The sequence below is a fragment of the Opisthocomus hoazin genome, chromosome 3 (assembly GCF_030867145.1).
Source record: "Opisthocomus hoazin isolate bOpiHoa1 chromosome 3, bOpiHoa1.hap1, whole genome shotgun sequence".
NCBI lineage: Eukaryota > Metazoa > Chordata > Aves > Opisthocomiformes > Opisthocomidae > Opisthocomus > Opisthocomus hoazin.
In genome coordinates this window covers 14,457,205-14,600,606 of record NC_134416.1, presented here as the reverse complement: position 1 = coordinate 14,600,606, position 143,402 = coordinate 14,457,205, and the positions used below count along the sequence as shown (strand labels likewise).

General features: G+C 47.6%; 1 protein-coding gene across 4 annotated transcripts; it reads left to right on the top strand.

The window, feature by feature from the left end:
* Positions 1–53,675: 53,675 nt before the first annotated feature.
* On the top strand, positions 53,676–130,301 carry ZHX2 (zinc fingers and homeoboxes 2). Of its 4 annotated transcripts, XM_075415618.1 has the most exons (5): positions 53,676–53,768; positions 79,299–79,451; positions 84,265–84,336; positions 120,983–123,673; positions 129,016–130,301. In XM_075415618.1, the coding sequence occupies exon 4, from the start codon at positions 121,171–121,173 to the stop codon at positions 123,667–123,669; it is 2,499 nt and encodes an 832-aa protein (XP_075271733.1). In that variant the 5' UTR covers positions 53,676–53,768; positions 79,299–79,451; positions 84,265–84,336; positions 120,983–121,170; the 3' UTR covers positions 123,670–123,673; positions 129,016–130,301. The 4 variants fall into 4 exon arrangements, with proteins under 4 accessions (XP_075271733.1, XP_075271734.1, XP_075271735.1 ...); XM_075415619.1 differs by lacking the exon at positions 79,299–79,451; XM_075415620.1 differs by lacking the exons at positions 79,299–79,451; positions 84,265–84,336.
* Positions 130,302–143,402: the final 13,101 nt, after the last annotated feature.

The following is a 143,402-nucleotide window of genomic DNA, read 5'->3' as shown; positions in this document are numbered from 1 at the left end:
GACAGCATGAATAAAATTAACCCCCCTCCTTCTGTTTTGGGGACTAGAAAAGATCCATCTGACACTGCTGAGCAGCTAAGCACCTGCTTCCAGTGCACTTAACACATCAGACTCTAGCAGGTGAACTTCAGTCCTTAAAATCATACAATTGCCCAAAGCATCACATTGATCTGACAGCCAAGTCCCTGAGCCATTATATTTGAGAGTTCATAACAGTGTGAAAAGTGAAGACCCAACAACAAATGCCTAGAGGAACCTCAGTTCCAAGGGCTTCCTTATCTATGTAATTAGGTGCCTTTAATATTACAAAAGCATACCATGGCATGTGGAGAGTCCGTACCTGGTTAGCAGAGAGGAGTCAGCTTTCTTCATTCACCTTAGTAATGCCCCTGTGTTAGACAGGTTTTCCTGCACATGGGACCCAAGGGAGAAAGGAAGTTGTCTTGCACTGAAAGACCATGAAGGCGTGACTGACCATGCAGTTGGGTTTAAGCCCCCAAGTCCAGTAACACACAGTACCCTCAGTGGACATTTCCACCTCTCTCTGTCTTGACTCAGGATGTAACAGAGCAAATGGAGACCATGAAGACAGAAGAAATCAGAGAAAGGACAAGAAAAAGCACAATAGTCACGTGTTAGGAGAATGGGTGTCAAATATTTGCATAAGCAAATCTGCTGCCAATCACGTTACCGAGTGGAGAATCTGATGCGCCTTGAGCAGTTTCCCCATCCAAAGAATTTGGATTTTAAGTTAATTCTGCTGGCTAAAAGCTTGCTATAGGGCCATGATCCCTTCAGGTCCATGGCAAGGGTGGAAGGCAACACATGGACCTCGCTGTTAACCACAAATGATATTGGTTTCAAACACTATTATGAGCCTCAGTTAAAGAGAGCGGCACAACCGCATGATGTCCATCTCTCTGATTTCTTGGCAGCTGTATGACCATATGGTAGTTCTCCACAACCGAGTCCCAACACATCTATTCCACTGCAGCCACCTTCTTGCTTAGTTCTTGCCCACAATTAACATACATTGGGGTCCCACTGTAGACCCCCAGCTGATCAGGACATCTTTGCATCCACACTGTAGGGTATCTTCTGTGGTAAGATTTTCCTAGCCCAAGGCTTTGCTGTCTGGCAGAAGCTGGTCCATCCCTCAACCTCTGCTACTGCCTGTCTCTGTGGAATCTCCATGGTGGCTGCACTGCATTTGCCCGTGGTTATGAGTGATCCGGTACAGCTCAGCAGACTCTGCTCCTTTCAGGGCATGACTTCTCCTTCCTTCCCTAGGTACCAGAGAGCAGCCAGTCTGGCTGGGAATGCACTTGGAAAAAACTCCTGGACAAAGGAACTGACTGGCATGCTGGAGCCATGCAACAAGTCCTTATGGCTCAGGGGTGATGTCTGATAGGATAAAGCATAAAGAAAACCCATGTTTAACAGTGCCAAATTCTGCCAAAGGGGCTCTCAGCCCAGGCGTCTGAGGACATGCTAAACACCCTGTTGCTTGTCCTGCAAGGGAGCTGCTCCCAGCTGACCCTTCCTGACCAGAAAACCAGCTCCCAGCCAGCAAAAACCAAAACGCTATAGGGGAGCTGTAGAGATACCTTAGACAGGCTGGGAGAGGGACTTCAACCATGTCCATTCATTGGCAAGGAGCTCTTCTCTTCCTTGCAGAGCTGTCTCTTACGCTGCCAGCAGGTTTCAGAAATAATGACAAATAGAGGGGTTTGAGGACTATCTTAAACCAGGATCTACAACAGGTGTCTTCAAGGTAATAAAATATCACGTCCTTCATTCCTCCAGGTCTGCTACTAGTAAAAGCTGAAAGGTTGGGCTCCATACAGCCCTAATGAGCTCAAAGGGCTGGAAAACTGGCAGATCATGAAAACAATTAAAAAATTATATTTTCAACACATTTGGCTATAATTCTTCGGAACAAATGAAGACAAATCCTGACCTCTAAAGGCCCCTTCCATCCCAAAGCATTCTATGATTCTATGATAGGACAGGAAGTAATGGCTTTAAACTAAAGGAGGGTAGATTTAGACTAGATATAAGGAAGAAATTTTTTACAATGATGGTGGTGAAACACTGGCACATGTTGCCCGGAGAGGTGGCAGATTCCCCATCCCTGGAAACATTCAAGGCCCAGTTGGACAGGGCTTTGAGCAACGTGGTCTAGTTGAAGATGTCCCTGCTCCCTGCAGGGGGGTTGGGCTAGATGACCTCTAAAGGTCATTTCCAACCCAAAGCATTCTATGATTCTATGTTAATATCACCTTACTGTGCAATTTTAGGTACTTTCTCCCAATACTAGAAGTAGTCAAGTTTCTCAGCAAAACAATTTAAAGAAAACTTTGATGTGAACAAAGCAATACTTCACCCTCAAATTCAGTCTGCAACTGGCTGAAATTTTCTTCCAAGAATCACAGTCCAAAGAAACATGAGAAATTATTAATTTCAGCTGAAGCATTTTAAGCTTCAAGGAGATTCAAGTGAGAAAAGCAGGTCTTATAGTGCAAAAATTTTAGTCAACAGAGGCATAGCAATTGCTACCAGCTACACCTATAAAATGTTCAAATTACTGTATATTGTAGAGTCCCTAGTAAAAAGTAGATTAGTAAGCCCAAATGTTTCCACTACTGTTTGCATTGATATTTGCCATGAGAATAGCACTGTTTCACCTACGAATAAAAACATCAAGTCTAAGCCTTTCTGGCACTACATATAAAACCTCTCTTTTCTCCCACATGTTATCATGGAGATTCACAGGCAACATGCCAAAAAGACCGGAGAAGCTAAATTCACTGTATAAATAATTCAGGATCAAAACCACTGGTGGTAAATCTGGAAAGTCACCATCTGACCTACCATATGTGGTTACTATGGAAATAGCTTTCTCCTTTAACTTAATGTACTCAGTAGTGGGAACCATTTCCTTGTGATTCAGATGAATCTCTGGCATGTGCTCCACTACTAAGCGCCAGCAAAAAGCTGTTTGTTGCTGTGGTATTATAACACCATGACAGGCCTACAGGACTGGAAACTGCCACAAACTGGGTCTGAGCTAACCAGAGTGAAGTTAGAATACCTGTCAGCAAAAGCAAATCAGAAGAGGACCTGGCACCCAGTATTGCTATGTGGTCATGCCGAATGCCGGCAATATCAGTCCCAAGTCAATAATAAAACTGTAGCTCACAATGAATAAGCATAGCTTGTTTCCAGCCCAGAGATGAGGTTCATGGCCACCTGATTATAAAATGTGCTCTTGTTTGAATTAAAAAGAGAGGGTTTGTGATTTGAAGGATTAAGCACAGTGTAAAAATGTGAGAACTCCAGACTCCTTTCCTGCCCCTGCTACTGCTGCATTGTCCATGGAAGTAATTTTACTTGTCTGTGCCTGTAAAATGAAAATACTTATATACTTCTGTTTATACATCACAGTGTTTTAACAGATTGAATATCCTGGTGATTATAGCATCAGTGAGGAAGAAAAGAAAAAAATCTTGGAATTAAATCTGCTGGAGGGATAGCTGAAAAGGAAGAAGGATCAAGGACTGGTATAATTCTTCAGAGTTCCACCAAGAACAAGAACATCACACTCACTGTGTTCAAAATCAGTTCATTTTGAGAACTACTGAGAAGCAGCATGGGAAATTGAACGGGAAAGGAAAGAACAGATCAACCAGGTTATTGTTACATGAGTAGGTTTTTCCAAAGCCTTCACTTCCTATGTGAGACAAACAGCATGCTTTGCCAAATAGTGAAAAACATTTAGATTTGTGTAATGCCTCTGCAGTAACAAACGAAACTTCTGCATCATGCACCATGGGTTTACCAGGCTGCTGAAACAAAGCCAACTCCAGGACGAAGTGCAATAGTTGTTATGGTGCACAGATTAACACTCTATCCAAGGGCAGCAGCAGAAGACACTAATTTATTTAATATTTTAGAAACCAAAGCCACATACACCCCCTGGTTATCAATATAGAGCAGGCAAGACAGCCTGTATCAGAGCCTGCTTTTGCCTTACATGGGCCAGCAGCAATTCCTGTTCTTTGGAAGAAAATAAAAGTTCCTAATCACTTGCTACATGAAAAATAGGAGAATGGCTCTTTAAATTGAAATGAAAAGAGCAGGAAAGCCCTACAGATGGAGATCTCCCCTAGGACTTCTGCGATCAGTCAGGCCTCTAAGAGCGGAGAGTGGGTCCTTGTCCACAGGGAGATGGGTAGGCGCACTCCCTGTAGAAAGCAGAGTGGTGCACATGCAGAGGGCTCAGGACTTATCATCTCCTGTCTCTCTCTGTGGGTGATGTCCTCTCCCATTCCTTGATGCAATCCACAAGTCTGTAGTCAGAGAGTGTGAATCTGGACTTTGGAGAGTCACTGGGCATTTGGCACTTTAATAATTCCTGACTCACACTGATTCCATGCTTCCCCACACATCCTTTCCTCTTTTTATCATGGAGCAAGAATAATGGCTTTCAAATATGCCCAAAGTGGAGCAAACATAAAGCACAAAATAAAAGGCCTTTTTGACACCTTTGGAACAGCAGTGAGCCAAACACCTTGGTGTAATTTAGGATATAGTTTGGTGTAATTTAGGATATAGTTTGTGGCTCCAGTCTGGTTGTTGATATCCTACTGACATGGAAAAGTCATGATTTGTGACAGCTGGGTCACGCTGGCACCTACAAACACAGTGGCCACTGTCTGCACCCAGGTATATTACAGACTGAGGCATTAAGACAGAACTCTACAGTATATTTAGAAGTACTGATGTGACAGTGAAATGCAGTTGTCATCCAGGTAGCCAAGCATCCCACTCTACAAATAATACACACTTCAGTGCCTCTGGCAGAATTTATTAATTATTCAGAGACCCTGGCACAGGTTCCCACCTCAGCTTCGTAGGACATTGTGAATGGTCAGCTGCACAGCTGCTGTATGAGCAAAAATACTCATCAAAAGTGCACAGAGTGATGCCATGGTGTGGCTCCCTGGAGACAATTTTGTGTAAAACCTTCCTCACTGGTGGTCATGATTCAGGCATCATTTGGATCCACCATGATTTCATTTTCTATGTGCAAGAAGGAAAGGGCTAATAGCTGGGCATCCCCGACTCTCCCCAGCTTTTGTTTTGAGCTGGTGTCATCCGATGGTTAAAGCACAGCCCTGGGAAGAAAGCAGCTTTGCTATACGTCTGTAGCAGAGAAGAGCTGCTGGAGGTGTGTTTTTTTAAAAACTACCTGTTATGGGACCAATTATTTGATTAACAGCTGGTTGCATTGTTTAATTTAGGCAGTCATGACCAGAAAAGTCCTTGAGATCTTGCAAGAGGCTTCCATAGTTCCCAGGTTCCTGCAGAGAGGCCATACCTCGCCCGGGTCTGGGTGCACTTTTCTGGTCCTTCCAGCAGCTGGTTGTAGGAATCTCTGGTTTTCACACTGCAGTGGGCTAGAAGGACTCACCCTGCTGTGAAGAGTGAACCTCCAGATGAGAAGGTGTTGGGGGCCTCTAACAACTCTCCGGAATCACAGATCTTGAAGGACAGTGGCCCTGATTCTCTTCACATTTTATAAACTCTGTTCATTATTGTTTTCTTTGTTCAGATACCTCAGATGTGTCCAAAATGGAGAGCAATACTGCCTTTTACAGTTCCTGGGAGATTTAAGCACTGTTCCAGATCTTTCATGTCCAGATATTATGAAGTGCGACATGCTTTTTTCCGGAATTTAAAATATTTTCCGCAAACAGTCAGCTAGTCATGACAGAGACTAAAAAGCTAGCAGATGGGTCACCAGTTCTTTCCAGAGCCTGCCCCAGCTCTGTAGTACATAGACCATCACAGTCGACAGATTTGCACCCCATTACCTGCGGCACCAATGCACATTTTTGAAATTCAGGCAAACGGATTTTGATCACATCTGTTGAAACGGTGTCAGCAAAACATGCATCGAGAAGTAACAAAACGCACAGTGAAGACACTGTGAATAACAGTGATGGGAAGGCTTTTGATTTGGTCTCGGCTCAGCATTGCCCTTTCCCAAAGTGCAATACATAGCACACTGTTTTTTTGAGGCAGCATGCAGACTCCCTGCACTTCTCCCCACAACTGTATTTATTAAGTGATAGCAAAGGAATTGTGTGCTATCAACATTTATTTGGCATTAGGCTGATTGCAAGGGAAAATGCAGAGCTCAAGCTGTCAAGCAGGAGAGCTCAAGGCAGTGGAACCTGGAAAGGCACTTTGCTCTCCACCTCCACACCAGGAGCCGGTGGGCTGCTCTGCTCTCCTGGAGCAGCACGGGTGAAGGACAGTCCCAAAGTGCTGGAAATCTCCTAAGGGAAAGGTGGCCTCTCCTCCTTCTCCCACAGGGCAGCTGCAGTGGGGACAAGGGCTAAGAGCTGCACCCTCTGCAACTGTCTCTGTCTGGTCAGATGCATTAAATGGCTGTTCTGCTTAATCAGTCATTACAAAGATATGTAATTAGTCAAGTGAGGTGTAAAAATCTGAAATAGGAGCTCCGACCTTGCAGCTGTGTGTATGCTGAGATACAATCACTCTATAGTCATATAAATAGATTTTTTAGTCTTCTAGGGCACTGATTACAGGTATTGCCTCAGGTACGTGGGGGTGGTCTTGACATAGGTCAAGACATAGCTCTCCAGCCTGACCAGAGACTCACCCGGCACCTGGTAAGTTATGTGCAGCTCCCTGAGCTGACCCTGAAATTCACCATGTTTTATGGTCTTTGTGGCATCCTGTCCTGGTTTCAACTGGGACAGAGTTAGTTTTCTTCCTAGCAGCTGATACAGTGCTGTGTTTTGAGTTCAGTATCAGAATAAAGTTGATAATACATTGATGTTTTCAGTATTGCTGACCAGTGCTTGCGCAGCATCAAGGCCTTTTCTGCTTCTCACCCCACCCCAACAGTGAGGAGGCTGGGGGTGCACAAGAAGTTGGGGTGGGACACAGCTGAGACAGCTGGCCCTAACTGACCAAAGGGATATCCCACACCATATGACATCATCCTCAGCATATAAACTGAGGGGAGTTGGCCGGGGGGAGCAATCGCTGCTCGGGGATGGACTGGGCATCAGCCAGCAGGTGGTGAACAACTGCATTGCACATCCCTTGTTATGCATATTCTTTTATCATTATCATTATTTTCCCTTCCTTTTCTGTCCTATTAAACCGTCTTTATCTCATCCCAGAAGTATTACCTTTTTTTTCTGATTCTCTTCCCCATCCTACTGTGGCCGGGGGAGGAGCGAGCACATGGTTGTGTGGTGCTTAGCTGCCTGCCAGGTTAAACCACGATACATCCAAAGCAAACCTTTTAGTAAAGGAATTTGTGTGATTCACAGTTGTTTATGTCAGGCAAACTCCAAACTCACAGCTGTGGCTAAGTTATCTGTTTGCATGTTTGCACAGCCATGTCCATCTATTTCTGTAGGGGATGCATTATTAGGACAGTCAAATGTTTGCACTCTCACAAAGAGTCAACCGAAAGATTATTTTGTTTTGCACAAAAATGTTCTGGTTTCATCCACAGTAAAAAAGGAAAATGTTTGGCCCTCAACCCAATTCACAGACAAAAATGTTTGGACCTTTAGTTATCATGAACCAAACAGAAAAAATTATTTGGCTTTTACATTGTTTTGTTTGTTTGTTTGTTTCAATAAAACCAGGAATTTTCCACATCAATTTCTATTTTGACAATAAAGTGTTTTCTTTTCAAGCAGTATTTTCAAAGGAATAGTCCAACTGGGTTTAGCTGTTCACATTTTTTTCCAATAAAGCAAGGGAAAATGTCAGTGCAAGAGACAAAATCTGCGGAATCATACAAGGATGAGTGATCATGAGGAGTGCATTTTACTTGGCTATTTCCAAAAATCTGTTCCTCAGCAAATAACAATTCTTGTTTATCTACAGATCTTGAACTGCATTTCTAAGAGAAACCTTGATCCTTAAAATAAAAATTCACTTCTTTCACACGCTTTTCAGAAAAGGGTTGTATATACATGCAAAACTATTTCTAGCCACCCACACTAACTTCAGTAACCACATATTCCAATTTCCATAACCCATTTTCTTCCCCACACTTTCTCCTCACTGAACTGTCAAATCCGTCCTTGCACTGTAATCTCTTTTTCCATACAATTTCCTTTCAAGAACCTCATTTATTTTCAGGTGCTATCAAATAAATAATCATTTCCACAATTGATTACCAAAGCTAAAACCTGGACCTGGTGCTGCTGTCACTCTGCATGTCGTTCACAGCCACATACACACGCATGCACAGACTTGAAGAAAATTAGGAAAATCTGACACTAAAATAAGAAACTCGAGGGATTTAAGGATCAATAGTCTTGGATTTTATATACTCCTAAGGCTATGCTAATACTTGAAGCAGCAGAGATTCACTCTGTTTCACAAAACGCAGCAGAAAAGTTGCATGCTTCCATCTCGCGATTTCAGCCTACCCAAAACACCCTATCCAACAGAATCCTGACCTTGTTCATCCAGGTGACTTAAATCCCCATTTTCTTGTCTCCCAGGCTCGTGCTGGATTCTGGCATGCAGTTTGAGGTACCTGGAACGGAAATCCGAGTAAGAAGTTACATGGACGGATCATCATATATCACAGGCAACATTGCAATAATGGACTCAGCGTACTCTACTAGAAGCTGAATAATTCATTTTCTTATTTAACTTTTCTGTCTCCATTCTTCAATATAAATGAAGTTGCTGTAGAATCCCTACTCCACTGCAGCCGTATAAGTTGGTTCAGGAAGTTAGAAGAGGGAACTGGAGGATGACAATTCCCAACAGCACAAGTTGAAAAGGAGGACCCAGCCTTCACAGCAGCTGAACCCCCTTTAAAACAGTGGGATTTTCCAAAGTATCCTGGTCTGATGAAACTCTGCTACTGTTCACTTGCTTTGACTCCAGGATTAGACTCTCCAGGTGCATTTGGCAAGCCCGTTCCAGAAGGTCTGCCTGGATGTTCACCCCAAGGGTACACTTTCAGTAGCAGCTGGTGGGCAAGATTTCTTTGAAGTATTCTGGGGGCCAAAAAAAGGTCTTCTGTCATAATTTATGCATTTGCAAAAATCTGTTTGTTCTGATAACATTTGCCTTAGATAGAAATTGAACGACACATTGTGAAGTTCATACATCTTATTTTGTCCTTTGGAAATGGCAGTTTTAATTTTCTTTCCTCCTGAAGTGGACTTTCAAAACAAAATTCAGTTAGAAAAGTTACAAAAGGTTGAAATTGAGACCAAACATTTTGCCTCATTTATCTGCTTTCCTGGAATTTCACTTACTTGGAAAGGGTAGTTTTTCCTTTCCAGTTGGGAATGGAAAATCAGAGTTTCCTTGAAACAGAAGATCTAGTCTCCACCCATACTATTTGCCATCAAATGTGCTAGGAAAGGATTTTCAAATAAACACATCCACATCAAAATTGTCCAAAGCTTCATCCATGTTACGCAGAGGAAACAGTGCTGTGGTCACTGCAATCAGGCTATGTCCCACAGCAGAGTACATGGATCCAAACTGTAAGTCTTCCCCAGTGCCTTGCTCCGTTAGAAGACCCCCCAGATCAACCCACAAGTCAGAAAGTAACAGCCAGCTTCCACAGAGTTAGGCAGCACAAAACTGATCACATAGAACAGTGGCAGAAGGAGACAGATAGCAACTTTTGTGAATAGTTAGTATCTGTGAGCTTTAACAGAGGTTTGAACCAGAACCCTAAAGAATCTCTCAAAGCGGAGTGGTTGGATTGTCCCTGGATCAGGAGACATTAGGCCGGTTCTCCTTTTACGTGATGAAACTCTGACGTGCCTCAGAAGGACACTTTTCCAAAATCATCTTCTACCAGAATCCTGAAAACATAGAGATATCACTTCTAAAACCAGATAGGATAGAAGGTTGGATCAATTGCACAAAACAAGTCAATGAACTCACTGACACCAATAGACTTTGGATCACACAGTGCTAAAAACTCTGTGGTCTCAATCTTCCCTTTACTCGGTCAGTAATGGATTGTCCTACTAGATGACGTATCCGGAATTTTTTTTCCATCCCCAAATAATTACAAGGAAGATGGAAATTCTCCACTGGGAGAAGATTAATGAGTGTGTAAGTAGGCAGGGAACCTAGAGGGATGTTACCACACCCAAACCAAATGAATCATGGGAGAACACTTTGAAGAATGTCACATTTTATGAAATAAGATTCCCACATTTTTCTGGAGCGGTTTAGGACAAGAAAAAAGTACCTATGATGTCACCAGACCTGTTGGGTACTTCCAATATGGGCTTGCCTGCCAAGTATTCCTGGAGGGGTGATTTAATTTTGGCTGTGTCACTACTGCTATGTCAGCTGTACTGCTGCGAATGCAGCCCTCATGTCGTTCCAGCTAGGCTGTTGCTGTCGTTCAAAATCCTTGTCATGTGTGACAGCACAAATGGACAAGTCAGCAAGGTACAAGTAGCAATAATAAATTCTAGTTGCACGCATGGGTAAGATCAATAATGCTTCAGGATGCATTACTACAGTTAGCAGCGGTTCTGGGGCCGAGTCTGGGGCTGACAAAACTAAACAGCAGCCTGAATAAAATGAGCATTTTGCAGACCCATGCTGACCAGATGTGTAAATGTTTGCCTGCTCCTGACCTCGGCAGAGCTGCTTGATGGGGAAAAGCCATCGACAGGTGCTTTGCCTGGGAGACAGGGGCTTCTGTCCTGACGTGGATCCTCCAAATCCAGAAAAAAGGTGATTTCTCTGCATTTCACTACCGCAATTAAAAAAAACAGACCAAATAGGATCTCTTGTCATGTGATGTGAACAGGAATACTAAAGTTTGCCAGCTTCTCAAGCAAGCAGGAGTGCAGTAGTTGTCCCTTGGTAGTTCCAGTAGCTGGGGCAGCTCCTACCCTGGTGCAGGCTCCTGAGGCTCTTTGCCGCAGCCACCTCTCTCGCTCTGGACTTCTCCTCCTCCAGCACTTCACAGGCACACAATGACAATCCCTCCAGCCTCCAATTGCATTTTGGAAGAAAAATGAGGAACAAACTGGCAGCATTCATTCTGAAAGACCAATATATATTGAGTCAAACATAAAATTACAAATGGAGAAGTAGAACCAGTGCTGGAGAGAAAGCAGTTTGTCAAAGTAACTGAAGAGCAACGATGTGGATGGATGCACAGCCGTCCCATGAAAGAGACACCTTTCATCTACTTAATAGCTCATTCCCTGCAGGGACATGTGAAAACTTAACCACTGGCCATGCAGTAAGCTGACACCCATCTTTTAGCTCACACAAATCATCTGACATCATTCATCTCCCTGGTGGGTGAAATGGAGCTGGACTGTGGATCCCACAGAGACAGGACCCCAAGATCCTGTCCCAGCAGCTCATGTTGCAGCCTGTCATAGATACAGGGGTCTGGACCAGCCAGACTAGCACTAAGCCAGGACCTGCTGTCCCACCTCCATGCCACGGTGCAGACACAGCCTTCTGGGTCCCCTGGGGACAGACCTTCACCTTCCCAAGACTCCAAAACATGGACCTTTTAATGACTGATTGCATGTTGCCATGTCCCACTTGAGCTGGCCTAAGTGTCTGCATGTACAGCACTGTACACAGTTCAAGTTTGCTTTGCCTTCATTAATCTTTTCCAGCAGCAGACATGCTCCCAAGTAGCAGAAAACTGCCATATGAAATACAGGTATCTTCCAGTTTCTCACTCTACTGGGGAAACCGGTGTCCAGAAGGAAGGAACCAGAAGCAGCAGCCTCCAGCTCTTTCCTTCTCTGCAGGTCATGCAAACAGGAGGCAGCACAACACAGAAACCACCACACAAGTCAAAAGCAAGAAAATCAGTCATGTTATCCTGAGGAGGAAAAGGTGGAAGATCTCACTAAGAACAAAAATACCAAATCTATCAAACCACCCTGAGGGTCAATCCTCCACTGATACAATGATCTTACACAACTGAAGTCAACAAGTATTTCTCCATTGACTAAAATGGCAGTACAAATGATTCCCAACCTAAAGTGACCCACTTATCTGGCAGTCGTAGAGATAAATCTAAGACTGTGAACTTAGCTATTAACCAAATACAACAGCAGAAAGCTACACTCTAGCTGTCTTCTGACAACTACGGGGCACACGTGTCAGCGGAACATACATTGGCCAATTTTTGGTGACATACACAACATATAACTGGGAAAGGTCTGATAAGCACACATGGAAGAAGATAAACCAATTAAAGGAATTGTGTCAGATCCATAAAAAGTACAGGTAACCAACAAGATGATAGTGAAAACATAACCATCAAATGTACAAGAGGGAAAGCAGAACCGGTGCCATTGCAGGCAGACTGCTATATAGCATGTTTTACTGAGAGGGTGGGTTGTTACTCACTGTGTTTCCTAAATCAATGAGGAAGAATGGAGAACCCCTTCTCGAACTGAGCCGGGGGTCAAAGGTGGCAAAGGGAGTCAGGGTGCCCTGGCTGAAGGTGACAATGACTGTCAAATGATCAATATTAACAGAGGAAGAACGAATTCTGGCATAGTCAAAAGCTTATTACTACCACTGACTGTTGGATCCTTCTTCTGAAGTCAGTGATTTCTCCAATTAGACTGGAGGGACAGTGGCTTCCCATTTGGATAATTTCAAGAACATTTTCTCTGTCCCAGAATTTTAGCAGATTAAAATCCGTGTACTTGGGGAGACTTTCAGAAGGTCTCTGGAGCTACATGATGACAAAAGGGTTGGACTAGATGACCCACAGAGGTCCCTTCCAACCCCTACCATTCTGTGATTCTATGATTCTGTGAAATTCCCTCACTACCTCAGTCTACATTTGAACTGATCCTGGATGATGGGACTTTCCTCTTGTGCTTTGTAAATGCTCATGAAAGCTCTTTCACAGGCGAGAAGCAGGGCAACTCACTGATTTGAGTTCCTAAGGACAATTAGCTAGATCACCAGTTTTAAACAGTCTAAGATTTTACGGCAAAAAAAATTGTTTTAAATGAGTCAGAGAAAAATCCATCATCTCTTCCAGCACTGTGCATATTTCTCTCTATTCTGTAATTTCATCTTTGGAAATTCCAGCAATGTCAATCAGAGCAAACTAAGAGTTCTGAGGAATACTGAAATAAAACAAAGTATTTGGTGTTACATCCAGCTGAACTTAGGAATGATTTAAAAACTGAAGTGGAGCTTCTACAAAACCCTGAGGAAGTTTTACATTTTGCAGAGTCAGCAAAGCAGGAATAACCATCCCTTCCCCCACAGAAATTCACAAAGAGCTATAAACACCTACAATAAATCTAAGACTTGTGACTACTTCTTAAACAGAATGTGTTGGAGGGTTTTTGTTGCAAATCCCAAGGTACTCTCAGTATTATTATATTTTATAGCACTACTTAAATAAGCTTTAAAATTTATTCACTGGACTAGGTATATTAACTTCCATAGTAGCTGTAATCTAGTAAAGAGTTTACAAAAGGAAAAACCTTTAGTAATTATTTTGCATTGCTTTATATTTCAATATAAGAGCCCATATTGATTCTTTTAGCCTTTGTATTATTTGTGAGATTAAAAAGTCTGAGAAAAGGATTCCCTGATTTTCTAGGAGTTTTAAGAAAGAGGATAGACTCTTTTACATGAACGAATACCTGAAATAATAGCCACTTCCAGCCTAAACAAGGTACACACCATCACCCAAAAGAGAGGCACGTACAAAAGGTAAAAGGATTTTGCTTGCTATTCTGTGAACATGCACATTTTAAGTAGACAAACAGCGAGATCAAAGGAAACAGAAATGCAAAGGATACAACTTGAAAACACTTCACCAGCATGAGAAGATAAAAGAGAAAGCAAAGTGCCAGGGAAAGGGCATGTGGCTTGCAGAGAAAAGTCACTGCCTCCTGTTGCCCAAGCCTTTCAATGCTTGGAAAAAACATGCAAGTTGCTTAAAAGTAAGCACTTCTGCCTCAGAAGGGGACTACGTTCCTTCCTCAGTTTCTCCACGAGAGCCTACTGCTGCTGCCCAGCACATGCCTGGAGATCCCCAAGCACACGCAGGTCCCTGTGAAGTCAGTGTGTCCCCAGAGGCAGAGGAATCCACAGGCAAAGCTCAGACCACGAGGTCAAAGCGTCTGCAGGCTCAGCACGCAATTCCTGCCAGCTCCCAGAGCGCGTAACATCAAACAGTCCTGCTGAAATCAATGGGTCTGCCCACCGTTGTACTCTTATTCCCTGTGCCCCTGGATGTTGTATGCTCTTCTCTGTGGGGTTATGATCACAGAATCACAGAATCACAGAATCACAGAATCAAAGAATGGTAGGGGTTGGAAGGGACCACTGTGGGTCATCTAGTCCAACCCTCCTGCCGAAGCAGGGTCACCTACAGTAGGCTGTAGAGGACCTTGTCCAGGCGGTCTTGAGTATCTCCAGAGAAGGAGACTCCACAACCTCCCTGGGCAGCCTGTTCCAGTGCTCCATCACCCACAGAGGGAAGAAGTTCTTCCTCATGTTCAGACAGAACTTCTTGTGCTTCAGTTTAAAGTGTAAAAGTGTATCGTGAAGGAGAAAGAGATGTAAGAATGGAGAATCAGAGGAGTATACTGAAGTGTTAGTACAAGTGGCTACTGAAAGAAGCTAAGAAAACTGCACACTACTGTAAAACTTCAAGTCCAATGGCAGTAAAAGGAAAGCAAATTTACTGTTTAAGTCAATTATTATTCATTAAACATTGTGACTGTGATAGGACTTAGAAACAGACTGATTTGTCATCACTGAGTTATCAGTCTGGGGGCCCCACCACCACAGAATATCCCAACTCATAGAAATGTCACCATTCAAAACTTCTTTTACAGACTGCACAGAGTCACTCTCCCAGAGAGGCTTCGGCAACCCAGGAGACCCAACACCAAAGCAGAAGCAATCCTGTCTAGGAAGCCTCCCAGCTCATCTTTCTCTGACCTATTAGTGAAAATTCCCCAATGCAGGAAGCTCCGCAGCCTGTTTCACTGTCCTCACAGGGGTGGCCCGTCCAAACCAGTTGCCGCTGCAGGTTTTGCAACATCCCACGTCAGCTGCAGTGTGTCCTGACTCTGTTTAGCACGGATTTTGGTGGAGGTATGAGGCTTTATTTTTAGTGTTATCAAAGTCAGCATGAAAAAATTAACAGGTGAAACTGAGTAAATATACTGATTAGCTTAGTTTTCACTCCTTTTCATTTAAGAAGTCACTGTTTATAGGCATGTTAATGCCAGTACCTGTTCATTTAGAAGGTTTGTCTCTAACGGAGAGTAAGAGTTCATTTACCAACTTGTTCTGTTACTTCCTTCTCTCTGGTGTCTGCTTTACTGGAGTCACCTTGGTGTCTCTCCCTTAACCCATATCTCACTTCCAGGGGCCATCCAGACCAGCGTTAGATCCCACGCAAACCGCTGTGAATCAAATGCAGATGATACTGGTCTTTTTGGAATGCCCTGTGACAAAGTGACAGACAGATTACAGAGCCACATGTAGGTCACATTTTTATATTAAGGTATAATTGTGATATAAAAGGGAGTTCAACAAACTGGTCAAAAATTGTCCTAGGACTGCCACCCTGGATCAGGGCAGGGATCCATCAAGCTCACTATCCTGTTTTTCTAACACAGCAAGTCCCATGTACTTCAGAATAAATCTTTTAAAACATCACACAGTAGTCAGATATGGATTGAACTAAGCTTTGTATTAAAAATCAGTGTTAAATACAATTTTTAAACACTGGATTATTCCAAAAGAGCAAGATATAGTAATAAACTGCTAAAATCACAGAGAGAAAAAAAAGGTAAAAATGGCTTTAATGTAGAAACTCATTTATTAGCGATGGATAATGACAGTATTAGCAGGAAATAGGTAGGCTCCAGCTGCCATCCTTTCTGATTTCAGATCCAGGTCCAAAGAAGCATTTACATTACTAACTGCTCTGTAGATACAGAAATGTCCATTAAATCTGCAGGATCTGAGCACCCAAAAGGAAGCCAGGCGTGGCCTTGCTCCTTCTACACCAGTTCATGGCAGCCTTGTGTTCCACTTCAGCCAGGCTTGGATGAATCTTGATTCGGAAAAGATTCATGCAGGTACCTAATTTTAAACCTCAGCTGTACTCACCCCACGACAGCCGGACAGAGTCCAATTCTGTATAATCATAGGATCCCAGAATCACAGGAGGCTGAGGTTGGAAGGCACCTTTGGGGGTCATCTATCCAACCCCCCTGCTCGAGAGGGGCTACCTAGAGCATAGTCCTTCTGTCTTCACTGAGACAGTTTCCAAGTGACGAAGCTAACTACTTGTGTATACATTAGCGTGTAGGAGCCTCCAGCAGACCCCAAGGGAAGATATCTGTTCTAACTGCAAGAGGTTTAATTCCAGATCTTCACATTAGAACAGACAAATAATCTCAACTGCAGCAATTCAGAGGTTTTTTGGTGAGCCACCACCCAAAAATAACTGGAGGTGTCTCTCCTGTGGAAAGGACTTGTCAGCAACGCTACATTGTCCTGACCTCTACTAGCAAACAGACACTTTGTGAAGCAAGATCTATAACAAGATCTCGTTCGTACCTGTCCCTGAATACTAACCATCTGTGACAAAGACTGGAAATTAGAGGTACCTAACTTTTGGGGTGGAATTCAGCTCCAGATTCACAGACAGAAACTTAGCTGTCCACATGTGCACTAGTAGTGTAAATTCACCTTGCAGTCAGCTCCAGGATTTGATTTTGCTGAACAAATAGAACTGTCTAATGTTGTTTGATATGCTCCAAGGGACCCAGGAGATCTACACAGAGCTGGATGACATGACACTGGACACGTGAGATGTCGAGTTCCTCCCTGAGCAGCATCAGAGGTCAAGCATGATCTCCTAAGCTGATGTCTCAGAACACCTTGGACCATGTTTATGCAGGCTGTCCTGATTTGGTCACCTAACACAGCTGCCTAGTGCCACCTGAGATGCCTGTCTCCAGCTACAGTTCCAGAAAGGGGCAGGTCTCCTTTAGGTCCTATACCGTATCTGCCAGCCCCATAGAGGTGTGCCAAACACACTACAGCATCTCAAATTGCACCTGGTGAATACGTGTGGACAAATGATATCCCTTTATAGTCACTGGAGGGAAAACAAAAGCTCGCACCAACTGCTTTAGACAGATTCTCTGTGATGACATGAATCGCATCTTGGGCATGTCCATTGTTCTTTATTGAGTACAAAGGGGCTCTAGACGATGAGTTCAGACACAAACATTAATGTTGTAGATGTCTTCATCTGACCAGATGCAAAACGCTCCAAGCACACTTCCTTATGGTACAGGTTTTTTCCTGGGGGATTTTATTCTTCCTGTATAAGATCAAAAATGGTAATTTTTGCATGGCCAATTTAAACCCTAATATTCTTAATTATAAAAAGTTGTGATAATGTTTCATTGGGCAAAGCACTTTCTTATCAGTAAAGAATACAGCAGCTCATTTCAGGAGTGAAAGCCTTCAAATTTTTAACAAAATACAGCATGACAATTTACTAAATTGAGTTACAATCAAGAGTGAAAGAGAGTTGGAATTATTAGATCCCTTAAACTGCAGAAATAGATTAAGGGATGAACATAAATAGAATTACGTGCCTCCTCACAGCCTCTGCCAATGAATATTCTATCCAATCAAAGTGAATACATGCTTGATAGGATCAAGCAAAAATGTTATGAGTGGGGTGGCTAATTATTGAGTGGAAGGTTGGCAATGGAACAAGTAATGACATCTCATCACTAGCTCATCAAAATGAGCATTTCAGTGTTGAACTGAAATCTGTAAATAAATAAAGGCACTTTAACAAATTCTATGTTCCAGGAAGTGAATTCAACTGAAGTACTTAACACTTATTGCAAGACCCATTTTTGATGGTTTTGCGAGTGGGAGATGTTTTAAGAAGAACAGTCCTTCGGTCATTAAGTATCACAAAAGCAGCTCACACCATGCTTTCCTTGTTCTAGTTATGTAAGTTTGGCATGGGCCTTTGTAGACTACAAATGTTGTATGTGTTTATGTACTCCTAAGGGATGAGAGATAATTACTGAGGAGAATAGTAAGATAACCATCGTCTGAATTTAATGAATAACATCAATTACACTGAACTGAACAACAAAAAACATAGAGGGGGTGATTTTTTTCATTTCTAAACCAGGAAGATGCAGACTTATCACACCAAATAAAGCCAAACAAAATTCCCTAAAAAATTTAGAATCAAATATCACGTTTGCTTCCAGTTCTCATATCAGATCATAGTCCACAAATTTGGCTCCTACCTAGTGTATAGGAGTAGCAAAAGGTATCGCAACATATAGAAACTTACTGCCTACACCCATGGCTCTTCGGCCAACAGTATCCTGGCTTGTATCAGGAATAGTGTGGCCAGCAGGAGCAGGGAGGTGATCGTGCCCCTGTACTCAGCACTGGTGAAGCCGCACCTCAAATACTGTGTTCAGTTCTGGGCCCCTCACTACAAGAAGGACATTGAGGTGCAGGAGCACATCTAAAGAAGGGCAACAAAGCTGGTAAAGGGTCTGGAGAACAAGTCCTATCAGAAGCAGCTGAGGCAACTGGGATTATTTAGTTTGGAGAAGAGGAGGCTGAGGGGAGACCTTATCGCTCTCTACAACTACCCAGTAGGAGGTTGTAGCGAGGTGGGTGTCGGTCTCTTCTCCCTAGTAACAAGTGACAGGATGAAAGGAAATGGCCTCAAGCTGTGCCAGGGTAGGTTTGACTGAATATTAGGAAAAATTTCTTTACCAAAAGGGTTGTAAAGCACTGGAACAGGCTGCCCGGGGAAGTGGTTGAGTAACCATCCCTGGACATATTTAAAAGACGCGCAGATGTGCCACTTAGGTACATGGTTTAGTGGTGGACTTGGCAGTGTTAAGTTTATGGTTTGACTTGATGATCTTAAAGGTCTTTTCCAACCTAAACAATTGTATGATTCTATTCCATGATTCTATACTCCTACAGAAAAAGAGGAATGAATTTTGTGCTTCCTAGAGCCTGAGAGAGAATAGACATCCCATCACAGGAATCTAGAAAGTTCACAGTGTCTGGCTGATTTTTCTGCTTTCAGATGATCTTTATGCTTCCTGTAAAAAAAAAATAAAAAAATAAAAGCTTTAAATACAATTACTCTACCTTTGATTTCTGTTAAAACTCTGGAGCAGCTTAGACATAGATAGACAGAGACTTCATAAACCACCACAGCAAGTTCTATAGAACCATAGAAAGGTTTGGTTTGCAAGGGACCTTTAAAGACCATCTCGACCAAACCTCCTGCCATGGGGGTCTCCCTCGGAGTCCCAGCAGCACACACACAACCAGTTGTCACAGTTCAGCTAAGAGTGGCAATTTCCATGCTGTGACATATTTTGTCATCAACTGGGTGGTGATGGGACCCTGCTGAAAAGGACCCAAGGGCTGTGGTGGACACCATCTGATTACAAGCCAGCAATGTATTCTCAGAAGGAAAAAGGGAAAGCTGAGATTTGAGTTATATTTGGAGCATCAAGGCTGCAAATCAAGGGAAGTCATCGTTCTTCTCTACTTGGTATTGGATCCCTGGGTCTTGTTTTTGGCCCCTCAAAACTACACGTAAGCTGGGGCAGTAGTACCTCTGAAGGAAAAACTTCCCTGGATAGATCCAGGTTCCCCTCTGTACTGGGAAAGATGGTAGAAGCACTCTTCATATCAACAGCTTCCCTAAACTAGCATACACAGATATAAAAGCAATGCCACTGTTCTTAAGTCATTTGTCTCACTGGTTGCAAGTAAGATGAGCTTGTAATATTTGTGTTTGCTTTTTTCAGGAAGAAAAGGCAGGGGAAGGCCTGGCAATCAGAGAAACAGCTGTTCTGGCATCAGAGGGAAGGCACCATATAGCTTCAGTCTTTTCAGTAAATTGGTCTTCTGAGGGGAGTGTACCTAGTGACAGCTTGAAATTATGTCTTTGAAAGAGAAAAGTAATTTTAAGTATGTGACATGAGGACAAGAACAATTAAATACTGTTCTTGCCTCATTCACACCTGCAAAATGCTCACAGAAATACACTTCACTCTCCCCTTTCTCATGTGAAATGTCTCCAGATGCATATTAAAGCACAGCATTCTTGTGTGCCTGCTGCAAGACTCGGAGCAGAGAGCAAAGACAGTTTCCAACATTCAGAAAACCTTATACTTTGGGTATCTGGCCCTTCTGATTCAGTGCCCCTTTCAAGGATTCTCAGAGTCAGTAGAAAGGAAGGCACACAGTATATGCACAGCGCCATTCAAAACTGCTCGCTGTCTGGCCCAGTTATTTTGTAGGCGCACAGATTTCGGACATCAGGCAACGATAAAAATAATCCAATCCAACTTGCAGTGCTGCAGAAAACCAGGAATGTCCTTTCCGTTCCCGCACTGTATCAACTAATCCGCAGTGGAGGGCTACAATAGCCCCTGCTTTCTTTTTAGAGTGTGGAAAGCGAAAGGATCAGCAGCACACAATTGCTAGAGAGCAGTAAGTGCTCTGTTCTTAATCTCCCCCACGTGTATGAGAAAGTAAGCGAAAGCCAAGTGAAGAAAATGGGACACAGAGGACCGTATTTTCGAAGTGCAGCTCTTAAGCTGTCACCCATTACAAGCCTCATGCACATTAGACCCATTTATGTCACATTTGCACTTGCAGATTGAAGGCCTCTGGTGCAATCACTGTTCATTTTACACCAGCAGAGCATTGACACCTGAGGCCAAGGCGGCTCCCGAGGAGCACAGGCAGCTCTGTGGAAGCCGAGTTTGCTTTCATGAGAATTAAATCAGACCCCACTGTTTATCAGAGAAGTTCCCCTTGTTGTGTGTGAGATGTTTGTCCACGCATTGGAAAAACAGTCCCTGCAGCTCTGGTGGGTCAGGTCTTTGCTAGGCTTTTCGCCTCCTGCAGCTATGGCATGGGCAGTGCAAAACAGGTAGCTGCATTGGAGAGGTGGGGAAGAAGCAGGGCCACCTCTCCTGATGGCAGACCACAGCCTCAACATGAAGCTCCACCAGCTGCTTCACAAGCTGTTCAGAAAGATTTACCACCTTTTGCAGCACAGGGTATTACAGTAAAATGGCTTCATTTTCAGGAATCTTCAGTGCATCAGCCTGTAATTCACAGCAGTTCAGCTGCTGCTTCATGGCTGGCTGAGCTGTCCCTGCAAAAAGTAGCGGGAGTCCTTCCAACTGTTTGCAAATTTTGTCACTCCAATCTTCAAAAAGGGCAAGAAGGAGGACCCAGGGAACTACAGGCCGGTCAGCCTCACCTCCGTCCCGGGAGGAGCTTATACTGGAGGCCATCATGAAGCAAGTGGAAGAAAAGAAGGTTATCAGGAGTAGTCAGCATGGATTCACCAAGGGGAAATCATGCCTGACCAATCTAATAGCTTTCTACGATGACATGACTGGCTGGGTAGATGAAGGGAGAGCCGTGGATGTTGTCTATCTCGACTTCAGCAAGGCTTTCGACACAGTCTCTCATGATATCCTCCTACGGAAGCTGAGGAAGTGTGGGCTGGATGAGTGGTCGGTGAAGTGGATAGAGAACTGGCTGAATGGCAGAACTCAGAGGGTTGTCATCAGCGGCTCTGAGTCTAGTTGGAGGCTGGTAACTAGTGGTGTCCCCCAGGGGTCAGTACTGGGCCCAGTCTTGTTTAACTTCTTCATCAACGACCTGGATGAAGAGTTAGAATGTACCCTCAGCAAGTTTGCTGATGACACCAAACTGGGAGGAGTGGTAGATACACCGGAAGGCTGTGCTGCCATTCAGCGTGACCTGGACAGGCTGGAAAGCTGGGCAGAGAGGAACCTGATGAGGTTCAACAAAGGCAAATGCAGGGTCCTGCACCTGGGGAGGAACAACCCCATGCACCAGTACAGGCTTGGGATGGACCTGCTGGAGAGCAGCTCTGCGGAGAGGGACCTGGGTGTCCTGGTGGACGACAGGTTAACCATGAGCCAGCAGTGTGCCCTGGCTGCCAAGAAAGCTAATGGAATCCTGGGGTACATCAAGAAGAGTGTGGCCAGCAGGACGAGGGAGGTTCTCCTTCCCCTCTACACTGCCCTAGTGAGGCCCCATCTGGAGTACTCTTTCCAGTTCTGGGCTCCCCAGTTCAAGAAAGATGAAGAGCTACTGGAGAGAGTCCAGCGGAGGGCTACAAGGATAATGAGGGGACTGGAGCATCTCTCCTACGAGGAGAGGCTGAGGGAGCTGGGCTTGTTCAGCCTGAAGAAGAGGAGGCTGAGAGGGGACCTAATAAATGCTTATAAATATCTCAAGGGTGGGTGTCAGGAGGATGGGGCCAAGCTCTTTTCAGTGGTGCCCAGTGACAGGACAAGGGGCAATGGGCACAAACTGAAGCATAGGAAGTTCCGTCTGAACATGAGGAAGAATTTCTTCCCTCTGAGGGTGACGGAGCACTGGAACAGGCTGCCCAGGGAGGTTGTGGAGTCTCCTTCTCTGGAGATATTCAAGACCCGCCTGGACAAGGTCCTGTGCAGCCTGCTGTAGGTGACCCTGCTTCGGCAGGAGGGTTGGACTAGATGACCCACAGTGGTCCCTTCCAACCCCTACTATTCTGTGATTCTGTGATTCTGTGATTCTGTGATTGAGTGCACAAATAAGCTGGACACCAGCAGGGCCAGCTCTGCCCTATCCCAAAAAGCCATGGTGAAACATATTCCTGCACAAATTCATGTTTCAGACACAGAAAGTGACTGGGAATAAAATCAGAGATTTATATTGATAGATACACAGGAAAATGTCAATCATGACCAGAGTTACCAGGTCTGTATGCATCCCAGATGGCAGAAGGCACAGCCTGTCTGTGTTACAGGAAAAAGTGCCTGGAGTACAGATAGTTTTAGTTTAAAACTTCGACTATGGAAAGAATAGTCTTGGCCATATTTTGCCCATTAAGCTCAGTACAGTGCTCTGGGATAAGGAAATGAGTGAGAGAATCGCTGGCCAGATTCCCTTGGCTTCTATCTACCGCAAACAACTTTGCAGCTAATTTTTCTGCACCTCTTGCTCCATCAGAGCATTTACTAAATAACTTGAAGTACATAATTATCCTCGTCCTGTTTAGGCATTAAACAAACACTCATGTTTTGCTGGAGCAGGGCCCCTAGTGAGTGAGCATAATCACAAATTAGCAGCAGCAGCCAGCGAAATCAATACCTAACTCCTTGCAGCAGGGCCCCTCACATGATGGACCCTTGTCCTGAGTGGGACCAGGAGTAGAGTTTGTTCAGATCTCACCAAGTTCTCAGGCACAATGGCAGTATCAGTGGATACTTCTGATATAAGTGTTGACATTTACTCATCATCTTCAACTCCCTTTATAGGAAATGGAGAGAAATAATGTGTTCTTGAACTGTCCTTCTTCTGATCTCTGTAGAGGTCTGTCTGAGGCATTCATCCTACACCCCGTTAAGTCATACTTAGATACACTATCATTAGGGGATGAATCCTTCCACCTGTCCACTGAAGGTAGGGACTGTCCTTCCTCCCAGGACCTTACAGTAGAGCTGAGACCCAGCCCAGCTGTGAGGGTTGATGAGGAGCCCTGACCTAGCCCAGCAAAACTGGGCCTGCCACACCTCTTTCTGGGGAGCAACTCAAGTAAAAACCCTGCCTCTCAGTAAAGCCAGTCTGAAAGTCAAGTGCAGCCCTGTCTGAGATGGGAGCCAATCCCATCCCTGTCCCAGATGAGAGCTAACCCCATCCCTGGATGTGCAAGGCAAATGCGCCACAAGAGGGTCCCCAGACAACAGCAGAGCCTGGCAGACACCTCTGCCCCCTCACACTGCCCACCCAAGGCTGAGATGGAGACCCTCCTTCTCTCCTTTCCCCAGTACTTGGCCCTGCGGCAGTCCCAGTAACTGCCTCCCCAACCGCATCTGACAGACAAACAGTGAGTGACATCACCATAAGTCACAGCTCTGCATTTCAATGTCCATGTGCATCACATGCAGCTTGCCTGAAGGAGACGCCCTGATGGGAACTGCTTGACAGATAAATCTTTAATGTTGGCTATGCTGTGGTTTTAGTCCATCGAACTCTTGCCGAGTTCTTGCTTTCAGGTGAGTTTATTCTATTCCAACTCTTGTGTTTATCTTTCTCTACTGCTGAAAGTAGCTCTGTTCTGAGCTGGTTTAACTCACTTGCAGCTTCTGTCGCCGTAGTACAACTTGGATTTCCTTGGGTATGGTGACATACCCATTGTAAAAGTCAAAGTGCAAATAGCTAAGGCAGAGAGGACTGTTCCTCTCATGTCTTCTGGCTGGAGAGTTGAGGTCCAAGTGGACCTGTCAGCCAGTGTCACACATGAAGCAGCAGACATAACCCATTCCTCCTGAGCTTTATCCTCACAGCATCCTAACTAGTGCAAGGGCTATGACCCACCTGATTTCTGCCTGGCTTGCAAGGTTTTGTGGTTGTTGGTGAAAGAGCTGAATCTCCTGGTGGGAGCTGTGATGCCAGCTTGGGTTGCGCTGCAGTCGTGGAGCTTTAATCAGATGTGGATGTGGCTACGCTGTGTCCACTAGAAACTCTCCCAGCTTGGTTAGAAGGTTCTTCATCAAGTCATGCTGAATACACTCAGTGCAGACTATTTAATAGCTGCTGGGTTTAGATGTGATCTAGCTCAGAGGCTGAAGAGATACTGTCTGAGAGGTTCACAAAGCTTATGCAGGGAAGCAGACAGCTGCATTGTCCTCAGGTCAGTGCAGAATTCACTCCTCATCCCAAGCAGCTGCAAATAGAGGTGGTGAAAGGCTTCTGGAGAGCAAGCACTCTGCTGAAGACTTCCAGGTATCTTCCCAGTGAGCAGGGAGGCCCATATCGAGCATCAAGAGCACTTGTGAACAGCTGCCATGGGAGGAAACGGCTCAAGTTATGAGGTTTGTTTTCAGTTCTTTCCCCAAACTCAGCTCCATACGTTGCTACATTTTTCCAGCCTCTGCAAAGTGATTTACGTGGCGTGTTGCCTAACATTGCACAAAGTGTGCCCATATGGGGCCTTGCAAGTGCATGGGAAGAGCTCTGCACTAAGGCAGGTCCCACCTCAGCAAGGGCGGGCAGGACTAACATCACTGCCTGTAATGCTCCTGCCCTTCTTCATCTAAATACGGAAATCATAGAATCATAGAATCATGGGTTGGAAAAGACCTCTAAGATCACCAAATCCAACCATCCACCCAACACCACCATGCCTACTAAACCATAGCCCGAAATGCCACACCTACATGTTTTTTGAACACCTCCAGGGATGGGGACTCCCCCACCTCCCTGGGCAGCCTGTTCCAATGCCTGACCACTCTTTCAGTAAAGAAATTTTTCCTAATATCCAATCTGAACATCCCCTGATGCATCTTCAGGCCATTGCCTCTTGTCCTATCGCTAGTTACCTGGGAGAAGAGACCAACATCCACCTCACTACAACCTCCTTTCAGGTAGTTGTAGAGAGCAATAAGGTCTCCCCTCAGCCTTCTCTTCTCCAGAATAAACAGCCCCAGCTCCCTCAGCCGCTGCTCATAAGACTTCTTCTCCAGACCCCTCACCAGCCTCGACGCCCTTCTTTGGACACGCTCCAGCACCTCAATTTCCTTCTTGCAGTGAGGGGCCCAAAACTGAACACAGTACTCCAGGTGCGGCCTCACCAGTGCATTTCCTGGCCCGTAGTGCCTCAGGGCACACCCTGTTTGAAGTTCCCATCCCTTCTGCAGCTCTGGTCATGCTGTTGCTTCCATTTGAGGGAAGACATTGTAGCTCTGGCAGCAAACTCTGTCCTCGTGGCCACAAACGTCTTGCAAATAACCCTCTAGTGTCTTTGGCCCAGCACCATGCCTGATGTTCCCACATAGATCTCTTTGCGCAAGATTTACAGAGCAACACGATGTAAACAGCATCTTCTATCTGGAAACGTAATTGCAAACTCTCAATTGATTTTGTGCCAAAAAGATATACCATAAAACTCTGGCAGGCTATTAATGAGAAAGACATTAGCAATAAAAACCTGCATAAGTCTGCCCATAAACATCAGCAAGCATTATGAGAGTGGGAGAGGGATATGCAAACCCTGCATGCTGTTTACTTGGGGTGATTTTGCTAACATTCAGAGCTCTAGTGTAATAACCCTTCACATAAATACTGCAAGACTCCACGACATAATTATTCCGTCTTGAATGTCATCATCTGTACTTTCTCCCACAACACAAGTGGTATGGATAATTGGAGGGAATATTTGGGACTCGATCACTCAGTGCCGGGTTCAATTGCTTTTGCAGCAGCATGCACATATGTTGAAGGTATGTCAAGGCAGGGAGACTGGTGAACGGATCCAATCCCCACTAACGCCACATCCTGGAGGGTGGAGGGAGTGTAGTGCAAAGCTGGCGGAACTTGTATCTAAGTTAAACCGTGCCTGAGCTAGTAAAAACCTGCTGTGCTGAGGTGACTGGCACTCTGGACGAGGAGAGGCCAGTGAATGTGGTACCCCTTAACATTTGCAAGGCTTTTGACGCAGTCTCCCATAGTGTCCTTATCATCAGATTGGTGCAACACTGGCTGGATAAGAGGACAATAAAGTGGGTGGAAAATTGGCTCTGGTGTCAGGCTGAAGGAGGTGTGACCAGCACTGCAAAGTCCAGCTGGCAGCCAGGAACTGGCAGTATCCCTCAGACCAGCCCAGGGACCAGTACTGTTTCTTGTTGTCACTAATGGCCTGCATGATGGGACTGAGCACAGTCTTTGCAAGGCTGCAGACACCAAACCAGGGAGTGGGATACACTGCAGGGCAGGCTGCTCTTCAGAGGGACCTGGAAAGGCTGGAAATTGGGCTGAGCAGCTGTGGGACTTGCAGACGAGGGGCTGTACCTCACATTGCAGGTTCCCACATGACCCCCAAAGATGTCACCAAAGTGCTTAAATACACCTCATCCCAAGTTTTAACAGCCTCATGTGCCACAGCCCTTCCTTCCCAAGTGCAACATTGCTGATAAGGAGCCATCCTTCATCTCGGGCATCAGGAATCTAAATGACTTTGAGGGTCCCGAGCCAAGACCCCTGGCCCAAGGCCCTTTGGTTTCATCTAGCAGGTTCAAGAAGAAAAGGACCAACTGCAGACCATGTATTAAGAATAATCAAGTTTGAAAAGAGAGAATTTCCCTCAAACTGCAATTCAGTCCAAATGGGGATGAAATTCCCCATTATCCAGTACTTTGGTTCAGCTTAATATCCACCCTGCATCAAATCTGCCTGGCTACCTGCCGACAAACACAGAAAGACAACCACGCAGGTGTGTTTGCCGTGTCTGGGCTCTGGGAGACCTCGGACAGGCTCCTCTGTGCGTGCTGAACTCAGGGCAGCCCTCCACAGGGCAGCTGGAAGGATCAAACCCTCATTGAACAGTGAGAAAAAAGGAGTGAGACAAGGAGTGGAAAGAGCGAAATCAAGAGGCTGTTCTGCACCTGCAAGCAACCCTGAGCCTGGCTGTTTTCTTCCACAGCTCAGAAAGTCATTTTGGGTACAGAAAGAAATGAGAGCTTCTCATCTACTTCTTTAGCAACAATATCTAATATTCAGGCACTCCTAGCACTCGCCTCAGCTGAAGCACTCAAACCCTAAATAGCCCCAAAAACGCGATGTAGCTCCATAGTAGAATTTCAGACCAGAAGTTTCCCCCACCTCTTGCATTTGTATGGGGTGTTTTGACAGGAGATGAAATGTCTTGTGCAGGCAGGTGGAGGGCACGGAGCCATCCTGCTTCAGCAGAGAGACCAAGGTGACTGCTGAGCCCACCCTGCAGCTCCACTGGTCAGCGCCTACCCTGGGGATAGGGTTGGGGCAGACAAAAAGGAACGAGGACCAGATTATTCATGCTTCAGAGGAGCACCCTGCACGTGTCAGGAGAAAGGGCTGAGTCCTTCCCCACTAACAGCTAGGAGTTACTAGAAGAAAGAGGCTTCCCACAAGAGCACGACTCCAGACCTTGGCATTTCCCACCACCCAGGCAGATGTCCGTGAATTCCAGCCTTGGGCTCCCACACCTGCCACGAATTCCCAAGTGGGAGGTGTGAGTTCACAGGACAACAGGTCACCTAAAAAAAAAGCTCACAGGTACACAGTGATGCAGCATTCGAGTCATGGTGTTGAACCTGAAGACTTCTGTCTTGATGCATCCATCTGTGCAGTGGGACTACCGTATTCACTCCCCTCGTAAAGCTCCTTAGACAACATGGGGCTCGAAGTCAGGGAAAGCTTCTCACATCATTCCCACATATGAGGCACCAGGTCCTGCTAAGGGAATGAGTGAGTTTTAGGTCCTGAATCAAGACTGGGAGGAAGGAAAGTAAAGTATCCCCCTTCGCCCTCTCCAAAATACAGCTTGCTTTTTTTTTTTTTTTCAGTGATGAATTCTCAAAGAAACTATTTGTTTAAGGCAACAAGCTGAGGCATTTGATTACAGTGATGCCATTCATAATACTACAGTTAAGCATCTGTTGGCTTTTATAGCATAATCTTTACTCTATAGCAAGAAAAAAAATGTATCTCTGGGCTAATCTGAGTGAAGGGCCCTGACTCCAGAGCCCAGGAACAGAAAATCCCTCTCTCCAGCAACTGGGATTTGTCTTCTCTGCACCACATATGGTTTGCACGATCATCCACATTTGAGACTCCTGTAGGGTAAGTCAAACACAAAGGAAGCCCTCATTATGTATCACTTGTTTTTCCTCACATCTGGCAATTTAGGCCATATCCTAATGACCGCCCAGTCCAAGGTTTTCCACACTTTCTGTACTACTTGACACTCAAGTTGCTTCACTGAACTGCATGCACTGCCATGGGCTTTCTCATCTCAGCTTTTCTCAGCCGTTCAATGGGAAATGGCTAAAAGTGATGTAGTTCTGCAGATTAGCTGGATCCCTCCTAATGGTCTTGCAGATGGACCCAGGTACAGCTAAGGAACATTAAATGGGTGCTGAGAACAAATTGTATGGACCACCACATGTCTCAAATGTCCCCCCATTTCCACTGTGCTCTCCTGTCCTGTTGAATACTTTCAGAAAGAAGCTCTGGAAGGATAATACTTTCAAGAGACAACCAACGTATTGCACTATGAGACTGCATTGATAATGTTTTAATTGAAGCATCAAAACCTGCTGAAATCAGCTGTTTCACTGCACATGTAAAACAAGTTGCAGACTAAGCAGAGAGCTAGCAGACCCCTCCACCAAGTGCCCTCGCCAGACACACCACATAGCTCTCCAGCTCTGCCCCCTGCTATCAAGCTCTGCCTTAGAAACTGCCTGGTAAATGTTCATCACCCCTCACTCCTCCAGACAGGCTGGACCTGGATAACCCCTGGCTCAAGGGCAGAGGGGCACAGCACTTTCAGAGACAGCAGTGGCAGTCCAGTCCTCTCTTCTGCAGTCCCCCATTTTACAGACAAGAAATTCAGGTAGCAAGAAACTATGAGTGATTTTCCCCAAAAAAGTACAGGGTAAGGCTGTGTTTTGAGCACAGTTCTCCAAGGTCCTATCCCAATGCTCCATCTTTACTCTTAAACTGCAAAGAAAGCTAAAAAGCCACTAACTTCTACCAGCTCTATCCCTACATTACCACCCTACATTCAACCATCCCTACTGTCCTGGGTTTGGCCAGGACAGGGTTAATTTTCACTGGACTCCAGGAAGGGGCACGGGGGGGGGGGGGGGCGGTGCAGCGGGGACTCGCTGGCGGCTCGGGAGCGCGCGGCGCCGGTCCTGTCTGGGAGAGAGGGTCTGTTGTGTGAGTTTGTGACGTATTTTCTCCTTATCTGTACCGTTGTTGTTACTGTTACCTCTGTTTGCTGTTCTGTTAAACTGCCCTTATCCCGACCCACCAGTTCCTGCCTCTCTCTTTCCATTCTCCTCCGCACCGCGGCGGGGGGAGGGGTGGCCGCGTGGCGCTTTACTTGCCGGCTGCAGCCGAAACCAGAACATTAAATTGGCGCCCAGGCGTGGGGCGGGGATAACAGCAGGGCTGAGCAGTGTGTGTTAAAACTGCTTTCTTACATTTTGTTAAATTTTTTTATACGCATTTTTCTGTGTTAAACAGTTGCCGGTAAAAATGTTTCTGTCTGTGATCAGATGGTTGTGGTTTTTGAATCCGTACTTGCTGTACTTGTTCCCTGTGGTGAAGTTCATTACCTCGGGGAAAAGGATCAGGATTATGATTTTACTGTACTGTACGATGTCGACTTATGACATGATAGCATCACTGTGTATGAAATTAGGCTTGTATTTGCAGGCGGCACTGCGGTCATTTCCATACCTCAGATCCTATGTCTTAGAATTTGTTAATAATCGAACCCAGCCTGTGGGGAAAACCGGAGGGGATACCTTCACCCACTCTTTCTCCACCCCTCTCTCCTTCAGGCTGGTCCTAACGGCTTTTGAGAATTTCGAGTACCCGTGGGATGCTCAGGTCAGCACTCTCCTTTTGTTCTGCCTCCTAAATGGGTTGCAGGTTTTGTTTAGGGCTAAACAAGTAGTTAAGAACATCGTGCAGAGACCTGCCCCGGGGCCGGATAGCTGTGAGTGGCTGGGTGTGTGGGACAGCATGGGCAAGTACCTAGGGCAGTGGGCACCACCGGTGTTTTTTAAACTCACCCCTGAACAAATACAGAATCCGGACAATCTAGTAAAATATCTGCAAAAAGTGTGCTGCCACCCTGGGAACTCCAGAGAGACACAAATCACTGCAACATGCTGGGGTCTGGCCCACGCCTACCGAGCTGCCCTGTTTAACACTGTTCAGTGCCTTAAAAGGGAAAGGGGGGGAAACGAAGCAGCAGGCACTGCGACTGGCGCTGCCCCCCCAAGCTGGCCCTGCAGCCCCTCCAGCCCAGCAGGCAGTCACAGCCCCCCCAACCAGCACCACCGCTGCCGTTGCCACAGCTGCAGGGTCTGCCTTGGTTTCCCCAGCGGGCACAGCAGCTGCTCCAGCCCCAGCTCCAGCTGCGGGCATCGTGGCTGAGCCCAATGACCAACCTGTGCCAGTAGCAGTCGCCCCTGTAAAACTAAAGAAAGACGCAAAGAGAGCAGATCGCTCCGGGAGGGATGACGCTGGGCCAGGGTCATCGCGGGAGATAGAGACAGAGATCATCACCCGGTCCCTGTCCCTGAGCGAGCTGCGAGACATGAAGAAAGATTTCAGCCGCCACCCAGGCGAGCACATTGTCACCTGGCTGCTGCGGTGCTGGGATAACGGGGCCAGCAGCTTGGAGTTAGAGGGCAAGGAAGCCAAGCAGCTGGGATCCCTGGCCAGGGATGGGGGCATTGACAAGGCCATTGGGAAAAAAGAACAAATCCTCAGCCTCTGGAGGAGACTTCTGTCAGGCGTGAGGGAGAGATAACCCTTCAGTGGCAATTTTGTGTGTTATGCTGGCAAGTGGACCAATATGGAAAGGGGGATTCAGTACTTGAGGGAATTAGCTGTGCGGGAGCTGGTTTACCATGAACCAGACGATGAGCAGGTACCCACAGACCCAGATGACGTCCAGTGCACAGCATCTATGTGGAGGAAGTTTGTGCGGAGCGCACCCTCCTCATATGCCAGCTCACTGGCAGTAGTAAACTGGAAAGGTAAAGAGGCACCAACAGTGGATGAGGTGGCTGTCCGACTCCAGCAATATGAGGAAAGTCTCTCTTCCTCCCTTGTCTCAGCTGTGGAGAAACTGTCCCAGAAGGTCCAGTGACTTGAACAAAGTATTTCCTACTCCCCACCTGTACGGGCCAGTGTCTCAGCTATTAGGGGCAAGCGTTTCTCTGCTCAGGAGAGGGAATACAGAGGCTACACACCCCGGAGCACCCTGTGGTTTTACCTGCGTGACCACGGAGAGGACATGAGGAAGTGGGATGGAAAACCCACCTCAAGTCTAGAGGCCCGAGTACGTGAGTTGCGAGGTAAAACAATCACCAAAGGGGATTCTGTTAGGAAAAATGCCGCTCCAGTTTCCAGCAGCCAGCTCTCCAGACCAGGCAGACAGTTTGATCTTGATTCTGATCCTCTGGAGGGGACCTCCAAGTCATTTTTACAGCAGGTGAGCAGCAAATTCTCTGACCAGGATTAGAGGGGCCCTGCCTCCAGCCAGGTGGAGGAAAGGGACAACCGTGTTTATTGGACGGTGTGGATTCGGTGGCCTGGCACGTCAGATCCACAAGAGTATAAAGCTCTAGTGGACACTGGTGCACAGTGTACTTTAACGCCATCAGAGTTCAAAGGGTCAGAGTCCATTTGCATTTCGGGAGTGACAGGGGGGTCCCAAGAGCTGAGTGTATTGGAGGCTGAAGTGAGCCTCACTGGGCAGGAGTGGCAGAAGCACCCCATTGTAACTGACCCCGAGGCTCCGTGCATCCTTGGTATAGACTATCTTAGGAGAGGGTATTTCAAGGACTCAAAGGGGTATCGGTGGGCTTTTGGCATAGCTGCTGTGGAGACGGAAGAAATTAAACAGCTGTCCATTTTGCCTGGTCTCTCGGAGGATCCTTCCGTTGTGGGGTTGCTGAGGGTTGAAGAACAACAGGTACCCATCGCAACCACAACGGTGCACCAGCGACAGTATCGTACCAACCGAGACTCCCTTCTCCCCATTCATCAGCTGATCCGCCAGCTGGAGAGTCAAGGAGTGATCAGCAAAACTCGCTCACCCTTTAACAGTCCCATATGGCCAGTGAGAAAATCTACTGGAGAGTGGAGACTGACAATAGACTACCGTGGCCTGAATGAAGTCACACCACCGCTGAGTGCTGCCGTGCCAGACATGCTAGAACTTCAATATCAGCTGGAGTCAAAGGCAGCCAAGTGGTATGCTACAATTAACATCGCTAATGCATTCTTCTCCATCCCTTTGGCAGCAGAGTGCAGGCCACAGTTTGCTTTCACCTGGAGGGGCATCCAGTACACCTGGAATTGACTGCCCCAGGGGTGGAAACACAGTCCCACCACTTGCCATGGACTAATCCAGACTGCACTGGAAAAGGGTGAAGCTCCAGAACATCTGCAGTACATCGACGACATCATTGTATGGGGTGACACAGCAGAGGAAGTTTTTGAGAAAGGGAAGAAAATAGTTCAGATCCTCCTGAAAGCCGGTTTCGCCATTAAGCAAAGTAAAGTCAAGGGACCTGCGCAAGAGATCCAGTTTTTGGGAATAAAATGGCAGGATAGGATAGGCGCCGTCAAATCCCAATGGATGTCATCAACAAAATAGCAGCTATGTCTCCACCAACCAGCAAAAAGGAAGCACAGGCCTTCCTGGGTGTTGTGGGTTTTTGGAGGATGCACATCCCAAATTACAGCCAGATTGTAAGTCCTCTGTACCACGTGACCTGGAAGAAGAATGATTTTGAATGGGGCCCTGAGCAACGACAGGCATTTGAACAAATTAAATGGGAGATAGTTCATGCCGTAGCCCTTGGTCCAGTCCGGTCAGGGCAAGATGTTAAAAACGTGCTCTACACCGCAGCCGGGGAGAACGGCCCAACCTGGAGTCTCTGGCAGAAAGCACCAGGGGAGACTCGAGGTCGACCCCTGGGGTTTTGGAGCCGGGGATACAAAGGATCCGAGGCCCGCTATACTCCCACTGAAAAAGAGATTCTGGCAGCATATGAAGGCGTTTGAGCTGCTTCAGAAGTGGTCGGCACTGAAGCACAGCTCCTCCTAGCTCCACAATTGCCGGTCCTGGGCTGGATGTTCAAAGAGAGGGTCCCCTCTACGCATCATGCCGCTGATGCTATGTGGAGTAAGTGGGTCACGCTGATCACCCAGCGCGCCCGAATGGGAAACCCCAGTCGCCCAGGAATTCTGGAGGTCATCATGGATTGGCCAGAAGGCAAAGATTTTGGAGCATCGCCAGAGGAGGAGGTGACACATGCTGAAGAGGCCTCACTGTATAACCAGCTGCCAGAAGATAAGAAACAGTATGCCCTGTTCACGGATGGGTCCTGTCGCATTGTGGGGAAGCAGCGGAGATGGAAGGCTGCTGTATGGAGCCCTACACGACAAGTCGCGGAAACTGCCGAGGGAGAAGGTGAGTCCAGCCAGTTTGCAGAGGTGAAAGCCATCCAGCTGGCTTTAGACATTGCCAGTCGAGAGAAGTGGCCAGTGCTCTATCTTTACACCGACTCTTGGATGGTGGCCAATGCCTTGTGGGGGTGGCTGCAGCAATGGAAGAAGAACAACTGGCAGCGCAGAGGCAAACCTATCTGGGCTTCCCCATTGTGGCAAGATATTGCTGCCCAGCTAGAGCAGTTGGCTGTAAAAGTCCGTCATGTGGACGCCCACATCCCTAAGAGTCGGGCCACTGAAGAACATCAAAACAACCACCAGGTAGATCAGGCTGCTAAGATTGAAGTGGCTCAGGTGGATCTGGACTGGCAACATAAGGGTGAACTCTTTATAGCTCGGTGGGCCCATGACACCTCGGGCCACCAAGGAAGAGACGCGACATACAGATGGGCTCGTGACCGAGGGGTGGACTTGACCATGGACACCATCGCACAGGTTATCCATGAATGTGAGACATGCGCTGCAATCAAGCAAGCCAAGTGGGTAAAGCCTCAGTGGTATGGAGGACGATGGCTAAAATATAAATATGGGGAGGCTTGGCAGATTGACTACATCACACTGCCACAAACCCGCCAAGGCAAGCGCTATGTGCTCACAACGGTGGAGGCCACCACCGGATGGCTGGAAACCTACCCTGTGCCCCATGCCACTGCCCGGAATACCATCCTGGGCCTGGAAAAACAAGTCCTGTGGCAACATGGCACTCCCGAAAGAATTGAGTCGGACAACAGGACTCATTTTCGTAACAGCCTCATAGACACCTGGGCCAAAGAACACGGTATTGAGTGGGTGTATCACATCCCCTACCATGCACCAGCCTCTGGAAAGATCGAGCGGTACAATGGGCTGCTAAAAACCACTTTGAGGGCAATGGGGGGTGGGACTTTCAAAAACTGGGATACTCATTTAGCAAAGGCCACCTGGTTGGTTAACACCAGAGGGTCCACCAACCGGGCTGGTCCTGCCCAGTCGAAACCTCAGCGCCCCGTAGAAGGGGATAAAGTCCCTGTAGTGCACATGCGGAACAAGTTAGGGAAGACAGTTTGGGTTAATCCTGCCTCGGGCAAAGACAAGCCCATCCGCGGGATTGTTTTTGCTCGAGGACCTGGGTGTACCTGGTGGGTAATGCGGAAGGATGGGGAAGTCCGATGTGTACCTCATGGGGATTTGATTTTGGGCGAGAATAGTCCATAAATGAATTGTATAAAGTTAGTTGTTAAATAACCCTGTCACTGTCTGTTATCACTGTTATAATTGTTATATTTTGTACCAGTAGTAGCATAGTAAGAATCATCCAGATTAAAGAAGGATGGACTTTTTGATGAAAACCTAGCAGAGCACAGTGATGATGGGACTGGACCTGGTTTTCAACAACTGGCATCCAGCAACTTCATCGAGATCGACGTCTCCAACCTGCAGACTGTGGGCACGGGCCGCACCAGATACATCAGCCGTGAGCTCCAGATGCAGCAAGTGACCACCCATCACCACACATCACCTCTCCTGCCACGGAAGACCATTACGACAGGTGGAGCCTGAAGTCATGGATTAAATGAACTCAATGGACACTTTAGAGTGATGGTCCATAGACTAAGGGAATGATATCTGGAGACAGGAGAAGTGGTGGCGATCAACTGGACAATGGGGGACCTGGGCATGACGTAGATGGTATGGAATAAGGGGTGGATAATGTCCTGGGTTTGGCCAGGACAGGGTTAATTTTCACCGGACTCCAGGAAGGGGCACAGCCGGGGGGGTGGGGGCTGACCCCACCTGGCCAAACAGAGCCCGGTATTCCATACCATGTGACGTCACGCTGGGTTCCAGGGAGGCGGGGGGCGGGGGGGGGGCGGTGCGGCGGCGGCTCGCTGGCGGCTCAGCAACGCATGGCTCTGGTCCTGTCCGGGAGAGAGGGTCTGTTGTGTGAGTTTGTGTCATATTTTCGCCTTATCTGTATCGTTGTTGTTACTGTTCCCTCTGTTTGCTGTTCTGTTAAACTGCCCTTATCCCGACCCACCAGTTCCTGCCTCTTTCTTTCCATTCTCCTCCGCACCGCGGCGGGGGGAGGGGCGGCCACGTGGCGCTTTTGTTGCCGGCGGCAGCCGAAACCAGAACACCTACATTCAACCAGCTCTATCCCTACATTACCACCACTGTGACACATCTGTAAAAAGAGTATTTCTCCTTTAATAAGCACTTTTTCCTTACCCAATTAAAAACCTATTTGAGAGATGCATCTTCAAAACCACGTATTTTTAAATGCTTCCTGGAGGTATGTGCTCTAGCTATAGTGTGATCTGAAAGTTTATAGAGGTGCAAGCAAAAAGCACATAAGATCTGCTCCTCAAAATCAAGCAGCAAAAGACAACTGGGTTGGCCACCGCTCCCTCGGACTGTGCACAGCTTGCAGGGGCCAAAATTTCACCTTCAGCAGCAGAACAGCTTAGCAAACACGTACTCTGGGAAACATGCACCAAAAAGTCCAAGTCAAAGTTCGGCTACTTTGGAATCACTAATGCAAAAGATAATATATTAACATAGAGAAAAAAAATCCGAGGAGTCGTCTTCACACACACTCATCACTCAGAGCAGCTACAAGGAGCTTATTCAAACTTTCTGCCCTCATATTAATCATAGCAGCACCTTGGTGTCCCAGCAAGAAGGAGAGCCAGACTGCAGCAGGCATTTTGCACGCACACAATAAAGGAGACAGTCTGTTCTCTGGGAATTTACAACGAAGCAGATAACAGAAATAAATAGATCAGCTGCGGAAGAGCAAGCACCAGGTGAAATTATAACACTTTGAGTAAGATGTGAACATGTGGAAATTACTTTCTGATTGACTTTTTTCTGAAACCCAAACTATACCGCTTGCCTTCAAGTGGACAGAGCGGTGTCGCAGAAACCCTCAGTACATTCAGCACAAGCTTGACAGCTACCGATTAGACCAACCATTACCCAAACAGTTCATGGAAGAAAAAAGGGCTGAAGCATCATGATCCTCAGTGTTATTGTGCTGATTAAATTCTCTCTGTAAATTATGGCTGGGTCACTTATAAAAGTCTTCTTGCCTCCTGTTTAAAGTTTCTTTGCTGTTTCTCAGTTCTAAGAGAAAAAAATCTTCTGATGATATCAGAATTTAAAAAAACCCAAATCTTCCTTCTTCAGTAACACACAGGAGGCTCTCCAGCTCACACGTAACAGCAAAACAAAGCAGGTCTGGATAACAGAAGCCTGCTTTTATGCCATTTGCTCTACTCAGAGGAGGCTTGCATTCGTATTGCGAAGTCAATGAGAGCTCTCTGACGGGTCTCACTGCACACAGATTTATAAAGCAGTGGTGTCCTTGGTCTTAGTTTTGAAAAATCTGTATTACTGAGCCCTGGATTTGCTTTGTCACGCTGATTTCTAGATCCACGCACAAAGCTTTGCGTGCAAGCTTTCCAGCTCATGAACAGCAGGTATGAAGACCTGGCAGCAGACTGCATTTGTACTTTCAGCACGAGAAGGTATTATAAGAAAGAGAGACGGTGAGGGAGGAATTCATGTTCCTCTATTTTATTATGAAGAACTACAGAAAAAAGAGGAAGAGAGGAAACTTGAAGGGAAAAAGTTCAATTTCAGAAGGAGAGGAGATTTCTCAGAGAAAGACTAGAGGTGCTCAGAGCCACAGAAGGATGTGAGAAGAAGGCGTGCAGCACAGAGGACCTGGGCACATCTCCTCAGCCAAATGCCCATCCCGCAACAGGGCTGCAAGGTGGCACAAGGCGCACTGTAGGGCATGTCCAGGGAATTCCCCACGGGCACTCCTGAGAACAAGATCCAGGAGCATCCCAGCAGTAGGGTGTCCAGAGCCAACACACTTCTTCTCAACACTCATTCTTTTCTACCTTGTAAACATATCGAGACATGCCAGAAAAGAGGTCAGAACCTCTCACCACTTCAGGTCCCACAAGATTAATTTAACATGCTCCAGGACTGCTCATCAAGGTGGTGGATGCAACACTATCAGCTTGGTTCACTGGGAGAAGCCCATAAAACACAGGAGAGGCGAGTGATGTTGGGTGCTTGTGGATTAGCATCCATGACCTTATTTCTCGAAGTGCTACACATTTACCACCACCACTAGATTTCAAAGGGAACTGACAGCCCCAAGTGTTTTATAAAAAGTATAGTATAGGATTTTAATATGCTTTTCCTTATTCAGAGCATGTGAGGATCTCTCATCATTACATGGATGGGGAAGAGATTGCTGCTTTTTTAATGTTTTGGCAGAAAAACGGAAGCCTAGATTCAAAGACGTAAATCAAGTCTTCATTAGAAAATAAATTCTTCACTATGAAATCCTGAAACTGTATCATTTTAGAGAAGTTGGTCACTGGGAAAGGGCATTGTTTTCTTTCTTTCTTTTTTAAGCACATTAAAAATGGATGAAAATGAGCACACAGCCCTCCAGCAGCTCCTAGCCTGCCCACCCTCTGGGGTTCAGCTGGAAAATTGTGCTTGGAAAACATCTACAAAAATGTTGGCAACTGTATATCAGCTTTTCCCCTAAAGTCCTAACGGGCTTTTATTATCCAAACAGATCAGATGGCTTGGAAAATCCACATCTGTACCAAGCTGCCAAATGGGAAATGAGATCAAAATGTGAAACTAAGAACTTCCGATAGCTCCTTCGTAAGTGACATTAAAACCAGACAGAGGAGGAGGTTTGGCTTCTCCATTCCCCCACGTTCCCACAGCTCCTGAAGCCCGAGGCTGCTCATGATGGAGCAAGCTCCCCATGGGGCCAGCAAGCCCCTTGCCAGCCAATTACACGGGGCAGGAATGAGGAGCTTTGGTTTCAAGGGGCCAGCCCTTGTGATAGTCTCTGCTACCAGCATCATGCTTGAACAGACAAACCAATCCTTGCAGCCCAGACAGAGAAAAATATGAACAAGAGAGAGAAAAATATGAACAACAGCATTTTCCACCAGTGTTTTTTAAACCAGAGACAATATTTTTAATATCAGGCCTGTTTTCACCAATTTAAAGATTGCTTTTTTACATACAACAGCAGGGCTTATTAGAAGGAATGGTAAGATTAAACTCAGCACACAAGTTTCTCTGCTCATAGTCTTTCCCCCTCTGGACAATATAAGAAAGATTGCATACTTTCCTTCTTGCTCTGGCAGCAGCTGCTGTTGTTATTACTTTCCTCCCTCTCTGCTGATGCTGCCAGTTGAGCATGGAAAGACACCCGAACGGAGAAAATTGACACGAGAAAAGGCTTTTGGAGTGAAGGTGGCCTTGCATCACTTGGAGCTGCTGGGATTAGCTCATTTGAACACCTATGGAGTTGGGAGATGTGGTGGTTGGAGGTAAACCCAGATTTTTCTTCAGTGATATGGTTCATTCACTAGAGTAAAGTTTCCACCAGGATGAATTTGAGTTTAGCTTTAGTCTTCCTAGTTTCTGTTGTTGTGTTACAGCACAGAGCGCTCTCTGCAAACCTGTACGTGTCCCCAGCAGTCAAGAAGGCAGGTCCCGACTCAAGCTGAGTCCCCCAAAATATGACCAGAGACACCACTTCTGGGATACAAAAATGAATTAGACACATGCAGCCCAGGGCAACAAAAAAATAATATGAAGTGAGAGGAGTTTTCCTGTGTGAACAACTGACTATTCAGATGGAAAGGCCTCATGAAAGGAATGTAAAACTTACAACTAATCAGACCTACATAATTATTCAGATCTGCAAAAGCCAAGACAGTCCTGGGATTAGCTTTCTATATAGTTCTTCTCGGATGTGTAGCTGTGATAAAGCACTTGGGCTGAATCATCACTTTAATCCTGGAGCCAGATAACGGGACACACCATTGCACAAGTATTTATCTTCACCCAGCTATCAGTAGCAAAGCCAATAAACACTCGATGCATTCCTTGTCCCCCTCTCCTGGAGTATGGGTTTTTTAGGGAGTGTTAATAGCAACCACAGGCTTGTAGCCCAGCTATAGAAACAGTACAAACGTCACGCTCCTACCTCACCCCAATGCCAGGGGGTCCTTTGGCAAAGAGGGAACATCTTGTAGGTGTAAAACTTGTCCACTAAAACCCAGGCAGACACGTCCAAACCACATTGCGGAGACAACAGACAACATTTAATCAGGCTGGACTTGAAACTGTATCTGGGCTGAGCTGCACAAGGCTCCCAAACCTTTTGCATCCCCTTAGGGATCTAAAGTTAAGCTGCGTCAGCTTATTCATTGTACTCCCGAGCTTTATACAGAAAATGTGGATTTCCCATGACCTCGGTGTTGTCTTTATGTGACTTCCGGATGTGTAAGTTGAGAGTACAGCCACTGCATAGGGCTAGTATGTCATTCTGTGTGAGGACTAGCTCCTGTCCCACTGGAGCCAATGAGATAGTTGCCATTTTGCTTCACTAGGACCAGGATTTCAGGCAAAGTGCTTATGCAAGTAGGCAGTAGGTTGGAAGAGAGGAACAAAATGTCACCTGGACAGCCCAGGCCCTGCCTGTTTACTGGCAATAAAGGAGAGCTGTAGCTCTTGTGTTACACCGTAACTAAAACTAGTAAGCTCTGTCAGTAGAAACTGTGCTGTCCTCCACCTCACAAAACCCCAAGGTTTCCCCCTTTCTTCCACGCCCTGTGCAAGTGCTGCAGGTTTCACATGGTGAGAAAACTATGTGCTACACTTTGCTGATATGGTCACCAGATGGACCATACTTGCAGTGGTCCTCAGATGAAAATACCACTCGAATTTCTGATAGGACTCAGGTCAGCTATAGCTGGAGCAGTGACACCCTTTACACCCATCTGTGTGAGTTTCCAGCACCCAGCACACTCAGATCCACTTTCCCCATATCTCCAAGGTGAGAACCTACCATTGACGAGCAAGTCAGAACCGGGCAGGAGCACTGACAGGGGCCCTCCTCAAACCTCTCGCACATATCACCCTCAGCAAGTTTGCTGACTACACAAAACTGGGAGAAGTGGTAGATACACCAGAAGGCTGTGCTGCCATTCAGCGAGACCTGGACAGGCTGGAAAGCTGGGCAGAGAGGAACCTGATGAGGTTCAACAAGGGCAAGTGCAGGGTCCTGCACCTCGGGAGGAACAATCCCATGTATCAGTGCAGGCTTGGGACGGACCTGTTGGAGAGCAGCTCTGTGGAGAAGGACCTGGGTGTCCTGGTGGACGACAGGTTGACCATGAGCCAGCAGTGTGCCCTGGCTGCCAAGAAAGCTAATGGGATCCTGGGATGCATTAGGAGTGTGGCCAGTAGGTCGAGGGAGGTTCTCCTTCCCCTCTACTCTGCCCCAGTGAGGCCCCATCTGGAGTACTCTGTCCAGTTCTGGGCTCCCCAGTTCAAGAAAGATGAGGAGCTACTGGAGAGAGTCCAGCGGAGGGCTACCAGGATGGTGAGGGGACTGGAACATCTCTCCTATGAGGAGAGGCTGAGGGAGCTGGGCTTGTTCAGCCTGAAGAAGAGAAGGCTGAGAGGGGACCTTGGAAATGCTTATAAATATCTCAAGGGTGAGTATCAAGAGGATGGGGCCAAGCTCTTTTCAGTGGTGCCCAGCGACAGGACAAGGGGCAATGGGCAAAAACTGAAGCATAGGAAGTTCTGAATGTGAACATGAGGAAGAACTTCTTCCCTCTGAGGGTGACAGAGCACTGGAACAGGCTGCCCAGGGAGGTTGTGGAGTCTCCTTCTCTGGAGATATTCAAGACCCGCCTGGACAAGGTCCTGTGCAGCCTGCTGTAGGTGACCCTGCTTCAGCAGGGGGGTTGGACTAGATGACCTACGGAGGTCCCTTCCAACCCCTACCATTCTGTGATTTTGTGATTCTGTGATATCCACGCTCAGAAAATATTTCTTCTAACCCTGGCACACATCAAACACTAAACCAACAGGAAATTCCCTCTTAACCACCCTGTCATTTTTTACCTTCAGCATCTGCTCCATCACCTCCTCCAGTCAACTTCTCTCCAGCAGCTAATTCACAAAAATCCACTTTTACATCAGCTTCAATGTTTTAATTGTCCAAAGGTTAGATGAAATTCAGGAGCACCTTCTCAGCCTGCAAGATCTGCTGCTTCACTCTTGGCATTTTCCCAGTCCGTATTTTGTTGGATGATAGACACCAAGAGTCTCACTACTGCCTGCATTTCTGACCAGCTGGTTCACTGAGGTTTTTTCTGTAGTCTGAATTTTTCCATCATGGTTTGTTACCTCAAGTGCAGTCTGACGCTAACGTGGTTACACGGTTCTTGAATGATGGTGAACCCATGTGTGGCCATCTTTGTGCCCAGGCAGAGAGAGCTCGTATCCACCCACAACCTGCTGAGCCAGCATCGTTGCATCCCAAAGAAGCCCCTCACTGAACTCAGCTCTGATTTCAGCTGGGGCTTCTGGGCCTTCTCATAAAGCAAATATTTCTGCATGTAAGACCTGCTGGGACCACGGATGAAGGTGGACTGGCTGCATGAGGCATCTGTTCTCCATTGCAATCAAGCCATTTTGAAATCGCTTGTCTTTATTGCTGAAGCATTAGTGTTTTACCATCAGCTTCAATGGGAATCACTATGCCAGAGAAGCAGATGAGGCAGTACACCACCCTGCCCTCTTTTTTTTTTTTTTTAATTTTGCAGTACACACAAATACTAACATATCATCCTGATAAAGCTTTGTTTACTGGCATGGTGCCAACCCCTCCGCAGTGCCTCCTGCTCGGCAGCCTAATCTCCTGAAGTTTGAGGGATGCAGTCCAAATCTCTTAGCAACATTAAATCTTATTCAATTAACTTTGTCGGGGGACAAAGTTATTCTGTTACTGCTGTTTTCCAATCTGCCCTGTGTAATATGACATCCAGCAGCTAGGCCATTCAGCATTTAGGCATGGCGAGGAGGCACAGCAGGTCCAGTGCAGGAGCTCTGGCTAGACTGGTTGTCCTGAGCTGAAAAATAACCCATTAGCTGAAAACCCCGCCAAGTCGTGGAATCATAGAGTCATAGAATCATAGGTTGGAAAGGACCCCTAAGATCATCACATCCAACCATCCACCCAACACCACCATGCCTACTAAACCATATCCCAAAGTGCCACATTTACACATTTTTTTAACATGTCCAGGGATAGTGACTCAACTGCCTCCCTGGGCAGCCTGTTTCAATGTCTGACCACTCTTTCAGTAAAGGAATTTTTCCTAATATCCAATCTAAACCTCCCCTGATGCAACTCGAGGCCATTGCCTCTCGTCCTATTGCTAGTTACTTGGGAGAAGAGACCAACACCCGCCTCATTAGAAAGGTCCACAGTGGCAACAGGTCCGAGCCACTGCCTGGGTTTTAATGGCTTCTACTGGTGTCACCTGTGGTCTGCACCCAGCAGAGATGCCTGCTCCGAGGCACCACAGCTCCCTCTCTGGGTTCGTATGGCATCCCCAGCTTGAGAGCTGCTGGTGCAACAACCACCAAAGAGATGCGCCAACACAGCACGGCCCTGAATCCAGGCTGGTCAAGTGCCCTGCCCGTGCTAAGCATATGAATATACATCTCTGTCTGGCACTCTGTGAATAAAAGGTCATTATTGCCTCCAAGAGGATTTCTGTTGTACCTGTAACAAAACAAGGAAGTGTATCAGGAGTGTCTTCCAGGCCCCTGATGAAGAAAAGGAAACAACTACTGAACTCAGCTAGAAGATGCTGGGTGCTGTACCCTCTGGGAAGCAGTGGGTTAACATCGCCGGCCTCTCCTGTGTGTCAAATTACACAGCATTTATGCTTAGTTGCAACACACGAATCTTTAATTACACATATAAGACATTAAAGGGAAACTAGCTTAGTCCAAATTAATTTTCTTTCCAGAACTAGTAAAAAACAGCCAAAGAAACAGTAATTTGTTTTTACCACACAGCAGGTGGCATTATATCCTTCATTAAATTATACAGATATGATTAAAATTAATCTGCATTTGTATCGCTGTCCATCAGATTCCATATCCACCACAATATCCTTAGCATAGCATTTATTTTCAAATGTATTTTGTTAAAGTGTTAAGACATAAGTAAAAGCAGTGAATACGACCTGGACAGGGAGTGACCCTTCTCCCACCTTTCCCCCCCAACAGTAGATCCCAGCCCTTCTCTGAAAGATCTGCACCGATATTATGGCATTAAGGAAATCATTAATAAATTCTATACTTATTTTTCATTCTATTACTGTCTTCCAAAAACTGTTGCAAATAAATTCAAGGGGCTACGGGAAGGGGGATCCCTTATCTTCATACTTTTTAATACTGAAAGGAGTAGTTCTGAAACCAGGCAGCTCCAAAGTTCATAGCCAGCAAGATGCATCTCCATGCCTTTATAAAGGTATATGCCTTTATCAGTTACCCTCCTGGTCTGTCCCCTCTCTGCCTTTTCCAAGCTTCCTCCTTTATCGCCATCCATGTATTGCAACTTTCTCGCTCAGTCCTGGATGAAACACAGTTGTTGGCAGCATGACGTTAAATTTAATTTGTGCCTTGTAATGTAAATGCACCCAAAGGTTGAAGCAACAGGCACATGCTTTTTATAAATCGAATTTTACATATAGTATCATTTTTTTTCCCCAGACACTCCCAGAATGCAGGAAAATCAGTATTTTACAGGCTGCACTTGAGTTGAGTTTAACCATCTCTGTGGAAAAATGTCACCATAAATTTGTCACCAAACCAGGGTGACATTTAAGGTGGCTACCATGATAAAATATTCTGCACTGAGAGAGCTGCCTTTCTGGAGTTTTCAAGATCAGGAAAAAAACATTCCATTTTAGTTGTAGTAAATACATATAGCCTAATCTGTAGTTTAGCATGTTCTCCGGCAGCTAGCTTTGCAAATCCAGCTTTCCAAAACTTACAAAGAGTTATTACTAGCATGGCCTTGCAGCAAAACAAAACCCTGGGGCAGCCCCAGCCTGCAGGGAAAATGTATGTGCCGAGGACCTAAGGGCAGATCTCTTACTAGGAAGATGATACGAACTCTTGGCTGAGCCCTGGTAGGATAAAGACTCCAATTTGTTTCTGTGAGCACTGTGATACTGCTTTTATCTTTCTTACAGTGTACAAAAAAATTCCTAATGCCACTGCTGAGATCCAGGCCAGTCTTATAAATATTTACCACAACGTGTAGCAAGCCAAACAGAGCCTTCCTGCTGGTGTCAGCAGTGGGGATGAACGATGGGGCGCACAGCCAAGCCAACAGGTTTAGACTCCAGGTATCTGGCTGTGCCACGGGTTCCTTGTGTGGAGTCGGCAGAAGTGACAAGATCCCTGATGCTGGTATGGATTTGTAGGAATGCTTGGCTGCAGCCAAGCCACTGGAGAACTTGATCTCCAGTTTCCCCACGCCCCAGTTTCCCACTGATAAATTGGGATAACCATAGGGCCTGATAATATGAGCATGCTGTACCGCTTATGAAGTTAATCTTCTAAGCACCTTGAGACGCTGGTAGGCACAGGGATACAGAAGTATTGTTATTTTTTAGCATGCACAGCCAAAGACCAGTAAACTGATTACATTCACCTTCAGAAAAGAGAAGATTTTAATCTTCTCACATTAAACCTGCCCAGGGTAAACATGCTTTTATCCTCCTGCTGTTAAAATATGTTGCCATAAGTGTTTAGTGTAACATTTGACCTGTTTCTCTTGAATCTTCCTAGATTACGGTCAAGCCATTTGCACTTCAATAGTTTGGGGGCTGCGCTGCATTTTCTGGGGTTGGAAAGTAGCTCGGCTGTAAAAACTTGCTGGAGGCTGTAAAATGGCATAAACAGGCTGAGCCAGGGAGTATTTTTAAAGCCAGTTTTGGAGGGAGAAAATCATTATACTTAATTCCTCCCCCCTCTCCCTTTTTGGTTGTGAACTAAAAAATTATGGAGATCTTCAAGGCTGTCTCTCCAAAATGGCTTAAAGAGAAAGCTGCAGCAACCATTTGCCAGTTTTCTCACTCGACAGGTAAAGCAGCGTCATCAGTGCAAAATGAAATGGCCTGATTAATAATACACCAGGGTTATATTGATTATATATGTTCAAAAAGGGACAGGGGAGGAACAGATGTGTGGAGACTGTAAGCCTTACGCACCAACTCCACCGTAAGGGACAGAGGAATCCTTAGCAGATCAGGGCTGTGGGCCCTTCTATCACCGTACGACCTTGGCACAGCAGACCCACTGCGATCCCCTGGACCTTACCATCGTATAGAAGATGCCACAAAGTCTTAATGCTTGGAAGTCTAATACCACAAAAGCCTAATAATTCCCCTCTGCACAGTGTGCCACTTGAGGAACCGCATCATTTTTCCCAGATTCTCTCCTCCCCTTCCCAAAACACCTCTCAGCTTTGTTAACACATATCATTTAATAGGCATGTATCGTTTCAACCCTCATAAACAGCACCATGTCTGTTCAGTAACAAAATAAAATAGCCAAACTAGGCTGCCTGTTAATTTTCCAGCTCCCCAGAGAGGTGGCAAATTGTACCACCAGTCCCTCTAGAATTGTCAAATATCCCTATCAATTCTGTTTGCACCACCAGTCTAAAGATGCTATATTCTAATCCAAGGGACAGAAAAAGACACATTCTGAAATACATAGTAAAGTACAAATAAATATACAAGCCATCTCGGTGAATTAGTTACATGTGCAAATAGCTTCCTGGAAGAGCAGGCTCAGTTGGACAGTTAAAATCTGATGCAAAATCCACATGGATCACAAAATAAAGAAAAGGAAAAAGTCCCCTACTTTGAATCAGGGGCTCTGAGCCAGGTCTTTGGTTAATTGGAAGTGGATAACACCGGGTATGGCACACGCTGGGCGGTCTTTGGTCACTAATCCACTCCAGTTGTCCACAAAAGGCTTGGGACAGTTGTCACCCTTCACGCCAGGCTCAGCAGGGAGGTGGGAGATGAATGCGTTGGAAAGCAAATCTGCTCACCCCCAGCCCTGTTATCTTCTGGATGGGGTCGGGGCAAAGCCACGGGAGAGCACAGGCAAAGTATGCATTGCCACCAGCCATACCGTACCTGCCTCCAAACAGGGAAAAGAGCGTTTGCTCTCCAGCACTTCCAATCTATGGATACACAGGAGAAAAAAAAAAAGGAAAAAAGTCTTAAAAATTCCAAGGATTTCTACTGAAATAGTACCATAAGCTGGTGAAAAAGACTTCTCAAAGAAAACAACTTTCTTTAAGGACAGAAATAGATGATTTCTCACGCGGATGCCCCCCCAGCCCTAGCACTGAAGTCCTGTAAAAAGCTCTGGGGAGGGTTTTAGCCCGTCTGCTCCAGGACAAATCCCATCGGCTGGTAGCAGAGATCCCACTTCTGTTAACGCAGAAGCTGCTTTTTATTCCACCTGCCGAAGCAGCCTGGCCTGCCCCGTCCCGCAGTGAGGTCATAACTCAGGGTTGATCACATCACAGCACGTTGCCATGGCGATGCTTGAACTGTCACAAAGGATATGCGCTATGCTTTCACAGCAGATGGGCTGTGAGGGAGGAAGCCCTCATTTAAATTTTAAAAATTGTTTTAGTAATTAGCAAGAGCAATAGAAAAAGACACTAAAAAGAAAAGAAAAGAAAAATCCCCAAACTGCCGCTCTCAGCAAAGGTTATGGGATTCACATGGGATCTGCAGGCCGTCCACAGGGGAGGATGGCCGAGCTGCCGCTCCGGGCTGAGACGGCTCTTGGGGGTCACTGATGGGTCCACAGATGTCTGGAGCCTGCCCGGCTGCAGGAGGCCCAGAGCGGCGGCGGGAGGGTGAGCGAAGCCCGAAGTCCCCCTGCGCATCAGCGCATTTCAAAGTGGGCCGGCACTCGGCCAGCCGCCTTTCGCAAGGGCCTGGTAGGAACGGCGGAGGGCAGGCGGAGGGTGCCGCAGGCTTTAATAAAACACGAACTGCCCGGCGGAAGGGGAGGTGCAGTGCCCTGGCTTCGGAAGTTTTTAGCAAGGAGATGGCTTAGGTGCTTCTACGTCCCTTTTGAATACCACACGTGAGGAGCCCAGAGTCACACGGCTGTGTTTGCCCTCGCATCCCAAAGTGTTATCCCTCCAAGATGAGAGTCCAAGCCCTTGGCTCCTAATTCCCACAGCCCAGCAGCGCTGACCCACACAGCAGCCTACGCTGGCCTTGCCCTGCATCCGCAGCATCCCTCTTGCGGGGCGATAATCAGTCCCACCTATCGTCCCCACGCTTGGGAACCGAGATCAACAGTAAACGATGGAGGCAGAGCAGATGGCGTCAAGCTTTCCAGATAGCCTTGGTGCAGCCCTGCTCCCACTTTGGGCTTCTCTGTCCCCGGCAGAGGTGACCTTGAGGAAGCCAAGCCTCGGGTCCCTGTCCCTGCAGCCACCACGGCTCGTCGCAGAGATGCTGGCATCCCCCAGCTTGCTGCGGCAGCTTTCTTCCACATCGCGGCACCTCAGCAACCTCAAGGCAGAATCAAATCTCTTCCCCCTCCGCCTGCAGCCGACAGCGCACGCAGTGTTTCGGGGACCTTGGGCTGAGTCGTCCCATGTAAGGGGGAGAGCAGACTTCAATACAGCATGTTCCTCGTTCGTTCAGTGACTAACTGTTGATCTCTCTAAGAATAAGCCAGATGGCTCCCGTGATAAGTGATCAGCTCTCCTGGAGTTTTTGAAACAGAAAAAGACAGATGCCTGCATGCCTCTTGCCAGGACCCATCTTAAGCTCAGGCGATGAGTGCAAATGCTTAGGGAGGTTGTGTTCGGGGGATTCTCTCCATCCAGGCTTAGCAACTAATCTTCCCCATCAGCCCTGCATCCTGAAGGGGAGACATCTCGCCTTCTGACAGCTTCCCCCGGCTTAAGGGCACTACAAATCATAAGGTCAACCCTTATAATTGGATCAGACCTTGATATTGCTTTGCTCTTCCGTGCATTTACATGAACATCTCATTTTGCGGACAGCGCATCTGATCGGTGCTCACTACCTCAGCTTGCATTTGCAGACCACGATGGTTGAGAAGACTGATAGAATTGACAAACCGTTTCAGCACAGGAGAAAGCTTGATTTGGGGAGCTGTTTTGCTGGGGTGAAAAAAAAACAAACCACCCACGCTGGGGAGTGAGTGGCAAATACATGAGGCTAAAAAGCTTTATTGCTTGGCCACTGGTCTGCACAACGTGCACTAAGTACCAGCCAAGCACCACTTCCTGCCCTCAGCACACAGATCAAGACCCCCGCAAGAGAGGAGAAAAAAGTAACAGCATTTATCTGCTGACTTCTTTCTAAATGGTTTTTACCTTAATTTCTACTACTGACTGCATAGAAAGCCCAAGTCCACTACCAAGCCGTCATTAAAAACACCGAGTGGGAGCGCAGGAATTGCCGTACCTGTGCAGGGCAAGAATGACAGGGTGGAAGCGGAGTTAGGAGCAAGGTGTAAAATCAGCAGTTGAAGCTGAGCCTGGTTCTTCCAAAAACCAGTTCTAAGCCAGCAGCTTGGCCCAGCAGCCTAGGGCTGGTTCATCTCGACTGGGAGAAGCTCACAGCCCATAGGCAAAACCCATCCTGTAGGCAAAACTCCACTTGATCTTACAGCATTAATAACGAGCACCATGTAGCCACGTGCTCAGCAGAAAACGAGTCTCCAGTTCTTTTATTTACATGCCTCTGTTTTGGTTCTTAAAGGACGCACATTCTCTTCGAGGATACTTATGCAGGCTCTTCAGAGCAAAATTTGGAGCTGTACCTCCAAGAGAGGGAATCAGATCTGTAATGCTGACTCAGCCTGCAATTTCACAGGATTAAACACTCGGAATAAAACCATTAAGCTGAAAAAGGCTGAAAACGTATGTGACAATACATATGTCAGACACTCATCTCCTCACCATAAAAGATATAAATACACATGTCAGTACACAGTTCATTATCTCTGACCAAGGTATTATTTCACAGGCGAGCTTGCAACTTCATCTGAGGGCTTTATGGAGCAGATGTCACTTTAAATATAGAGCAAGTGCACAGAGGAAACGGAGACGGCACTAGATTTAAAGCAAGCAAGTGCTCTGCCCTCACTTTCCTGGGAAATTGTGCATGCACGTTCACTGTGCTTTGTAATCATCGTGGCTTCCTTTGTGTTATTAATTTAAAAGAGAAGCCTTACATGAAAGAAATTTAAAATTGCAAATTTTCTTTTTGCATCTTCTGTAAAAGAAATTTCCATTTTGTTATGTTACCCTGCATCATTTTAATGTTAGGTTACTAAAAATCAGTTGCATACTGAGACTCAGCAAGAATACTCACATTGCGTCCATTACTGATGCTTCTTTTTTTTCGCGACTTCCCAAGGAATCAATGCTTTTGTAGCTATAAACTCTAATCACAAACACAGTTCTCCCATCCCTCAGTAAACTTTTGATCCTTCCACTTAACTTCAGCTAAATTTGACAGGCTCATGAGCTTCCTAAAAGACAGCATCTGGGTGGAGATGCCGCGCAGCCTGATGGTCCCACTGCTTGAGACTCGGCGGAGGAATTTGATGAGCAAGTTGAAAAACATTCACAAAACAGATCTCCGTGCGCTATATTTTGCGTTCAAGGTGGGAAAATGCAAGTCGGGCGCAAGCAAGGTGTCCTTAGTCTTACCTACGTGATCTGAGCAGCTTCTCTAGCAGCAGCATTGAACACATCGTGCTCAGAGAGTTGTTTCATTTAGGACGGCGATAGCAACTGCTACAATTTTAAACCCACATCCTCCTCACCTTAAATACAGTGAATTATGCCCTGTTTTTAACGACCTTTCAGCTCCTAATTTGTGCGACATCATCCAGGGTTTGGGGAAAGGCAGCTGAGCCTCACTGGGGGCCTTACTTGGCGCAGGGATGGCTCTGGCCTGGGGTTAGAACCGGCTTTGTTACAACCCGGGCTTAAACTCTGAAACCCCGGACCAGCTCCCACCGAGGGCCCTTTTTTGCACTTGAAAGGCAGCGTTAGCCGCCCTATCACCCCATCAATCAAAGAGCCTTTGGCGTTTGGCAATGCAAAAAAACAAAAAAAAGTTAAAAAGGCCTTAAAGTAAGTGTTAATTAGGACAAGAGCAAGCAGATGATTTTCCACCTGCTTCTCCATTGATCTGCCCTTTCAAGAATATTTTATATTCATAAGCATGTTAGTCTTATTAAAACACTTTGGCTTTTCTTTTTTTCCAAATCACAGAAAATAATTGTGAGACAGTAGGGAAGAAAAAAAGCGTATCCAGGGGGGAAGAATATTTTTGCCCCCTAAAACCGCTCTTCCCCCCCCCCAGGCATTCAAAACTCAGAAGCATTTCCAGGGCTGAACTGCTACCGAAGAGTTAAACAAAATATATTCAGTAGTATTTGTAAGAAAGAGGAATTTGCATTTTTAAAAAACCCAAACTATCCTCCAGGGAGGAAAACCGAAGTTCAGCGAGCATCAGCAAGCCTTAAGGGTCAGCTCCTGTGCCCCCAGCCAGCACAGGGAGGGCACCCACGCTTGTCCCCTCCTGACAGCATCTCTCTTACAAGAGAGAGCTGGGCTTGTTTAGCCTGAAGAAGAGAAGGCTGAGAGGGGACCTTATAAATGTCTACAAATATCTCAAGGGTGGGTGTCAGGAGGATGGGGTCAGACTCTTTTCAGTGGTGCCCAGCGACAGGACAAGGGGCAATGGGCACAAACTGAAGCACAGGAAGTTCTGAATGTGAACATGAGGAAGAACTTCTTCCCTCTGAGGGTGATGGAGCACTGGAACAGGCTGCCCAGGGAGGTTGTGGAGTCTCCTTCTCTGGAGATATTCAAGACCCGCCTGGACAAGGTCCTGTGCAGCCTGCTGTAGGTGACCCTGCTTCAGCAGGGGATTGGACTAGATGACCCACAGAGGTCCCTTCCAATCCCTAACATTCTGTGATTCTGTGTGATTCTGTGACAGCTTCGACCTGGAAAGAAGAGGGAAAGTCTGCAGGAGCCTGGGAGCTGGTGGCAGAGAGGAAGGAACCCGTTCTGTTACCAAACACTCGCAGAGACTGTACTCAGTCAGGCAGTGAAAAACACGCCTACTCAGACAAGGGTATCCCTGGGAAGCCATCTCTTGACACTGCTTTGACATTCTGATGTTCTCCCGCGGTTATTCAGCCGCGGGAACTCCAAGCTCCCTCTGCCGCCGGCCGGCCCCAGCCCCGCGGGGGGGGGGGGACACCGAGGGGGGACCCAACGTCGCCCCGAGCAGTTCCTCGGCCGGGTTGAGGAGCGGAGCCCGGCTCTGACCCTGCGTACCGCAACGCTGCCGGTGCGGGGCTGGGCGAGAGCCGAGGCAAGTGGAACTTTCAAAGCCCTCGGAGCCTTAAGCATACGGTTAAAACATTAACCGAAAGCGATCTAATCCGAGATGCCGCGTAGTGGAGAGCATCCCCCTGAAGTTACCGCGGGGTGCTGCTGCTCCTAAGTCCCGTTAGCCCGGACTTGTTGGAGGCTCTGCTATCTCGCAGCAAGGCACGATCGGTAAAACACTCCTTTTAATTAATTCATTGAAGTCAGCAGAAACCAGCCCGGGTCCCGCCTGCCTGCACCTCTCCGGGAGCAAGGCGAGGAGGCACCCGAGGTCAGCGCCGGGTTCAGACGAGGGGAAGGATTCCGGAGCGGGGGCTGCCGCGTCCCTCGGGAGCACCCACCGCCTCCTGCAACGCCGCGGACACCCACCCACCCACCGCCCGAAGCCCACCCGAGATCGGGGCCGTGGAGAAGCTACCCCACGCGCTGAGGATGCGGAGCCGCCCCCCGCTCCCCCCCCCTACCCTCAGGTAACCGGCCCCGCTGCGGAGGGGCAGCCCCGGGGGAGCGGTGCAGCGTCACCCGCCCCTCACCGGCCCCACAGTGGGCGGGGGGGGGGGGGGGTCCCGTCCCCCTGTGGGTCCGGCCCCTGCCATCCCCACCGGGGAGTTCAGCCCACGCGCCCCCTGACCGAGGGTCCTCACCCCTGGCCCCCCCCCACGCCGAGGGTCTCCCCGGGGTCGGGGGGAGGTGTGCGGGGAAGACCCGCGGTGCCGAGCCGGCGGCGGAGCGGCGGGAGGCGGGCGGGGGCGCGGCGGGCGCGGCCCCGCTCCCAACTTTCCGCCGCGCCGAGGGACCCCGGCGGCCGCGGCGGCCGCGGTACCGTATGCAAATACGCACGCTGACGTCAGAGATCATGTGGGTTTTGGCGTAGATCCCCACCGATCGAGGGCTCTTTTTTTTTTTTCCCTTTTTTTTCGGGTTTTTTTTTCCCTTTTTTTTTTTCTTTCCCTCCCCTCTTTTTTTTCTACCCCCCCCCCCCCCCCCCCCGCGGCGGGGCCGGGTCGGCGTGTGCGTGCGTGCGCGCGTGGCGGTGCGCGCGTGTTCCCCCCCCCCGGGCCGGCGCGGGGTCCCGCGGCCGCGGGGCTGCCGCGCGGAGCGGCGCGCGGAGAGCGGAGCCCCCGGTGCCCCCCGCCCGGGACAGCCGGTGCCGCCGCCCTGGCCGCAGGTAGGAAACTTCCCAGGCGGGCCCCCCCCTCCCCCGCGCCCCGCGCCCCGCACACCCCCCGCGCACACGCGCTCGCCGCCGCGCCCGCCCCGGCCGCTCGCACCCAACTTTTCCTCCCGCAAACAAAAAAAAACCCCAAACCTGTCCGGTTCCCGGGACTCCAGGCGGGGTGGGGGGGAGGGACCGCCGGGGGGGGGGGAGCCGGGAGGGTTTGTCGGGGCGGGCTGTTAATTTTTTTAGGTATATTTCTCATTTTTCGCCATGCTGCCTCCCCCCCCCCCGCTCCCCGCAAGTTTGGGTGAAGGGGGGAAGGCAGGAGGAGGAAGAGGGGGGGTGAGGAAAAAACATGTCTACGTTTGTCTGTGTCGACATCAGCAACACAAAATATGGCGTCCGCTTTCGACAGGGCGTTACGTAGAGGCGAGCGGGGCGATTTTGTCAGCGCGGGCTTTAAAAAGGAGCCGCCGGCTGCCAGGGCCCGGGGCGGGGGGGGGGTTCGAGGGGGGGGTGTGGAGCCGGCCCGGGGGTGTTGCAGCCGCCGCCGCCACGCGTGGCTCCGCGCCCGCACTTGGCAGCGGTGTCTTCGGCTTTAATTTTTTACTGATTTGGTTTTTTTCCTACCCCCCCCCCCCCCCCCGCTGTCGGCCCCCCGGTGCCGCCGTGGCGCGGGAGGGGTCCCCGCCGCCGGTCCCCCCGGAGCCCCGCTCCATCCCTCCCTCAGCCCCGCGGTCTCCCCCGGGACGGGGAGATTAGGGGTAACCCGGCCTGTGGCGCGTCGCACCCACTTGTTTTCGCTTTTCCAGGAGGGGTGACTTGACTTCCCCCTTTGTTTTAGCTGCGTCCCAGAGCCATCACACGGCTGTCTCGGGTTTTGGGTGGGTTTTTTTTCCCCTTCTCCCTGTCCGTCTGGGATGAGGGGAGATGGCAAAAGACACCGATTCTTTTTTTCCTTCCCTCTTTGCTAGGGATACAACTTGGCAGTGGAGTTGGGATGTGCCCGCCTGACTTTGGGGTATTGCTCTGCCCGGAGCTTTGCTGAGCCGTTTGGTTCGCTTTTGCGCCCGGGAATCGAGAGCCTGGCAGCGGGACGCGGCCTCGGTTCTCCCCTCCCTTGGGCCACCCAGGCACCTCTCCCATGGAGGCTCCCCGTCCCCTCCAGACGGGCGCTCCTGTGAGACCCCGGGAGCTTTGGGTCGGAAGGTGGAGAGCAGAAGTGGGGAAAGCACCCGGAGAAGTAGGAACGGGAGCAAAGAGGAGGACTTCTGCTGGGTGGGAAGGCGGCCTGGGGGTCGGGGTTGCTGGGGGCTGGTACCCCCTACCCGCTGGGAGGGGGGAATGGGCGAGGGTTGTGGAGCTGCGCCCCTGGCAGCACCGGGGATCTCCCACAGCAGTGCAGTAAGGCTCTCGGCTCGGCACAGCTGATCTTCCCTGTTCGATTTTTTTTTTGTCCCACGGGCGTGAAGATCCCAGTCCAGGAAGGGGCTTTAGCACATCCCTTAGCGGAGCGGTGGTAGTCATCCCAACGAAAAAACCCTTTCCAAACTGGGGCTGAGAACTGAAACATCCAATGCCTCAATGTAACTCTTGTACAGGAAATGATGGTAAATAGTTATTACCTCTCTCTGCTTCGTCATCCAGCTCACCTACAAATAATCCACATGTAGTTGTTCAGTGAGCTGTCTATTTTTCAAAAAAAAAAAAAACGAACACCCTACAAATTAAACTTTGTGCGGGATTTGTCCCTCCTGGCCGGGGCTGGGGTGGTTGTGCAGGCGCGGGCGTGACTCGCAGGGGTCCGACGTCTCCAGCAGAAACCTCTCGCCTGTAGCCTTACTGGGAAATGGCGTGCGAGGTAACACGGCTGCGTGCTGCCGTGGTTTCGTGAGGCCGGCCGAGGAGTGATTTTGTGTGTGAGAGGTGTCTGTGACTGAGGTGCTTTGCCAGTGTGGCATGTTCCTGTCCCGGTGAAGCCTTTCCAGTGTAGATGTGGCTTCAGTCTGTTGTATGAACTCAGCAGCTCTTTGAAACACAGAATGGCGAGTTGGTGTGCGTGGTTATCCCCTTCCAGGCTTCTGGAGCCTGTCAGCAGAAACGAACGGCCAGGAGCCCTCCCGTGTTCGTCCTCTCTGCTTGTCCTGTGATGAACTCCGCACTGGAACGCGCTTAGAGATGTGCACAGCTCCGTTACCGGCCCAAAGCCCGCGTGATTACTCACCTGCATAAAATAACATTTTTCCTGCCTGGCCACCCCAAAAGTTCTCCTGTCAGAGTTTTATCCCAGAGGACACTTCTGCTGTCGGTGTTTGAAGGGAGCACACTCCTTCCCACTGCTTTCTCTTGAAGTACCGCTTCTTTTTTTTCCTTTTTACCCTAGTTACGATCAACAATTTCTAGACAGTGTCTGTAAAATGAATAATCCATTGTATGAGACAGCCCAAGTTGGCAACGTCACATTTGGGTTCCTTTTTGTTGGAGGAGGGGGGAGTTTTGTTGCATTTTTATGAAGAGTCCAAAAAAGAAAGCTAACATCAAATATCGCAAAGTTGCTTGCTTCTTTTTACATTTTCAAACCGGCTTCAGACTGCTGCAGGCTGGAGTGAGAACACAGCAGGTTTTGCTTGTCCTCGCGCAAGATGAAGATTTGTAATGCCGGGCATGACATCACAGTGTCTGCATGTGCGACCTCGTCGGGTTTTATTCCTTTTAGCTTTGCTCTAGCTGGCATGATCCTCAGTGATACTATTTGGAGTCTCTTCTGGCTTGGGATGTTTTGAGCCATGTCTAAATTGTTTTCCTCTGTGTCCACTTAAGGAATGAAAACATCCACGGAAAAGAAATGAAAATAGTATTTTGATTACAATTTGTGTAGAAATGGATGGTGCCACAACTGAATCCCCTGAGATTTTCACGTGGCTGTCAGGTTGCAGTAAAGCTGCGTTTGCTTTTTGCATGGCAAGAGTGTAACTGGAGTTTTGACTTTCTTTCAGGCAAGAGCGTAATTCAGCAAGTGTGTTCTTTCCCGAGAAGTTACTGCAAACCAAAGGCTGTAACACGTGCATCTGCATGGTAGTATCTGTTGGTGGTGAAAATGAGCAATAGACGAAAGTAGACATTAAAATAATCTATAAAGGCTTTAACTTAAACTTGTTAAAATAATTCCTGATCTTCTGTCAAGGTATGTTTACGTGTGTCATGTCAGCTGGAACTAATGTTGGTGGTGTTAATTGATTTTATCAGCGCTTCAAAAATAGGCAGGTCTGAGGTTTACTGGCTTCACGACAGGGTTCAGTCCCAGGGCAGCAAGAAGTTTTGGGGTTTTTCTGTAAAAGCTGAAAGAGCTGTCAATCTCCAGAATGTTACAAATGCTTTTCATACAGGGTAGTCTTTGAGACTTTGGGTTGCATTTCCCTTACGGTGTAGCTAAATGGGACTGAAGTGAATCGGGCCCTTGGAAGATGGAGGGGAGAGAGCTCGATTCCAGCCTTGCCGTCCTGAGGCAGTTCAGAAACCACCAACCCAGCCCTCGTTCCCCAAAACCGCCATGCCTTTGCCAGTCAGGAGGGTTGTTTGATTGATTGTTTTGTTGTAAAAAAGAAGCACTTTGGGTCGTTGCAAGCAACGCTGCGAGTTTGGATTTGAGACGGTGCGCTTGGCAAGCTTTGCTCTCTAGCTGTGGAGCCCAAAACCTGTTTCCAAAATGAAAACTGACTTTTCCGTAAGCCGAGTTTACGGAAAATGGCCAGTGTTGTGAGTCTGCTGGTGAAACTGGGAAGTCCAGTCAAACCGAGGGAGATGGGTGGAACGATTTTGCGTATTTATCACTGAAGAAGTCTCAGACAGCCAGTTTCTGTTAGCGAGCAGAGGGAGAATGACACAGGCAAGCAGAGGTTTTGGCACTGGTAACCAGGAGGGAACACTTAGAGTCCTCCTGGGGGGCTTATTCTGGCAGCTGAGGACGCGGGTTACGGTGCTGCATCCCTCGACGGGCTGGCGGAGGGGAGGGCACGTGCCCGAGCGATGCCCCGCGCGGGGCTGGCGGTGGGAAGGCTGTGTTGGAGCCTGGCAGAGGGAAGCGTTTGCCATCGAGAGGGCTGACGGAGAAGGGAGGAAGGGTCGGGGAACAAATGGGGAAGACGGTGATCCGTAGCGCCTGCGCCGTTAGAAGTCGCGCGTCAGGGAGGGGGGGGATTTCAGCGAGTTTTGACAACCTTTTGCCTGGGGCACATGCTGGGTGGTGAAAGCGGGGCGCGTGCAAGGAATTCGGTGTCACTCTGGCAGCAAGCCTCCCCAGCTACATCTACAGATTGTATCTTCTCCAGGTTGTGGCCCCTGGGCAGACTTCCCGGTGGGGACCTGATCTAGCAAAGCAAAGCCTGCTCACCTCTGGCTTGCCTCTCAAATTAACTTTTGCTGACATTTTGGGAGTAATTTGCAGGTCCCCACCGTACCCCATCCCCCCATAGACTATGGATTAAGCAGGGCTGTGGTCCAGGCTCACCCTTGGGCTCAGTTGCCCTCTACATCATTCACAAGCTCTGAAGTGATGTAGTTCTTGTGCTGTCCTTCATCTTGCAGCCAGGGCTCTGGCTCGAAGGGCAACCCCAGCATCCACAGAACCATAGAAGGGTTTGGGTTGAAAGCGACCTTTAAAGCTCATCTAATCCAACATCCCCTGTGATGGGCAGGGACATCTTGCCCTAGACCAGGTTGTTCAAAGCCCTGTCCAACCTGACCTTGAGCACTGCCAATGATGGAGCATCCACAGCTTTGCTGGGCAACCTCTTTCAGTGTCTCAGCACCCTCGTGGTAAAAAATTTCTTCCTTATGTTCAATCGAAACGTACCGTCTTTCAGTTTAGAACTGTTGCCCCGTGTCCCACCGCTACAAGCCTTGATACAAAGTGAGCACATGTCTATGTCAGACTACTTAATATCTCATTACGCAGAGTACCCAGAGCCTAGGAGTGCACAAGCGCTTTGCTGGGGTCAGCGTCCCACAACCATGCCAAGAGCTTGCTTCTTGGGTGGGTTTGCTCATTGTGGGTTTATCCTCCCAACATGCATGATGGGTTTGATAAGCAGCATCAGTGAAAAATGCCCCTTTGTTGGTGTAACCGCCTTTCTGCTCGCAGGTTTTGCCAGCACAGCTGCCTCAGTGATGTGTCCTGCCCTGGGCTGATACAACTGCGAGGTGCACGTTAGCGGTACAGACCTGACACGAGATATTCCATGCAGAGGTGTCTGCTGGCGTGTGCTTGTTCAGCTCTTGATGTCTGCATGTCAACACTTCTCCCTGGGAAACCCTTTTTATTGCCTGAGTTAAGCCCCAGTTAAGCCCAGTCCTCCCTGCAGGAGCAGGCGTTGGAGGCTCTGGGCACAGGAGCGGGCGCATCCTGGCCCAGACACAAGTGACTCTGGGCACATCGTGGAGTTGCCTGCAGCCCGGTGTTACCTGACCATGGCATTGTTCGGTTCACTTGGGAGACTCCTCCGCAGCCTGAAATTCATCTTGCGTCCTGGAAAAATGCACCAAAGCTGAAAATCGACGTTATTTCCCTTGTGTTACTCTGCTTGCTGTCCCCTTAGCTGTGGGTTTGCACGGAAGCGGTCTCGGTGAGAAGCAACCCTCTGCTTCACTCCCACCTTTCTTAAGTGAGATAGATATCGATATATGTATTTTTTAGCTCACAGCATTTCGGTGATGTGATTTGCAGTGTGGTCCCAGCTGGCACCAATAGAGGGGACGATGAACTTCATGCAAACAGTGGGAGGGGTGGGGTGGGAACTTCTCGTCCTGGTTTCCATGCCCCATCACAGGCCTGAAATTTTAGTTTTCCTTCCCTCTTCTTTTTCCATTCTTCCTGTCCTGACCTCGTTTCCCCTCTTAAATACTAAATATTTTTTTAAACTTGCAACCTCATATTACTTGTCGATTTTGGCTTCTCTTTTGTCATTAATTGGTGGTTGTTCCCACAATTTTCTAGTAAGTGTTAAAACTGTATATTTCACTTGCAGGAGCTTAAACCAAAATGAAACAATTGGAAAGAGATTTTCTTGCTCATTTTGAGTCAATGACCATAACCAAGGAAGCCTCAAGTTCAAGGTTATTTAACCTCTTGTCCAGTCTGATGAGTGGAGCAAGAAGTCCTGTGAGCAAAGCTGTAGAGGGAAAAATGTCTTTCCTTTCTTTTTAAACAGAATCTTGTTGTTTTGGTGGTTTTTTTTAAATAGCACCCAAATGTAGCAGGTTCTGAGCTGCTGCTAAAGGCACCCTTAGAGGGGTTTAATACAATATCAGTATTTCTCAAGAACGCTGTGCCCCCATCTCTTGCCTCCGATGTATGTCTTCTTTTTTCTCACTCTCCAGGCTTTGGACTTTTTTGCTTTTTTTATAGCTCCAAACCTAATTTCATGCTTACTAGTTTCAGTTACTTTGTGTTACACTTCACTCAGATAGCAGAAGTGGGAAAATACTTGTTCTTTTTTTAAATCTTATTTGCAAGAAGAAAATCCAAGAGTAAACAGTTGGAGGTAGTAAGTTCTGTTGGATTTCAAAAAGTGCCGGGACGGAGACCCCGGGGGAGCGATGCGGCAGGGAGGTTTTGCATACTCCCATGCCGGGGGAAGCCGGTACGAAGCAGACAGCGCCGGCATCTCCGAGCCTTGCTGACGGGCTGCTGATTCACCCTCGCATGAAATAAAAGAAAGTCCCGATGGTTCTGGCCTGAAGTGTTTATGAGGAGATGCCTTCCCCATCCCTCTTCCCGCCACCCACCTCTAAAGCAAGTATGTTTTGTTGGGTTTGGGTTTTTTTTTATCAGCATCCTCTTTGGCACAAACTGTCAGGCACTGCAGGGAGTTTTTCCTTGTCTTTTGTCTCTCCAGAAACTGATTTATTTAAATGATAAGCTGGGAGCACACTGCTGTTGCAGGCTTCGGTGCTTGTTGTCTTTTGGGCTTTGATACAGTTTCTGTGAAAATTGTGGAGGATGGGGTTATCCCAGAGGATCGCGGTTCTTCCCTGAAGCTGAATAAACACCCTGCGTTTTCTGAAGAGGTTTCCCTTGCCGCTCCTCTGAAAAGAGCGGCGCTGGGTCAGATCTATTTATTTCCAGTGACTGAAAGGTGGGGAAGTTGTCTGAACGCTTGGCTCCCTCCTCAGTCACCTGGCTGGGTGTCCACATGGCTGTTGCTGCTCCCACCCGTGGGACCACTGCACCAACACCCTCCTTCTGCTCAGCCAAAGGTGGTCACAGGGTCCTTTACTGCTCATTTGTTTCCCTGTCACCGTCCGGCATCCCCATGGCATCTGTTGCAGCCTGTCACATTTCTGATGCTGCTTTTCATTACTGTCATATAGTACTTGGTACCAGTAGGAGTCATGACCTCGTGGTTGCAAATATTTGGGATCTGTTCCTCATCTCTCAGGACTGGGCAGCCAGATCTTTTTGAGAGCCAGAAGCTCTTTTACCTGGGCTTTAACCTAAGGCACCAGTCTCCCCACCCTGTGCTCAGGTACAAGCACCTTGCCAGGATGAAACCAGCTCCACTGTGCTGCCGTTTTGAGTGTGAGGTTTAATTTTCTTTGAGAAGCCAGCAGTGATGGGATGCTCAGAAAGCCTCGTGTGAGGTTTCTGAACCAGGGGGCGTAGGTGGGGATGCCGCACGGTGGAGTGCCCGGCACAGCCGTGCCAGGCTGCAGGGGCTGGTGGCCGCTGAGGACCTGCAGGATTTTGCTCAGCAGCTGCAGGTGGGAAGGTTCCAGGTACAAATGCGGTGATGAGCAAATTGTCATCTGCAGGCAGTCTTGGAGGAAACTGCAGCCTTAGGGAGCCTTTGCTTCCCGACGCCTGTCTGGGAGCCTCCAGCATAAGGTTGGAGTAGGCTCCATGTGTGTTTTAAAACAGAGTGACGAGGGGGAGCGATGTGTTTGAAGGGAACCATTTTCTTAACTGCTCTTGACTTGGCATCTTCTGTTTCTTTAAAGGTAGAGCATTCTCGCAGTTTCACCGTTCTAAAAGGCGGTTTTTACAGGACACCCTGCCTCTGCGTATCTGCCAGCATCTCCTCTGTGCCTGGCAGTTACGTCGAGGGATAGGAGTGGTTTGGGAAATACTGCTCAAGGCGAACACAAGTTTCAAAATCCGCAGTTAATCAGATACACGAGAAAAATGTTAGCTCTCCAAAGTATTTTGCTTTCAAGCCTTAATATGCTTGAAGTGCCTTAAATTCTGTTTGCTTCTCCTGTTATCTTGGATCTTAGCCATACCCATAAGTACCTTATTTTCACGCTTTACCTTATTTTTATGTGTTTACCCTTTGTGTGACCGTCCAGGAGAGCCTGCAAACAGTCACTGGGTGTCTGAGCCAGGAGAGGAGTGTCACAAGAACTACTTATGCCGAAAAGAGCTCATACATAGGGATGGTCTTAGCTCCAGCCCAGTCTCTTCTCCAGCGGCAGATCAGAGCGCCAAGTCGGTGGATTTAATCTCCTGAAATCTGAATTCCTTTTTATTTGCTCTGCTCTTGCTTCTTGGTGAGCGGCGGATGGCCTTGTTCTCTCCGCAAAGCACTCCAGAGCGGGTGCTCTCACCCTCGGGGTCTGCAGCTTGGGGCACAGGGGGTGGCCAGGCACCAGCATACCCCTTGCCAGCTGGCCCCAATTCCCTGCTGAGCCCTCTGCACTGCTCCCACAATATGTATAGGGGACTTAAATATGCGGGATTTTTTTTAAAAAAAAAAAAAAGCCACAGCCCCCTGTCTGCACTCTGTCCCCAGTTTAGGTGGAAATACATTGTTGAGATCATGTTTTGCATTTTTTATTTCTTTGTGGTACCCTCTTCCTTGCCCTCTTCCCCACCTGCCTGTTCCCACCCTGCCATTGCTTCGGAGGGCTCCGTCCGCATCCCAGCAGGGACCTTGCCGCGAAGGGGTGCTCACCACAGGGAAGGCTCCTTTACATCCACGGGGGAAGAGGTTCTGTGGTGCTTGATGGAGTGAGGAACCTGCCTTGAAATGTGCTATTAAATGAAGCACCCCGTGAAAATTGTGCGAGGTACATTGCAAGGAGGATATCGGATGCACTGCTGCATGCAGAAATTGGGGGTGATGTAAACAGTATGTGGTACTGTAAGGCATAGGATTTGTGGCTGTTTGCAGGCTGCTTTACTTACAGAAGGTAGTGGGAACCAAGAGGGAATGGGGATTACCACCTGGTCTCTGCGACGCTTTTAACTTTTCTTTTAGATGTTTTGCGTGCGATGGTGTGTGGTATAGTTTGCTGCATTTTGGAAACGGTGTATTTGCACAGGAAGACTGGACTCATACCTGAGCATCCTCTCTCTATCGATTGCAGCTGCCAGGGTTGGAATTTGATCGTGTTTTTCAGTTAGCTGCCTTGGACTCGGTGCATCCTTTCCTATTTGCCTCTCACTGGCACAAGCAGTATCCCACGATAGGTGCAGCTCTTGCAGGACTGCTCAGACTGGCTTGTGTGTTCATCTAACGTGCTTTTGTTATTTTATTTTATTTTATTTTATTTTTTAAGGTGCCTGTATTTTGTTCATGCATGTATAGATGGGAGTTCTGTTTGGTCCTGCTCACTCTCCTCCTGACTTTTTTACTGAATCTCTGGGTGGAGGCTGCTACTGTGTGCCCTAAGGTTACTGTCACGTTGGGTTTAGTTTGTGCATCTGCCATAGCATCCTCCAGAAGAGCTCCCGCACCGGGCTTCTGGCGCAGACCATCCAGGAGACCCATCTTCAGCTCAGATTGGTGACTGCTGGTCCACACAGCAGTGGAGAAAGACTCTGATTTACCACCCTTTATTATATTGGTCTCTTACACCCTGCAGGTACTCATTTTGAAACACTCTTCGCCTTTCGCTCTGGCCACTTGGCTTCATTGGGGTTGCAGCTTGATTAATTTTTGGCTAGTGCGTGAATGGCCCTTGTCCCTTTGTGGTGTTTTAAAATCAGTGAAAAATAAGGCCTCAAAGAGTTGGAAACAGCAAGTTTAACACACACTTCCTACTGACACTTTTACAATGTAACTAGAGGAGGAGGAAAAATATCAAGAATCTTACAAGTTTGGGTTTTTTTTTAATGAAACAGACAACTAGTAGGAAGCTGATTAAGAAACATTTGAAGTTGGGTCGGTTTTTTAGTCATTAAACTTTTTTTGACTTGTCTGCGGTTTTAAAATGCCCATTCTTAAATTATGTAAAATAGATGGTATGAGGGTGAGGAACAGCCCAGTGCACATCTGGGTTTGTCAGGATTCTTCATATGAGAGGTTTCATCCTGAGTGTGATTTAAATAGTTCAAGGTGTTAAAGTCTTGAAATCAAGGTTTATAATGACTTTAAGATGCTCCCCCCTTAAAGCATGAAGGAATGTTACATGCTATGGGTTTAAAAGGAAGCACTGTACTCTCATTCATTGCTAATTATGTACTTTATTAATAAGTCCAAGTAGTAATTTTTTTTTTCCAAGGCCTGTTTGGCAAATGATAGTTTTTAATCAAATTACAGAATAAACTAATTACTTGAAATCCAACATAATAAACTTATTTGACAGGTCTTTATACAGTGAGGATCTATTAAGGTCGCCTTTGATCTGCATTGACAGTAGGCAGGCAGGGTCTTGTTTGAAGGCAAGCAAAGCCAAGAACCAGTTGTGCTAAAAACTAGAAGGCAAGCATCCCAGGAGGTGCTTGTCCAGAAGGCCAGGGTTTAGGTGAGAGTAGGGGTGTTGACAGAGAAGCTTTTTGTCTCTTCAGTGAGTATCTGCAGATAGATTAGGCAAATCATAGTTAATTGTTTAACAAAGGCCCCAGTACTGCAGTTGCCTTTGACTCCTGGACCACTTAACAGCTCTGGTTTGGAGGGTGGAATTAAGACTACAGTTTTGAAATTAAGCTTTTCTTTGCCTTTGCTTCTTGCCAATGAATTCAAGGCACTTGGCTGCCAGCTCTGAGCATTACAGGCGGAACAGGTGAAGTGCAAACTTTTGCACTCTGCGCTGAGGACACTTATATAAACGGGAGATACTCAGGTTGCATCCACACCCCGCTCAGTCCGTGGGGCTTACTGTGGGAGGAGGTGGGTCTGAGCTGTCCCTGTCCACCTGGGAGTCTCCGGGGAGTCTTGCTGCTACCACTCCTTGCATTTTGTGCAGACTTCTATCAGCTGTCGAGCAGAAAAATCATCTGTCACAATCCTGATGTGATGTGAGCTGAAATCCAGAAGAGTGATTATTTCTGGGACCAGCAGGACGGGCGCAAACCGCTTTCCATTGCATTTCACTCATGAGATTGAATTCCAGCTTGCACTGGGAGAGGGGTCGAACTAACCCCACATCCTCTCCCCTTCATGGCACCGGTGATGGGGATCTCTCCTCCGCACCCTGTCTGTTTTCATGAGGCCGGTAGGAAGTTACCGTCTTCGCGATTTTAACCTCTGTCAAATGTGACAGACATTAGCCAGCAAGTTAATAAGTAGCCCTGGGACTGGTAGACCCATATACACATGAACCTGGAGGCAGCCAGAAACCAACCTCACAAATCCCTTAAAAACCGGTGGTACCAGCAGGGGTGAAAAGAAGGAAGTGGAGTTCGGTAATGTCCAAACTTTTACCCAGTTCTTCTTGCCATGGCTGTTTCGTTTTGCCCCTGCCCGGGCTGTGGGGCTGGCAGGTGGCAGCCGCGTGGTGCCCATCCTCAGTAAAGCTCCCGGCAAGTGGAGTGACCACATGGTGATGGCCAAGGGATGCTTTGGGCTTCCCAGCCGCAAGGGTACAGATGAGGCGTTGTCAGCTCAGAGATGCGAAAGAGTAAGTATGCAGAAATACCTGTTCACCGGAGTCCTTCCTGCGTGCAAGGCTGAAATCACAGGAGCTGTTCTTTGGAGTCGGCTGCCTAATCGTATTGTGAATTTGGCTTTGAACAAGCAGCTGAGACCTTTAAAAGACCCAAACCCACACTCTTGTTGACATTTTTACGTATGTAGGACTAGAGGGTGCACAGATGCACCTGCACGCATGCATTCTGTGGTCCGAGCTGGGTTGGTGATTAGGACAGCACGCTTGTGTTTAAGTAAGACGCAGCGCTGAGGCCTTTTCATTCCCGCACATGTGCCCAGGTCATCAGGATGGTTGGTTCAGACCCTTTGAAGAGGTCTCCGTCTCTGCTGGGTGACAGCAGCGGGGCTTGGGCGTTGGGTGCAGTTCTGCTGGAGGTCCTGTGAGCAGCTTCTGGGTCTTACCGTGGTGGGGAGGGTTTGACAAAAGGATCAAGCCATTCCTTCCCATTATCACATTGTAATGAATGGGCGACCACTGCTGCTCTCGTCTTGCCTTTACCTCTGAGATCACCAGCAGCTGCTTCATTAACTATTAATAGCCTGCTCATTAATGCTGTAAAAGCCGAAGACCAGTCTTGCAAATTTTCTGGACTCTTCCCCTGAAATATTTATGACTTGCTCGCTCTGCGAAAGGGCAAGAGCAACAGCAGAGAACATGCCTCCAAGTTTTGCTAAGCATTATTAAAGAGCTCATGAATATGAAGAAGCTGGCGGCTTCTCTCTGTTTTTTGGCTTTCCGAGCTTGTGCTGCGCCGTTGTCTGTAGGGGTCAAATGGGCTGGTGGTTCGCTGAGGCATCGGTGGCTCAGCTGGTCCCTTGGTGAGCCGTTACTCCAGACAACCTGCTGTAACACAGCCAATTCATAACCAGACTAATCTAGTCGTGTGTCTGGTCTGCTGCCCTCTTAGCAGAGTTTTGGCTGCTTTGCTTAGGATCTGTAGTTGCTGTAGTGCTTTCTTTTGCACGGTGCTCTACAAACGCCAGTGTGTAAAGAGTACCTCCAGGGGAGGTTTTATTACTTCTGTTTAACAGGTGGGGAAACTGAGGCATGAAAGTTGAGCAGTGTGCCTGGAGCTGAGCAATGAGAAGCCAGTAGAGGATGGAAATGGTTTTGCCCAGAGCTATAATACTACTTTTGATTAAAGTCTGGTGAGTGTGAGAGAGGGGGACACTCACCAAGCCTCCTTTGAAGCCATTAATACAAGTTGTTTCCATCACATCCCAGACAGAGCTGCTACATGGCCGCAGAGAGGAGCATGGAGTAGCGCTTTCCCTGGGAAGGTGCCCATTGTTTTAGCTCTCTCCAGTACCAAGAAGCAGCAGGGAAGCTATTTCCCCCCCCCCCCCCGCAATTCAGATTTTGGAGATAAAATTATGGTCTTCCCATCACTTATGCAATAAAGAGTCTGTCCACTGAATTCCAACTGCAGCTCGGCTGGTGGTGTGCCAAGCAGATGAAAATCTGTATTTCTTTCCCTGCAAAGCAGACACCAGTGTAAATACATGTGGGAGGCCTTTTTTGGTAAGGTAGGGAGATACACTTTAAAGAGAACAGGTATGACACCAGGAGTGAGGACCGGTCTGTACGAAGTTTAACGTCTTTTCCTTATGCAGCTGGCCTTTAGAGTAAAAAGGCTCCTGTGTGTTTGGAAGATGCAGGGTGTGTCAGGAATGACCAGCCCTTCATACTGTTGGAGCTTCTGGGCATCTGGGTAGTGCCGGTGTGGAGACAGGTAGCAAAATAGATCCGTATCAGAAGCATTCCTCATACAACTTTCTCAGTATTATTTCTTACGGAGTGTGAATATTTTATCCCACGTTATATCAGATTACAAGGGATGCTTGTTTTCTCTCCTAGAGCTGTTCCTTTTAGTTGATAGAGCAAAGTTACGGTGGATCCAGGGCAGAATTTCAAAGTCCTGTCCTTCATCAAGGCGGTGATTAAGGGGTTTGTCTTAACAGCTTGATTTCATACTCCTGGGACAAGGTGAAAAGCCTGCTCAGGTAGCCTGGTGGTAGCCACAACACAGTGGTAGAACACGGTCATATTGTGCCCTGTATGACTGCAGCAGGTCCTGGTGGGACTCCATTGTCACATCGATCTCCAGGAATATTCCGGCAGCATGCTGAATGCCATCTGGTTTTGCCCTCAAAACTAGTGGGAGTGTCTCTGGGGAAGACTTCTGGGACTCTGCTGCTACAAGAACAGCATCCAGATCTTGAGCGACTTGTGTCACTCTTTACTGAAGCAGTTCCTCCAAAAGCTAGAAATCGGGTAGATGGAGGAATCGAGTCCCTGTCCCTTGACTGGAGCAGCTCTTCCAGAGACGGCTGCAGTGGAGGCTGCATAGCACATCGTCATTATTCTTTTAGTTGCCAGTGGTGACGTTACCTCTTCATCTGTAGAGCTGCTCTCTTCCTCGTGAAAGATCTGCCCCCTCATCCCAGCAAGGGCACGAAGCTCCACCCAAGTTCTGGGAGCCCTTTCCTTGCTTCTTCCCTGGTAGTTAGGAGGAGTCTGCCCAAAACAGACCCTGTTCCCCCTCTTTGAGTTTGGGATTGAATCACAGGTGAGGGTTGTTGCAGAATCACTGTTCCTGAGCAGAGGGAAGACCAGTGTAATTCAAAATGTTGGGGGCTGTGTCTTATCTCTACCAAAGGCATCAATTATCAAGTATTGATGATGTGAGAAAATGCAGCGATAATTAACATTTTCAGTAAGTAGAAACTTATTGTATCCTACAGAATAATTGGAAGAGGGAGGGGTTCTCTGTAGAAACATCAGCTTTTGGTTCTTGGTGTCATAATGTGAACTGTAAGAGCTGCTGGCAGCAGAGAAATTCCAGATGTGTCTTCTCCATGCAGCTCAGCTGTGGGTTACGTTTCCAAGGAAGAGGCATGTCTGTTCGCACTCTTGGGCAGATTCCCAATTTCAGCACTTCTGGACTGAGGACTGGACTGTGCTTCAGAGGATGCTGCAACTCATTATTCATTTTCCATTTCTGCCAGTGTCCTGTCAAGATAAAAATGATTGCTCACATTTATGAATAGTGGTTTCTGAAGTCCAGCCTTTAAAGCAATGTCTTGTCATCTAAGGATCAGTGGGGTATCAGTAGTTTGTTGGCACTGGTGGGTCTCCGACATTTTTTGGTAGAAGACAGCTGTTCATTAGCTGTATCTGTGTTTGCCCTATGTCCCCGGGTCTTGAAGTGTTAACTTAAATTTTCATGAACTCTTAATGTACATTTAGATTGGTGGGTACTCCGACCAGCAGCCACTTCGGTTCACAGTAAATTCTGACCCAGTGAAATGTTATCTGAGCCTAAAGTAAGAGGAAGAAAGGGCAAAATCAGCCTCATAGCTGCACAGTTTGAGTGGAAATAGGGGAACAGGTCAGCTGGCCAAATAAAATGGGTCCTGGTTGAGTCTGGGATGAAGCTGTCCTGCAAGACCTACTGAACTTCGCCTTTTCAGAAGGTTTTAATCATCCTTTGATATGTGTTAGTTTCTCATTTTTGTCACTGATATTGTTAATGTCTTGTGCTCGCCTTGGCTTAGGGAGTGCAACGTCACCTTGCGACTGACGCGCTCAGGTAGTAGGGTCCTTCTGCACTAATGTGACGTGAAGGGGCCACAGCCACCAGTGCTCCAGGGGAGCGTGTAAGCCATGAGCATTACAGCTCCGCCCTGGGCGCTGAATCCTCTCCCCAGACAGTGCCCATCTAGAGATTGCTTATCAATGAAAACTGTCACGTCTTTTTATGATACCTTTTTTGTCTTAGCATCAGCATCTTGACTCTTGCTTGACAGCATCCGATGGTCCATGCCTCCAGTGCCCAGAGCAGCTCTGTGTGCAAAGGCACAAAGGCTGAATTTTGTTTTGCAGCACGGGTTGTAATGTATGCTGGGAAGTTAGGTCACATCTTGCCTTCTGAAAATAGCCTGGAGTTAAGCCATGCCTACACTACAGACTTCTGTCAGCAAAGCTGTACAGGTCAAAAAGCATGGAGAGGTGCAATTCCCGAGGGACGCGGCCATGCTGGCACAGCCCCGAGGCACAGCATGTGTGTGCTGGGGAAGCCGCCCTTGCTCCAGCCTGCGAGGGACTCGTGCTGGGCTCTTGTAGACCAGGGCTTTGCCACGATAGCCCCATCTGCCATGTAGTGTTTTGACAGGGCTACATGGGTTTTCATCTGCTGCTGGAGTGCTTCTGGGGTCGTAGTTCCTATAAGTTTTTAAAGCGCTGTTTTCAGATCCTCCTCAGTAAAAAAGAGGTGAAAGGCACATTTTTAATGTTGCACTTCCTCTCTCATCGTCCTTTACAGGGAGGTTCTGGTATTCCCCTCATTCTCTATAGCGGGGCATGGTGGCTGTTATTCTAACTATGTGCCATCTAATGCTGGATAATGTTGCAAGATCCAAAAATAAGAAGTGGAAAAATATGCAGACAGAGGAACCAAGGCACAACTTTACCTCTTGGGCAGAGCAACTGCCTTCCTTCTTCCTAGCACAGCTTTACCCCCTGAGTCACAGAATCATAGAATCATTAAGGTTGGAAAAGACCTCTAAGATCATCGAGTCCAACCGTCAACGCAACACCACCATGCCTGCTAAACCGGAAGACGTATAGCTCCGTTGGATTTTTACCACCTACTCTGTCTTTCCGCACCGAGTTTTGATCCTTGGCTCCCTTGAGGACAATATGTTGTTACACTGCTACTACAGGTCCTTTGGTGAAATACTGCTTCTCTCTTCCCTCCAAGCCTTTTAGAGTTACATGTTTCTTTGCGGCAGAAAAATACCTCAAGGTCATCCCCAGCTTCGGAGAAGCAAAGAAGAGAGCGGTTTATCGGTCCTTATTTAATCCCATCTCTCTTAAAATACAAGCACCTGGTATCTGCTTGCATATTTTCCGTCCCAGTATTCATTATACAGAGAAGTTACAAGAATTAGCTGTAGAAACACTGAGGAATAAAAATTATTTACACAAGTTCAGGGAACTAGTGCAATCATTCGGTCTATTGGAATTGCCCAACTAAGTCTTAGATCAGATAAAAGTCTGGTGAGATGTGATTATCAACAAGAAAGCATCAAGGTGGCCAACCTGGCCTCTGTGAAGAATGGGGGTTCTGACTTGAAACAAATAACGTGGCCAGACTGTGATTTTGGCTTGGTTTTCTCCCAAAATAAGAATGGAAAGTGCCTCGTCTTACAACAGTCTTTCTCTCTCCCTCCAGTGAAACTTGACATTTTTTCATTCTGCAAAGGGGACCCAGAAAATGATTGCGCTGGAGCAGGGTACAGTCAAGATGCAAACATGCTGTGGAGGAGCTGAGCCTGAAATACTACTGCTCTCCAGCAAGCAGCAAGTTTCATATATATGTTTATATATGTATGCCCATTCTCTTTAGCTGTGGAGAGCAAGGGTGCCCAGCTTCCCAGGGCGTGAAGCTCTCAGGTTTAGCCTGTTCCAATAGATCACAGGAGAAGGTACCTCAGTGTAGTGTCCTTAATTACGTCTCCATTCACTGTTCCCACTCTTCCACACTCCCTGCAGTTGGGAACTCACTGTTACTGTAGGAATTCACACCAGCGTCCCAACATTTGAAAATGACACTTGCTATTTTTACCTATTTTATTTTTTTGGAAGCAAAATGCTAAAGACAAATAAATTAAGTCAGTAAGCAAAGCATTTAAATGAATGTGCAGTCGTTGTAACTGATACCAGGGCAAAGGAATGCAAACAGGCCAGTCTGTGGCTTGATGCTTTTAGCTCCTATCCCTCTGTTTTGTTTTTAATTTTGAGCACAGAAAGGGGTTGGTATGTGACCATATGCTTACAAAATGCTGGGTACACTTGTCTTCCAAACAATGTTGTCATAGTAATGATATGTCAGGTACGCGTCACATTTTGTCTTGCTGTGAATGTATCCGTGTGACTCCAGACCTCACTGCGTTTCCTTCTCCTGTTCTTTGTCACCAGTAATAACAGTTGTTTCCGGTCAACATCTGCATGCATTCTGAATACATTGGAAATGTGATTTCACTTCATTCAGTGCCAGTGGCAAACTCATAACCTGGGAAATTGCAAGGGTATTGGCAGGGAAAATGTTAAGTGCGTGCTTAAGCATCATTGATGTTGATCAAGTCAAGTATGTTCTTAAGCCTGAGGAGCTATTGCCTCTTTCCATGCGTTGGTCTTAATGGAGGGTTCTGAAAGAATGGGAATTGATCTCTGCTTGCAAGGCCCCAAAGATGGAACTGCACCTTGAATAATCAGCAGAAGTTGGTGCTGATATTCCTGTGAACATTATCGTGGTCATTTCCAGAGAAAGATCCTTACAGCATGATCTAAAGATTCCTTCAGTTTTTGAAAGTTGTGGGTTTTTTCTCCCCTTGTGATTTGTTTTCCCTTATTTTTCTTGTCAGATAATCTCCTTTGCAGTTTTAAGAAGGTTTTGAAGTTAACACTACTTTGAGGCAATGATATCTAGGCCAAAAAGGTTCACACCTCTTTGGTGTGAGCAAGTTCTTGTGATTTTGGGGGAGGGAGACCTTGTGATGACGACGTGGAGGAGCAGGGAATCAAGGCTCCTAGGTCCAGATTCGATCTCTGTAGCTTTCCCTCCTGCGAGCCTTTGGCGAATGAGAGATTAATGCAGACTCCATATAACCATCTTTAAAATAGATCTCCCTTGGGGAGAGTATGGATTAATTAACATTTCAGAGGCGCTTTGAGTTCCTTTCATAGGTGTTGCAGAAATGCAAAAGGGGTTTTTTTCTTGCTTAGACACAGGCTGTCTAAAGAATGTATTTTGATGATACTGGTTTACCTCCTAAGAGCTCTTTTTCAAATAGAAGACTATTTAACTTCGTATGTATGTACCAGTATGGTGGTTTACTGCTAATTTAAGCCAAATAAAATATACAGCGTCTGGACCAAGACTGGATTTGGTACCTTCACATCATGAAAGCTCATGCTGATAATTTGTCAGTAGCCTCAGGGCTCTGATAGTAATTTGCCAGATGCTATACTGAACCTAATTTGCATCTGTATTTACATAAATGCTTTAATTAAAATTATATGCACCAACCTGGGATAGATGAGCAGCACTGCCTGCTATTTGTTTACATTCCCTGACAATAAAACCCTGCCTTGGCTGCTTCTTGCTGATCGTACGGCTTGACAAGGCTATTTGACGTGCAGGCTAGAAACTTGACAGATTCCTAGGTAGGCTCTGCTGCAAACTGAGGAGCGACCTTAAGCTTCCAGGACCAAATTTTACCCTTAGTTTAGGAACAGAGGAGATTTGAGCGTCTTGATTCTAGGGGTCAAATTTGGTCAGCGGATGCTTTAGTTTTAGGGTAGTTCTGTGCAGTCAGGATTTATAGCTTCTTGCAGACCATGTCTGCTCTGTCACACACACAAGATGTGAAACCCCACTGAGGACAGCAGAAAAGCATTTTAAATACAGCTTCCATCAAGAATAACATTTCTGAGCACTGTTCATCTTTGAGCAGAGCATTACAGAGTTCCTTGTAGGGCAAAACGCTCTAAATAAAACGGATTTCTGGGCCCAAGCGGGGACCTGGTTGTTTCAGTGGGACATGTGAAAGCTCATGGCTGAGTTTGCATGAAGGTGGTAGAGGCTCTGGCTGAGGTGTTTGCTTAACCACACATTTAGTCTGGAAAATACAAGTATATAAATACAAAGAAGTCAAAGCCTGAGTTCAGTGCAGTTTGCCTTTGGACAGCGGAGGATGTTCTGGTTGATGTCGCTGTGCTGCTTCCCAGTTATTCGGATGTTGTAGTAAAGTGTTGTAAGGGAACCAAATCGAGTGGCAAAGTTACGACCGATTTCACAGACCACTTTGAAGGTACACGAAGGACAGGCTAAAGAGAGCCGTAACTACCCTGCATGGGTTTGGAGGGTTGCTGAGCTTTTTTTAAAGATGTTTACTTAACTTGCTCTGTAGGAGATACTTCAAAGCTGCTGTTTGGCTCACTGAGAGATTGTATATATGTTGGGGGTTCAACTCGATGACCTTTAAAGGTCCCTTCCAACCCAGGTGATTCTATGATTCTATATAGATCTGAGCATTACTAGTCGCTTTCTCCGGTGAACTCTGACTCTCTTTGCCCATAGTAATTTCTGAATCCAGGCTGAGAGGGTCCATTCAGGTTCAGCATACTCGTCCATGAACCCGTTTGCCTGACAGCTGGGTTGAAGAGGATAAGCCACCCCACATAGTACGACCTGCCATGGGACGGGTGGCCAAAACCTGCTTATTGATGTCCCCACGCAAGAGCACAAGCACAAAAGCGTCTACATTTGTTGCCAAGTGGCCGAAATATTTAAATCCAAAGGCATTATGCCAGCAGTAAGCAGGTTGAAATGCACGTCTGGGAGTTTGGGGTGAGTGGGACGGGGAAAGGAGGTTTGGGGTGAGCTGGTGGCGATGGGAGCAGCCCTCATTTCCCCCCGGTGTGAGGGAGAGGAGGGGAAGGTACTTGCTGGTTACTCGGCCCTGCTTTTTGCAGTTGCTAACCAGAGCTAGGAGGGCAAGCAGAGCTCGGCTCCTCTCTGCTAGCGAAGCTTCTTAGCATGAGGGGAGCGGGTGAAGGAGAGGGCCTGGGACGTGGTGCACGGGGGCGGGGGGGAAACGTTCCCCCAGGGAGTGTGTCCTGTTAGGATGGGAATGTGTTTGTGTTAAAATCTGCTCTGCAGGTGCCTCCTCGGGCAGCCGGCCGGCTGTCCCTGCTCAGGCCCTGCTTTCCCCTCTGCCGTCCCCGCCGCGTCTCCCAGCAAGGCCGACGCCGCAGCCCGGCCCAAGGAGAGGGAGCACCATGGCGGCTGGCCGGCAAGAGCCACAGAAAGTTGGGGTTTGCAACCCCGCTTCAACACTGAAACAGCCACCGGTCTGAATTTGGACCAAAGTGCCGTGTTTGGTACCTCTGCCTTTCCCACGGTGGCCTGTCGGTGCGTTTTGAGGTGGGAGAGCAAGGCAGGGAGGGAGTCAGCAAGCAGCCCTGAGTTTGGAGAAGGTTTCATTCAAAAATTGTTCTGTCAGTCTCATTTTAAAATTCACTGCTCATGCTTGAAGTGTACCAAGCGCTGTGAGCCAGCCTTTGATCACCCTGTGCGTATTTTAAGAATCGTGCCAACTGTTGCCGACTCAGAGATACCTGGAGATTTGGTCGAGCGAAGCCTGGCCTAGTTTTTCAGGGCAGCCGGCAATGCGTTTTCGTTTCTCTATTTAACGTGGGCCTCCCCGGGCTTATTTTTCCAGGTGTTTTCTTCAAAAGGTTGCAAAGCGCCGAGCAACCAGTTAATGGATGGGGGAAGGGAGGGAGGGTGACCCTGTGGGGCAAGGGGACCCCGGCCCTGCCGCGGCGAGGGCAGCTTGGCCGGCTGCGGCACGCTGGTTACAGGCTGCGTCCAGCAGCCTCGTGCGGGACTGGCACTGTTTCCCTAACGAAGACAAGGCTTAATTGGGTAAAATCATGGCAAGCAAATTTTGGGGTTTAATCATTTGCATATCAGAAATCATTAAGCTGTTAGGGTGGGGATTTTGTTTGTGTTACACAACTTGTCTGGTGGAAACGATTACTCTTCTTCCCACCCCAGCTCTCCAGACTGGGAAAATAGAATGTAAAAAGGCTGAGAGATCCGTCCTGACGATCCTCTGGGTCTCGAGGGTGCCAGATGGACGTCCCAAAGCCAGGAAACAAATGCTTGGTGTAGTCAGATCCCCCTCGAGCTCTGACTGGAAGTGTGCGTGAAATGGCCCCACTCGCTGTGCACCCAGATCCCTGCGAAACGAGGTCTGGGCAAAGTGGGTGCCCGGCTTCCAGCAGAAGCACGCTTGCTGCTCAAGCTCGTGGGCGAAGTGTTGTTATTCCCACCACCACCACCAAAATACATAAAAAACATCTCTCAGAAGCAAAAGGACTCCATCCTGGAAAAGCACTTTAGACCCAGTTCGTTAGCTCTTTGTTTTCACCGAAAGTTAATTAGAATTCCCAACTAGTGTTCTGGGTTTTTTTTCTGCTGTCATCTGCAGTTGCAAGCAAATTTTCTGAGTCGCTCCTGCTACAAATTGTCACAGTTGTAGGCATCATCCTAGCAGTGTCCTTTCTCCATTTCCCACCCATGTGTACAGATGAAGTTCATATGAGACCTTTGACATGTCTGCAACAAGTCGTCTCCTCCTAAAACAGGATCCAGCATTTTGTCACCCGAGGCTAGTTCTTGTTATTTCTATTTCAGGGCGCCTCAAGGCACACACATTGAGGTTGATGAAACGACATAAAGCAAAGGTGAGGGCTGTGCCAAATAGTTTATAACTGTGGAGGATAACTTGGCAGAGGAGCAGAGAAAGGGAGGGATGAATTAATGGTAAAACATGTGTGTGTGAGTGTTTTTAATGTGTTTTTCTCACGTTAGCTTTCCTAGATGTTGTCAGCAAAGATGTTAAATAGTATTTAATAAAATAATTTAAGAAAAATAATAATTTAATAAAAACAGGAGCAGTATAGGAGGAGGGCATTTACTGATTTTAGAAATCAGTCTGGATGCTCTTTCACTGTTAGTTAGACTGTATTACAAAAAAAAATCTGCCTTTTGATTTGGAGTCACCCAACAAAACTAATCCTTGGATCAAATGGATGTTTGACTTAAGTTCTGATGTTCTCTTTTTCTTCTTTTTAAAATAAAAAAAACCTTAGCTTTAAAAAAATGATATGGTATTTGCAGAATCAATAGAAAAGCTGACCCAGATAAAAGTGCACAAAAATTGGTTTCATGCCCTAGAACTTTTCCTGCATGCTTTTTGATGCAGTGTGTCTGATCCTTCAAAAAGGAGGTAACATACAGTGATCTCAGCAGCTTTGAAGAATTGTTCTGGAACAATAACAAGGAGCACTGGAGAAAGGGGTGTGCACCTGTACCTTTTTTTCCCCCCCTCATTAAATGTATTGTGAGATGGAAGAAATTAATGTCATGTTGCCGATTATGTGGAAGGATAGGATAAATTTTGTATGTAATCTTGATTTGTCTGATTTTTAAAGGGTGAAGGTGCATATCTCCTGAACAGCTCTTCACAGTAGGATGTGAATTGCACTTTATCTTCCTTCTTTCAAACCTGGTCCTGCTGGAGTGAGTGGCAAAGGTGTATCCAAATAGTAGCAGGACTCGCTCTCGAAAATGTAATTATATCCTGGATCCTGAATCAGGTAGAAAGCTGTAAAAAGCATCTGCTGCTACAGATGTATTCCAATATAAGTAAGATTCAGATCTTAATTTGATTCAAATACAGCATTTAGATCAGCAGGAATCAGACATTCAGTGTGTGAGCCTGTATTGCTTTGGCTTCCAAAAACATCACAGGCTGTTTAGGGCAGTGGATCTGGAGGTGTAAGAGATCGGCCTTCAGTGCAGGCATCGCCGCAGTGAAGGTGATAAATTGATAGGACAGCTTCATGGGACCGTCAGACTGGCAGGCTGTAAGGAGAAAGTTACGTTCCATCCCTTTGTATTCTTGGCCTTAAAATAAAAAAAAGCTAAAGTCTAGCTGAAGGGGAAGGATGGGCCTAAAGTTACTGATTCTTAACAGAAAATGCAGCCGCAGTGCCCAGGCTGTGCTGGCTATCCCCAGGACAGGGAGAAAAGGCCGCAAAAGCGAGTGCTGCATGGGGATTTCTGCAAGCCTTTCCAGTCTTCGGGGTCGGACACTGTTTTTTGGTGCTCGGTGTATGCAGAGTTTCCCTTTTCAGCTCCATTTGTGCGAGTCGTTGGCGCTGGAGCATGGTGGGGCCTGGAGAGCCGGCGCTGGGGCTGTGCGGCTGGGGAGCGGGCACAGCAGGCAGGCGGCTGCCCCGGGAGATGCTCGCCGCAAACGGGCTGCTCCGGGAGTTTGCAGCGAGGAGAGCGGGTGAAGCTCAGCACCAAGCAGGACCGTGTAGCGATGCACAGGGGACTCCGGGCAACCTTTCCTACCGTCTCTTTGTGGCTCCTTGATTACTCATAGCTGAAAGTAGGTCACCTGGCACGAATGCAGGGGCTGCTGACCCAGGTGCATTTCACTTAACTTTCCAGATACAGGCACATGGAGGCTCTTAGTGAAAATAAGAGACGCAATAACACCTAGCGGCGCTCGTCTTCAAGAGCGAGTGGAGCACAAAAACCATTATGTGAACAGAGTGAAGTGATTTCTTGCTTTATGTTTACACCCTGTGCTCATTTCATTTCTTGTACCACTTTTGCACTGACGGCTGCTGTGTTTGGCAGGAGTTAGCAAACACATCGGTGCTTACAGCCAAAAGTAGGAATGGTCTAAACTGCCGGAAAAGGGAAACCCCTTCCTCTTGTATTTATTTTTATAACAGCAAAACGTAGTCACTGGCTGGCCTTGATCTTTTTTTTTTCCCCCCCTTTTTTTTTTCTTTTCAAGTTGAGGGTTAAGGGAAACAAAAGAGGGAATGAATAAAGGGCAGGGGAAAAGAGTGTCTGCTGTTGGGCTGTGTCATGTGGTAAGGAAATCAGGCTGAAACTGGAGAGACCGGGCCAAACCTAACAGGGGTACTGGGAGGCTTTAAATTGTGACACTCTGACAGCAGATCTAAGCGGTAAAAATAGCTAGTGATGGTTCTGGCTGCAGCCTAGGTTAACTGGCATTGTGTACACGTGAAGTGATGCTCATGGGCTGCTGCTCGCATCACTTGCCCTACCCCTCTGTGTGGCACCTCTTATAGCCAGTCTCCAGTGATGACCCCCATCTTTTCCAGATTGGCAGGTGCGTGGGACTGATGGGGGTGAGCATGTTTTTGCATTGTGTTCGCTTCAGTTCTCTCTCTCTGTTGGTCTCTTCCTCTATATCACTGCTGTTGTTACGCGCTTGGGTATTTGACGGGGGAGAGGAAGGAGTGTGTGGTTCTTGGCTGTGTCCCCTGTGTACAATGTGCACCACGTCTCTTCGGCAAACTTGTGTGATGACACCTGAATGGATCTGAACACAGGGACTGGACATCCTGTGGTGTTGAAAATTAATTAGCAGATGAATAGTCCACAGCTTGATTGTTTAAAAACAAAATGAAAGTTATTGCTGTACGTATGTTGGGCAGCAAAAGCATCCTACAGCACGCTACTGTAGCAACCGCTGTGTTGGAAAACAGTTATCAATCATGGTTCTGGCAGAGGAGGGTCTGACAACTGTTTTCCAACACATTTATTACTATGGGCAGTCCTTTAGTGCCTTGTCTCGTAGGTAACTATCCAGCGGGTGACAGTCTGAAAGGCAAGGCAAGGCTTAAGACAAATAATGTGAAACAGTTTAACTCTGCTAAAAGCGAAATAAATTAGTGATGAACTTTCTGTTGGACAGAACCATACAGGACACGGCGCTCTCTGGCTGAATTTTCTTAGGGGATCAAACATTCTTCTCCTTGCTTTAAAGCCCTTGCTGCCAATTTGAAATAGTATACAAGACTGAGATTTCTCACCCTTCAAGAAAACACTTTGATTTGTTGAAGGAAACTAGGAACAGTTAAGGAGATAGGAGAGAAAGTAATACACCTTTCTCTGTGCTGACGTCTGCAGCTGGGGGATGTGTTGAAAAGTAAGTACAAAGCGCTTTGAGCAATGCTTTCCCATTCTCTTTCCTTTTGGTTCAGTGCTCTGGTTCCCGATGAACGGCTCAACGACGGCGAGTGAGGTGCGGAAAGGCTGTACAACCTGAGCGGAGACGCCGGGGATCATCCCCCCGCGCTGGGGCCGTGGGGGTTCATGTCGTCGTTTGTTTGCGTATTGCTAAAGAAAGCGCTGAGGTGAGAGGTGGCAGAGAGTCGCCGTCTGTCTGTCTGTCCGGTGCCAGGGAAGCCAGGCAAGGACCCTCGCCAGCCCCTGCCTCGCCTTGCAGCCGGGGCCAGCCACGGCTGCTGCCAGCAGACAAACTACGTTACCGGCTTCGGGTAAAACTGTGGAGGGGCTCGTCTTGGCTGTGGGCAGCCTGTGGCCGAGGGGTCAGAGCAGACCCTGGGAGCTGCGGTCAGGCAAAGGCGGCCTCGGTGGCTGCCCAGCTGCCTGGCTCGGCCGTCCGCTGTCCCGGAGCATCGCTCTCGTGCTTCTCCCTGGCAGGATGTGAGAAGATTGGCTTCATCCTGATAGAGAGCCTGTTTTCTGAAATCTTACAAAGCTCTAAAAGACGAGGAATAGTTTCTGCAGCAGTGCTGCAGTAGCAGTGAAAATCTGCCTAAACTTAGGAAACTTTTTTCTTTCTTTTTTTTTCAAGACACCTTATTTTCTTTTTGCTCTTATTGACGCTGCCTTTGCTGTTATGTGCTCTTTGCTTATTTTTATGCTTCCACATATTTCCAAAACCAGCTGCTAACATTTTGAAGGCCTTGCAAACAGGGGCTTGGTCCATTCCTGTAGTTTATAGAAGTTTTCGGGGGGAAGCAGAGGCTGGAGAGCTGCAGCTTGCCGCAGCCTTGGAATGAGTCCCTGGGACAGCTTCTTCTCACAGGTACATGCAAATGGTGCAGTGTGGATGAAGTCCTCGTGCAAGCAGTTGTCACGCTGCTGAGGCGGAGAAGACAACCCTTGGCAGGAGCCTCCTACTCTGTATTTTCCAGGCTGGCACCAGTGGTTTTCCCAGGGAGCGCCAGGGCTGCTGGCAGCAGCTGCTGTGGGGTGGAAATATCCGTCTCTTGTTTCAGCTTCATTCAGGAGGCTGGAGAAAGGCAGCTGAGCGCCCCGTGGGGAAGGGGTAAGGCCGCTGGGGATGGAGAGGTGCAGGGGATGTCCCTGGGCTTTTCCGAGCACCACTGTCCGCACGGGGTGTGTGTGCTGACGCAGAGATCTCGGAGCACTTCAGGGTTTTTTGATGGTTTTTTCACTGTGTATTTAGCTGTTTGATGGAAACTCTGGATTGTGTTTTATGCATTTGTCTTAGGGATGGGGGCGGGGATGGGTTAATTTTATTAGCTTCATAAAAAGGTGTTGAAGTGAAGGATGCTCATGAGCACATTATTCCCTTGTGCTGAAGTCTGCCAGGTTTGGTGAATGTTCAACGAGGACCAGACCAGCAGCCAGGAGCTATTGAGATGCTCGGGATCCATCAGGATAACTGGGATTTTCAGCATGCAGATACAGACAACTTTCAGGAATGCTTGTGTCTGCTAATCACGCCATAATAATAGTCTGCAATCTGCGTGCTGCAAACCCCCCATTTCCGACACAGCTGTGCATATTTAATTTGATAGAAGGCATTTCTAGTCTAGTGTTAGAAGTAATTCGGATCGCTAAAGTGGTAATTTTGATCATAGTAGTTTTTAGGGAAAGCTAGGTGTAAGCTAGACTGAAAAGTTAATAAATGCCTGGTACCATACAAACGCCAGGGGGTGAGAAGCGGGGACGAGCCTGCACCCCAGCCTCGCCACGTTCCTGCCTCGCTGAGCCAGCAGCAGGGGAAAGCAGCATCCTGGGGCTCGTTAGGTCGATGAAGGGAAGGTGTTCCCGACCTAGCGCCTGTCCCACCAAATTCTGGGCGTTGGGGCTGGTGGGCGATGGCAATGGGTCGCCAGCAGTGCCAGTGGGAAGCACCAAAGCCTCGTGGGGCTGCGGCGAGTTGGCGTTACGGGCACGACCTGCTCCGCAGCGATGCTTTTGGCTGACCGGCTGCAGTATTTGAGCCACCAATTGGGCATCTTTCAGGAAAAGAGGTCGAGAGGAGTTTGGGGTTTATTTTCCTTCATCTCAAGCACAGCTGGGGAAAGAAAGTGCTTTCAGGGCTCCCAACTCTACTTTTCTCTGTAAAATGTTCTTTTGCAAAATTGATCATTTCTGTAGGTTGAGAGAGTCTCAGAGGAACTTTTCTGTCAAGCAGCTAAAAAGTGCTGTTATTTCTCTTCCCTGCCCTAACAGCAGCTCCAGATTTACATTTTAGCTCACTAAAGATACCTTGACGATCTGTTCTTTGGCAGAAATTTCATGGCAAACAAAGCAAAATAACCCCATTTTCAGGTGGTTGGTGCAGTGGTGTTTGGGTTGCAGACAATGTGTGGAGTGCGAGTGTTTATCAAGTTACATACTTTTTAAAAGTATTTTTAAAATCTTCTTGTTTATTTTGTGGATTTTTTTTTTCCACAAGATACTAGTTTTTTTTGGAAAGTGTCTAGAATAATGAAGCAGCTGGTGGTTGAGTCTCCTGCTCGGTGTGCGGAGAATGAAGCATGGCTGGGGTAGCTGGAGTTATCCTCTGCGAGCTGTGGGCTGCGTACACACACACACGGGCAATTCCTGCGAACCAGGCGGTGTGGGGTAACTTCATAAATCCTCGTCACCTCTTTCGTACGTGTACTCGCTAGGACAGCGTGTGGGAGCCAGCAGATACAGATCTCCCCAGCTCGTGTCCGTGACTGTGCGGGTGTTTACGTGGCAGGGCTCGTGTAGGTGAGGACATGACGCCTATGTGAATGCCCACCTGGGGAGTGGAGAGCTCTGGTCTATGTTCCTCTGATCCCGGAGCTGTGGTGCATTTCAGGGAGGTGATGCTTTTGTGCCAAGGAGAGCTGCTTCCCCTGCCTTGGGCTGGCTTGGAATAGGCGTGCGCCCGCAGGAGGCTGCTTAAGAGCTGCCCACGCAGGGATGCTCAGGACAAACAAACTCGGGCAGGAGTTTTCATTTCGTTAGTAATTACCTACCTGTTGCAAAAAATTTGACGTTCCTGTATGAAGCATGGTTGTGACTCCTTTATTTCACTGTTGCCTAACTCCAGGCTTGCAAAAGCAGTGGCAGATCTCCCAGAACCATGAAACTGTTTTAAAAGATCTGAAGTATGTATGTATATATATGTATATACATATATTACCAACATGTTTCTGAGCTGTTATCTTAAACCCAAATCATATTCTCATAGCCACAAGGGGTAGAAACTTTTTGCATACTTTCTGAAGAGGATTATGTGGTACGAGTACAACAGCAAGGGACTGGATTTAATAACCCTGGAGATTTCTTCCTGCTTTATGTTTCCAAAAGCGGGGATCCTCGCAGAAACTTCACCAGCTGGGTCTTTAGGAAAAGCACCAAAAATTGCGAGGCTCATTATGCAGTCCTAAGAAGCGACAGCACCATGCATATATATTTATTTTAATTAACTCTATAAAGCAGAAGTTAGAGGTCAGGGGAAAGACAGGGCTGTGTTGCACTACAGGCAAGTTTGTTCTTTATAAGTATTTTATTCATAGGGATTGTTTTGGTCCTGTGGACGAGATGTAGGGTCACTTTTGCATGTTGGACACAGCACGGAAAAGGCAGGATTTCAGATAGCGGTTTCAGTATAACTGGATGAAGCCCATTAAATACAAAAACAGCTTGGACCTAGGCTTGCAGCCTGTGGTGGAGGAATGGAGGATTTGACCGAAAAGAGGGAGTAAGGGCAGCAGAAGGCGGCCTGCTGAGTCCAAAAAGGGGTGGAGGTGTAAACAGTGCAAAATCTGCAGCTATCCTGTATGTTTCTCTTTTACAGTTCAGTGAAACTAGCATTTTTTGTCTTACTCTGAGACGGAGCAAAATGGGAAGCATCTTTCCTTTTATCTATGAATAAACATGCAGCTTTTTCTATTCTAAGCTCCTGAAAAATGGTTTTGGTTGTGTAACAGCTCCTGGCCTCCCAGCTCCTCCAGTAGCCATGGTGCTCTCTCAGGAAATCGAGTCGTATCTTCCTTTGAGAAGAGCCCCAAAAATATCTTCCTAACCTGCTGGGAAGGAGCAAAAGAATCCGAGGGATTTCTTTCGGGTTTGCCAGCTGACCTTCCTCTAGCCAGATAACAAGAGTGTGAAGTTTCAAACTCAAATACTGCAGCTGGAGCTGAAAATGCAGGTTGTGCTCGTGGAGCTGCTGAAGCAATTGATAAGCTTCTGACTCTTTTCTTGAGAGACAAGCAAGGGGTTTTGCTGCATGTATTTCTTTTACTCAGAGCAGTCCCGTGACGGTTTATTTTCTCGTTACCCAGTCTTTGCAGACCCACAGGCACGGTGTTTCTCAGGTGTGTATACACACACGGGCACAGCCGCTGCCAAAGGGGGGATTTTTTTATATCAGTTCTGCTCTTGCAGCTGCTGAAGCTAAACCTTCCTCGCCCATTTCTTTGGGTGTGGGGGGAAGCAAAAATGCGGAAAGCCAACTTTAGTTTTGGGACACAGCAGGTGAGTCCCTTTAAGGAGGAGAAAGGAAATTTTGATGGCATTTTGTCGAAGTTCCCAGTAGCCAAACAGAGCTTGTTCTGGTACGTGTCTGCTGCAGCAGATGTTTTGTGGGTATTTCCAGTCCAACCCGCAGCAGCGGTATCTTTGGACACAAGTGTGTGAGTGCTCTCGCCTAAGAAATGGGGATTTTTTTTTTTCCCCAAGAGGCCCCCAACATTCGCTGTGTTACTGTAACAGGGCTGGAGCAGCAAATCTTTCATGTTCTGTCAGTGGTAGTCAGTGGAATAGGGAATTGCTGCAATTCCTGTCAGTCGGCATTCCCGGGTGCTGGCGAAAAAACTAAATTGCCAGTCAGTGAGTGGAAGGGATGGCTGCTGTTTTCTCCTTTTTTTCTGTTTTCTCTGACTTACACAGCTTTTCCCTCTTGTATAGGTATCAGAAGTTCTGCACGCCTTCAGGGAGGTGTAAGTCCTGCAATTCCCAGGATGTAAGAAATGCAGTGCTGTGAGTAGTGGTTTTTTTCTATTTTCCTTGAAGTGAGGAATCCAAGCTTGCTCAAACAGAAGGAAGATTTTTTTTAGTTTTTCTTTTAAAAAGACACTTTAAGAAATGTTTACAGCAAGCAAATCCAGTCTTTTGGAACCAGTTGTATGCCTTTGGAACCTCTTTGCAACCCACAAAATAAAGTCAGTCTTGTATTACCACATAGGCTGAATAATTATCCGCTGCAGATATGAACCACATGAGTGCATTTAACTGAGAATATGGTCAGCAGAATGGACCATTAGCACCATCTGAAGCTTGTTTGTTGTTTCCAAGCTTTACCAGCCATTGAAAGACAAAATCTTGCTGGAGAGTTGAGGCAAGGCGTTCCTTGGGAAGAAAGCCCGTGTCTTTTGAAAGGGGAGAAGAGCACAGATTTGCTGTGAGGCTGTTTTTGTGTGTCTGCACAGCACCCTGGCCCTGTCATCAAAACAGAAAGCTATCCAATATTTAGCTCTTCCCTGATGAGATAAAATAATGTCAGAGGAACTTTTGCTCTACAGGAGACACCTGCATGCTTGGCTCCCTCGCTTGCTCCAAAGCGGCTCAGCCAGGAGATTTTTAATATGTATGTATATATATTAAAAAAAATATATATAAGAGTATATATTTAAGGAGCAGGTGCACTGTGGCCTTTTCCTGTGTTTTGCTGGGGGATCTGGGCTGTGATTTCCCGACAGCTGTGGTTGGTTTGCAGCTCTTGAGGTGAACCAGCCCAGGCTGAATTAGACCGACCTCGGCAAGCACTGGCTGGAGTCCCTGGTTGTGTGCTGGGCACAGCGTGGGCTCCTGGGGTAGCTGTTCTGGGCTGGTGCAAAGCTGGACAACGGGGCTAAAATTTGGATTGGGGGTTTGAATGCCGTTCCTCTGGGCTTCACTGCTTTTCTGTAAGTAAATTTTCTTAGCAGAGGGGTTGAATAAGGGGTATTTTTGAGGTTTTTAAAATCAGCCCAACTCCCATCCCATTTTTACCCTGTTCCGTGGTGATGGAAATCTATGGTTACTTGGAAATCGGCAGAGTTTTGTTTCCATATTTATTTCAGTGGCTTACAGCCTGTTTTCTGTTACAGCAACACATATCTGTTTGGGCTAGAGCAGAATAAAACCTCAAATTGAAATCAACCTGAAAAAAAGAAAGGGCTGTGTTTTGTTAACGAGGGACAAACTGAGTCCATCAGTGTTTGGTAAAGACGTGGTGAAAATTCTTTAATAAAAACCTAGCAAGCATTCAGAAACCGGTAAGCAAAAAAACTGAACAGGAAATCCTACTTTCAGCCTTTTGTGAAGGATACTGGCAATAAGTGCAGTTACTGGGATAAAAGGAATGTGAAATTATGACAATGTTTTGTATTGATCCTCCCTCAGTAAGGTCCATAGCTTGTATTCTCTCTCTGAATCACAAACGTTTTCTCTTAATTCCTTGGTGTTTAAACTGCCACACAAGACCTGCTAATTCAGCTGTGGGATTTATTTTTTGTCAGTCACTTACAAAGCATTACACAGGATGGTCTTTGTCCTGTGTTTTCATGACTGTATTGGCTCCGGAGTGATAGGAAGAGTAGATACTGATTTAGGTGAAGAAAATTCAGCCGGAAGATGCCACGTGTACATGTTGTGTCTCTCAAAGCGTATCCATACACTAGAAATGCTCTTTGCTCATCTCAAAAGCAAAGTTTGCTTGGTTTTTTTGTTTTTCTGTTAAGTAGGCAGTGTAGAAATTTGGCAAGTGTTTCTGAAGCACTACTGAGTCTGTGTCCTGATGTACCCCCCTTGGTGGTTGCTTCCACAAAAGGAAGAAACAAGGGGCCTGCTCCTGTGCTTCAAAGGTGGACCGCTACTCCTGGGTAGATGTTGTCTGCGTTGTTAAGTCAAAGCAAAGCAGTGATGCTGAGGGTGGCATGCGGTCTGCCGGTGCCGCTGATGTGTCATAACTGTGTTAAGACAGTGAGGGAGAAAACAAGAGCAGGCTGATTGGAAGCTGCCCAGGTAACTCATGTATGGTCTCAGATGGCTCTGAAATTAATGCAGCAAGATGTAGTCGTTGCTCAGCAATGAAAGGAGACTGTAAATTCCCACTTACCTGTTTCCTATCGCTCTGGCTGCGTGACAGAAGCCCAAATGAGGAACTGGGGAGCGTGAGATGGCTGCAGTGGGGAGATGCTGACTGAGAAACTATGTCCTGCTCAGAAGCTCAGGGAGAAACCAGAGCTGGAAGAGCTCAATTCCTGTATGTCCACTCTCTGCATCCCCTTCCAGTACTGTCCTGTGTCTGTTTTGGGACCAGGTGTTCAGCGAGAGATTTGATGGAGAGAGGGGAAAGGAGGCTTCTTTGCCATTTCCCTCCTTCCGTTTACCCCCCAGCACCCCAAGGGCGAAACTTGCCCACAGCTGCTCCCGGAGGCACTGTCCCCTGCAAGAGGTGGCAGTGAGGGATGCGACAGTGGTTTGGGGGTGGCAAAGGGAACCCAGACCAAGTGCTGATGTGCTGTGTTGCGAGTGGTCAGGGATGGTGTTGGTCTGGGGAGGTCGTGCCACTTGCAGTGGACTTGGGGACATTGATGAGTGAAAAGAGGCAGGGCAGGGAGCTGTGAGCGACAGTTGCTTCACCTGTTGGGCTTTAACCCACCTCCCCTTTGTAAGGCAGCATGTCTGTTCTGCTGTGTACAAACAATACCCACTTTTTTACAGGCAAGAACCACCTGATAGAGTTTTGTTTTCTGGACAGTGCAAGGCAGAGCCATCTCTTCCTGGGGAGACGAGCCCTGGAAGGATGCAGGGGGAGGGTTTCCTTCAGGTTGTGTGTGCTTAAGGGCAAGCATCTTCAGCTGTAGCACGGTGGTGGGGCTCCTCTCCCACCCCGGGTGGGACAGCATGTGTGAGGACAAGTTGATGGGTGGGCTGCGGATCAGGTGAGGCATTGAGGGTGCCTGGGACAGGCTGCAGTGTTGAGGAGGCACAGCAGCTCCATCAGGAGAGTGTGGAGGGCAGAGAAGCACTTCTCGTGTGTTGGAAGAACTTGGGGAAAAGTCACGTGGAAAAATTAACTGGTTTATGTCAAGGCTGCTGCTGGATGTGTAACTAGAAAGGAGATACTTGTTGCAGTTGACTGTTCTCTGCCAGGTAAGATTTAGATGGGTTTAGGGGCTCCAGGGTGGGTTGGCTGGTTTTTTTGTGTTGTGGGTTTTTTTTGTTTGTTTGTTTTGTTTTTTTGTGGTTACTTGAATCTTGAGCGGTGAATTTGCAGACGTTTTCTGTCAAAGCAAAGAACGACTCTGACAGCGGTGTGTCCTGTGAGTGCCAGTGTTACGTACGGTGATGGCTTTGCGAGATGCAGCAGCGGTGCTGTCTGCTTGCTCTTACATGGGGCGAGAGATTTGGCTTCAGCTGGGGCAGCCCTCAAAAACTGAAACCATTACTTGTCACCAGAAAAGCCATCTCTCTCTACAGTGCACATTTCCCCCATGCTTGGTCAGGCGACTGTCCAGAAATGTTGGGCAGACTTTATTTTTTAAGGGGAGGGGGGGGCGAATACTGCTATAAGGGAAGAATAAAGATGGGGAGGAGAAATTGGTTGGAGAGCAGGAGAAACTTGGCCAGGAGAGATGAGGCTTAGCTGAAAGCCTCTATTACTCCCTTCGTCTCAGACCTGGAAGCTGGGCTTAGGCTTCGGATCGTGGTGGTGGTTCCCACCCGGGAAGGGGTGAGGAGATGTCTTCCATGTGACTCGTGATTTGTCCTGCAGCTGAGGGGAGGGAAGAGACCAGGTTTTCCCAAGTGCTCAGCGCTGCCTAGGCTTCAGCAGGGACAGGGTGGCTGCTGCCTAGCTCTCCAGCAGCCCCAGCGTGGTGGTCCTTCGGGACCTTACTCTCTAGACAGGAGTTAATGATACTTAGGGAGGCAAAAGCAAGTTTTGTTCCATTCTTCTTATTTTTGGTAGCGTCTCTCCTTCCTTTTCCATTAAGCATGATGTCACAAATGACATCAGTCCAATAACTGCTTGTGGTTGTCATAGTCACAGCCTGTGACACCCAAACAAAGCAGCAGGAAAGCGAAGCTGGCATACAAATGCTATAATATTCATCACATTCCTTTCAGTTAATAGATACGTGGTTGGGTATTTATTTTCCATTTGAGAAAAAAAAAGGGGGGGGGGGGTTAAAAGCACAAACTTGAGTCATTGAGGGGGAGGAAGGTTGTCCCCAACTCCATCTGAGCAATGCAGCTGCGCTTCTCCCTCCTGGTCCTCTTCCCCTAAGTCAGTGTTACTCTGGAACTGAAACGCTCGACTCCTTCGTGCAGCCATTCCCATCATTGCAGACCACGTGGTGATGCCACAGCATGGATGAAGGCGATGGGAGACATCCCATCGCCTCTAGCACAAGCTGTGTCCCCAGGGAAAAGCCTCCCAGTGGCTGTGGGTCGGCTGTGGAAGAGGCCAGGTTTGGCTGCTGGGTGGCTGAGGTGGCCATCCTCACAGTGCATGGACCAAGAGTGTAGAAGGGTTTTTTCAGCTTGGTTGGCTCAGAGATGTGATTGGAGGGGGTTGCTGGGGATTTTGGGGTTTTTTTTGTTTTGTGTTTTTTTAAATCTGTAAAATAAGCTATTCTGGGTGAGCGGCAGAGCTGGTTTGCCCTCGCAAGGTTTAGTCTCTGTTCCTTCGGAGTTTTGTGCAGTTGGCCTGATGGTGGGAAGGCACCTGCTGCAAGAAATAATTCTAATAATCTTAAAAAAAAAAAAATTTTTACAGAAATAGATCTGGTGCAAGCACCGCATGTGTGAGACGAGCGCTGGAGGCGGGTGGTCGGGGCCCGCTGGGAAGGAGCTGCCAAAGCCCCTGTGGGCGCGTAAGGAAGCCACCATCCTCGCACCCCTGGCCAAAATGTCCCCTTGCCCAGCACCGTCCCCCTTTGTACCGACCCCGAGCGCTCTGGCATGGCCTCCCCAAAATACATGGGCAGGCGATTCATGTGCGGAGCCCGGGGGCAGGCAGCGAGCGCTGCCCGGCTCGGGAGCTGTGGGTCCGGGCATCGGGCGCCGCAGCTCCGGCGGGCGCTTGCAGGGGGGTGCTCATTATATAATAGCTGGTGGTTGATTAATATGCTGTGAGTCAGAAACGCCAGGGTATTTTAGCTTTCTCTAGTTGCTATGGCAACGTTATTTTAACAAATAGCTTTTTAATATTTAATTAAAACTCAGCTTTTGGCAAGCTGGAGTAAGAACTATTACAATTGCTACTAGAAAGGGTTAGCAGTGAAGTGTATTTCAAAGCCATGTTTTTTTGGTTGGATTTTTTTTCTCCCACCTCCCCAAACATGTCACCTTCCAAAAAAGTATTAAGGGGGGGGGGGGGGGAAGAAATCACTAATTCATTAGTTGTGAGAAACGTATGCTTGTTCCCAAGACACAAAGCAAATGTAATGGAAATCTGCTGTTACTCTTCACAACTGAAGGTTGTCACTTCTTTAATGAGTAGTGCCAAGCCCGCTCTGTAAGGACGGAGAGGTATGATAGCATTCATTAATCGCTGCTGTGTCGCTGGTGCTCCTTCTACCTTTGCCTGCTGAATGAGATCATTCCAATTTTGTTTGCTTCATGTTCCCTCTGTGTTGGGTTGGATGCTTTTCCCTTGCCAGCTTGTCAGGGAGGCTGGTGCTGTGTCCGGATCAGGCGCTGGACTCGTTCCTAGTCTTTTTTTAGGTGAGCTCCTGTGCTCCCTGATACCAAACAATTCTGCAGCGGAGACAAATGAACAGGGAACTCTGTCTCCAGAGAAAAATAAATATTTAACAACTCTCTGTAACCTTTATTTACAGAACAGTTACAGGTTCTATCGTGCTTGGTAAAAGGGGATGCTTTTTATGCATGAATTCTGCCTTGAGGGGCTCGGTGGATACTTAATGTCATCTGTGATATAATAATGAAATAAATGTGTAGCTCTCACGGGATTCCCTCCCAGCCCCTGTTTTCTGTGATTAACTTCAGTATCGCACACTTTGTCTCTGTTCACGTTGCATTCCTTAATATTGTACTGAGACCTTATTTGGAAGGTAACACCTTTATTTCCTGTGGGGCAGGGGAGGCTATTGAGTGTTTTAATTTATGCAGAGGAGTCTCAGACTGTGTGTACCTCCGGCACATATCGCCGTGGAGTCTCGCCAGGTCCCTGGGATTGCTGCGCTTGGCCTCTCGCTCTCCCGGAGGCTGGGATGGTGCTGGTATCCCATCTTATAGAAGGGGGAAGGTACACCTGGAAGACAGACCAAGATGTGTTTCACCTGAGCTGCCTATAAGTTAAGCAGTTATTCTATAGTAGCTGTCTAACCACTTCTGGCATCAGTGAGAGACTGCACCGTTTGCAGAGGTATTTCCCCCTGCTTTAGGACAGATGTTTGAGGCAGGTCACAGGTGTAGCCCTCAGAGTTGTCCGTTTCTCCCCAGTCTGAGCCGAAAACTAGACGGGAAATATTAGGCGAGAGAAGTGCCATTCTGCATGAAAGGTTTTCTATATCCATTTCTATAGATGGTTCATAACTGCATCGCAGGCTGGAGGGTGCCTTCAGTCATTACACTGCGGTCATGCAGTGTCAGGTCCCCCTTACAAAGCAGCACAGCTAATCTCTGCTGCACATTGCTCACAGGTGGGCATCCAGCATTAAACAGCTCGGAAGGAGACGCAAACCCAGTCCCCAGGTGTGTAAACTAAGGTGCAGAAGACTTGCCTAAACTCTTCCAGCAAGCTGGGAAGAGAACTAAGGCTTTCCTTCCAACTTATGCTGAAGGTGTGCTGTTCCCAGAAAAATTATAGCGATAATATTAATGCTGCAGTAATATTGCAGACAGTACGGGTGTGTTAGGCAGTTCTGTAAAGCATCCTTCGGAGTTGCATCCCATGCTTCTTGGTATGCTGAGCTTTTTGATCTCTGCTTAAACCCCTCTGCTAGCTGACAGCAACCTCAAGGAGTCCAGAGGTGATCCCAGGATGCGGTGGAAGCTGTGATGGAGCAGGGTCTCTGGGTGGATGGTGACAACCACAGAGCAGCACATGCTTGCCGTCACCTGGGTCAGCTGCTGGTTCCCGAGAGGTCTGGGAAGGAATCCTTTCTATTTCCTACCGGCAAGGAACTGAAACATACTGCAAAACTCAAAGTTGGTTGGTTTTGTAGCAAAGGTGGGTCTCGGTGGGCCTTGCAAGGCAGCAGCCAAACCAGGCTTTGCAGACAGGAGGTCCTGCCATGCCGGAGGGGCAGCATGGAGGGACAGCCGGTGGCTCTAGTGAGGGAAGCTGACAAGCAGATGGATGAAGCTGGCATTGCCGGTGGAGCGGAGGAGGCGAGCGCTGCTGTGTTAATGAACGCAATCAGACAACCTCAGAGGGGCACAGGGGGCTGAGAGGTTTGAACTGAATGCGCTGACGAAGGGGAGCCTGCGAACCCGCTCTCTGGGAGGAGGTGGGAGGGGTTTGGCGATGGTGACAAGCACAGGTACAGGTCTGAGCAGCGATGCTTTTGGCTACTGCAGGGTGGAGGATTAAGTAGCTGAAATGGAAATTGTGGTGAGAAGGCAGAGAAATAGCATTTCTACCTGGATTTTTCATTGTGGTAAAATTTGGAGAAGGATACAGAGGCAAATGCTGCAGGATAGTGATCCTGCTTGGGCTGTGTGCTGCGTTGTGGGAGAAATGCCCCAAGATTATGGGTGAGAGAGGCGTGGCCGGTAGCCAAAATACAGACAGTAAGCAAATAGGAGAACAGGGGAGGTCAGAAGCACCGTGTCCCCGAGCGGAGGTGGCACAGAGGTGAGCAGCAGGCTGTTGGGGAGGGCTGGCTGTGCTGGGAGCGCGTGTGGTGGAGCAGACCTGGCTGCAAGCGATTTGGGGAATCCCTGATGCGTATTGCTCCTGAGTGCCGTGATGGGCGACAGGTCTGGCTGGTCAGATCTGCCCTGGAAAACAGCTTCCGAGGGGGCAAATCGGGTTCTTCAGGAGGGAGAAATAGAGATGAGAGCCTGTGTTCTTGTTTGGGTGGGTGTGGGCTGAAGTTGTACTGGAGAAGCTGAAATGTGATTTGTAAGGGGAAATAAAAGCTCTGCTGCAAACATAGACTGGTGCAAAGGAGTTTAACTGCGGGGTCCCTAGCTCAGCCTGGTTGTATGGGTGTACGGCAATGCAGTGCACTATGTAGACTTTCAATTTACAGTAGGTTGGGACTGGCACCTTGTCTGGAGTGGCACGATATGCACTCCCGCAGGTCTGGCATTCCCACCCCTGAGGATAAGGGTGGATCCGAGCTGGCGAAGTGCCCTGCGCAGGAGCGAAGGGCACATCTCTCCTGAAAGAGTGCTCAGAGATACTACAGTAACAAGGACTTGCCAAAATGAAGCCCAAGGGCCTTTCTTTTTCTTTTTTTTTTTTTTTGTGGTGGTTTAGGATCTGTGCACACAACTTATATTGCAAGTCAGTGATCTGTCCCAAAGCCCCACGTAACCGCGAATGGGGTCTCTTCCACTTGCTCAAACCCTCGCTTCCTACATTTAAAGCTAACCCAGGCTTTGCTAGCTTTCATCTTCACTCGTCCCGGCTGATTTAAAACACACGCTGCTGCTTTCCTGTCTGCCTGGTAAGCAAGAGCATCAAGGGATGGAATAGAGAGTCGGGTGAACTGAAAGGAGAGAGATGGGAAGTGACAAAAATTGCGGTGAATTATCCTGGAGCTTCCCATCTCCACCTGTCCGGACCTTTCCTTTGTCTTCTGCTGCCACCAGTGGTTTTTGGTAGTGTTGTCTTCTCACTCACTCACTAGGGTGTCCGCTGGAAATCAGGGAGGTTGATATGCCAAAAGCAGGAGTGCTCGGATCTGTGAGCCTGCTCGTGTATTGGAGAACGTGCTCCTGTCTCCTAACCCAGCAAATTCAGTGAGGGGCGAGCATCATGTGCTTTGCACCATGAATAGTTTCACACAATCCAACCATGATATTTGCATGGGTAATGTGTGCATAGTCCCAGTTTTGCTGTTGGTGGAGTTAGGGTAAAGCATCACATATGGGTTGAGCACGGTAGTGGTCTCTGAGTTGTCTCGGTTTTTGCTGTCAACATGAGTCATGACTCAGGTATAAACAATCTGGCATGTTTCCTGTCTGCACTTCTCCAAGCACGGTCTTCTGCTTGCACGCCTCAAACCAGACTGTAACTGCATTTGCCGCGCTCTGAAATCCAGCCAGGCATGTTACGGATGATCAAACCCCGCAGCGCTCGGCACGGCTGGGTTTCAGGTGCTGCTGTGAGGGTGTATAGGAAGGGCGAGCAAGTGCAGCACTCAGGATCTACTACAGGAGGCGGCTCGAGCCCCAGCAGGATGGGGAACTGTCTTGCATTTATGGTTATTATTTGTTATTAATATTATATCTAAATATATTTTATAGATAATATATTTATATAATTGTATTTAATGCTTATATATTAATTATTATTTACTATATAAATACAGAGGGGAACTTCATTTTTTTTAGTAGCTCTATTTTAAAATATTCGGTGGATCCCCATCTTGATGTGACCTTGCTCTCCAGCGGTTGTCTCTGAAGTAAAAGAGCCCACTGGGTGGCTGTGGACAGGCTATCCCTCTGGTGCTGGAGGAGTGCGGAGAAGGAGCAGCTTTCTTCTTTGATCTTGCTTCTGTTGGAGTTGGTAGCAAAATCTCGGAGGACTTCAATGAACCAGGATCAGCCCCTCGAAAAATACTCCCAAGGCACTTGGAGAAAGCACTTGTGAGTAGGTGAGAAGCAGCCCATATGTGCCTGCGGGAGGGAAGGGAGAGCGCCCTGAATAGGGGTTGATTCATTATAAACACATTCCTTTTGGTTCATGTGATCAAAAGGAAAGAAGGTTCTGCAGCGGTAGTGTAATGTGTAGCGATGCCTGTTGCTGCAATGAGTTTTGGTCTATTACTATAGAAATTCCAAAAGCACCAGACTCTGCTGTCTGTGAAAACCTGAAGGGTGCGTTTCATGCGTGTCGTGAGGATCTCTGAGCGTCTGTTTCCAACCGAGTCTGGCTGAGGAATTAGGTCATTTGGGTGAACTCCTGACTGCATGCGCTAGCCCTGACCACCGGAGGTGGCAGTGAAATCGGAGGTACACCCTGTCAGTTAAAAGCAGTGTAAAGCTAGTAGAGCCTGCCACAACGTACACCACCTTCAGGGATCCTGGAGAGGGTGTTTGGGCATAGGAAGCGAACAGGGCAGGCTGGGTGTCAGGTTTATATCCCCTGTCATGCAGCATGTGCCCGCGGTGATGGCACGGGCAGGCAGGAGGGGACAGCGGTGCACATCTCCCTTCCCAGTGGCGAAAGGCTCCAAAGAGTGCTTAAGCCTGAGGCCGACCAGACGAAAAAATCCTGTGCTCAGCTCCCAAGATGGTCCCTGCACCGCTCTGCAGTCGTGGTATGTCTGGTCCATGCACAGCTGTGCTCTCAGGGAGGCAATAAATGGAGAGGAGGGAGATGGTGACCTCCAGACAGCTGCCGTGGTGGCAATAGGGAGTGGTGGCAATAGGGAAGGAAACACTTAGTGGCTTAGCTGCTCTTGGTTTTGGAAGGAGGGTAGGTGACACCAAAAGAGCATTTGAATAGCAAAACAAATAGCAAGGTCAGGCTGAGAATGGGTATTTCTGGGGGTTTCATAAGCTGGTTACAAAAGGTATAAACACAAAATATGTCATTTATAGGGGTGGTAAGTTTCTAGGCCGTACAAGAACAGCTTCAAGCAGCACCCCCATGTTAGAAGCGCTGTGTAGCCCAGTGTTTACAGGGCCATGGAGCCATGTGATTGCTCCAGTACATTGGTTTGCTTCAGGCTCAAGGAGGCTCAGCTCTGTACCTGCCTCGCATTCCTCTCCGCTTGTCTGGCTGTGCTCTCCTTACCCAGGGCTTCCTGCATAGCAAATATTTAAAAAAAAAAAAAAAAAAAACACCACCACAGCAAACAACTGGTTGTTCTGGCTGGTGAATTACCCCTGCAAATCGCAGTCCCTGTGTGCCCCTCTCTGACACCTGGCTTCTCCAACATGTTACTTTGTCCCTGCAGGTACACAGCCATGCCTGTAAGGTCTCTGACCAGTTACAGATATGTGTTAAAAGGCTGCTTCTCCTCCTAAAAACCTCCGTGTTTGTGCTGTGCTCCAGGGTGTGTCAGTGGGACTGAGCACTGGGCTCAGGTGCCATGTCCTCTTCGGCGGCTGCCCGAAACACATGCCTGTAAACCTAGCAGCCGTAACATCAATGTCATGAGCTCTGAGCAATGTACGGCATCACAGCACAACAGCTGCTGGAAGTTCGCAAAGTCCCTTTCCAATCCCCTTCCCAAAACCTGCGCGCCGAGGTGATGCCACACCAACCGCCCGCTGGCTATTGAAAGCCTCCGTTAAAACATGCTGCTTTTGTGCTGCGTTCAAGCCCCAGAATTTTGCAATAAACGATGATTTCAAAATGCATCAGTTCTTGCCCCCTGCAGTGCGTGTCTGTGGCCTCGCCTGGTCCCGGCGTGGTGTCTGCTCAGGCGGAGGCTCCTGGGGCACTCTGAGCGTTACAGTGTGCTGATGTTTTGTGGCATCACTGCGAAAGTCCAGCACCAGGTCTGTTTTGGGGGAGAAACCACCCTCTTTTGTGCAGCCCCATCAGTTGCTATCCATCATCTCACTTTGCTTTTCGGGAGGCTCTAGCAGGATTAGTCTTCCTGGCACCATTCAACACAGCTCTGCTCTTCCTCAAACACTCAGCCTTGAGATTGCTAAAAAGAGGGACAGTCCCCTGTGTCACCTCTCAGGAAACCCTGATGTTCAAAGAGTTCGTGTAATTAGCTGTGCTTTCCTGTTTAGGTAACACCTCATCTGTTTGAGGGAAGGACCCAGCTGTCCTGTTTCCTTCAGCACGACTAGCCTGGGGCATTATGTAAAGACCTTGGTATGTGTCCTGGTGCTTTCCGTGGCTCTTCCCACTGGTGGGAGTCTTGACTGGAATGGCAGCAGAGACCCAGATAATGTCATAGCTGGTGTGTTTGCTGGAGTTCAAGCACCAGTGCTGTGTCAGACACCTGTATGAAATGCGTAGCACTTCCATTTTTTTTTTTCCAGGGCACGGAACTCCGGGGGGTTCCATTAAATTGTTTGGAGATGTGGATAGTGGACACATCTGAAAATTAGTCTTTGGCTGCTTTACAAAGGCTGGATATTATTCCAAGCAATTTGAAGCTGGAGGGGGTTGAGAAGGATAGGGGCACTTTGCATTCCTGTAGGTGAATTTGGTAGATTTTTTTTTTCTTATTTGGTTAAAAGGATGACTGATAGCATGGCTAGATCCACGTACGCTGCCAGGCTGTATGTCCTTGCTGTGTGAGTTACTGGGGGTGATGGTGTTCTTCTACTCTTCCTTGTCCGAGACACTGTTTGGCAGAGGCTCCGTGCCAGATTGCTCTGTGCACCTTCAGCACAGCACCCGTGAGCCGTATTTCATACAAAGTCCAGGAGGGTGGTTCCCCCTTCGCAAAGCTTGATGTCATTCTGGCGGACACAACTTGCTATTTGCCCTCTGCCAGGTGGAAGCACACTCAGCTCTTTGCCTTCGTTGGACTGAAGGAGTTGAACAAAATTTGTCTGACTGCATCGGTCGTTATTTGTTCGGTTTAACCTTAAAACAGATTTGCCTGCAAGGGGCTATTGTCAGAGACAGTAACGCTTGGTGTTGCTTGTTGTTCCTGAGCCACCAATTGTAGAGCATCTACCTTATTGCTCAAAATGGCTATTTTTATCGTAGTATAAGTAGTTAGCAGAGAGTTTTGAAGAGTATATGTTGACTCATGGAGACAGCAATATTTAGCACCTTTTTTTCTTGTTGTTGACCTTCAAAGCAATTTACAGATAATAATCCTCCTAAGTCCCCTTTGAGCAGGGAAATAGTGTGTAGGCTTTTTGGGACAGGGATTGAGGCTTGTTTGGTTTTGTAGCACTGAAGTTGTGATTGAGGAAAAGCTGTTGATCTGGGAAGACCTTCTTGCTGTGAAAATGCTGCCTAGTAATCATACAGAGAAATCACTTTACATGAATAGCTTAAAAATGCTGGAGAAGGGATTTGGACTGGGATGCTTCTAGTGCTAACAGTTAAACCGTATCCTGTCTTTCCCAAACTTATGAAAAGCGGTTTTATCTGTCTCAGAAGGCTTTCCTTTGTTGTTTAAAGTTCCATAAATCTACATGGGAGATCTAAAAATTGGATGAGGACTGTGTGACTAACCAAGGCATTTCAGAGTTAAGTTGTAACTTGAAGCATAAGAAAATAAAAGTTCTCTTGGCTTGTTGCATTAGTAGGGTATATTTGAACCAGTGTGTTGCATGTCATTAAACATATGGTGAGTCACATCTGACATACATGCCAAAAAGAGTCTAAGATAATGGGACCAAAATGTCGTGCAGTAACAATATTCACATAACAAAGTCATTTCCTGGAATATATGTCTCAGGGAATGTAAAATTAAATTTGAAAATCTATTGCCATTTCTGTCTTGCCCCTTGTAAAATAAAACCACTGGAAGTTGTTAACCCCTTGGTTGTTCTTGCAGCAGCTTGTGAACATTAAGCTTCTTGTTGGGTCTCGAGGGCCTTTTTGCTACCCCAGCTTCACCTTCCCAAGGGCAAAGTGAACCGGTGCGCCATCCATCTGTAGCATCGCTACACCCATGCTGCCTGTGGTGGAGGTTTCCCGTAGAGATACGGAGGTCTCCTGCTTTGTTCTTTGTGTCTGCCAGCTGTTCTTCAAGTCTTCAGGTCTCCTGAAACAGTGACCGTTTTGAGTAGCACCGCTGCTGCATGTAATGTAACGGACAGAAATAGATTCTCTGGGCTTGTTTTGGGCTGATGGAGTCTATTCAACTAAAAGGCATTGCATGTAGTTAAGCATATTGCATGCAGTTGAGTGTGTAGCGAATCAGTGCTGGCACAGATGTGGTTGTTCTCCAGGTATCTTTTGCACCTTAAGAGAAAGTATAATCTAGCCTAATTAGGGTAACCTGTCCTAAAATGGTGGTAATTAAACTTAAAAGATTGTTGAGGTTGTAGTGTAGGATTTGCTGAAAGCCAGCTTCCAAAACTGCTCAGTTTGTCCCTAGTCTGTATTTTAAATGTTGACTTCAGCTTCTGGCTAACCTTTTTTAACTTCCACCATGTTAGTCAAGCGGCTAATTCACTGGGAACTCTTACAGGCTCCAGTCTGTTTACACAGTCCTTATTGAATTAGATTGGAAGAGCATTGTGGGATTTGAAAGAAAAGCAGAATGTGGATTCGTGATCTCTCCTTTTTTGTAGTCTTTTTGAAAGAGGAAGCCTGGGGTGTCTTTATCTATGGGTAGATACAAATCGTTACCAAAAATGTCACAAAAAATGTGTTTTATCATTGCTGCCTTGGCCAGTGTGGTGACCTTCGGAGTCAAGATGGGCATGCCTGTAGCTTGGGCTGGCAGGAGCGAGGGGATGTTGCAGCTCCCGTGCATTCGGCACGGGAGAGGAAAGCCTGAAGCCCCTGACCAGGGCTCTGCTGGTGGAGGGAAGGTACCCCTGTGGGGTGGGATTCGGCAGCAGCAAGGCTGGCCTTTTGGCCATTTGAGCTGAATTCAGGATGACTGTAGGAGGCTGACGGCAAAGCTGTTTCTTGCTTGTTCTCCCCTTCCCTTCTCACCAAGCCCTTGTATCCCTTTGCTGCTGCCTATTCCTTTCTCTCCCCCTTCCCCTTGTCAGCAACCCAAAAATCAGTTGAGGTGCAACCCAACATCTGCTGCTTTCCTAAGCTGTCTACAAATTACCCTTCTTCCTCTCTAGAACACTGTGTGCTATCATCTGTGCAGTGATGTGCATATACATATATACACACACATACACACAGAATAAACTTACAGCCCCACCAGGGTAAATGCTGTATTAAAATCACACATGTAACATTATCAGAGCTCTGGTTTAGGCAGGGCAGATGGAAAACGCGCTGCTGACCTAGTGCCCATTAAAAAAAAATGTCTGTCAATGGGCTGCTTGCTTCTTTTCCTTTCTTTCCATTTCTTATCATTTCTGTGCTTTCTCTTCATAAGAACTTCAGTGCTACATTAAAGAGATTACAGGTGCTTTTCATCTTACCTTTTTTTCCCCCCAATTTTACTTCTTCCCAGGAAGCCTCAGGGTTTTTTGTTGTTTTTTTTATTTTTTTTTATTTTAAAGCGATTGATTTATAGCTCTGCTACCTGCTGGGAAAGATTGACCCACTGCTGAGCATCTTCAGACAGCCCTTCTTTTGAGTCACTCGGGACTGGAAGCAAACAGAGGGCTAGGTTCAAAGGTGTTTCTTTCCTGGTGCTGTTTACACCCTCAGGAGGCAGTGATGGCGTGTGCTGGTTTTGTATAGTGTGATACACGTCGTGTGTGTATGTGCCTACATCTTGAAATCGGGTTGTCCAAGGAGGAAAGACCCCTGGTTTTTTTTCTTCGCTAACACCCTCTTGATTTCTTACTTCAGATCTGAAAGAAATCTCATTGCCCTTTTTTCCCCACTTTTTCCCTTACAGTATGCTTTCAGTGGGTTTTTGCTGTGTGTTCCTGTTTAAGCAAGCCTCGGGCAGTGCTTTGGTTCCTCTGACTGTGAGGTGTGGATCCCAGCTGAAGCCCCTTTCAGTGGGTCAGATAATTTGTGGTTCTCTTCCCACTTTGCTGCCCCAGTCTCTCTCTGCATGTCTGGGCGAGGAGACACGGGGCAAGCAGTGGTGCTGAGCCACCGTGTCAAGAAGTGAGTGGGGAAGTTTGCCTTTCACATCGCTTCAGTTCACTGCAAGCTCGATAGACCACGGGGGCTATCCCATTGTTTGGCTTTTGAAGCCCTGAAAAGGTATCTTGGGGCAATCTGGAAAGGGATTTTTTTTAAGTTCCTGCCATCTGATACCAACGCTAAATTGTTTTGCCTTCAAAGGAACAAACTTGACGTGCTGGGATGACTGTTCTTCATTCTTTCTAAAGGATGAATCAGCCAGCACTGAATTTTCTCAGCCGGGTCTTCTGCTTTTATGCATTGGTCTGAAAACACTGACCTCAGCAGTTAGGCTGATTTATTCCACAAAAGGAGTAAAATCTGTCTATTCTTTTCTGAATTCAGTTTTGGAAGAATAAGATCTAGAATTAAAAACAAATGATGAGAAAAAAACAGACACCCCTTTTTTAACTTGCCTTCCTAGACCTGATATTAAGGCTCGTTTCTGCACTCGCTCATGCAACACCTAAGACTGAATCCCACAGACATCACCCTTAAACTCTTTTATTTAGTGCCACCTTTCATCATTAGGAGACAGCTGGAGATGCCGCGTTTGAACCTCGGCAAGTGACAAAAGAGACCAGTGAAGATTTAGACACCGGCCCCGCTCTGAAGATGGATCAAACGCAGGGTGACCCGTCCTGTCTCGTCTCTTCCCTCCCTTCTTGCCAGGGGGTGGTTTGGATGCAGTTAGCTGATGTGAACCACCAGAATTTGGAGAGGAGGGGTTTGGGAGCAGATTTCAGCAGCTGGATCCAATTTCTCAGCAGTGTTGTGTGCAATTGGGCTGTGTTTCATCATATTTGCTTTATTTTAATAAGTGTTATGAGAGGGACTGCTCAGTGACTGAGGGAGGATTTTCCATTACAGGCTCTGCAGCCTTTTCACGCTCTCTGGCAGTCTTTCTTCCTCTTGCAGTACCTCGCATGGGATAACTTAGAAATGAATTTTTTTCAAAAGGAGAGCAGAGGCCCATGGCCTGCATGAGCAGGATGGAATTTTAAGGGTTTCTTGTTTGTTCCCTATCTCCCCTCTGACTTTTACCCTGTAATTTACTGTTGTGAGGCCACAGGAGATATCAAGCGAATTGGGTACATCAGGTCATATTGGACCCGATTCCTCCCCAAGCCAGGAGCAGCCCTGCTCTGTAGGGACTGCCTCTCCAGAGCATTTCTAGAGGCCACACAAACTGGGGGCTATGTGAGCAGTTTGTCTGGTTTCTTCTGCCCCAGCTTCCTTCACCACCTGAACAATTTGGAACTGAAGCTCTTTACATAAATGTATGTTTTGCCCATGCTTTCGTCAGGAGAGAGGCCTGAAGCCCAGGCTGTATTTGGGAGGGATAATGGCTGGTGTACGCTCCTCTGAGATGTGGTTTCAGGTCTCTGCCATCCCCAGCCTTATCCATGGGACTATTGTCTCTCCCATTCCCTCCTTATTTGGATTTTGTGGTCAGGTGACTTCAAATAATAGCATCAGCTCTTGCTGTGGAGCATGTTTTTTCCTAAACCTCAGAAACTGTTGTGCAACTAAACTTTCACATAAAGCCTCAGGAGAAATAACCCTGGACTGCTCCAGTTTGAGCAATCATAGTGCTTAAGGCAGAGTATTGCAGGTGATAAGACAGGGAGGGAATGCTGGTGGGAAGAGGGGGGGAATCCTTGGGAGCTGGCTTGTGTGTCAGCTTTGGATCCTGAGTAGTTACACAAAGGGTTTGGCTACGTGGCTAGGTTGAAGAATAGCCAAAGATGAGATGTGCCTGGATGTCGTAGCTCCCACACACGACTTGGGATGCTGAGTTTCATCGAAGAGGGGGGGGTTGGAGGAAAACTTGTGGTTGCAGGGACAAGCTGAAGAGCATAGTCCATGTTTAACTGGTGCTGCAGCCATGGCAGGTTGGTGGTAGCAGAACATTAGGCGCAACATCCAGCGATGGCTATTGGAGGTAGCGAGGGACCTCATGAGCACCCTGCCTGCCCTCCTCACCGGCCGGGCTGCCCACAGCAGTGGTGAGCCCAGCGCGGTTGTCCTGTCAGTGCTGGGAGCGATGCAGCCTCTGCCTGTCCTCCAAAAGGAGATACCACCAGTGTGCATCCTGCTGTTGTGTGTGGAGACCATTCAAGAGCATGGCCCAGATGCCTTAATTCCACTCACTTGTGGCACGGGGATCGATTTTGAGACTATGAAGGTAATTTTCCATGCTGTTTGTGAAACAAAATACATCGACTGTGCTTTGCAAAGCAAGCAAACCAACCAGCCTGCAAATGACCGAGCAGCTGGTCAACAGTTGGAGCTAAGACACGTTTCAGCAGCGAGGTTGTAGAAGCGTTGACTCTCCCTGATCTCTTGAGTTCCGCAGGGTGGCAGGACTGCCAGGCTGGAGTCGACAGCCGGAGCTTTCCAGCAGGCTTTTTCTCTGACCTCCTTCGTTGTGCAGCGAGGTCCGTGCAAAAAAGCAGGCTCAGTGCTGGTGGGTTGCCATGGAAAGAGCTGCCACATCACACTGAGTTCATAATGGGGTGTTTGGTTATTTCTTTTCGAGAGAGAAATTGTCACAAACATTATGAAATCGGGAGATGATCTAAATTAACACAAGCTGGTCACAAAAGAAGTGGCTTTTATATTATTAAGGATCTTTTTTGGTTTTTTTCCTTCCCTTGGAAGGAGTGCACATGTGTTTTGGCAAACAAATACTGAATATTAGTGTCATACTGGATTGTGATGACTGGTTGGTTGGAGCCTGTTTTGCAGAGGAGAGAGAGGGAAGGAGGAGGGTTTGCTGGAGCGGGTGGGAGCACGCGTAAGCCCCAGGCACGTTGCTGCAGACCTGGTCTTGGCTGTTCCCATGCCTCTTGCGCTCCATGGCCCCGGCATGCAGTGTTATGGGTTATTAATGTACTGTGTCGGAGATGCATCTTCAAACTGCTTGTAAAACTTGGCCCTGAGAGCGCACAGGCTGAGTGGAGGAGATTTCTGAGCCACACCACATGATTGATCCCAAACTTGGGGGTTCTCCTGGCACTAACGTTTCACGAGCCGTTCCTGAACGCTATCTGTGGTGGTTACGCTCAGGGCTTTGCAGGATTTCCAGCTCCCTTTGGCTGGAGCAGCAGCGCAGGCTGCCCGAATGACAGGATTTTTTCGGAAACAGACTTAGCACTTCTGTAACACCTTCCCGCTGTGGACCGTGCCGGGCAAACTGCAGGGCCAGGGCCCGCACAGGTCACAGGTACGGGTAGAAGGAGGTTAACGCTTTCCTTCCACCTTCCCTTTGGCCTTTTTGGAAATAATTTAGCAAGAAGATCATCCACAAGACAAGCAGAGCTCTGGAGTTTAAAGCAGGAGGGGGAGGCAGGTTGGGAAGGGAGCATGAATCATATGAAAGAAGAGAGGAACTGAACTAATGAGACTTATGGGATGTTACAAACTTGAGCTCCGTCTTGCTTTCTTTCTTTGACCTAGATAGCGACAAGAGTGGCAACCTTCTGAGTTGACTGTTGGTTTTGTGCTTCTGCCTTCCTATGGCTTCTTCACAGGGCTGTGTTTTACTTGTTTGGATGTGATCTTTTTGGAGGGTAGCTATTCCGTTTTTTTTCTTTTACAGGGGAATCAATTATGTTCAAGCAACTTTTTGAAAATAATTCCTGCAGATACTTTTTAATGGAGCAAAATTGCTCAACAGTAGATTTCTGACATACCAAAAGGCAAGATGAAATAATCGATTGACCTCGTGAGAGGCAATGAAGGCGCGTTCCCCTGGGGAGATGTTTTTCGTGTGTATAAACCAGTCTTCGCTTTTTCAAGCGAGATCCCTCCTACTCATCAGAAACGGGAGAAGAAACCCAGTTTTGAAACAAAACAAAGAAGGATTTTGACAAATACCCTTTAGTGAGAAGCTGTTTTAAGGAGCAGTTCTCCTCCTTTTCTGCATTTCTCAAGTATTGCTCAAGCATCATTGTTACAGTTTGTTCATCAGGACACGCTATGAAGTAGCCCCGGGGGGAATCCAGGCACCAGGGAGACAAAGAGGCCGATGTCTGCAATGACTCCGGGCTGCACCAGGAATAATGAGTACCGTGAGTAAGCTGGGATTAAAACACATGGGAGGAGGTGACTGCCAAGCATACTTTGTCACGCTTTCAGGTGTTCTGATGGCAAACACTTCCACTGGTAAAAAATAAATAAATTGAAGGTTTTGCCAATTCTTTTTTTTTTTTCCTTGGCAGTTTATTCTTCAGCGTAGTAATAATCTGTCTGGGTGAAACATAGTCCCTTTGTGGTTTGGGAGCATAAGGGGTGTTCCAGGCAGGCACGAAAGCATCCAAGCTTTGGATGGTCCAGATCAAACTTGGTTTTGGAAGTAGGAACTGGTTTGTTCTGCATGCCTTGATGTTTAAAATGAGAAGTGGAAGCAACAAAATGCATCCTTTTGGGACAACAAGAAGTCTGCAAAGGCATGGGTTGTGCTAGTCTGATCCTATTTACGAGTATGTGAAGTATTATTATTTTTGAGTCCATAATCAGGTCTTACGAAAATTTGTTTACTTCCAGGGATCCTTTTTGCTCTCTTCCACTGCCTGTTTCCAAAAGAAACAGTGCTTCTTTTGAACTGGGATATTAAATAATTAGTGAATGATCCAGTAATCATCTCCTCTTTGTATTTCCTGGGTGAAATGAAAATGCAGAGACATTCGCATCCTGCTAAATCCCACTGTTTTCCAGCAGCATCGTGTCAGGGTGTGCTCACCCTCTGTCTCCCGTGTTGGCACCCTTTCCCAGAGCTCCTCAGTGCTGGCAGCTTGTATCCTGGCCTGGGGATCCTCATTGCAAGGGCCAGTTGAGGGAAAGGTGTGACAGACTGGATTCAGAGCAGTGCCCCAGAGCTGCTGCACTGAAATAAATACATGTATATATATACACACACACACAGGCTGGCAGATTAAACATGGACGGGGAAATGTGGCACAAAGGAATCGCGCGTAGTTAGATCAGATCTACCTGCCAAGTTTCTGGCCTCTTGACAGGAATATACCTGGAAATTGGAAAGCCTTATACTGGCCGGTGGTCTCATGGTATCCAGGTAGCAAAAGTCCTGCAAAGAGACTGAGGGCAGAGCTCCGGCAGACCCTCAGAGCCGTCTTTGCTGCAAGTCAGGTTAGAGTTTGCAGGAATTAATGCCCCAAAAAAGCAGCGACTGCTCCCCTCTGTCTCCTCTGTCCTGGAGTACTTGACATGGGAAGAAGGATCTCGTGTTGGAGGGGGACGGTGTTTGGGTTTGTGGGTTGCAGTCGTTGAGGAGTGTTTCTAACCCAGCTATGGAAACCCAACTGTGTGTGACAAGGGGGAAGGATTGCATTGTGCGCCCAACTTCTGGCATGAACAAAGGTCCTTTGTGGCCGTGCCAAATTCTCCCAACAGCAGAACTGTTACTGTGCACAGAGGGCAGTGGGCCCTGCCCTATGACAAATCGCAGCAGCAACGGGTGCTGTGGGGAGGAAGAGGAAGCTCCTTCGATCCCGTGATCCCCAGGGGCAAAATGCATTTGTTTGCCGTCCTGCCTAATAGGTGCCTATAGGGACGCTTAATAAACTATGCACACCCACCTGAAATCTCAGCCTACCGCATGACAAGGCGAGCTTTTTCCCCATAAACAAGCACAGTTTTGAAAGGCTTCCTAACTATTTCCCTTTTTTTTTTTTTAATAAAGGTATATATAATCCATGACTATCCTAAGGAAGATAAATATTTGCTTGGGAGCACATTTGTTAGATGATAGAAGAAATTAGAACCGTGGTACAGAGTAGAAATGTGTTACTTAGTGAATAACTTCAGCTCCAAACAATTACTAATTTCAGGCTTCAGATGGTGTAGACATCTGGAACATCAGTGATGGTTCAGATGGCTTCTAGTTTCTGACGATGGGCGATAGTTGTGGCTTTTGGCCTTGAGTGAGGTGCCTTAAATGCCAGGAGGTGTTTTGTGACCTGCAGTGAAAGGAAAGCATGCAGGTGTTTCAAAGCATCTTGCTGGCCTTGCGATTTGTTGTCTCTTTGCCGCCTCTGCTGAATGTAGGTCCTCTGTCACACAGTCTGTAGGATTATACTAAAGCCAAGTGGTTTGCCATGGGTATGAGGGTTACTAAGAAGAGGAGGGAGAATTAAATACACTTTGAAAACAAAGTGGCTGAGATAAAATTTGAAGCCAAGAAGGGGAGAATGATGTGTAGAGGTGATCTAAGTGGGAATTGCAGGAGGTGCAGTACAGCAGATGTAATAAAACAACTTCAGCAGGCACAGCATGTGATTAGGATGATGTAAAACAGAGTGGCTAAGCATCTTTCAGAGGGTCCCTTTTTCAGTATTTGACCTCAGAGCTGACTGAGGAACTGGTGAAGGGATAATGTGATGCATGCTAGGAATGCTCAGTTTGTATTACCAACAACAGGAGGAAATAGGCCTTTGACTGAGAGGTGCGGGTCAACTCTTCCAGCGCCTTCAGAGACAGAGAGAGAAGAGAACAAGTATATTGATGGTGCCCACAGACTTTGGATGAGATGAGGGTGTCTTGAGGAGATATTCATCACATGAAAATGCTCCTTACAATACTAGATTTTTCCAGAATTTAGGCAAAAAAAATGGACAGGGGAGAGTTCTTGAACTGTAGTGTTGAAGCAAAGGAAGACTGGGAGGAATTTGTGTGGCTTTGCTAGTGTGTTTTGCTGCAGCTGCAGAGGAAGGTAACTTAGCTTCTGCAAGGACCGAGGTTTGGCATCATCAGAAGCAGGTGGGCTTCTCTGCTGTGTGCATGCACCTGGCCTGATGAGTGATTTCTGAGGGAAGGCAGATAGTTCAGACCTTTGATCTTCAGACTTTTGCTTCCTCCCATAAGCCCACTGGTGAGTGAGAGTTGTGGTGGTTTTGTGACTTTGGTGGTTGTTTGCTGGGACCTAAGCTAAGAGTACCAGCTCCTTTTGCAGTGTCTGTTAAATATTTTCAACTCACGGACCCTGAGGATAACCTGAATTTACTGGAGGATGGAGCAGTAACTTGTAGCGCAGTAACCTGTAGCACAGAAAACCTGGATGTGGTTTCCAGCACTGCTGAAGACCTTGGGTAAGGTGTGATTTTTGTACTTTCTCTTCCCCTGTAAGTTGACTTGGCCATTTAACAAAGCCTCAGCCACAGTCTCTTCATGCCTTATTTTCCCATCTGAGCAATGGGGACAATAGGAGTACCTTAATTCGCGGGCCTGCTGTGAGGGCAGGTGCCTTAATTCGGGGCCAGTGGGATCCTCTGATCACCATAGGTCACTAACTATCTCCTATATGGGGGAAAGGACCCGGGAAAGAAGCCTATTGTACATAGTCAGTGGAAGTCATGTCATTGCTTTTAGAGAAGAAAAGCCTGCAGATGTGGAACTATGTTTTTCATGGTCTGGTAAAAGGCCACTTTTGAAACAGTCTTTCCTTTAAGTAAGTAGAGCACAACAAAATGTGATGTAACATATGACAAGATGAGAGTGGATGTTATTTACACCAAGATTCCACAAAGCCACTCAGCAAAACCAAATCCACTTGTTACCAGGGCTGGAGGGAGACGAGGAGGTCAGACCGATGCAAAGCACTGTGTAGGCAGGTACTCTTCTGAGCACCTCATTCCTCTTAACCAGCACCAGCCACTTTTCCTGTATGCTGGGCCAGCAGAGATGTGGCCTGCTGACCTTGTACACCCACTTTTTGTCTCTGTCTTGGTTGGGAGAGTGGGCACCAGCTATGGCTGGCAAAAAATTGTATCACTTTTGAGGAAGGAGATGTGTTTTCCCAGCAACAAGAGAGTTCATGTGTATCACAGGAGTTTCCTAAATAGAGATCCAGTTTGGGAAATACACGTGCATCATCTGGCAGTGGTTTAGGCTCCATCGGAATTTGGCTAGCGAGGAGAGGACCCAACCTGGCCATGGGCACAGGTAGCACGGGTGTCTGCAACATGTTCGCCTGAGCCGGCAGCAGTATGTGCATGGGCGTCTGTTTGTACCCCAGACAGAAACGTGGCATTTTGATGTGGGATGCCTGAGGTTTGCCTCCTTGGTTCATCAGGGTATTGAACCATGTGAGTTAGGCCAACAGCTGACTGCTCATGTGCTTAAAATTGGAGCTGTCCTGAAGCGCCTTTGACATCAGATTTGTTTGATACCCTCTGGCTGAGTTTGGAGGACACTGTGTTCGGGTCCTGTGAAGACCCATCCAGCAGTTTCCAGGAGTGGTTTGGTTTCTAAGGAGGTGTGTTGAAATTCCTGCTTGTGGAAGTGTAGAGGTGAATGTTTCTGTTACATCGCTGTGCAAGTATTCAGTGTGGCGGGCTCCGAGACACTGGTTTGTACCCTGCTTTTGGGCTTTCTTCAATAGCATCTGGCACCGTAGCTCAAGACTTTCCATTCAGGAAGTGAGTACTTATAAGTGTTGCAACTATGAGCCAGACCTAATGTTATAAAAGGGGAAATTATTGTGTACTGAAGCTTTTTCTGGCCGTGCAGAGGTTCAGACTGCATAAGCAGTGTCAATCTGGATGACTTGAAGTCATAGCTGTGGAGTTCACCAGAGCATAGATAAATGGAGAGGGATATGGGGGCAGAAGAGAAGAATAGTGGTGTTTGGGGGACACAGTTAAAAGGAGACATTACATTAGTCTGCTTGTAGTGTTTTATCAGCTCATCTGTACCACTCATCAGGGAACGTGAAGATACACAGAGAAGCCCTTGGGAGGGGGAAGGAAAGAGGTACAGTGACTCATCAGCATTATAAATCACAAACCATCTGCGTTTTTCTAACACATCGTGAATGAGTCAAGGGGGGAGGTGTGCAGCTATAGACACACACAGGTTACTAATGTTCTGTGTTAATTATTGAGCTCCTTCCTCTCTTATGGAAACTCTGTAGACTGCTTCAGTGCTGCTGTTGTGTTGGGCGATGCAAGGAATGCTCCCTATGTCAGACAAAAAGTAATGGCCAGGTATCCCGTAAGTCTGGGTGTATTGCCTGTCTCATTCAGAGCTGACATCCTGGTACATGGATTTCTTCTCCTTTCTCTTTCCCTCAAATCTAAACCCTTCTGAGAATTATAGAATCATAGGCTGGAAAAGACCTCTAAGATCATCACATCCAACTATCCACCCAACACCACCATGCCTACTAAACCATATCCCAAAGTGCCACATCTACACGATTTTTGAACACCTCCAGGGATGGGGACTCAACCACCTCCCTGGGCAGCCTGTTCCAATGCCTGACCACTCTTTCAGTAAAGAAATTTTTCCTAATATCCAATCTAAACCTCCCTTGACTCAGCTTGAGGCCATTGCCTCTCGTCCTATCACTAGTTACTTGGGAGAAGAGACCAACACCCGCCTCACTACAGCCTCCTTTCAGGTAGTTGCAGAGAGCAATAAGGTCTCCCCTCAGCCCCCTCTTCTCCAGACTAAACAGCTCCAGTTTCCTCAGCCGCTCCTCGTAAGACTTGTTCTTTGGACCCCTCACCAGCCTCATTGCCCTTTTCTGGACACGCTCCAGCAACTCAATGTCTTTCTTGTAGTGAGGGGCCCAAAACTGAACACAGGACTCGTGGTGCGGCTTCACCAGTGCCGAGTACAGGGGCACGATCACCTCCCTACTCCTGCTGGCCACACTATTCCTGATCCAAGCCAGGATGCCGTTGGCCTTCTTGGCCACCTGGGCACACTGCTGGCTCATGCTCAGCCGGCTGTCGACCAACACCCCAAGGTCCTTTTCTGCCAGGCAGCTTTCCAGCCACTCCTCCCCAGCCTGTAGTGTTGCGTGGGGTTGTTTTGACTGTAGTGCAGCACCCAGCATTTGGTCTTGTTGAACCTCATGCAGTTGGCCTTGGCCCATCGATCCAGCCTGTCCAGATCCCTCTACCAGCGGTCACCAAATCATCCCCTGGCCTCAGCCTTCATGCTTTCCCCTCCATCATGCCCTCTGGGTGCTTTTCTCTCTATTGCATGCTGTGATGTGTGCCATGTGCTGCCTGAGCCAAGAGATGTAGGGCTTTAGGGGCTACTTCTTGAGAATTGAAAGCATTTTTCTGAGAAATGTAGAGCTTATTTCTACCCTGCAGCCATGCAAGAGGAACACCCAGAATGTACATGTGACTTATATTTTGTTTTTCCTTTGCATTTTACCTGCAGAAGCATTTGTGAGTGCCTCGATGATTTTACTTGAAAAAAGTTGACCCTCAGCTGATTAAAGGCAGGGTGCTGTGGTTCCCAGAGCAGAAAAATCTGCTGACAGAGACAAGCAGTGTGAGAAGTACTAAAGCAGGAAAACTTCTGTACTGTTGCTGAAGTTTTGTAAGCACATGGAGTAAAGAAATCCAATGTGTTGATTCTGTCGTAACCCATCTTCCTGCTTTGGAGGCATTTAGGTGTGATAGTGTCCCTATAGTAACAACAAATCTGAAGAGATAAAATATATAATAATACATAAAATGCATAGTAATAAATAAAATGTATACAGCTGCATCCCATCTCGGTGGCAGTGTCATGGAATGATGACATGAAGGAGAAAGGGAAACAGACATTGCTGTTGTTTGATCTTAGTAAATGGGAAATGATGACTTAAAAGTTGCTGAAGAGAAGAGTACTTCTTTTACCACCCCTCCCTTCCTAGAAAAGTTCACTCTTTAAAAGCATAGCTGAAAAGAAATGAAGCTGAATATTGAAACAGAACAAACTGTTTTTTCCTGTGCAAAATCAAAGGTGGATATATCCAGATTTTACACATGTAGCTGAAGATAGTGTCTACAGATAATTTTTGTTTTGTGTCTGTGAGTCTCTTGTCCTCCCACCACATGGTGCTGGATAAAAACTCAATATGAAGAACTACTTAAACCCAGTGACTTTAATCCAGTCCAGTGATGAGGATTCAGTGAGCTGCACAGACAAGTAATTAAACTAATTAGAATGAATGTTTTTATAGTGTTTGTGTTTCTCTCTTCAGAAATCTGCTGGTCTTTATTTCTCTCCTATGAACTTGCAAGTACCCACCCTAGGACTAAACACACCACCGATTAAAGGAGATAATTTTGACATGACAAATCTTTGGAGCTTGCTGCCGCTGGAAGCAGTTGGTGGAGGGCGTTGGACAGAGGTTCAGCCCCTCTGCGGGTGTTGAGAACATCTGCTGATGTATCTGGCTGTATCTTGCAGGGGTGGTTCATACATCTTCTTGCTTGAAAGAGGACAGTTTATATTTTTACTTCCCAAACAAGAAAGTGAGGCCCCAGGAGCACACCCACTAACACCGTGGGGTTTGGAGCATGCACAGTCTCAGGTGCCGCTGGGATTTTGGGTCACTTCCTGTCCCTGAGCACCTGCAACTCCGGTGCAGGGCACCAGCTAAGGCATGTGTTCAGCAGGACCCCAAAGCAGGTGCCTCTGGCAGAAGCCCACACTACAAGGGAAAAAGCTTCTCCTGGACTGCACCAACTTGAGAAACCAGTGGGAGCCGCAGCCCTTGTGTGTGGCTGCCCATGTGCCACATTTTGTGTGCAAGCTGTGGGTTGCCAGCCCTTTTTTTGGAGGAGAAAGCAGTGGCTGGGAAGCAAGGAAACCTGGATTTTGTCCCCACCTTGGCACCCTGGTGCTCTCGCTGCTGCTCGCCATTGCTCATGTGCTCTGGTGTGTGTCCTACTAGAGATGGACCATCTCTGGCTGTACCTGAGATCAAGACCACTGTCTTGGATGGGACAAGTGACCCTTGCTGCAGTTGAAATACTGCTGCAGGACATGAACCAGTCCGTAAGGTGATGTTTTTCATCCTGAGTAGCTTGCTTTGTTATCTTACCAGAGAGCAAAAAAGCTAAAATCGGGCCTAATCCAAATTTTAGCAACTAAACTTCAGCTTGCATTTAAAAAAGAAAAAAAAAAATACAAGCCCATGATTGCAGATGAGTACTTGTAATAGAAAATTCACAGCACACAATGTTCAACTTTCCCTTTTCTGGGAAAGGGTTGGCGACTTGCATTTGTACAATGTGCAGCACAGAAAGCTCGCCATTTTTCCCATGTCTTTGGCTTTGCAGCAGCATGAGTGGGAACATTTTAGTTCAAAAGAATACCCTGTGAGCAGCTGTGGTCTGAAATATGGCTATTGCGCGGTCCTGCCTGACACAACCTATTCTGGTAAAACCTACAGAGGGGTGTTTTTTCCAGAACACCTGTGTTTTCCAGAATAAGTTTCTTTACGCAGTGGTCACATCGCAGCTGAACTGTTAACAAAGAGAGGCAGCTCTCACGTGGGCTGGCTTAGGCACACGGTTCTCCAGGGTTTTGTGGTACTGTTGATGCCTTTTGAAACCGCGTGTCATCCTGCCCTCAGCCCGTTTCCACCAACAACCCTAATTTTTATCTGTGTATTTTTACAGTGTCTCGGTGACCGTGCTGTAGGGGTGTAGGGCAGAGGCGGGATGTGTGCTGGGTTTGCTTCTGCCCCCGTTCACAGATGTGTTGACATCCGCTTTCACAGGACACATTGCTGGGGGAGTCGTGGATCCTGGAGGGGTTTGGTTTGCAGATAGGCTTTGAAAGGTGTGAGCCGCCGGTCCTGAGAAGAAAGGATATCAGTTGCTGCTTCTCTGTAGACAAAAATTCATGGCCATGGCACCCTGCTACAAACATCTACATGGGGTTTTTTTCTAATTAGATATGTCTACACTGACATATGCAAATTGAAAATGTATAGCACTTTCAAAAGTTTTTTTTTTCACATGTCTGCAAAAGTTATTGCTAGAACGATCAGTATACCTCCCCATTAATTGCATTTTATTCAGCATACAAAGAACTGCAGAAGTGTCAGAGCTCTAGGCTGCTCTGACTTAAATGTTGTTTTAAAAGCTCTGCTCTGTAGTTCGCAAAACCTGCCTTTCTTGCTGTGGCTTTCTTTTGCAAATCATTGCAGTCCCGTTCCATCATGCAGGAATTATTTGGCCTGGTTTGCTGCTGGTTATTCTTCTGCATATAATTAAGCAATGTTTTTAAGTATTTTATCACGGTGAAGAGCATCAGCATTTTTTTGCTGTGCTAGCTGATATGCTTTTTGATATTACTGTACCAGCTGCATGCTAAAAACAGTTGTAAGGAAGGAAAAACATCACCCTAGGCATGTTCTTTTTTTTGCACCATGAAATGTGTATCTCACCTCTCATCCTTGGATTTGTAGGAGAATAATATTACCGCAACATTAATGAATGTGAGTTCAGCATCTCTGGTAGGGAGGAGGATGATAGCTCTGCTCTGTGCTGCATGTGTTCCAATCGCTGCAGCCTTCGTGGGGGAAGAGTTGATAGTCACGGGGGAGTTACGAAGCTGTCAAATAATATCGATTAATTTCTGCTCTGCTCTAAACTCTACGGGCATGACTTCTGGGCAGCCACGCAGGTTGGAATTCAGTGTTAAAAGCAGGGATGCTCTGAGGGACACGTGCTTCTGAGTCCTGGGGGAGCCAGGGACCCACAGGCTTGGAAGGTTGCAAGAGGGAGAGGACCATCACTGAAGCTAACCGGAAATGAATGGACCCGCTGAGGTGCCAAAGAGGTGCAGCACTGCGGCATGGTTGGTTACACGTCCTGGAAGGGGTGGCAAATTCTTCAGCTCAGGGAAAAATTTGTGCTTCTGGTGTCTCTGCTTTAAAAGCAGCCTGCGGTGTTCACAAGGCGGTGGGCAGCCAGGCCTGGCTCAAATCTCAGGACTGAGTGCAGCATCCGTGCTGAGGTTTGCTGAGATACACCTGCTGCGTGATGAAGTGGGATAGTATCCCCCCCAAAAAAGAGGGACAGAAAGAGTTGTCCTGCAAGTCCTTTCTAGTGAGCTCTGGTTTGGTCTTGTGCTGTGCACCTCCTCTTCCTCCTGCTGCATCCTCCAGCTGGGGAAGGGGCATGGGAAAGCTGTAAGGAGGAGTTTGTACCTCTACGATATTAAACATCACATTCAGACATGGGGAGGGTTTTTGAGGGGTTGGGATGATTGTTTATTTTTAAATTACAAAGACGTAACTTGCTGTTGTTTGTGCTGCATAGCAGAGAGGATGTTGTTCCTGGAGACTGAGCTCCTGAGCAGCAAAGCAATAAAATGCTTCCACCCTCTTTAAACATCAGTTGGCCCTTACAAGTGAAACCCGCTGTAGTCCTGTGCTGATTTGCAGGTATCCTCGTGGTGGTGGTTTTCCCACTGTTCCTTTTCAGATGAGGCCGGATGCTGGGAACCCTCTGCTAGCACAGGGCAGAGCAAACAATACAGTGAGATGAAAAATGAGAAAGATTTTACTGGCGAATCACACAAGTGTCACTAAAGTGTTTTTCTTTCTGATTTGTTTCTTTGTTTTTTTTTTTTCAAAAAAAACAAACAAGATATCTGTGAAAAGAAAAGATGTATTTGCACTGGGTGGGGATTCAGCTTGTTTCAGCCTCTGTTGTATTATTTTCTTCCAGCCCTTGACTGGAAGCAGGACACAGCACGGAGTGGTGATATTTCGGGTGTACTTTTCCCTTTTCGCCAAAGTTAAGGTTTTCCATGCTTTTTAATTTTACATCCCTTCAAATTTGGTTGTCTATGACAGCCTTTTTTAGACTCACTTAAGTTTTGGGGTACGAGAGAAGACAGATAGCATCTCGCCCTGTCTCTCTGCTGCGCTACCACTTGCCCAGCCACAGCTCACAGGATTTTGGCCGATGCTTTCTGCCACCGGGCTGTGTCCCAGCTGCCATGGAAAATTCCCACTCTGCCACCACCTTGGAAGAGCCCACGTGGGAACAGCACTGCAGAAAAGGAGTTCAGTCTCTACCCAAATACTTGCTTTTTTTGGGAGGGGGGGTTGTAAAACTAGCTATGTGCACAAGGGAAAGATGGGAGAGAGTGAAAAGATTTCAGTGCTGAGCAAGAGAAAGCTTTTTTGCTTCCCGCCCCCCCTCCCTTTGCTTGAACTGTACGATTATATCTTTCTGCTGGAAGGTGGCATTGCTACACAGGCAAACATTTCCCAGTACCAGCCAGGCCTAAAAGTAAGGCTTATTTTCCCTGTGCGGTTCTCCAGTTTCCCCAGCCTGGGGCCAGGTGAACAGGTAGGAAATGTGGCGTTTCCTCAGTCATGCACAGAGTTGCCAAATTAGGTCCCGCTTTGTTCTCGCGTTGATGCGCCGGAGCCATTTTAACAGGGATTTGAAAGATCAGAGGACTGTGGCTGGGTTATTTTGTTAATTAAACAAATTAAACTTCAGAAATTAAATGAAACCAGACTAGGGCTTCAGTCATAACTGCTGTGATGCACTTTTGGGGAAATAGGTTTAAAAGAACGCGTTGCTTCTGGCCTGTACGCTCCCATCCCGGATGGCTTTGCTGAAGCAAAGCAAATCCAAAGCTTTTATTACTGCACGCAGGCTCTCGGTGGTTTGGTTTGGACCTCATTCATGATGGCAGCTGTCTGCTTGGAGCCGAGTGCTTTTGGTTTTTACCTGGTTGCCTTTTGCTGCTTTGTGTGTTGTTTGGGTTGGTTTTTTTTTTTTTTAAAAAAGGTGGTTTTGTGGGGTATTTCCAACCCCCCACAGCATGGCAAGACAAGCAGGAGATGTGGCAGGTGAGCTGGAGGGGTGAGGGCTGCCTTCCCTCCCCGTGTCGATGGGCTGCTCGCAGGGCAGCCATTGAGAGCACCCCTGCACCCCATGCCTGTGGGCACCCCATGCCTGTGGGCACCCCATGCCTGTGGGCACCCTGCGGTGGCAGCATTCCAGAAAAGGTCAGTTGTCTGGGGTCCTGTCTGTAAGGAAACGCTGAGGGTGAGCCAGGTCGTCTTAGGGACAGAGGTTGAGCGGTCCATGGTGCATTCCCGTTCATTGGGAATCAGGTGTGAATTTTGTCCCTTGAAGGGATGTGTGTGCTGTGGACATGGCCCAGGTAATGAAGTGTAGCTCCGGTTCCCATCAGGAAGCAGTGTTGCTGAAGGGTATCTTCTCTCCCTTCCTCCCCCCCGGAAATTTTGGTAGTCATAGCTAACTGGAGGAACAACCATCTGCAGGTGAAATCCAGAGGTTTCTGGGGTCAGGTTTGTGTTTTGCCCTGCCCACTGAACTCCAGCAGAGCGACCATGTGGGAGAGCCACCTCGCTCCTGAATCGGAGGAGCCAAGGCAGCATCATTTAGCAGCTTTGTCAGAAGCAACACCATGTATTCAAAGCTGTCTGCCGTGGGTTTGGTGTTCTGACGAGCACCTCGTGTTTGAAAGCTATGAAATGCTCCTGGTGCTTTCTCTGACGTTCTCGAGTGAGACATGGCAGCTCCTGCAAACATACGTGATGCAGCTCCCGGAAATGTGCCACAGAGGTTCCATCCTCCTTAGCCAACTGTGTATTGATTTATCCCAAACGACATCCTTACCGAGGTCCTGGAGCGGCTATGGCTTGGAGGTGCTAATAAAGTCTCCTGGCTTATGCAGGTGTTGGGCCTTGTTTCCTTCCGCTCTTTCAGGGCACAGGTTGAAGGGACAAAGATGGTGTCCAGCTGGTTGTGAGCCCCCGAATTTGTACAGCTTGGACTGAAACTCATTTGGTTTTGTTACTGACCTCCAAAAAGAAGCATTTGACTTGGGCTTTATTTCTGTAGTGGACAGTGATTCTCATGTGGCAGAAAAGCTATTTGAAGTGTAAAGTTAGCAAGCCAGCAATTAGTCGTGCAGAAAACCACTCTGTGGAATAGACGATGGAAGAGAAGTAACAATCTGTACAATCTTCTAGCAAAACAGTAGCAGACAGATTTTTTTTTTTTTTCATCCATCCACTCATTTATATATATTTTGGAGGGACCTTGGTTTCCTCCATATCAGAGCATCCTTGCTTGTGGAAGATCCTCATGAGAGGTGGGAGCTCAGCGCAGCAGCTAAGTGCAGCAGAGAGTTTGCTAAGCTTCTAGAGACTGGGGAATTCAAAACACTTAGTCTGACTTTTAAGAAACCTTTGACTGATTCAAAGTTGCAACCTAGGTGTTTCTTGTTCTCCAGTCTTTATCTTCTGTCCCATTCCTTTATCTTTTTGTTCTGAGCTCGCTCTTCTTTGGGGGGAGGGGGGTGTCAGTGAAATATAAATAAGCCTTGCTCTGTCTTTGATGTCTGTTGAATTTTCTTCCTTTTGCTGATAATGCCACATGAATTTTGCAGAACGTCATACATCAGAAAAGGAGCAGACCATTAGGTGCAGCCATGTGGTCTGGGAGGGCGAGTGAGCTGTGGAGGAGCGTCCGGAAGATGTGGCTCCATCCTTATCTCCACCACCCTGTCCCAGGACACTGCTTTGAGCCTCCCTTCCCTCATCTATGAAAGTCAGTGTCATGAGCAGGGTGGGATCTGCAGGTCAGAGTGAGGTGACCCAATCACCTTCACCCTCTTTCCAGCAGCAGCCAGGCTTGTAGAGCCCATTCTGCCCCCTTCTCTCACCTTTTGGCCTGGTTCAGCCAAATTGGGTACAAGGGAAGAAGCTTCAAAGATAATTCATTTTCTGCAAGCATCATTAAAAATGGGCGGCCAGGAGGATGGATGTTTGGATGGACGTTGCATGTTTGTCTCTAGCTTCTGATCCCATCTGCAGTGGGATGCAGCAAGCCACAGATCGCAGCCAAAGTACTCTACGGGAGGACAATTGTCAGGGGAAGTAGAATGGAATTTTGAAGGAATATGTGGAAATAATAGAGAATATTCAGTGTAATCCAGTTTAAAGGTCAGTCGTCATAAATCTGTAGAAAACCAGGCATCATTTCTCCCACTGTTCATCTGCTTGTTTATTATTAAAAGGGAGAAGGAAAAAAGGAAACAGAAGAGGAGACATTGGCTCAGAGGTACTAATGCTCTGGGGAATGGTGATGATGATGTTGATGATCCCAGGTTAGAGGGAAATGGCACTGTGTCATCCTGACTGAGGCAGAGCCAGAAGTCTGAGGGCAACCCCATCCCTGTTTCATGGAGCTCAGCAAAGATGCCCCATTTCCTAGGGAAGTGCCCAGAGCAGAAATGCACTGTTGAAAGTCGACCAGATGCTCCAGTGCTTCACGGAATCAGAGTGAGTGTGTGGGAGCATCCCCGGTCTCTGCTGGGGTTGGGAAGTGCAGAGATGGTGGTGGCTGTGAACGCAGAGCACCGTGCGCCGATGCTGGGCCGTCGCAGTATAACGAATAGCGTCCCTGCACAGCGTCTTCTCTGTGGTGCACGTTTAGCGTTTCACAGCTTGCATTTCGCGAGAGCCTTACCTGCAAAGGTGCTTCATGGTGAATTTGTGTATGAAGTGCTTTGTGTATGGAGAATTGCTTCACGCTGGAAGTTGCTATGCCTGCTCTGATCCCCAGTTGGAAGTGCTTCCTCTGGCAGTATAGCATTTTGAGTTCCCATGCATACAGGAGTGGTGTGATCTGTGATGGGCACAGTAGCAGAAATATGCTCTAGAGACCTGCAGAGTATTCAGCAGCTGCAAACAAAACTGAGAAGTTAGCGGCTGCTTTTACAGCGACTCTTTCTGGCTCTCATGCCAGTGCACAAGTGAGAGGAGCGAGTGCAGGGACAGTGCTGAGGTGGTTATAAACTGTCTGCTGATGTTGGAGGTGTCCAGATGTACCTGCAATGGGATTTTATCTCGTTTGATCTCCATGTTTGCTGAATACTGGAGGCCGCTCATCATTTACAGGTTAGTCATGGTGTAACCCAGCAGCCGGCAACTAGGACCTGACAGCCGCCCGCTCACCCTTTCCCTTCCCCCCAGCACGATGGGGAGGAGAAATGGACAAAATAAAAAGCTTGTGGGTTGAGATAAAGACAGTCTAATAAGACAACAAAGGAAACACTAATACTGTTAAAAAATACTACCAATAATAATGATGATAATACAGATGCAGACCAAACTATATGCAATACAGTTTTTCTCACCACCCAACAACCGATTCGCTAGCAGTCCAGTGATCGCGGAATGCCAAACTCATGAATTTTGTGAATTCCGCAAAACTCCTGAAAAAGTTCAAACTCCCAGGCAAGAGAGGATTCAAACTCACGGAAATAAGAGGGGCAGATTCCTGCCCCACAGCCAACCCCATTCATAAACTGAGTATGACATCTATGGTGTGGAATATTTCCACTGGCCAGCTTGGCTATCTGCCTGGCTGTGCTCTCTCCCAGCTCCTGCACACCTGCTCGTTAGCTGAACATGGGAGACTGGAAAAAGTCCTTGATTTCATAGTAACAACTGAAAACGTCAGTGTTATCAACATTCTTCTTGTACTGAATTCAAAACACAGGAGCTACTCAGAGGAAAATTAACTCTATCCCAGACGAAACCAGGACAAGGGTTCACAGTGAGAATATCTGTGTTAGGTTAGACATGAGGTTATAGAATCACAGAATGGTTTGGGTTGGAAGGGACACTTAAAGTCCACCCCTGTGCCACGGGCAGGGACGTCTTTCATTAGCTCTGTAGTTCATATTCTCCATTTAATACACTTACACAACAATCAGTGCAGGTGTTATCCACTCTGCAAATCTCCACTTCCCGTCCTCCTTCAGTCTGTAAACCCCAGCACCTTCCCCACCCCATCCCAAGGACTTCTTGATTGTAAAAGATGAATTTTCTGTCAGGACTGGAACTGTTATGAATCAAGAGTCTATCTGATCAGGAAGAGTAGCAAATTGGAGTCAAGGACTGATTAGAAAAGGCATCTTGTCAAATAGGAGAGTGACTTTTTTTTCTTCCAATTAATGAAACTGTTTTGACAACTAAATTCTCCTCCTTCCCTCCATCTGCTCCCGATGAGTGCGGGTAGACCCTAGGACAGCTGGTGTAGTTTTTCTTTGCGGTTGTGCTGACTGATGTTGACTTCAGATCTTTTTAAAAATATGTTTCACAGAATTCTTAAGTTTGGGAACTTCCAAAACGGCTTCAACAGATGAATCATGCTTAGAAATGGATTTTTTTTAATTCTGTAGGGAAGGAAGTGTGCAGACAGGGCTTGATGAGAGTATCAGCAGGGTCACAGGAAGGGACACTGTTTGAAAGGGATTTAAGGGCTTCTGTGACCTTCGCTAGCTACCTTTGTCAATATTGCATGAAGAGCGGTGTTTTAAGGAAACTTTTGTTCTGGAAAAGACTTGACAGGCCTCCATAGATCTGCTGTGTTTTCTTTGAACCCACTTCTTGTCAAGACACAGATGTTTGAAAACGTTGATTTACATTAACTCTTCTTTCTGCCTTTACTTTTACAACCAAGGCAGGCCCTATAGCTTTATTTAGAAATTACCCATCATTAGTAACCACAATCATTTATTAGACATATTTACAAGGTAAGTGACAGTGGGAAGTAATTAACTTTAATATAAATCACACTGAATTTCAAATTTGCAGGCTTCAAAATAATAATTAAAAAAAACTGTGGCTTCTATAAAAAGATACAGTATTTATAGCAGTATCTTCTTTCTTTTCCAGCTAAAGTTGAGTCTAGTGGAGATTAAAATCCCCTGTCTGTTCATCTTATTTGTTTCAAAGCCATTTTCTAACTGTGGTGCACTTCATTGCAAATTATCCACTGCTTTTATTCTTTGTGGGGAGATTTTTGACTCTTAAGTTGATGATGGGGGCGGGGGGCAGGAGTTCAGCATTGTCCAAAACGGCCTTGTAAACGCACATATCTTGAGCCGTGGCTTTCTGCTAAATCTGTGTTTTATAGATCTGTGCCTAATGATGTGTGCTTTGTTTCACAGGTGTCATGCAGCTGACAGGGCTACTGATGGAGCTGATGGTCACAGCCAGGGCAGAAATTCTTCATTAGGCAAAACAGAGTAAAATAATCAAGGAAGGTTGGAACCGTTTGCAAGATCTATTGAGTTGATTGCTCACCCTGTCACAAAACGTCACCATTTGGGACACCAGCCCGCAGCTAGCGGCTGCCATGGCTAGCAAAAGAAAATCAACGACTCCCTGTATGGTGCGAACTTCTGAAGTCATGGAGCAGGAAAGTGCCGAGGTTGTAGAGGCCCCTAAAGAGAAGGGGGCTGGTGCACCGCAGCAGGACTCTAAAAAAAATTTGCCTTCGGAAAGTTCAGCCAAAGACTGTGAAGTGGTTGAGGCAAAGCCCCCAGCTGAAAATCAGTCTAAGAAACCCCAGGGCGGTTATGAGTGTAAATACTGCCCTTACTCAACACAAAACTTAAATGAATTTACAGAACATGTTGACACTCAGCATCCAAATGTCATCCTCAACCCCCTGTATGTCTGTGCTGAATGCAACTTCACAACCAAAAAATATGATTCGTTATCTGACCACAACACAAAATACCACCCGGGAGAGACAAACTTCAAACTGAAATTAATTAAACGCAATAATCAGACTGTTTTAGAGCAGTCCATTGAGACCACCGCTAACGATGTCACTGTCACAAGTGGTGGGCTAGAAAATGCACAGTGTGATGATTCACTTCTTGGGGGAATTAGCACAAGTAAAACGCCAGTGGTGAAACTGGGAAAGCCTAAAGGGGAATCCAAGAAGGGTCCCAAAAAGCCCGAAGAGGGAGTTGTGGAAAACCACGTGGATGGCGCTCTCCCCCGCATCATAACTGAAGCCACTGAAGCTATTGCTTGTATAAATGGAGACCTTCTCCATGACGTGTTAGCCCATGTTATGCCCTCTGTACAGCTGCCGCCAAATATTAACCTTGTCCCCAAGGTCCCGGTACCTCTGAACAGTACCAAATACAACTCTGCACTGGACACTAACGCAACCATGATCAACTCCTTTAATAAATTTCCTTACCCAACGCAGGCAGAGTTGTCGTGGTTGACAGCAGCATCTAAACATCCAGAAGAGCAAATCCGAATCTGGTTTGCTACGCAACGTTTGAAGCATGGTATAAGTTGGTCTCCTGAAGAAGTGGAGGAGGCAAGAAAGAAGATGTTCAATGGTACTATCCAGGCAGTTCCCCAAACCATCACTGTCCTGCCAGCTCCTTTGACAACTGCAAAAATGCCCCAGCCCATCATCCAGACAGCTTTGCCTTGTCAGATACTGGGCCAGACTGGTCTGGTTTTGACTCCTGTGTCAAATGGTTCAGCCGTTTCCTGCTCACCAATTACGCTTGCCATTGCCCCGAACCAGGGGCAAAAGAGGACGATACAGACCTTATCAAGTGCCCCGGAGCCTAAGCGTCCTCACATAGTTCAGGTGCCTGAGATTCCTGCCAAGCTGACTGCTGTACCTCTGACGCCAGCCAGTGAGCGAAAAAAGACGAAGGAGCAGATAGCAGAGCTGAAGGCCAGTTTCACGGCAAGCCAGTTTCCCGATGATGCGGAAGTCTACCGGCTGATAGAGGCTACCGGTCTCTCCAGGAGCGAGATCAAGAAGTGGTTCAGTGACCACAGGTACAGAAGCCAAAGGGGCATCGTGCACATCCCTGGCGATACTTTAGGGAAAGATCAAATAGCACCTTCAGCTGGTCGACTCAGCCGTTTGTTTCACCCATACACAGATTTCACTCCCCAGAGATTCAAAGAGAAAACCCAAGAGCAACTTAAGGCCCTTGAGGAGAGTTTCCTAAGATGCTCTTTTCCTACCCAAGGAGAACTGGACAGGCTTCGAGCGGAGACTAAGCTGAGTAGGAGGGAGATAGATTCATGGTTCTCTGAGCGGCGAAAGATAAGGGACAGCATGGAGCAAGCTGTCTTGGACTCAATGGGATCATACAGAAAAACTAAAGAACAAGGAACTCCCAACGGTGCAATAAGCCAGGCAGAACTGCTGAGTAGCTCTCAGCTCCCTGGTGCTTTATCTGGGTCCTCCACCACATTTAAGAAAACCCAAGAGCAGATTCATCTACTGAAAAGCACATTTGCAAGGACCCAGTGGCCATCACCCCAGGAGTATGACCAGTTAGCATCTCAGACTGGGCTCACAAGAACTGAAATAGTGCGCTGGTTCAAGGAAAACCGGTCTTCACTAAGAACAGGGTCGCTTAAATGGATTGACCAGTACCAGCAGCAGTACGTTGTTGATGGCCGTAATGAGCAAAGCCAGAAAAAGGGATCAAAACACGTGGAGAGTCCAAAGAATGGTAATGAGGTGTCTCGACAGCGTTACCAGGAGCATAAAAAACTGAATGAAGAGAATGGGAGGAAACTGGTGGTGAGAGCAAAAAGAGACTGTGAGCCACTGAAAGACTCTTTGTTGGGGAATCAAGCGGAGGGTACGGACAGGTTGGAGTGCAACAGCCACGACGGCCACGGCAGCGAGGAGAATGAGGAGCCGGCGGAGGTCAACTGGGTGGAGGTGACAGTGGGCGAGGATGACGCTGCTTCAGACTGTACGGACAGCTGGAGCCAAACGGCACCCGGAGGCCAGGCAGAGCTGGCAGACTTTGACTCTGAAAGTATATCTGGAGACAATTCCCACGTATAGGCAGGTAATGCTAATGGTGCCCTGTTTCTCTGAGCCTGCCTCTGTCCGGGTGTGCTTCCAGCATTGTGTAGCCCCGCTTCAGTATAAATTCCTGGAGCCCATCCCTGCCGGATCCTTGTGCCTGCTAGGTGCCTGAACAAAAGGGAGACCCATCTTGCTTGTAAATCGAAGCAACTGTATGGTAGGGGAGGGGGTAGTGCCGTTTGCCTTGCTCCTTGTCTCCTTGTGGGTCAAGTCCTGGATAAGGGACATTTTTATTTTTTATTTTTATTCTTTTTTTTGGCAGTAAGTGATTAAACCTTAAACTTTCTGCCTTTAAACAACCTATGTAACCTCTGCAGTGCTTGAGGTAAAACATACCAGCTGAGCCACGCAAAGAAACAGTAAGTAACACTAGTTGCTAATATCCCTCTTGCTGACAGATCGTTGATCTCCTGTGAATAGAGGCTGTGCCTGTTTTTGCACCTCGGGTCCTTCCTTTGCAGCATCCTGCCCTGCTCAGAATAAAGGGTCACTGGGGGAAGGGCCCAGGACAGAGATGCTTCTTTATGCAACAGCAAGCAAAAAAAAAAACCCAAGTTGTGGGTATTGAAGTGGCTCATGCAAATGTGCTCTCTTCCTGTTACAGGTGAGAACAGTCTTCAGCCTCGCTTTGTTCTGCTTGCTCACTCTAGAGGCTTAGGAAATGCCCCAGACTAAGCTGTGTGGGTGTTTTAGCAGCTCTTCTTCATACGATCTTGAATTTAAAAGCAAGCTGCAGGGCCTTTCTTTAAGGGGGTCTTATACACTCTTCCGTAATGTCAAAGGATGTGTTATTTGGAGACGTGACGGCTGTTTCTGATCACAGTTGCACAGGTATAAATCTGGAGCGAGCACCATCAGCATTTCTTGACTTGCATGTTGAATTGAGTTGACTGGAGCCTGTAACATTTTGTACTTGGCATAATCGAGTCTGTCTCTCCCAAACTGTAGTCTCCTTAAGCTAGAACTTCTCCTACAGGAAGCTCAGCACCCTGCATTAACAACCACAGTGAGAGAACGTCTATTTTAGAAAGAGTTAGTAGTTTTCTGGTGTCTAATAAGTATAATAATCTTCAGTATTTCTTTGAAAAAAAAAAAAAAAGAAAAGGAAATACAGAAGCCTGGACTGATAGAAGTCCCTCCATCCTTGCACTGAAGACTTTTACTATTGCAGCTGGCAGTACCTGAATTGAGCTACTCTCTGTTGCAGAGGTGCAGTTCTTAGCCAGTCCTACTGACTAGCCTAGAGCCCTCCTCTTTCTCCTTGTGCAATACTTGCCCAAAAGTCTCCTGGACATTTTCTGTGAGTTGAAAAGGGAAACTCTGTAGTGGTTTCATTTTTAAATACGAATTGTACTGGCTAATTTTGAGAAATGTCACCGCAGCATCTGTATCGCAGACTGCAGTGCAAGGCACTGTCCTGCGTTATCCTGGCAGAAGCTGGTAATGGGGGGTGTGAGGAGCAGGTTGTGTTACCGGTGCGGTGAAGGCAGGGGTTAAAGGAGGAGGGACACAGGAACATGAGCCGGAGGCACACTGGGCTGCCACTGTTGCTCGGCCACATAAGAAAGGAGAGCCAGGATCTGATCTGCCTTTTAAAATCAAAGGCGCGATGAATAAATGCATGGTGGGATTTTTTTTTTCCAGGGTTGTTATTCCAGATCATTTCCCCCTTCCAGATTTAAACGTTTGTACTGAGGAGAGGGAGCAGGCCAGGGGCTGGGAGAGGGAGTGGGGAGACGGCAGGAGACGGGGGTTTGCCTGAAGCCACTATTTCTTACAAACCTCTTGTGCCATGAAACCAAGCCCTGCAGCAGTCCTCTCCCAGCAGCGTAGGTTTAGTGCCTGCGTTTTTGTGCTTGTGAGCAGTGTAGGGAACGTTGGGGTGAACCTCCTGCCTTTGTGCCCTGGCACAGATGCTGATCATAAAGCTCCAGGGCTGTGGAGGTGCTCAAGTATTATCAGAGAGGAATTTTAATAAGAACTTTGATCTCAGTTAAACTTTCGCTGGGTTATCCTTTTGATGAGGAGCTTTCCAGTGGCTGGTTGTAAAACACACCTACTGAGAGGAGATGCACTGGAGCAGGGCTTCCACTGCGAGGACCGTGCTGAAAGATCAGTTTGTCCTCTGCTCTTTGCCTGTTTTGCAGCGTGCTGGCCTGGGGACTTGACAAAAGCCCAAAGTCTTTTTCATTTTCCTTTATTCTCCATGTAAGTCTCAGCCCAGGAGTGCAAGTGCCTGCTCTCGGTGCCCTTGTGGAGGCATTGCCACAGGCGTTGTGACACAAAAGCTGGAAGCTTTATACCCCACACTGATAGGACCTGTGGAAAAATTGCAGCTACTGGCTCTTTTTTCCTTCAGGATAAGCTTTCACCCTTATCTTTGTGAAGCCTATCTTACATAATTTTTTACTAACTCTTTGGTATTAAATTAGCAAGTTGTTATCTTACGTGACATCCAGGGTATGACTCGAAAGCAAAGACAGCATAAGACCTGACGGAGAGCTTGTTTCTACTTGTTGTCTTATAAAAGTCTAATTTTTTCCTAACACCGTACGTCTCGGTGCCTTAGAGGGGTCGTGTCACTGTCCTGGCCACACGTAAGAGGCAGACTGAAGAGCTGACAAGGGACTTCTCCTCCTCTTGGCTCTCACACAGCCACAGTTACTATGTGAAACTTTCACTGCTGTACCCTGCATCGAGCAGAAACAGGCTTCTTTGGTACTTGTGGTGTTGCTGTTTTCCCAGCTTGATGTACGTAGTTTAAAGTGACTGTTTTTCAGTGATCGATCTCCATACTCCTGTTGGCTGAATTTGTGTGTGGCTGCTGTAAAACCTGAGCTCTTCCAGACCATCTGGGTCACTCTATACTCCAGTGTGTAGCTTTACGAGTTTCTGAAACTACTAGGGAGTATTTGTGTTACAGCCTAAACAGACCTTATGACTTAGAAAACTGAGTTTTTCAGAACTGATCCATGCTCGGCAGATTCTGTTGCTGCTGCAGCTAGTGGGAGTTTCACGAGCGCCTGGCCTCAGCGAGAGCAGGATTCGCACCGGACTCGGAAATACTAACACGTGGACTAACAAAAGGCTCCGTTACTAAGCCCATATCTGAAGCTTTTGGCAACATTGGATTTATTCTACGGATCAGGTCAGGTTTCCTGAAGAGTGAGGCTGGGAGACCTGTCCCTGCAGGGTACCAGGGCCTTCAAGATGTTGAGCGGCTGCTGTAGGGTGCCCTAAAGCCATCACTGAAGATGCTCCAGGTGCTGCAGGGTGAAGCCTCGCATCCCTCTTGTAACGAGGCCCAATGGCTCTATCACAAGAGTGCTTTATAGCTTCCTTTCCATCAACAGAGATTTTCCTGCCTTCCAACAGCACGGGTCAAAATTAGGTCTGTTGTCCCCATTTGCGCAAGCCTGGCAACCAGAAACTGGTCCTAAATTAAATGCAGCAAATTGCAGCTCAGACATGAGAGCGGGATCAGAGCGTGCCAGAGTGGTTGGCAGCTACTGCTGGCTTTCTTCACAGCATTGTCTCCCCGTGGGGTTTCCCCAAGATCAGTATTTCCTCAGCCCGGAGCTTTTGTTTTTTTTTTTTTTCTCAGAAGCATATTTTTATCCCCACCACCACATTCTCCGCTGTAAACTTTCTTTTTTAGAGTTACCCCAGGACTTCCATTTTAAGCCCAAACCCTGCCAGGTGTAAGCACTGAAGTCCGTGGCTCGTGGCAGGAGTGAGGTAGGTGGACACCCCAGAAGATGCATGCCCTGGCTCTTGATGGCTGTGGCAACTGCTCTGTGGAGATGTGCCGATGGAAAACCACGTCTGGGAGTTGCACACCAGAAAAAAAACAAAGAGTCTGAAGGAAGTCACCCCTTGCTTCTGCTGCGTGCATCATATTGGGCATCAGAGGTGATCTGGGTGCTCTTGAGGTCTCCAACCCGTTTTGCACCGCTGCAGGAGCTGAGATCACTCGGTTGCTGGTAGCCTAGTGGGTTCCTTGGTGTCTGAAGCTGGTAAAAGTGGACAGCATTGGGGTTTCCCTCCCTTTCTGTCGAAGTTCTCGTTTTTCTTGTGGTTTAGGGTTTCATCCATAAAGCTAGCTATAGTGCCCGTTACTGGTGTCGGGCTCCAGGGCACCATGCTGAAGTCGGTGTGGGATCGACCAGTGGTTTTTGCAGAACTCTGGTCACCCGAAAGCATTTCGGGGAGTGAGGCCAAAGTACAGAGGACTTGGCATTTCCCATAAAACCAGTGAGTCGAGTCAGAGACCCCAGCTGTAATACAATGAAGGACTTCAGAGGGGGAAGCAAAACCCAACACAGCAATTAAAATTCACCAGTAAGTTCAGAGGAGCAGGGGGCTGTTTGAGGAAAGGTCGCAAGGACAGGGAGGACTTTTGCTTTTGACGTTGGTGCAAGCCCATGCCCACAATTCTCGACCGCATTGCTTTCTGTGTTACAGGTGCCAGACAGAGCTCACTGCTTTTGTGGGAAATAACAGACCTGGTAGCACCGTTCATAAAAGGTGTGAAATACCAGGTTAGCTCAGGTTTCGGTAAGCGCTGCTGCAGGATGGGTGAGCAGGATGGTGCAGGAGAGCTGCCTTGGGCTGCTGCGTGCAGCTCCAGCCTGGGTGGGTGCTTACACTTCTTGCATGTTTACACCTCAGTGGGGAAAAACATGCTGAAACATAATCCCTGTCGTTAGAGCCCTTGCTCTGTGCTGGGAACTGGGGACGTGTAGGCGGGTGAGTATTTGAAGGTTGGGTTTTTTGGGGTTACTTTGTAATCTCTGGTCCATGGTGCAGTCTTTATGTAGGTGCAGGAGTTGCAGTGGAGCCAGGGAGCAGCTCTGCAGAGCCCAGGCACGTGGATTTTTTTTCCATTGTCTTGCAGTTTGTATAATTATTTGCTAAAGTGATGCAAAAAAAAAAAAATTTAGCGAGAGGATTTACCAGGGAAGAAAGACCTGAAGTCTTCTTGCTTATAGCACTATCCGTCCTGTGGTTGCAAAGTAGCTGCCCCCATCCCTTGTGCACATCGTCTTTGAGCCAGCCTGGATCTGCCCCAGGTGCGTAGCAGGGAGGGAGGAGCAGAGTCAGGGCTGGGCTGTATGGCCCTGTTAGAAATCTATACGGGGTGATTAGCTGGGTGCTACGTACAACAGAAATCCAGCACCCTACTGCAGCATCAGGCTTCAGGGTACAGTTAACACAAAACACAGTGCTACCGCCTGCGCGGGGATGTAAACTGGATGCCCTGTTAGTCGACAGCTCGAACAGTTGTTCAAAAATAATGTGCTGCTTTTGTAATTTTTGCAGGGGTACTCCTCAGCTGCACTGCCCTGACGCTGAAGGGGAAATGCTGTCGAAAATAGAAGAAAACTCTATTTTCCTGCCTGGGGTGAGATTGCGTGTTGCGACTCCAAGTCTCAAACCGCGCTTGCAGAGGCACAACGAGAAATACTCTCGTGGAGCATCATCATGGGATCGTTTCTAGTGCCAAAGTCCTACTACTGCATTAAAAAAGAAAAGGAAGAAGGAAAGGAAGAAAGGAAGGGTCCTTGTACATAGGTTTCTCCTTAGCTTCTCTCCCACCCTTTTTCCTGTCCAGCCTCTTCCTCTACTGGAACAGATTTGTACAATGTGGAAATTTTGTTAACTTTTTAATAGATGCAAGTTATTCTTGCATATAATGCCACTGCAAAATTTGGGGGTTGGTTTGTGGGAGGGAAATGTCTTTTGTGGGGGAGGGAGAGGAGATTTTTTTTTTTCTGAAGCGTTTTAAGACAGATTTGCTATGTTTTGGAGTCTGATTGTTGCAGACCAACATCTGAGCCCAGATCCCCACCCCGGTTTACATTTCAGCCCACTTAAATGCGTTACGGGGTTGGGGAGGGTCCTTCTGGAGTGGTTGGGGTTTGGTTTCTTCTTGTTGTTTTGACTCTTTTGTTTTGTTTTATGGCCACTTGCTACTGGTTGAAGTGTTTAAATCTGTGCTTTTCCGTGCTCCTACAAGGCGAGTCTTCTCCAGCTCCTGTGCTTCTCACAAGGCAGCTCCAGCTGTGGGTCGTTGAAGATGTGGCTAGAATGCCTTTTCTCCGAGTTGGGTTTTTTTTTAGCACTTTCTGTTTAAACATGCAGTACAACCCCCAGACGGGTTGGAGCGAGGAAATTAAGATGCTTCATAATCCAAACTTGTTTGTGTTTCTTCACCTGGTACAACGATGGATGCCATAACCAACAGTCTGCCCTCCAGCTTTAGATGTTGTAGCGTGCAACAGAAATTTCTGATTAATCCCTGCCACTAAATTTTTAGATCAATCTTAGGTTCCTGAGTGCACTTTTTTTCCAAGTACTGCTAATTTGGATTTGTGTGGGGGTGTCTGTCCGTGCACGTGTGAGGAGGAGGAGGAGGGAGCGGGAGCGTGGGTGCGTAGGCGAGCGGGTGCGAGAGCCGGCCGGTGCATTCCTCTGACGAGCTGGGTTCGGAAAACGCCCACCTTTCAGTATGCTGCACAAATACAATGCTAGGGAGTTTGAATAAATCCAACTTTTCTAACTTGTTGCTCATTTGTTGTAACTCAATAAAACAAAGGCTAAACGTTTTGGTAACCTTTTTCTCGTCTCTTTATTTTATTCCATTGAAAACCCAGGCTTGGCCCCCACTAGCTCTCTTTGGTGCACAGGAGCTTGGTATCTTTAGAGCCACGATGAGGGTTTTAACTGGTTTTGCAGTAATCGGCTTCACAAACACTAACCAGATTCAAGTCAACTCGGTGAACTACTGATCATAGAATCGTTAAGGTTGGAAAATACCTCTTAAGATCAAGTCCAACTATCAACCTATCACCACCATGCCTGCTAAACCATGTCCTGAAGCGCCCTATCTAGATGTTATTTGAACACCTCCAGGGATGGGGACTCCACCACTGCCCTGGGCAGCCTGATGTTTATTTCCCCAGCGTTAGACGGCTCTTCCCTGCACAAGGGGGTCAGATAGCACCTGGGAATGGGGAGTTGAGGGGCAACTTTATTTTAGTTGCAATCACAACCTGAATGAATGAATGAAAGAAACCATCCCCATGACTCACCCATACAGAGTTATTTTTATTAATCATCGGCACAACATTTAAGTATTGAGGGAGGTTTGCAGTGGGTGGCGGCAGGCACTCGACGACTTTCCCGTACAATAAAGTTGTCTGGTTTGTCGCCGAAAAGAAGTAACTGGATGTGGCAGCGCTTGCACTCAGCGTGTTCACGTGTCACCAGCCGACAGCAAGAGTTGGGGCAGCAACCTCGGCCCCTCCACTGGCCCAGGCAGCCCGACAGCGGGTGCGCACGCCGTGCCTCCTCACGCTCGGCGCTGGGCATCGTACTCCTGCCTGCGTTGTCAAGTCGGTGGATGCAAGCGACTCAGGTGGCCGAAAAGAAAACCCCTGCACGGACGTTCCTCCCGGGCTCCAAAGTTGTGACTGAAACTAATTGCCACTCCTGTCTGCTTTGCTTACACGAAAGGATGCTAATATTTTAATTGCCCTTGCGCAGAGGTTTTAACAGCCACTTGGCGGCTTGGGATTCCAGTTTGCGTCTCTCCGGTCTGACGTGCGCGTACGTCTGTGTGGCTGGAGCACTGACCTGCTTCGCTGAACCAGCAGCGCTCCCAGGGAGCTCAGCAGGAGGTTTCGGAAGAACAGGACCCACCTGGGATCTCCGTGTTTGTACAGCCCCAGACACGGCGGGATTAGGGGCCGGGACTGGGGCTCTTTAAGATCTCTGTGGTTTAAAACAATAGCAGTGGCCCTGGAGCCTGTCATCGAAGGAAGAAGAAAGCTGAAGCTCTCCCGCAGCACACAAACAGGCTTGTGAAAGACTGGCACGGCCTCCGCCAGCGTTGGCCGGCTGGCACCGCCGCCTCGGTCCGTGCAGGCAGGTTGTGGTGTGGTGCCCAGCCTTCAGGCGCCCGGTCCCATCTGGGAGAGCCGAGCCTGGGGGCCCCTCTTTTATTTTAGCTTAGAGCAACCCAGGTCCCCACAAAGATTGCTTCAGTGTGGCTGCCGGAACGGATTCACAGACCGGGCATTGCAAGCAGGCTTTGTTTTTCACTAATATGGACGCAGTGGCTGCGTTTCTAGGCGAGTCCAAGCGGCGAGGCACAATCAGGACATTGTTTGGACGCGGCGGCCATTAGGGACGGCCTTGGCCGTGGGGTTTCGTTGCAGACAGATGAAAATAGGCTGCTGACGCCACGTTTCCTCCCACACAGCCTCTCCTCCCCGGCGCTGGCACCACGATGTGGGGCGAGGGGCTGGCAAGGGGCAGCTGTCCCTGGGCAGGCTCCCCCGGGACCTGCGATCCCCGGTGCTCAGGTGTTGATCGACGTCTTTCACAATGTGCTGTAACCTAAGTCTCTTGACGTGTTCTAATCAGAAGACAGCTATGTAACACAAAAACATACACCAAAAAAAAAAAAAGGTGTATTTTTGCATTTGTGCAACACTTTTTTTTTTTTTTTTTTTTTTTAAATGTGGCTTGTAGAAAAATCTATTACTCAGAAGCCAGGAATTACTTGAATTAGGTGGCCTCTACTTTCTTAATTTAGTCTGCTTGTACGTTGACAAGAGGATGGGTTTTCATTATGTGCACACATTATTTCTCCTGCCTGGTCCATCAGTTGCTGGGAAGGGTGCTGCTCAGTAAATGAGCTGCTGTTAGCTCCTTACTCTGTCAGGGAGCTGGGGACTCCAAGCCCATAATAACACAGGTGCAGTTTGGGACAGGTCAGACAGAAGCTTTATTACATGTGAGCAGGGTGAGAGAGCGCTCAGACAGCACAGAATAACAGCATCACATAACAGCTTGGTCGGAAGGAACCTTCAGAGATGACCCTGTCCAACGCCCCGGCCACAAGCAGGGACATCTTTCACTAGAGCAGGTTGCTCAAAGCCCCATCCAGCCTGGCCTTGGGAAGTTTTGGGGCAGAAACTTCAGCATTTATGAACCTCTCTGCAGTCTAAATGATTCATTTGTCACAATTAAATAAACAACAAAAAAAAACCCCACTTGTCACTTTTCAACTACATTACTGCAGTGACACCATTCCTAACCTCAAATCTCCGATGTCAACCTTTGGGAATTTGATTTAAAACAGATCACTTTGAAAGTCAGCCAGGGAGCTGCGGCTGCAGGGTGAAGCCCAGCAGTGGAGGGGATCACGCTCAGAAGAAGGGGTGTCCCATCACAGGCAAGGAGGGAGTGCTGGATTATGCAAGAAATCTGAGTGATTGTGAGCATAATGATAATTACCTGGTGATAACTTAAAATCTAGAGAAAAACACAGGTAAAACAGCAACCAAGATAAGTAATATTAATGCATTAAATTCGCCATTAGCAGAAATTTAACCACTGAAACTTTCCCTGTCATCTTCTTGTAGCCCTCGGATATTGTTAGGTAGCAAAAAGACACATCCTGAAATCTTACCAGCTAACAAGAGGGGGAGAAAGAATTAATTATGAAGGCACATAAGGCAACATTGTAGGAAGTCGGTTGGGCATTGTGATAGCAAGGAAAGAGCACAACAGTGATGGAAAGCAACTTTTCTTTAATCATCTGAAGAAAAAGAGAGACCTGAGACCATTTAGCTCAGTGAAAGGGAGGACTTCTGTAGTCGTATGACCAGTAACTAATGGAAAGCGGCTATGAACAGGGCCTGTGGCTCTTGAGCATAATTCTGAAAACATTCGTAGTCCAGCAGGAACATGGAATGTATTGAGAGCAAGAGAATGTGAGATGCGCAGCAAAGGAAAGAAAAAGCAGCATAGAAACCGAGCGTTACGCAGTTGAACCATATCCCAATCAGATTATCGCAAGCTCTTGCGAGGATGGAGGCAAGAGCCGAGTGACCGGGTAATTGCCAGCCCCAGTCACCCAGCACGCAGCTGGAGTGCAGCAGCAAAAGCAGAGTCTTTCGATTGCTTTCTCATTTCCATCAGACCTGATGCTCCAAAATGGTAGTTCTAATTATACTACAATTCTCATCATTTAAGTGTACTGTGAAAACCGCAGAGCCCCCAAAGGGGCTCGGGCACAGTCGTGAAGCTTCTTCAGTACACAAAAGCCCTCTCCTTGCTCTTTTTTTCTTTCTTGAAAGTATAGATCATCCCAGAGCCATCCCAGTGCAATATATCATGTAAAACTTGGCATGCGGCAACCTTAATCTGGAAAAAAAAAAAAAAAAAAATCATTGTTTTTGCGACACACCTATGAGAGAGTTAAATGAAGAATACCAGTAATCTGAGCTTATGGACAGAGAAACTGAGAGGTGTTATGTAGTTATTCACACGACTGAAAAATAAACATGTTAAAGGCAAGAGCTGGGGTTCAGCTTGGCCTTGTCTTGACTTCACAGCAAGGAAGCTTCCTTTTACATTTGTATCAAATCATTGCCGTTTCATAGGCATTCCTTATTCTTTCACCCGAGGCCTTTCCCTTTCCAAGAGGCAAAGACACAAGGGCAGGAGTGAGCAGGCTGGGAGTGGGGCTCCTCGGGGACCTGCAGTCCACACGATCCCACTGGGACATCCCTCTTCCCCAGCGCAGCTCTCCAGGCAAGCTTTCACCTTCCTGCATTAATTTCCTACACCTTTATGTCTCTCTCAAAATATCTTCCCTCTGTCTCCTATTTCCAGCAACCCTCATCATTTTGGGGCCCCCGCGGGAGGTGCCGGGGGCTCCCCCCAGCCCGGCTGGCATTTCTGGCCACCGCTGCAGCTGCTCTTCTGTACCCACGGAGGGGGAATTTCTCCTCAATCCAAAGCAGGAGCTCACAGCATGCCCTGGAGTGCTTCATAACACGTTAGCACACGTCTGTGATTAAACCCCTCTCGGTATTCAGAGCATCGCTGTCTCCTCAGCTTGAGAGCAATGGAGCCGTTCAGCTTCTTTGGCCTCCCCAAACCACTTGGTCAGTGTCACCAACACCAACAGGCATTTTGCCACACAGTGGCATTTAACTCACACCTGTACCTAAATGTTCAGATCTGAGCGTTTTTGCATTTTTTGCCCTCCTCTAACCCCCGTGGTCCCTCTCGTCTCGGCGCTGGTGCTGTCGGTTAACGCTGATGAATGATGACGCAATTCTCCGGCGAGGTGGAAATACTCGGCTTTGCCTCCTGCCTCAATGCGCTCACAAGACACGCACTGAACAGCAGCGTCACGTCTTGTCCCCTGACTGCTAAACCTCTTCATAAAGGGACCTTCCCCAGCACCTATTCATTGTAGCCAGGGTTTGACACAAATTCAGGCTTATTTAGCCGCTCTCTGACAGTCTGTTGCCTACAACTCTGCTCCAGGTTCTCCCAAGGCGCTTTTGAACATTTACCTTCCCCTGGGCTGGCTGTAGCTTCAGTTGTTGTGCCCCATGTGCCGTGTTCCCCCCCTGCTCTCCCCCAGAGCTGCCTCCAGGTGAGGGGAGGATGACGGGCTGGGGAGCTAACCCCAAAAAGCCAGGGAGGCTCACTGCAACCAGGAATTTAAATCAGTGCTACATTTGATCGATTTACGTAGTTATGAATTATTCCTTGTGACACATTTGGAGGTAGAGGTAGACACTGCGCACACTAAGAGCAAGGGGCACATCTGGAGCAGCTGTGACAGAAATAGGTTTTGGCACCGTCAATATGTATTTGTCAATATGCAGAGCGAGAGCAGAAGTACCCCAGCCTGAGGAAACACAGCCCCAGACCTGTTCTCCAGCCCAAATTCAGCTACCACCAGGCTTTGACCACAGCTGAGCAAAGAGCACCCAGGTGGGGGTGGGGGTCTGCGAGTTTGACCCCCGTCTCCACGATGCTGTCAGAGCCCAGGTGAAGAGGCCAGAGCCAGGAGCACAAGCCAAGCCCCAACCCTGTGTCTGAAGGGTAGCATGCTCCAAGGCTCCCTATTAGGGATTTAAACAAAAGGAATTTTAATCATCATCTTTTTTCTTTTTTTCCTTTTTAATGTTTGAATATAGGGGGATGGAAATTTTAACACAAAGCCACACGCTGAAGGTCATGGAAAGGCAAGGCAGACATTGTCTTCAGTAATATTAAAAGGAAAACCAACCCTGCTGTGTCAGAGCAAAAAAATGAATACTTCTTTTGATTGGGAAGAAAGTTTCTCCGTGCCCGGTTGCGGTGCGGCATTGCACAACGGAGACGGCTGCGGCTGGGAGCAAGGAGAATTAATCACTTTGCTTTTGGAAGCATGGGCTGCTCTGCCACGCCAGCTTCAAGAATGATAAGCGCTCACCCAAAGAGCACAGTTTTGTCCTCCAACACAGGGGTTTTGGCCGTCTCAGTCACAGGAAGCTGCCGAGTTTTTGTTTTGTTTTCTTCACACTTGGCCTACGCTTGAACCTGGGCAGCAGCGCTCTCTTTTTGGAGCCACAGACACTGCTTCCATGCCGCCCGAGGGCAGGGCGCTGGACCGAGCACCGTTGCTGGCCGCGAAGCGCCGCGGTGTAGTCGTGTCAAGCACCATCCCAGAGTGCCGGCTGCCATCACCAAGGCACAGCACAGCAGGTTTGCCAAGCGCAAATTTATCTCCAAATCGCCTCCTCCCCGGGGATTTTGCTTTCAAGGGCATTTCGGCATCTAAACAGAGATGAAGCATGCCCCTCTCCAAGCAAGCAGGCAGTGGGGTGGTGGCACTGAAGGATGTCCTCAGCTGGGCAGCAGCAAGCCACGCCGCAGAATGGGCTTCTAGATGAGGTGTTCGGCCTTTCAGGGGTTTGGTTGTTTCCTCGGGTCTCTTACTCCCCCTCTTATTCGTTTAGGAGATTTTCTATTTTATACAAGTGACTTGGGAACTGAAGCCACACAGGTCACTGAAGATTCGCTCCTCGGCTCACAAGCAGCTTCCAGGTGGCCCTTGGCATAAGAGAAATGGTTTCGCTCAGCGAAAGTGGCCCCTGCCGACTCGGAATAACTGCAGATGCTGCTGCACTGACCTTCAACAAGCAAAATCACATGGTGGTTAAATTCTCACCGTAGCGTTGACACCTCTTCTGAAAAAGAGCAATTCCCACCTCTCCCAGAGCCACTGCTCGTGGCCATCTGCAGCCTCAGCCTGCCAGAGTCGTAACTCCTAGCTCTCCTCCACATCCCGACTTCTTGGCAAATGCTGTTGATCCACCTAAACAGTCGTGAAAGAACTGAAGGACACAGGCACGGGGCAGTTTTTACATGAACAGCTTGTAGCAGGCTCCTTCAGCAACAGCCAGCAAGCCTCATCCCAGTTCTCCGACAGCAGAGCCAAAATCAGTGTCCCCTCAGCACCCTGCAGATGAAGTTCTTAATTCATCATCACAGATTTATTTTTTTTTTAAATGTAACAAGTGTAAGACTAAAGATAAGAGCTACCCGGAGCTTACCAGGCTTTTAGCATCCGTTTCTTGATGCGAGTGAGAACTGCCCTCCTTCCCGTGCCTTGCGTAACTGATTTTAATTTGCTACTCCTGAACCACAGCCACCAGTACCTCAGCAAGCCAAGAAACCAGCTCACGGACAAGAAAGATCAGCATTTCTTTGGAATGACGTTCTTCCTGAATTATCATGAGCAGACAGCAATTTCTTAATTGACACTTACGCTTGTTCAACACCAGATCAATGCTTCAAATAGGACCCAGACTACCAGCTTCTTAAAACCACCACCATTCTGGCTGCAAGACAGATGTACAGGGGTGGGGGGAGAAAAAAAAATATGCCCACATCCTATCTGTTGCTGCTGCTACTCAGAAAGAGGGCTTGCAGATCCAGGGCACCAATGTAACTTCTTTCTTCCGACCTCTCCTCTGCCGCCTCTGCGTTCACCAGCTCTTTGCCGGGGTTGCAGTACCAGTCAGTGGCTGTTTTCTGGCAAACACGTAGCAAAGCTGAAGCCTGACACACAGTGGCATAGTCAGAAATAAACGCAAGTCCACAGAATTGCCCTCATTCGGGCAACATACGGTTCACCATTGCTCCCTGCCCAGCAGGGAACGTCTGAGATGAAATAAGCTTACCTTTCAGTATTCTTTTTAACACAGCTTGCAATTTTAAGATACTCCTCCTAAAGGGGAAAAGATTAAAGCTTTGTACACCAGACAGCGAGTGAACAGGGAGCGCTGGCCCTACTGATTTGGCCCACAGATGAATTTAGCTTGGGTCAAAAAACTAGCAGCGACACAGCCAGGCGTGTATTCAGCGCTGAGCTAAAGATCAGCAAACGGAGGAGATGCCGTGTGCCGTCCTGCCCCTCACTCAGGCTGGAGAGGGGCTCTGCCAGGGCGGGGTGCTCCCCCCGAGTCCCTCCGCCGCCAAGCCCCTCGCCTTCCACCGAGGACCCCACAGAGAGCAAGCAGGAACAAGTCCATCTCCGCACCTTAAAAACCAAACCCACCCGCATGAGTGGGACTGAATTCCCTCTGGCACTTGAGCTCTGGAGGCATCAAGCCTGAACTACTCTTCGATAGCTTTCCCGGGGGCCGGGGTGCTGCCTCATGGTGACAGAGGTACAGCCACTTCCCCGCTCCTCTTTTCCCTAGATTCCTCCCGCTCTCCCTCCCCTTCAGAGCGTGCCCACGCTTCCTCTTCGGGGTGGATCTTTCTTTGAACAATGCAGCCAGCGGTCATGATTCATCACAGAGTTTTCCATACTCCATTTCTCTGCTCGCTGTCCCGTGCCACTCATTGAGCACCTTATCTTTAGTAGCTGGTCTTATCACAACTCCATTACACATTAACAGAAACCCTCCTTACTCAGCAGGATTTCCTCAGGGTTGCCTTTCTTTCGGCTTCAGAGAGCAGCTCTGTGGAGCGAGCCACTCCATGAGAGCCAGCCTAGGAAGTCACTCATCTCATTTAAGATGCACGAGGGGACACAGAAAGCCATAGGATGACTTTGAGGAACTGGCAGGAGCAGATTTAGAGGTCAAAGCGCTTCTATAGGGGAGCAAACGCATTAGCTCATGTTGTTTGTACTGCATTAGATTACACCGCAATTATTTGGTCCCAGTGAGTTGTGCTCCAGCAGCAGCTACAGAGCTATCCAAGACACAGGGATGAGTCCAGCTAAAACCTCCCCTCATCCACTCAGCTACTCCACCAAATATTGCAGCTGGAGGGCCTATTGTTATCTGTCCGCTTTCAAGAAATTAGACTGATGCAGTTCTTAGAGATTTGCTAGACCTTCAAGTACACCTCTGATAGACAGAGGATTTTTTCCCTTCAGTGCTACTATCACCTTGCTCAGGAAGGTTAAATGGCATCAACTTGTATCAATTGCTCTTGCTTTTTCTTCTTTTCTTGAAAAATATATGGTACAAAAGAATCCATTACTTGAAAAGGACAAAGTAGGTGGTGCAAGAGAGGGGGAAAACACATTGTTAGAGATGAGAAGAGCTGTGTCAGGAGGATGGGGCCAAACCCTTTTCAGTGGTGCCCAGCGACAGGACAAGGGGCAATGGGCACAAACTGAAGCATAGGAAGTTCCACCTGAACACGAGGAAGAACTTCTTCGCTCTGAGGGTGGCGGAGCACTGGAACAGGCTGCCCAGGGAGGTTGTGGAGTCTCCTTCTCTGGAGATATTCAAGACCCGCCTGGACAAGGTCCTGTGCAGCTTGCTGTAGGTGACCCTGCTTCAGCAGGGCGTTTGGACTAGATGACCCACAGAGGTCCCTTCCAACCCCTACCATTCTGTGATTCTAGGGAAAGTCCGATACAGCAAGCTGTCTGTCAGGTGACGCCCGACACTCTTCTTCTCAACTCACTTCCCACAGATTTTTTTTTTTCACGTGTTTAGGTGTGCTGGTCTCCCTGGGGGCCTGCCCCTGGCTACCTGCACCCGGGCTACTAAAGCCAAAGCAGACGTTGCGACAACTAAAGAGGAGCACACCATCCCTGTGAACAAGTGAAGACTGCGCTTAGGTTTCCATATTGGTAAGACAGAGCTGTAGAATAGGAAAAAAAAATAAAGTAAATATTGCTGTACTGCATGATCTGGAGCACTTCTAATTTCAGCAAAAGAATCATAGAATGGTAAGGGTTGGATGGGACCTTAAAGATCATCTGGTTCCAATCCCCCTGCCGTGGGCAGGGACACCTTCCACCAGACCAGGTTGCTCAGAGCTCCATCCAACCTGGCCTTGAACACTGCCAGGGAGGGGGCAGCCACAGCTTCTCTGGGCAACCTGTGCCAGGGCCTCACCACCCTCATGGTGAAGAGGTTTGAACTCTTGCAAAATTCTTGCTCTCCTGCTCACAGACCCTGTCTGTGATCTAAAAATATCAATTCCTGCAAGATTTAATCTGTTTCCTGAATTTACACAAGGGTTGAAAGAACAATAAAAGCTTTTTATGCCATCAGTTGCATAAAGCTTCGGGATGTTTGAGCTTCTTGACGCTGCCCCAGAATCCTTGCAGTACTTTTTCAACATTAATTGGATTTTTATCTTAAATTACATACCTTGAGGAAGAAGGATAAGACAGAACAGAGGACAGGACAAGGCTATCTTTCCTACTCGTTTAAACATTAAAAAACCCAAACCCTCTAGCATTTCGGCTATGAATCAGCTTTTAGGAAAATTAATCTGTAAAAGCCCCTAACTGAAAATAGTGAAACATTGTTACAGTTAAGTCCTTAGCCTGAGCCCCTAAAACAAACCAGGCCAATGCCCAAGGTGTGCACACACATTGTCATTTTCTTTGCAATTGCTTAAATTCGTAACAGGAATAAGCACAGGCAGCTCAGAGTCAAATAACAACTGCTTAAAGACGACAGGTAAAGCGGTCTTACGGGTAGGTGCTGCAGGCTTCCTTCCAGCTAAAGGTTATCCACCGAGCCCAGCTGTGGGTACCGATGCTAAACAGCGTCTCGCCTTGCCCCTCCGCCCCACTGTGGCGTTCAGTAGATGAGGACTGAGACCGGCGTCGCTTTTCTGTGCAGCCTGAGCAGAGATTGCCACCTTGGAGGCCATGTTGGGGAAAAAGCACTTTGAAAAACACTCTTTGATCAGACAGTGAATTCAATCCTTTCTTCCCATTTTCAGTTCCAGTTAAAAAAACAATTTCTCAGTGGCTTTAGATCCCTTCCTGACCAATTTTAAATTTTTTTTATTCCAAAAATTGGTACCTTAGGCTTTTCTACCTCATACATCCACCATCACCATACACATACTGAATTTTCATCTGAAAAAAAAAGCAGCAATGACATAGCCCGAGTTGCATTCCACTGTCACAACGTTCACTCCCCACAGCCTGGGACCCTAAGCACAGCCCAGGCATCAGGTGTCCTAAACAGCTTTCATTGCCCTGATCTGAGACCCTCTCCCACGCACAGGAACAGCACTGTGCCGCAGGGGCACTGCATGGACTTGGGTCACAACAACCCCATGCAACGCTGCAGGCTTGGGGAGGAGAGGCTGGAAAGCTGCCTGGCAGAAAAGGACCTTGGGGTGTTGGTTGACAGCCTGCTGAACATGAGCCAGCAGTGTGCCCAGGTGGCCAAGAAGGCCAACGGCATCCTGGCTTGGATCAGGAATAGTGTGGCCAGCAGGAGTAGGGAGGTGATCGTGCCCCTGTACTCGGCACTGGTGAGGCCGCACCACGAGTCCTGTGTTCAGTTTTGGGCCCCTCACTACAAGAAAGACGCTGAGGTGGAGTGTCTCCAGAGAAGGGCGACAAGACTGGTGAGGGGTCTAGAGAACCAGTCTTATGAGGAGAGGCTGAAGGAACTGGGGCCGTTTATTCTGAAGAAGAGGAGGCTGAGGGGAGACCTTATCGCTCTCTACAGCTACCTGGAAGGAGGTTGTAGTGAGGCAGGTGTTGGTCTTCTCTCAAGTAACTAGCAATAGGATGAGAGGCAATGGCCTCAAGTTGCATCAGGGAAGTTTACATTGGATATTCAGAAAAATTTCTTTACTGAGAGAGTGGTCAGATATTGGAACAGGCTGCCTAGGGAGGTGGTGGAGTCCCCATCCCTGGAGGTGTTCAAAAAACATGTAGACATGGCACTTCTGGACATGGTTTAGCAGGCATGGTGGTGTTGGGTTGATGGTTGGACGTGATGATCTTAAAGGTCTTTTCCAACCTTAATGATTCTATGATTCTAAGGCAACAGCCCCTCCAGCCTCATCCAACAGCAGAGGCACATCACCGCATTGCACAGGGAGGGACCCGCAATGGGAAGACCCCTTAATCTTCTCCCCTCTTACAGCTGTGAAATGAACCTTCTACCCGATTGCCTGCTGTAGTTATTACAGCACCAGTGCTGAGTGGTGCCAGGCAAGTAAGTCTTACTGAAGACAAGTGCTACAAAAAGCCTTTCCAGTTTGAGCAGGTGAGGGTGTTTTGATTTTTAAACAGGCTGAGGGGTCTGTTAGGGTTAACTACGGCTAACAGACACACTAACCTGAAAGCAAGGGGAAACATTACTACAAGGAAGCTTCCTATATTTAACTAGCTACCGCAAGGTGACCTGAACTCTGTGGTGTGAAGAGATTTACCAGGCAGCTTGGCAAGCCCAAGGGTTGACGCAGGGAAATGTTCTCACACCTCTGGTTACAAAGACAAGTCAATGAAGCCACTAACACAGGGATCCACCTGCTCTCCTTTAATCTGTGGCCAACGCAGGGACTTTGGCACAAACTGGGGCACAGGAAGTTCCGTCTGAACATGAGGAAGAACTTCTTCCCTCTGAGGGTGACGGAGCACTGGAACAGGCTGCCCAGGGAGGTTGTGGAGTCTCCTTCTCTGGAGATATTCAAGACCCGCCTGGACAAGATCCTGTGCAGCCTACTGTAGGTGACCCTGCTTCGGCAGGGGGGTTGGACTAGATGACCCACAGAGGTCCCTTCCAACCCCTACTATTCTGTGATTCTGTAAATACACACATTTCTTTTAAAAAAGAAATGTAAATACCCAGATGCAAGACGACTGCTTGTGGCAGCCTTGTTTTTAAACATTGCCTCCTGGTGCCATGATCTTCATCACAGGAGACCTGTGGCTGATGGCTAGCAGTCCAGAGAAATTTGCTCTAAGCACCAATTTGAGCTCTAATCCCATTTTGCAAGGGCTTTGTCCTCTGCAGGGGGGGGGGGAAAACTACCCAAAAAACCCCCCAAAAAACAAACCACTTCCAGGCACCCGAATTAGGGTTTCATCATCACCTTTCTCCCCCAACAAGATTCTGCAGGGGCCTTGCCAGCATCCCACAGTTACAGCTCCTTTTATGCAACTTTTGCTCACAAGTGTTGTAATCACTCCTCCTAGATCACGTTCCAGATGATAAAACGATGAGCCACGGCTGCAAACAGAACTCCTTTCATCACCATAAAAGTGTGTTTGAAAAATAAGCAGCTGACATATTTTTCATCTTTTCATTCCCAGAAAACAGTATATCATCACGTTTTAAATGTACTTCTACTTAATATGCACATATTACATATTTAACTTCATTAATAAAACCATTACAATAGACTCAATTCTGAGTTTCAAGTCATGCTGTTACAATCATCCATGGCAAAAACAGAATCTAGGGACACGCGAAACAAGAAAAGCCATTTGCTACCACAGGTGATGGCAATGGCAAGAACATCTTCACCAAAATTAGTTCTCTGCCATACTACGTCAAGTACAAATTGATCCATCATCCTAAGCCTAGCACAGAACAAGAGAGAATATGAATCAC

Coding starts and splice junctions, on each gene's coding strand:
- ZHX2 (XM_075415620.1), top strand. CDS start 121,171: ATGGCTAGCAAAAGAAAATCAACGACTCCCTGTATGGTGCGAACTTCT.